Below are 144,179 nucleotides of genomic sequence, written 5' to 3'. Positions count from 1 at the left end.
ATGTAATTTACTTTATTTAACAAATAAAATCTACATTCCAAAGTACATTTTCCCAAGGTGGCTGACAATATCTGGAAAAAGCAGCTGAAATATGTACAACAGTACTATAATATGCTATACAATAATAATAGGTTGGAGATAATAACATTAAATGTCCATTTCAGCAGGCCACAAAAGTACCAATAGCCACTGATGGACTGCTAACATTTGGGTGAGGTGGGAGTACTGCCTTTTCTCTTGCGTTAGTTAATATTTCCTCTGTGATGCATACCTAAATAAAAGCTTTTTTTTTTTTTTTAAAGATTTATTTATGTACCCAAATTTCTATATCGCATATTCAAACTGCAGACTTTTAAGACAAACTAAACTAGAGACTTTTGAATGGCAAGTGCATCATTTGACTAGCCTGGGACTTTGCTGTTAACTGTAAGGCAGGAATCTGAAATTCAGCAACGCAACTGAGTAAAATGTGAAAAGGCTCCTAACTCCTCCTAGAGCAAATTCTCGACCTTACGTAAGCAGTGTAAACAGCCTCAACTTAATAATGTTCAAGTTATTGTCTCCCTTCCTGACCATAACAGAGAACTTTAATTTTGGTTTTTCATAATGAGAGATAGGTTATTAAACTCCTGTAGACCATCTATGCAAATCTTAACACATTTCTTTTTCTTCCATATAAAAGATCTATAAAATTATTACTTGGTAAAAATATTCAGGGCACAGCCTAGCTAAAGTAAGCACTCAGAAGCCCTGTTTATTTCAGTTGGAGAGGTGTGAGCATGAAACCCTAGAATAGGCATAGGCAAACTTGGCCCTCCACATGTTTTGGGACCACAACTCCCATCATTCCTAGCTAACAGGACCAGTGGTCAGGGATGATGGGAGTTGTAGTCCCAAAACATCTGGAGGGCCGAGTTTGCCTATGCCTGCCTTAGAATGCCAAAATGCTTAGCTCTGGAGTATTTGGGGAAAGGTTTTATGAGCTGCATGAATGCAACGTGTATTTAAACTTGCACCCACCAAGTCTCTCCCCAGCCTCTCTTTTCTGATTACTAGAATGTAAGCCTGCAAGCAAGAACTGTTAATCTTTGTGCAGTATCCTCTTCCCCTTCACCACCATCAACACTATCAAGGCAAAAATGAAATTTTTATTGAATTATTCCAGGCTCACTAAGGCACTCTGCCATGTCTTCTGAGAGGCATCCAGAGACTTGTACAGCTTCATAAAAATACATAATCTTTCCGGGAAAATTATGTTATTAAAAGGAAGTTATCTCCAGTCCCAGCAAAACTGCTCCTGAAAGCTGTGTGGTCCTGTTTGTGATGCAGCACTAGAAGATGCTGGAGGAATGAGAAATTTTGGAATCCTTAGCTGTGTATGTGGAATTACTTGGGCCCAGTTAGGGGACTCTTTAGATCAGACTCTGCAGACCTAGTGGTGACTTCTAGATGTTTTAGGGTGGCAGAAACTTCCATCAGCCATAGGCAGCTTATTCAGATGGTACCACACAATTCACATTTTAATGACTATTTTATATATTCATCTCTTAAAAATATCATCATCTCCACAGAACGTGGAGTAAATAAAGACTCCAGCAGCATGATACATTGCATATTTATTCAGAAGTTAGTCCCCCTAAACTTAATGACTCTTACTCCCAAGTAAATAGATATAGTCCATCACTATATTGTGGGTTTTTCTTTTTAAGCTATTTGATCAAAAATTTGTGCAACGTGCGGTGCTTATTTGCAATCTTAAAATCCTGCTGGAAAATTAACAGTGGAAGCAAGAACATTCAGAAATAAGGCTTTAGAATGTGCTGGCCAGCATTTATGTCAATAGTCAGCTACTGCACTGTCCCTGCATTTATTCTTCTAAGACATGTTTCTTGCTTGGCAGCCCTGATATGCCAGGACCAAAGAGCTTGATGTTATCAGTATTCTATTCATTTTGCATGAACACCCCTCTGCTGCTGCCCTTTTGTCCCAACGGTACAGGCAGCAGTCTCAATCTTACTTCTGTGCATCGTTCTTCTTAGACCTCCCCAAGTCCTTTCAGCAGCTGCTATGATGAAACAGCCATATTACCTTTCTGACAAATACTCAGCTCTGTCACACAGGTACATAAATCCTGCAGTCACTCATGTAAAAGAGATTGATGGGGAAACACAAGGTAATATTTGTCATTCTACAGAATTCACTGACATTGCATAGAATCCTGTCCCTCCGTGATGGAATTGGATGCCAGGACGGCGGCTGCGTCAGAGCTGGTTCCTTTGGCCTCTTTCTCATGTTGATGTGCTTGCTGAGTTCATGCTTACTGAAGCTGGAATTATATGTTACATTTTTTATGAATGTATGCTCCTATGCTTCTAAAACCATAATGTGAGCATCCAGCAAATGTGTTTTCCTTCACTTCTCTGAAGGAGAATTGGTCTTGCCCTTGCTATTGTGTGTACATGCTATGGCAAATGATGTTTGATGCTGTATTTAGGTTTTTAATATATGCCTATAAACAGTTTTCAAGGGATTCTGGAAACAGTGGCCCTCTAGATGTTGTTGAACTCTTAACACTCAGCAGCCTTGCTCAGTATTTCCAGTGCCCAGGAATGATGGGAGGTGTTGTTCTATGAACATTCTGGAAAGCCACAGTTCCACCATTCCTGGAGTACACCTAAATATGTAAGCTGTGGATGTGTGACAGATGCATATTTTTAACCCTGTCAGGGCTGGGCTATAGGCAGCTGTCTGATACACCTCAAAAGTAGAGTTGAGGAAGAAATTCATTTCATTTTGCATTTAGAGATGAATCTATCAGATTTGCACTTTATTGAAGAAATATGAGGAAAATGTACGATAAGGAAAGCTATGTAATATGATTAGGACTGTGATATGGTCTTTTGAAACACTGATATTGGAAACTGCTACATATAATTACTAAGAAATTCGGATGGAAGAGATTCGAGGAAGTCAAATACTATGTTTATGAAGATGGATGGTACTTAATTTTAATTAATTAAGTGATAATATGTTGTATGTATCTTCTTTCTTTTTTTTCCTTTTCTTTTTTGTATGTCTTTATTATTGTTAATCTTTTCTTTCTTTACTATGTTTATCTACTGAAAATAATAAATATTATTTGAAAAAAAGAAAAGAAAAGAAATATGAGAACCAAAACACACCCACCCTTTCTCCAGCCAATCCCCAAATGAAACAGAATAAATAATGAAGCAAAAAATGAAGAGTATTTCCATTTTGTCCCGTGAAATGCACCTTTGGTTTAACTCCAAAATCCTGCTAAATCAGGTCTAGTTATACATGGTGAATAGTCATAGAATGACTAGCAGCTGTTTCTAGTACAGTGAGACCCAGGTGAGCATCGCAATGCACATCCAACTCTGCACCAGCAGGGGCTCGTGTGGGAGACTTTTTGCAATCCAACTCTTGTTTAATGGATTGAGACGAAAGCGCTTTAGGTTTTGAATCCCAACTGGAGATAAAAGCAAGTTTCAAAATACCAAATTCCACAGAGGCCTGAAATTCCAGGGGTGGTGGTAGTTTTACTATATCCAGGTAGGCTCAAAAGTCTTGGAATCAACAGGGTTAATTTGTTAGACTGCAAATTCGTACCAAAAATCTTTGCAAATAATTGTGTCTGTATCTTTTTCTTTCATGCCTTTGAGTTGAGGATGAAATTCGTGAGACATAATTGTGGAGTAGCCAAGTGTATCAAGGACTTTAAACACTAGAGTGGTATATCCGGTAATTCATCCTGACTGTGGCTGATGAGCTGCCTCTTACGTCCATTATATTATTCTTGGTTCATAATGAAGTTGGTATGAAAATATTATTTTCAGTTTGTGTTAGACAATAAAATATAGTTGCAGAACACAGCGAGCTGCTTCAGCGGAATAATTTTACGAAAAACTTCATTAAAATGGTTGAATCATAGCACTTACTCCAGTTAAGATGTTTATGCAGTTCAAAAACGAAAGGTACATTCTTTCTTAAAATGTATTATTATGTGCAAAGCATATATTACCGCTGGGTGGTATTCAGCTAAGCTTAACTTAGAGCAGACCCACAGAAATTAAAGAACATGACTCAGTTAGGTCCATTAATTTTACTAGGTTTACTTCGAGTAAAACTTAGCTGACTACCACCCACTCACATTAGTTCAGTGTCCTGTTTTATTCATGAGCACTGATGTGGACAACTTCTATTAAAAATTCCCAAGGCAGAAATAGCATCTCAAAAGACAACAATGTTGGCGTAAGGGGTACTATTTATTTATTTATTTATTTATTTTCAATCCCTCATCACACTAACTTCTAACACACTAATATTTAGATTTTACAAAAATAAGTAAAATGAGACAATGAAAAATAAAAAATATAAAACAAAGCCTAATACTTAGATATTCTACCATGGTACAGCTCCAACTGTCCATTGCAATGGTTCTCAAACTCCCCTCATGGACCACTTGCAAGTTACTGGGGGGTCTTGGTTGTCCAGTTAAAGATTTTTCTTTTTGCTTGTAGCAATTGCAAGGTGCTGTGCTAGGTGCTTGTATGATTTTAAATTGTATTTTGCAGACATGCCACAGACCACCTGAATGAAGCTTGTTGACCACAGTTGGGGAAACCCTGGTCTAGAAAACTGGAAATAGAGATCATATTAGCTAGAAACAGAAAACTAATATCCCTGCAGGTAGCCTATGCCTATTTCATTTCTATCAGAATGGTCTCAAGAGAGGCTTGAAATTAAATCTCTTTATTTTTCTCCCTGCCCTACACAGTGGGAAAATCTAAAATTCCAGAATAAGTGGCGAGGGAGGAATCCTCTCGCCATGTTTGAGCACTCTTGTACTCTCCTCAGACAAAAAACCTTTCACTGTTGTTCCTCATTGAAAACATTGAAATCTGTGAATGGATACTCTGGGGTGTTGGGGCATAAACCTTAATGGTAAAAAATGTTCAATCAAATATCTGGCATGTCTGTGTTCAGTATCAATGAATATGAATCTGTAATATGATTTCTGTGATACTTTGGTTTTGTGTAAACTGATGTCCAAAGAAGATGGGATATTTTTCCTCACATTTTACCTCACAAGATTACTGTATTCTAAAAGAAAACCATTGTGTGTGACATGATCAAGGGGGCAGGAGATTTTACACTTTGGCCCCACCTCAGTTCCTGTTGAACTCACTCTGAGTAGGCATTTATGGGGTTACACTCTGCATCTGCATGCTAGGAAAGGCAAGATGTTGCCATTGAATATAAATTATCTGCTCTCCAAAGCCGCATAGGAGGTGTGCCAGGAAAAAGAAAACACCCACATTTACCAGCTGTCAAAGCCACAGATATTCAGAAATTATAGATGTTTCTATCCTGCAGATCATGCATAAGGAAGGACTTCAACTGTACTTTGAGATGTTCAGGCTTCAACATTTCCACACACACAAAGCCCATGAAAAATACTGCTGGTTTTGCTCTATGTTGTCTATTGGGGCTATAGGGATAAAAGGATGTATTATATCTTTGTTCAGGTGATGACAGGGCTGGCTCAAAAAAAGGACATGCAAAGGATATGGTTGCATTGGCAATTGAAACTTACTTCAGTCCTGCCAACAGAACATTTTCCTCCACCTAGGAGCAGGAAGTTAGCTTTTTGGGGAATGCAGAGCAGGCTAGCATAGAGGGTTTAGAAGAAATAGAAGTGGCACCCACAGCCTGAGGCAACAACCCCCTGTGCCTAAATTTAGGGTTGCCCTGATTTCTGAGTGATGATTTCCATTCTCCATGTTTTAAATTCCACTTTTTTGGGGTGGGTGGGTAGGGAATGAATGGCATTTCTGGAGGGGAAGTTGATACCAATATGCTAGGCTCCCTGGGGTTTAATAGCAGCAAAGACTATACATAAAACTGTCTTTCCCCCTCATTTGACTATGTGATTTGCTGCAAGTGACATAACTTGGTCTTTGGAGATGACACAAATTTAATGCTAAAGTTTCTAAACTATTGCATTATCTTTCTAAGATGAGTGTTCCTCATGTTTTTAGATGTTTCCTTTTATGGCCACCTCTTCATCTGTTGCAAGGACCCTTGGCTCTTTCCTGGGATTGTTATGCTTCACTTGAATCTCTCAAAAGTACACCTAGCAGCTGCTCTTGCTCCCCACCCCAGGCTCTGAGAACCTTATGAAATGGAAAAGACTACCAAAAGAATGCTTTTACTGTGGATCCATTTAGTTTCAAATCAAAGACTTTCTGCCTGGTTGGAGACGCTGAAAAGTATAAGGTCTCTGGAGGCGTCCCAAGGAATGGGAGCCCCAGGGGAAAATAGTAAACTTCAGAAGAGTTATTCTTCATTTTATAGCTACTACAGAAATGTCACTTTTTACACACACTTACACACACACACACACACACACACACACACACACTCACACACAAATTTTTCCAGGAGTGCATGGGGTATTAGGGACAGAGGCATAGCATGGGGGGGGGGGTAGAGGGGCCACAGCCCTAGGCACATGATTTTGAGAGGGTGCAATGAGGTAGCCATGACAGGCAGCCAAGAGGAGCCATGATGGTGGTAGCATTGCTGTGCCTCTCTTCCACTGGGCTCTGATGCATGAGAGAGCTGCAGAGGCAAGTTCCTCAGCAATAGCCCAGCACCACTGGGATGTCCAAGTGATCAGGGGGGATGGGGGACGGGACGATGACAATGATGTAACACTTGCCCCGCCCTGGGCGCCAGGAACCTGCGCTACGTAACTGATTAGAGAGACAGGCTCTCTCAAGACAAATGGATGCCAACAACAACAATAGTTTTTCCAAACTGGAACATTCCCCCCACCCCAGCATAACAAGGAAATATTCCTTTTACTTTTTGTATAGCAGTTCTCATCATTTAATAGTGTAATTTAAAATAAGGCATTTAAAGAGGAAAAAAAGCCCGTATTTGGAAACTCGTGAAAGGTGTAGGTGTTTCAGAGAACATTCTGAATAATGACTTTCAGGCGTGTTTTGCAAATGAATTAGAGTTTGCTTTTAAATTGGTTGATCTTTTATAGCTTGCGCTACCACAAAGGAAGTGGGATTGTAGATAACAATTGTTGGTCTCGCTACTATTTTCCAGTCTTGTTTTCTTATCATTGTTGGGGACTTTGTGTGGAGGTGGGAAATGGCCTCATGGGTTCTGCTCATTAAATTCCACCAGCATGAGCCTAGGCAATTTTGCATGTTGATGTAAAGAATAACAAAGAAATGACGGAATCAATCATAGATCTCAACAAAAATATACTTGCCTAATGAAATTCTGCAGAAAGCCTACAAAGCAAGGCTTTGTCAACCTTCCAGAAGACATAGAGAGCATCATTATGTCAAAGAAAATGTTTGTGCATGGGGGGAATCTCTACTATGTTCGACATTAAGCAGTAAGCTTGGTCTTGCTTCTTATCAAGCAGGAAGCTACTGAATCTGACCATTAGTCCCTCTGGCTCAGTACTGTCCACACTGCCTGGGAGAAGATGATCAAGGGTTTCAGACAGGAGGCATCCCCATCCCTACCTGAGGATGCTGAGGACTGAACCTGGGACCTTCTGCATGCAAGTTCTTCCGCTAAGCTATAGACCTTCCTTAATGGATATGTATTAGAAATGCAGTAGCATTACTTAAATATAAAACCCAAACTAATTATTCAAATACAGTTGTATCTCAGAAGTCAAACAGAATCTGTTCCAGAAGTCCGCTCGACTTCCAAAACAATCCGAAATGAAGGCGTGGCTTCTGATTGGCTGCAGCCAATCGGAAGCTGTGGAAGCCGCGTCAGACGTTCGGGTTCCAAAGAATGTTCACAAACCGGAACACTCAGCGTTCAGGAGCCAAAACGTTCAACTCACAAGGTGTTTGGGATCCAAGGTACAACTGTATATAATAAAGGATACTATTTAGTGGAAGGAAAGTTTACACAGTTTTGCCGTTTCTTCTAGAAACCATATTGGTTGATTTGTCAGTGTGTGAGATTTCCAGTACTTTTAAGAGTCATTCTGAGTTTGTAGAGATTAAAGCGCTTTCCCAGCAGCTGGTGAGTTTTCTTCCTGTGGTCAAAAAGTTAATCAAATTTCACACCCTTTGTTAGCTTCTTCCATTTATAAAATATAACAACGTTCTTAATGCATCACATTTTAATCTGGCCCCTGCTATTTTGTTAATTATTTGAGTTGAATAACGTGTGGGCCCGTTCATAGCATATGATATAGATCTGCATGAATCCTACCATATTTTCAACAAACAAATATAATAGTATAATGTACTCTGCTATTCATTGGGGTACCATGTATCATCTAAACAAAATCTTAAACTGAGCCACTTTCAATTATGTGCCAATATAAAAACTGTTATTTATCCCTTTTGTTTGTTTGTTTTCGGCTGCACTCTGACTACACTCTATGAAAATTCCAGCAAAGTTGTCCCATTAGAGCAAGGACTTCCACTTGAGCAACAAAATATCCCCCTTGTATCTTCTCTTCATTTGCCTCTATGCCAACCTCCAAAAATCTGCTCTGAAGGATTGAGAGGAAAACCAGAACAGATTTGGGGGCATATGGAAGTCCTTGTGCTAATGGGGCAATTTTGTTGGACACAAGCCAGTGCCTCTCAAAGAGAAAACCCTAGAAGACTCTAGTACATTTTAAAAGGATACTAAAGTTTGATAAATACCACAGTATGCTCATCTTACTAAAAGTGGCCAAGTTCCTGTACCCCTAATTCCTGTGTAAGTCCCAAACTATGGACTTGGACATTTGGATTCCATCTAGACATGCTCAACTTTGCCATCCCTTCTGTGCCCATCAGACTTAACAGACTTCTGCTGCTGTTATGTTAGGTCACTGCTCCTAATGTGCCATATATTCTGCACACAGAATGGTCTGATCTCCTTTGCAACCCATCTAAGTCAAAGGCCACAATCACATATTGGGGCTGTGAATTCCATATACAGTGGTACCTCGGGTTACATACGCTTCAGGTTACATACGCTTCAGGTTACAGACACCGCTAACCCAGAAATAGTACCTCAGGTTAAGAACTTTGCTTCAGGATGAGAACAGAAATCGTGCTCCGGCGGTGCGGTGGCAGCAGGAGACCCCATTAGCTAAAGTGGTGCTTCAGGTTAAGAACAGTTTCAGGTTAAGAACAGACCTCCGGAACGAATTAAGTACTTAACCCGAGGTACCACTGTATTGATTATAAATGAGATGGGGAGGTTGCCGGGCAAGTTTCTTTTGAGAGTGAGTTCAGCAAGGTAGGTGCAACAACAGAGATGTCCCTGCTTGTTGCCTGAAGGATAAGATAAAGGGTGAAAATGGGCAGGCATTCTATGTTGTGATGGAAGTGATCTGAACATAAACCATAGCTCAGTGGTAGAGAATGAGCTTTGCATGCAGAAAGTCCCAGGTTCAGTTCCCGGTATCTTTGCGTAGGCTTCATAAAGACCTTTAGCTGAAACCCTGGAAAACCTTGTGGAGTACGGCTTTCATCATACCTGATCATTGTTTATGCTGCCTGGACTGATGAGAGTCTAGTCCAAGACATCAAAAGGCACTAGGTTTTGGTATAAACAGCACTGTGTTAGATGAAGCAGTGATCTGACTTGGTATAAGACCCCATCTGTTGACACCTCATTTACCCAGGTGGCTCAGAATGTAGCAAATATTTATTCCAACTACTTTTCTCACACCCCAGAAGGCTTGTCCACCTTCATGCTAAGTCTAGGTCTTCCTCTTTAATTAGCACAGTAAATATAGAACAAGCACTCGGAGCAGAATTTGGTGACATAAACCAAGTCACTATGTCCTGCCTGCTGGCAGAATGGCCTGCAGAATTGATAGAAATTCTTTTTGGTAGTTGATCTCAGGTTCCTGTAGGAAAGGAAACAGCACTGACAGCAGGAGACACAGTGTGCTCGAGGGAGAAAATGCTCCAAACACGAAAGTTACGGGTTTTTAGAAGGCATACAGAAGATTGTCGTAACAGCACCTGGAGAGCTATAAAACACTGTCTGCCCCTTTCCTGGCATTAAGAAGAAAAAGGAGGACATGAACTGATTAAGTTAGGGACAGAGAAGACTCCTTTGATTCTAAAGCTGATTTTTCTGAGGCAGGAGTTAAGGGTTTTTTATTTTCAAATAACAAAATTTGATGGGATATCTTCTGTGAAACCAAAAGAATTGTAATAGGTTAAACCACTCAACCAGTCAGATGCTCAGATTTGTGGGCATAACCACCACCACCTTTGACTAATATTTGATGATGTTGGAAAGAGAAAGCCAAATGGCACAGAAGTTCTAAGGAAGGCCTGGAGGTGGGGGCAAATGCAGCTCTTTTGGTTTTGTAACTGGCCCTTGAGACTCTTCCCAAAAACCCTTGAGTGTTTTTGTCCAGCTGGAATGTGTCCTTGAATTCCAATAATGCCTCTTGGTTGCCTGGAAGCATGATAGAGGGTGTGTTTGTGTGTGTGTGTGTGTGTGTGTGTGTAGAAAGTAGCCTACTGTACAAAAGTACATGCCACCACTGTCATGTGGCCCTCAGAAGCTTGCCCAGATGGGAATGAACCCCTGGTCTGACAAAGGTTCCTCATCCCTGTCTTAAGGCAGAGCCAGCTAAAGGGATGTCATCCAGATATTCCTGACTCCAGCTGCCATAAGCCAGCATGGCCATTTGTTGGGGATGATGGGAGCTGGAGTCCATCACATCCGGATAGCACTATATTCCCTAACTTTGCTTTAAGGCTTCGTCCTTGTAGATGAAAATGCCCTGCTAACCAAGCATTCTTATGTCTGTGTACATATGCATAAATCCCAGGCAAAATTTGAATTCTTCAGTTCCTTGAGAATCCAGTAATATAAAGCATAAATCCTGAGATGAAACACTTCTTTATTTCAGGTATGAATTATGACACATGGGGCCACAGCTCAGTGGTAAAGCACATGCTTTGCATTCAAAATGTCTCCAGCTCAATCCCTGTCACTGTCAATCAAGTAGCAGATACGGGGAATGGCTCCATCTCTACGTGAGACCCAGGAGAGCCACTGCAGGAACAAAAATTCTGAGCTGTAAGGAGCAATGTTTTGACCCACAGTAAGGCAGCTCTCTGTATTCCCATAAGTGTTCTTCAGGCAAAATAATTATCGCATCATCATGAAGATATTAACCAAGATGCATTAAACATTTGACCAAATCTCTTATTCCTGAAACCTCTAAGGATCTCTAAGATCTCCAACAAGGCAATTAATTTGTGTTGTTAATAAAGAGATCCTTTAACTCAGGCACAATGTTCCTAGGAAGTTGCACATTCACGTTTCTCAGTTTTGCCAGCAAGTTTTGCCAGAATGCATTAAAGGACAGATTTGCATTTTATGTTGCTAATACTGAGAAGTAGTGCAATGCCAGTAATTTCAAACAAAGCCGAATTACTGTATTTTTCGCTCTATAAGACGCACCAGACCATAAGACGCACCTAGTTTTTGGAGGAGGAAAACAAGAAAAAAAAATTCTGAATCTCAGAAGCCAGAACAGCAAGAGGGATCAGCATAGTGAATGGTATGCTCTGGTATTGTACATCAATAGGAACATCACAATCTTTGTCCAAGATCTTTACTCTCATGTGCAACCTTGGGCTGAGAGGAGCAGCTAGTGTTTTCGGAAAGGACAACCAGTGACTGTAAAGAGAAATTACAAAGAGGCTCAGCTTCTGAGTTATGATCGATAAAAGGAAATTAGGTATTACAACTCAGTCCTGACCCCTGTAGGCTGGCAAAGCTTTACTTTAGCAAACAAAGGATTATATTAATGAAGGACAAAAGTCATTTCCCTGTAGCTGGACATACAGCAGAAGTGGTAATTGGGAGCGCTTCTGTCAATTTGTGGGGGCCTTGGGAGATGAATAGCAGGGAGAAAATTGTTCTGTCCCTTGAGAGGCAAACAAAAATCGATTTCAATTTTAGAAGGGGACTTATATTTCAAAATTCAGGATCAGCAGCGTCTCCCCTCCCCCTCCTTTTCTTTCTTAACTCCTTTTTGAAGCTGAATCCAGCAGTGGTGGTATCCCTGGGCAGTTCCATGGCTACTATGTAAAAGCACAGCATTGTTCCATGGGTGCAGTTGGAGGAAGGAATGGCTCCCCTAAATATGCTCAGTTGATTTGCAAATGGATCAACATGTGTGATAAAAGTATTTAAGTGTGATGGAAAGCATGTACAGCTAAGTGTCTTCTAGTGACCTACTTAAACCAATATAAATGGGTCTAATTTTAATTGCTGAAAGGGAAAAGTAGACCTTAACTTACTGCTGAAACTTACTACAAATGCACTAAATTTAGTGGAAGTATAAAAGGCCAGGGTAGCAGCAGTGAAGTGATGCTTCTTGACATCTTGCATACCCACAAGCACTTACTTTTACCTGAGTGGCCCATCAGGATCTCTCTTTGCCAAACGCCTGTCCCCCCCTCAAAAAAAGAGAGGGGAAAACTGTAATAAAAATTTTAAAACTACAAAAAAATGACTATTGACAATCTACTGTATATTTTGGGAAGTAGTTTGTCTGTTCTCTGTGCATTCGGATGCCTCTTGATATATCAGTGCCAAGGTGGTGGTGGTGGGGAGTCTTTGCTGACTTTTTGATGCCAGGTGCCATTTTGATTCAAAATGATGTACTGAAATGTGACTTTAGCAGGGGTGCCCACACTTTTTCCAAAGAGGGCCAGATTTGATGAAGTGAACATACATGAGGGCTGACCAAAGTTATTGAGCTTTCTTTAGGGTTGAAGTTGGGCTTTTTTGGAGATTTGACTCCAATAAATAAACTGCCACAGGGGCCGGATAAAACTGGCCAGGGGGCCGTATTAGGCCCCCAAAATGGACTTTGGACATGCCTGTTTTAGTGTGACTTCACCTGTTCTTTGGCATAGGCTCATCCGCCTGTTGAGATATTGTTGCCAAACTTGACATGAGGGTTCCTGAGATGGGGGCAGTGGATTTCATCACCATTTGAATGCCAAGCACCACCTTAAATTAAACTGGACCCCCCCCACTATCCTTTGGGAACCCTGTCGCGGGGGGGGGGGGGGAGGCCAAAGGCCCCAGGGTTACCTTTAGGAGCGAGGAAGTCCAGCAACGTCCTTCCTGGAGAAGCTCTGGAGCCAAGTGAGGATTCCTAGGTAAGATCCTCCCTCTATTGTGTGGGCAGGTAATCCCTCCCCTACCTGGCCTGGTCTCCTTGGCAACGCTTCCCCCAGGTGGGATTGGACAACTGACTGAGGTAGGCGGAGACCTCCAGGTATCACACCTGAGGGAAAGCAAAGCCAAGCCTATGCTGTTGGGGCCACTCCAGATCTAGGGGCTGCACGCGTCCACGCAAAGGGCGCCCCCCGTTTTAAGCGGGGAGCGGTCATTGTTGCCAAACTTGACATGAGGGTTCCTGAGATGGGGGCAGTGGATTTCATCACCATTTGAATGCCAGGCACCACCTTAAATTAAACTGGTGGACCAAAACATCACTTTGACATGACTTTCCCATTTTTTATTTGCCCAGCTCTTAAGATACAATTGCCAAAATTGACATAAGGGTTCCTGAGGTGGCCACCTGCCATTTTGACTCAAGATGGCAGACTGAAATGTGACTTTGGCATGACTTCACCTGATTTTTGGCATGACAGTTCCAACCTCCATGACGTTGGATACCACTGATGATATTGTTGCCCAACTTGGCATGAGGGTTCTCGAAGGGGAGATGGTAACCTTCATCTATGTTTGGACACTAGGTGCCATTCTGAATCAAGATGGTGGATCAAAACGTAACTTCAGAGTGACTTCACCCAATTTGGCATTAAGGGTCCAAGCTGCCCATTTGATGTGACTTCACCTAGTTTGGTGTGACGGTTCCAACTGGTGCCAATTTGAATGGCTTTGAAGATGGGTCACCCAACTTAGCATAAGGACATACTGCATCTTAACCAAATTTTGTATGGTGGTCCCTGAGATCAAGGAGCCATTTTCAACTACTATATGTTTGGATATAATTGCATGCCATTTTGAATCAAGGTGGTGGAATGAACCTTTCAAAGCTGTACTCTTTTTATGTTTCTTAGAATTCTTCAGCAATGCTGGGTGTGAGGATGCTAGTGTAAGATATTTCAAAAATCTGTTCATTAAATGAACTGAAGAAGCTCTACTAAAGTCAATGAAATGGTACTGATGTGCACAAGTCAAAATATTAAGTGTTCCTGTTTGTGCTCTTAATGACATTATCTTACTTCGTTGCTCATTGAACTTCCCTTTATTATACTCATCTTCCTGCTTTAATAAAACATCCTTTTGGACTTACAGGAAACATTCAGGTAATGAGTCTGATGAACTGCCCTCTGAGGTGAAATTAGATTCACCTCCTGAAAGATGACACAGATATAACTGCGCAAGGAGCAGTTCATCAAGTACTACATAACACCTTAAAAAGCTAGATATTGCTGAATGCACCAGTTCTGCTGGGTTGCCAGGTTATATGACTGAACTGAATAAAGTTAAAATCCAGGTTTAAGTCTCTTCAGCCCAGTCTTGCCCAACACTCCTCTAAAATGCCAGTTTTTAAGGGCTTATGCCAGAGGAAGTTCTACTGGTCTCAATGGCGCCAGCTTAGCCTCTGCTGAGTTGGGGCTGGGGACTTACTCTGGCCTATTTCTGGCTGAGTAAGGAACCTGCTGGCTCAGCCAGAGACCCACTCACTCATCCCAACTCACTCACCCCAGAAGATCTAAGGTTAGAATTGCACCCAATTTATTTACTGAAGGCCTCTTTATCCATACTAATTTTTATGAGGATATTACTTTTTAGTAAATAAATCTTGTGTACAGCATCACGTATACTGAGTACATTGATGGGTCTATTTCGCAACATGAGAAAACTGTGATCAGTCATTAGATTTAGTATTCGATGCACATGGTGGTCTAATGCAGTTTTCCCTCTGTTTGCAATAGCTCTAAGTGAATAACTATTGTATGTTATAGCTTTTGTCAATCTCTAGCTACGTTTGCTTGAATTAACACGGACTTAAACAACTTGTCATGTCTTTCAGATACTAAACCAAAATAGCCAGGCATAAAATTACACTCATTATTGCCTTCCATAATTTATTGCAGCTGAATTGGCTCTGAGAGAATAGTCCTTTGTAAAATTGAAATAAAGCAATGTAATAAGAAATGACATTATTAAAATATGGTCAGTTAGGTGATTAAAATCTTCTTTTATAAGTAAGCTGCTCTCTGAACTGGCAGACCCTTGGTTTAAGGAGGACCTCTTAAGGTCAAGTAATTTGCATGCTGCAGAGCTCAGGAGTTAGCTTCATCCTTGTAAGAAAAGCCTGCTGGATCAGGCCAATGGTCCATCTAGCCCAGCATCCTATTCTTACAGTGGCCAACCAGATGTCTGTTGGACACCCCAACAGAGCACAAGAGCACTCTCCCCTACCCTGGTTATCATTAAGTGGTATTTGGAAGCATAGGCAGAGCATAGTCAACATGGCTAGCTGTCATCAATAGCCCTTTCCTCCACAAACTGGTCTAATCCTCTTTTAAAGCCATCTAGGTTGGCGGCCATTACTTCGTCCTGTGGATTTGAGTTCCCTTGTTTAACTAGGTGCCACAAGAAGAAGTGCTTTCTTTTATCTGTCCCGAATCTTCCAAGATTCAGCTTCATTAGAAGTCCATGTGTTCTAGGGTTATGAGAGAGGGAGAGAAATGTTTTTCTATCCACTGTCTCCATGTCATGCATATAACCTTCTATCATATCACCTCTTGCTCACCTTTTCTCTAAACTTAAAAGTCCCAAATGCTGCAACCATTCTTCATAGGGTACATCTTAGGCTCCATCCCCTTGATCATTTGGGCTGCCCTTTTCCATTCCATTTTCCATGTCTTTTTCGATTATTGTTCTGTACTAATAAAGGACAGTTGTGCTTTACAGGCCTGCTTCCTTCGTGATTTGTTTTTCCTGCTACCCCAGCACAACAAATACTATCTCAATATTTTCCTTTCTGAGCATGACATTTCCTTGAAGAAGAAGAAAATATCTCTCATAAGAAATGATGCATTGTTTCTGTTAAAATGTTTGGCATGTGCTGCGTTGCTGTCTGCAAATATTCCCAGGTGTGTTGCTCTCATGGTCATCCCTAAGAAAGAAAAGCAGCTGTAAAGAGAAATGTTTTTCCTTTTCTCTAGACAGTCCTTTCTCTACCAAATTTTGGGCTTCAAATATTACAGTATTATTTTTAAACAAAGATGTGCTGGTGCTGGAAATTCCAGCATGTACAACCTAGGGAGGTCAAAGAGGTCAACCATTTTCATCGGGTCTAAATTAAGGTGATGCACGACATAGTGTGGTCTTTAGCACCATAACTGCAGCACCCATTCAAGTCCATATGCATCCTAAGCTGTTGGTAAATTGGATGTGAAGCAGACTGATGTGGAGCTTTATGGTCCTGCACGGAAGTGGGTATGGACTTTTCCTTGGGGTATACTCCAAAGCCTTTCTCACAAATGAGTACATCTACAAGACAGTGGAGGTTGAGGATCAGAGCTTTCATTCTCCTAGATGGGCTACCTTCCCAGGTTGATGATCCCCATCTGTCCCTCACTTTCCTCTACTGTGCAGAAAGAGCCTTCTTGACCATTAGACCCACTATTGGTCTCGTCTGCACAGTCTGCTGGACCCTGTCTTTGCATGCAGGGGAAGTCCCTAACTCACTGAGGGTTTGAGACTCATCAACGACTGTCACCTGGTTTAGCTGCCCAATCGAAGCTGTTACACAAGTTGTGGCCACCGCCACATGCTGACAGCTTCTAAGAGCCACATATGAGAGCTGAGTACAGGGTAGGGACCAATGGTGGATGGACCCACCAGAGGTACTATCCTTCCCTTAACACCCCATACACCCCAGTTACTTGACTATGTCACAGTGATCTGATTTAGATGTATAATTAGTTAAGCACTATGCTGCATGGAGAAGAGTGGAAGCTCTTTGCTTCTGTTTTCAATTAATCATGGTTTTTGTTTACATCTGAATGTGGTCAAACTGTGCTTAACTATGATTTAGGAAAACAAGCCAGAATCATGAACAACGGCTGGAAGTAGAATATTATAAAGCAATCATATCAAGCTGTGTGTTGCTTTTACACCTGAACTTATTTAGTCTGTTTTTGGCAGAAAGCATAAAATTTAAAAGCGGTAGCTCTTGACTCCTCAAGCACATAGTGTTTTGTAGATTGCTAAGAAAAGAAACGAAACTCTGGAAATGGGCTATATCCCTACTCGAAATGTCACAAGCGCTAAACATAAATAAGTTTTAAATTAAGACATAGATATTCATAACCAAATCACGCTTTGCTCTAGAAAATTACACCGGAGCAAAAATAGGATGTCAAAGCTACGCTTTTGGCTTTTCTAATTATCTAGTTACAGATGGGTAGCCGTGTTGGTCTGCCATAGTCGAAATAAAAAAATTCCTTCCTGTAGCACCTTAAAGACCAACTAAGTTAGTTCTTGGTATAAGCTTTCGTGTGCATGCACACTTCTTCAGTGTGCATGCTTCTTCAGTGTGTATCTGAAGAAGTGTGCATGCACACGAAAGCTTATACCAAGAACTAACTTAGTTGGTCTTTAAGGTGCTACAGGAAGGAATTTTTTTATTTAGACTAATTATCTAGCTAATCTTTGTGTAGCTTAGTGCAGAACCAATTAGAAGTCTAAAATATGCTTTAGCGTGCAGCTTTGAGTACTAATGTAATTAGGCAGTTTTATCAATGATCCAAGTAAGAGTGCGAGTGCCTTCAGCATGCTCGATTTGTATATTTGTCTGTGATGAGTAACTCATAAATAATACTAAAAGACATAAAATCCAAATAGCGCCTCCCATAAAAGCTGATACAATAAAGTAATAATTTACCAATTTGGTCCACTTATTGTTACTTCCCCAAATCTGCTATCTCACTGTGGCTTTATTACCCTTCTTTGTATCTAGGGATGGGAAAGAAATTTGATTCAGTTTGCATTTAAAGATGAACCCAACTAATTTACAGTTTCTAAAGCAATATCTGCAGAAAATAACGACTATCATTTGAAAGTTGCATAGCTATCGACCTGAATTTTGCAGTGCAACTCTCCACTCAAGTAATATTCACAGAAATACATATACTAGGGTAAAGAGTTTTGAGAAATACAACATTAGCGAAAATAGCTCAGGTGACTCCCCATTTACACAGGGGTTACGTTCCGGTCCCCTGTACACATAAGCGAAATGCACGTAAGTGGGGAGCATCCATTAGAAAGCCTCTAAAAGCCTGCTTTTAGCCTTCTGGGCCTCTGGTCTCTTCAGTGCTGAATAAATTTAGCAACTTTATACATGCTTCAGGTCCCCTCCCCCTTTTAAAATCATACTGATATTTTTCCTTGCTATGTATTTTACCATTGGTTTTTTGGATTGTTTGTGGATTAAAGTGGTACCTCGGGTTAAGAACTTAATTCGTTCTGGAGGTCCGTTCTTAACCTGAAAATGTTCCTAACCTGAGGCACCACTTTAGCTAATGGGGCCTCCCACTGCCACATGATTTCTGTTCTCATCCTGAAGCAAATTTCTTAACCTGAGGTACTATTTCTGGGTTAGCGGAGTCTGTAACCTGAAGCGTCTGTAACCCGAGGTACCACTCTATATAACTTTGCTTCCTGTCTTCAGTTTGTTTTTGGCAGAAAGTTAAGTTCCTTTTGTGGCTATACTTTCCCCTCACCCTCACCTTTGCCAGATCATCAGAGAATGGAACTAGGTCGATTTAAGAGGCATCAGAAATACCTTTTTCTCCAGATCGCCAGAAAGGGCAGGGAACAGTGTGTCCAAGCCTGCTGCAATACAGCTCCCCTGCCCAACAGCTGTTGTGAGAGCTCCTGTGTGTTATTTTTGAACCAATAAGTTCTTTTTTAAAAAAAGCATTTTAAACCTTTATTTCTGGACTTTGGGCTCACGGAGGTACTCTTTGGGCTCTGGGGAGGGTCTCCTCGCAAGCTATGAGGACGTTCCAGCGTTCTCCTGCCATTTCCAGATTTGAATTGAATTATTTGTTTATTTCCTGGTGCCACATGTATACACGGTTGTGTACAAGCCGATCGCATGTACCGGTAAGTGGGGGGATGCCTGTATTTTAAAAATGCACTGCAGGATGGAAGTTGCAAAAATGTGTATTTTGTATGAGATTGAACACAAATATGCATGTTATGAATGGATTGCATGTTATGCTGATGGATTTTCATGAGAATGAAAAAAATGCAGACTGATGTGGAAATGTGCAGAACTGAACTTAGAAGTGGAAAAATGAGAAACCAAGAAACCTGAATTTTCCCATCCCTACTTGCAACCTATACTTGGAAAGCAGGAATATAACAAGTAGTGTGACTGCATAAGTCAGTGGGTTGGATCTCTTCGTCCAAGGATGCAACCTTCCTTTGATGGAATAAGTCCTTCTTTGAGAGGGAAATTTTGTCTTTTTGTTGTTGTTGTTTAGTCGTGTCCGACTCTTCGTGACCCCATGGACCAGAGCACGCCACGCACTCCTGTCTTCCACTGCCTCCCGCAGTTTGGTCAAACTCATGCTGGTAGCTTCCAACCATCTCGTCCTCTGTCGTCCCCTTCTCCTTGTGCCCTCCATCTTTACCAACATCAGGGTCTTTTCCAGGGAGTCTTTTCTTCTCATGAGGGGGCCTCAGCTTCAGGATCTGTCCTTCCAGTGAGCACTCAGGGCTGATTTCCTTCAGAATGGAGAGGTTTGATCTTCTTGCAGTCCATGGGACTCTCAAGAGTCTCCTCCAACTGGGTGCAAATTTTTGGAGAAGAGAGAGCAGTTATCCTGAAAATGTCTACTCTTCTAACAATTTTAGGTTTCTTTAACACATGATTTCTTCAAGGAGAGGCATATACATGGAAGGTTCCAATGGCATCTTCAATGTCACCTCCTTCCTCTCCAGCTCTATGAGGTCTTACAGATCTAGAAGCAGCTGAGAAGACTGAATCCAGCTTCTGGATGAATAATTCACACAATGGCTTTTGCAGAGTACTTTAGAGTCCTGGGAGGATGCCCTGGATGCTTAATAAATTCAACACCATTAATTTAGTCAGACTTACTAGACCTTGGTGAATATCCACGCTTATGTGCATGCTGTTTTTCCCATTCTCATCTCCAGGGGCACAATCCACCAGGACCCTGGTTTGCAAAGTCAAATTGAAATGAATGGAATATTTGCAGAAGCACCTTTACTCCTGCTTTAATGATAAGTCATTAGGAAGAAGAATGGAGACTTCCTCTCCTAAGGGAACATATTATCTCCATGCTGAAATGTTTCAGCAGCCTGCTCATGTTTTCATATGTGCTCATTGACTTCTCTAGATTTCACAACAGTTGCTCTGGTGATATCGTCTGGGTCACATAGTTTTCTGACAAAGCACTATGAACCTCATCAGTACTCCTAATGATCTTCTTTGGATGCCATTAACAAGGTAAACCAACTGGGAGGGGAGCCCCCTAGCAAATGTTGTGAATAAATTATCCAACTGTGACCTTTGCTTATGCCAACTTTGGTAATGCTGTGGCTCAGATGGTGTTAGTTTAATATTGCATTCTTTTCAAGAAGCAATCAGCTGCCTGTTGAAGTCCTTGAACATTGTAAAGAATCTAAGCAACCGACTTCTGTCATTTAAAAGCCATAGTAGAATGGAAAGTACAAAACAGATATTTGGGGGGGGGGGGGGGAGAGAGAGAAAGAGAGAGAAGAGATTGAACATTGGAACGAAGCTAGGTAGAATCTTGTATTGTGTTGCATTTTTATTTATTTATCTATTTATTTATTTTGAAGAGGTCTATTTCAGCTGTCTATAAAGTCATACTCAAGGTGCAAAACAAAAGACATACCGAATTTAAACACACAATACAGCATGTCCAAAATAAGTGATAGACAATCATACTAAAAGCACAATAATAGTCACAGTCAGTATAGTACAATCAATATGAAAACTGCAGCAGTCAGAATTTTAAAAATGATGCCTTCAAATCCACTGAAAGAGATAAGACTACTTAGGGATAAATGACGCTGGATGTTTACTTTGAAGTTTGCCCTTGAGTGCAACTTCCCCTCCCTGAAAAAAACCTAAATAAAATCCAGTGATGTGACATTGTGCACTTAGGCTTTTAAAAAAGGCTTTTGGAAAAGTATCCCACCAAAGATTCCCGAGGAAACTTAGCTGTCATGGAACAAGAGGAGAAGTTGTCTTGTAGATTGGTAAGTGGGTAAGAGGGAGCAGAGGGTAGGAATAAATGGACAGTTCTCCCAATGGGACAGATGTAGCAATGCCCTAAGGACTGGTATTGGGACCTGTGCTTTTTGACTTGTTCATAAATGATTTACAGAGGGGGTTGAATAGTGAGCTAGCCAAGTTTGCTGATGATTGTTCAGGGTGGTTGAAACAAAAAGAGGTTGTGAAGAGCTCCTAAAGCATCTCTTCAACTTTACTTTACTGAGTCTGTCTCTCCCCCCCCAACCTTATACTGTATACAACATTAATGTCTGACATCCAATGGAACTAATCTGTAGAAAAGACTCTACAACCTGAAAATAGAGACAATGCACGTACTTTTGCAATCCAATAAAATCTTTAATGAAAACTATTTATATATAAAAAAAGCTTTACTGAGGCTGCAACTCTGTGCAGGCTTACCTGAAAGTAAGCCCAATGGAACACAGTGGGACTTCCCTCTGAGTAAATGCACTGGATTATGCTCCATTCTTCCTTTAATTAATGGAAGGTTGCAAAGCCATCACAAGGTAATGTCATGTCTGGTTATTGACTTTCTCCGTATGACCCCATTCTATATTATTTTGCTTCTTTCTTTTTTTGCTTACTTTTTAAAAACAATGCTATATATTCTCATGAGATGACTTGGTTTCTTTCATCTAGAGTCTTGCATTCACAGGATGACCTGAGGGCAATGTTCAATAAAGAAGCACTCATTCAGAAGCAGGCTATAAGCTCTTTCCAATGCGTGTTCGGTGATATTATTCCAGATATCTGGCAACAACTTCAGTCCTAGCAAAAAATGCATTCTTAGATACTTCACTTTTGTGCTTTTATGATTCTGCCGCATATAACAACTAGATGCATGCTAGGTATACATGGCCAGTGATGCTTGCATTAGATTAAGGAAATCATAGTTGATTAATTGTATCAGTTTTTGAAAATAAATTAATTGGTTGAATCTGTATATGTGTACATATGAGTAACAGAAATTATTTAAAGGGAAATGACAGAGCCACTTTGCTTTTAGATGTTGTTCAGATGTGTGAAAGCAAGCATTAGCTTCACCCCTCCATCATGTGCCCATCACCTGACTCTGCTGCCATGAATGCATCGGGTCTGAATAGGGGAGCTTATTCTACATTTGTTGGCTCTCAGCGTGATTTCTTTCATTGAGGGGAACTATAGTATCATTGCACAGTTGACTGTTTCATCCAAGAAGCAAGATATTTAGGGATTTATTTATTTGCTACCTTTCTACATCAAATACTCAAAAGCCACTCACAGTTGAAAACAACACTTGCTTTTAATGTTAACATTTGAGATTACTCCAGATATAATGATAGCCGCATTCTCATCTTTGCTGATGAAAGCATTCATCACTAGAAACTCTATGCTAGTGTTTTGGCAAATTGGATGAAAGCTTTTTATTGACATGTTTTTAGATTGTTCCTTTGAACTGAATTCAGGAGTGTGTGGAGGAACAGAACAAGACATACTGTATAAAGAACAGGTTTAGATTTATTTTAAAGGATCTATAATATTATTCCTCATCATAGGTCATGCTTTTGATGTATATTTTTGTGTGCAATCCACTTTCTTTGGCTGCATAGACCTGTTTTTGTGTAGGAAGCTCCATGGGCACACCAGAGGTCTAGAAATATTTTTATTAACAAATATAAATAAACAGTGTTGCTGTTCACTGCATTCTTTTTCATTTGTTTGTTACTTTGGCGGAATGTATTGTGCCAGCATTCCGCAAAAGAATCCAGTGTAGAGCAGCCACAACTGTTACTTAGCCAGGAACCAGTTTTCAGCCTGCAAGAGTTGACAGACTGGAAGCAGAATGGGGACTGCAAGCTAGGAGAACCCAGGGCAGGCCCTGCCATTAGGGAAAGGGAGGTGGTAACCTGAGGCAGATGGTTTTGGGTGACATGAAAGTGCAGCAAATGTTTATTAATCTGCTTTATTATGGTTGTATTCTTACTGCGAAGAAGTGGAAGAACTGTTTGTGGAATTATTTTTGCTCCAGGCCCCAAAATAACACGGTTGGCTTGGGATATTATTGTAGACCAGGTTACTTGAAAGATCTACTTCCTGTCTATTGCACTGCAAGGACATTAAGCTATTTGAAAAAATGGAATCCAGTTAGTCTTGCCATGTGCTGATGATTATCAGCTGCTGGTGATGCAGAGCTGTGTGTCTTCACTGGTGGCACCAGTTTAATGAAATGTGTCCCTTGCTAAAAAATGATAATACCTCTGCATTGGTATTCCTCTGCCTTTTGAAGATGCATGTGCTTAGACAGGCATTCCCTTGACCAGAGTCTCCTGATTTAATTATGGTGGGGTTTTAAAAGCTTGGTTTTAATGTGAATTTTATATTCTGTCTTATTGTGAGCTGATGCTTATACTTTAATGATTGTATAATCAGTTTTTATTGCTTCAAAGCCTAAATTGGCATTAGGTAGCTTATAATCTGCATTTTAAAAAAATCATTTCAAGGCAAAATACAACATGTGAGAATAAAATCAGCAAAAGTATCCATAAAAAGATCATGAAAAACACCAGCAAGACATTGAGGAATACTGACTGGATAAAAGAAAATTCATGTTACAAAGCCCTTTTCAAAAGATGTCTGAAAGAAGGAAAGGACGAGTCCCACTGGACCTCTATTGGCAGGGAGTTCCACAGGGCAGGGCCTGTCACACTAAAGGTCTGCTCCCTAGTGACAGCCAGCCAAACCTCAGGGACATGGGGAACCAGCAGAAGTGCCCCATCAGAGGATCTCATTTATCAGAATGAACTCATCACCACTGTCATCTTGACTTGGTCAGGGGTGTTATTTGCTGCTCTGCCTCAGGCAGCAAAATGTCTTGGTCCAGCCATTAGGGAAACTAATGCCATTGCCTGACTTTGCTGTGGAGAAGGAATAATAGCAGCTAAAGCTTGGAGCAAGAGTTGTTTTTACCCATGTGTTTCTCTATCTTCCAATAAACTACAAAGACTGTAAGTGTCTAAGAAGATAAGTATTCCTGACATTAATATTCTGAATCTTTTAGGTCTTACTGTCCAAGACCATCAGTTTGCATTCCTGATGCATTACTTCACAGTATAATTACAGATCCTAAAAAAATAGCACTGCAAAATGAGCTGGAGGCCAGTTTGAGTTATTTGACTAAGGACCTTTCGTTTTCAGATGCCAATTTTGGGATGTGTCGGGATCCTCTCGAGACAGTACCTCTTAGAGTGCCATGACCTCTTTTACTTCATTGAATTTGGAAGTGCTTTTATCTTTTCCCTGGTAACAGAAATTAACATCAAAATGCTTTTGCGGCAGGAGATATGGAGAAGATAATTGGCTTCCGTGTTTAATTTCTTCAGTTCCTTTCCTTCTATATTTAATTCTTTCAAGCTTCACACACAGGGACATATACAGTGGTACCTCAGGTTACAGACGCTTCAGGTTACAGACTCCGCTAACCCAGAAATAGTACCTCGGGTTAAGAACTTTGCTTCAAGATGAGAACAGAAATCACACGGTGGCGGCGCAGCGGCAGTGGGAGGCCCCATTAGCTAAAGTGGTACCTCAGGTTAAGAACATTTTCAGGTTAAGAAGGACCTCTGGAACGAATTAAGTTCTTAACCCGAGGTACCACTGTACTTCTTTCTACATGGATCATTTGTGTGGAATGTGTGGTAGGAATTATGTTCATTATATTAAGTGAGGAGTTCAGCTCCAAGACATCAAGTAGCAAGTGAAAGACAATAAAAATCCACAGATGTGTCCCCCCCCCCCGTAACTGGTTTATTTGACATTCATACCTCACACTCTTTCTCTGCACCTCTTTCCAATCAACAACTCTTTCATGCCAGCTAAGGTGTTCTCTTACCCTTTGATTATTTCCTCTAACAATGCCAGTCACCATGAGATGATACCAATGATGGTTGGAGCCCTTGGTAGCCAGCTATGACATAGTACTTTGCCAATAAATGGCTCACATTCGTTGCCATTTTGGCTCCCTTGTTGAAAGAGTCATGAGTATATGCATCCATCTCACCCTTTGGTTAGGTTTTGTTGGGTCAGTTTAACTAGGAAAACCTTAAGGTGTGGACAAAGCACCTGCATCTCTTTGCACCATGATGCAGCCATTTGAGCCATGCCTATTTTGGTTTATTTCAGCTAGTCAGGATAAGTAAAAGACCAAGTTATTTGTTATTATGAATACAATGGCATACCATCAAGTTGGAAGGAGGCAACAGAGACACCTCTTTTAAAGTCTGAGGACCATATTCCTTCACGAGTGACTTTCCGTGTGGTGGATACAAATAGGCAGAGCCATAAATGTTAGCTGAATCTTTGTACAATAGACTACATTCCAGCTATATGAAAGTCAGAGGTATTGTTCCACACACACACATACACACACACACCCCAACAAGTCGAGGAAAAGCCATTACTGTATCACATTCAAAGGAAACATTCCAGTGAGTCTTAACCTATCAAGGAGGCTGCAGAACGGGCCTAGGGAGGGGTGTGGCAGGGACAAGGAGTGTGTCTTTGAGGCTGCTCACCATGCTTTTAAAGAAACATTTATGTAACCCCCAGGAATGAGGGAACTAGTGTCAAATCTTGTTTTAGCCAAAGTGATCAGGTGAGCAGTGGCTGGACAGTTCTAAGGGCTCCTAAGAGCCAGTGTGGTGTAGTGGTTAGGAGCGGTAGTCTTGTAATCTAGGGAACCAGGTTTGATTCCCCGCTCCTCCACATGCAGCTGCTGGGTGACCTTGGGCCAGTCACACTTCTTTCAAGTCTCTCAGCCCCACTCACCTCACAGAGTGTTTGTTGTGGGGGAGGAAGGGAAAGGAGAATGTTAGCCGCTTTGAGACTACTTAAAAGGAGTGAAAGGTGGGATATCAAATCCAAACTCTTCTTCTTCTTCTTCCTAGAGGAAGGGGTTATTCAGACTTCCATTATAGATTGAGGTTTTAAATTGGACAGTGGGCTGCTCGCATCACCAGTGCAGTGAAGTTGTCCCCCACCCCAGTACATTTTACAGCTCTTTTCCCCCAGTAGTTCACAGCAGTCATGCTTAATTAGTGTCAGATTTTAATTTTTGAGCATTTTAATTTTTGATTTTATCCTTATACCTTATGCATCTCTCCGGGATGACCATGAAATTGTTTAAATAGTGTCCCCATTGTGCAGAACTGGAAAAGGATACAGATAATTGAACGCCGCAGCCATTCTTTTCCTATCCATTGCCTTGGGGCTAAAGAAACACTCACAATAAAAAGTATAAATGGTGGTGAGCATTTTTACCTACCTAGGAGATGTTTTCTCATCATTTGCCAGGCTCCTTCAGTCATGCCTTCATCCTGCTGAACTATGTGGGACATTCACAGCTGTAACAGAGGCACAAGATTGCTGCCATCATGTGCCGTGCCAAACAATCAGAGGCATTATCTCTCATTATAGTCAGAAGCCTGTAGCAAAACAGTGATTCCAATTTTCCAGGGAGAGTTTGTGGTCGCTGACTGTAATCATAGAAAAAGTCTGCTTTACTTCTGTACCTATTATATGTTCAGATAGATTTTACAGTGGTCTTTTGAATTTGCCAGGATTTTTGTTGCAGGATTTTGCCAAGATCAAAATAGCTTCCATAGCTAAAAAGACTCCAAGTAAGGGCCAAAGTACATGTTACGCGCTTGAATCTTGCACCATAATTTTATTCTTTTAGAAGCAGCTATAGTGGCTAAACAAATGGTGGTGGTGGGAAATTTGGGTCCAGGTTGTGATATGGGAGGGAGACAGAAGATCCCTAGTGTTGGGGTCTCTGTAATATAGGCAACCCAGGTACCTTCCTTGGTGCCTGACAAGGCCCCCTGCCCCTCTCAATACTGGGGGCTTGGTTTGGGGGTATCTTTTGGAGGGAGCGTTGCCTGCTTTTGTGCCTTATTTGTTGGTGTTTTATTTGGGGTGACATTATACGTGTTTTACCTGTTTGGGGGAATATCATATTATAACAGGATGGGGAGGCTGATTTTGATATATTTGGCTGCACCCCAAGCCCATGGTTTCATATCTGTAAAATGGGAGTCTGTGATATAAGACACTGCTGAAGTGATCAAACCAGCCTCTTTTAAAAGTCTGATAAAGTGTTGTGTTCTGGACCAAAGTCGGAACCCATAGGCAGGGGTCAGCAAACTTTTTCAGCTGGAGGCCGGTCCACTGTTCCTCAGACCTTGTGGGGGATGGACGGACTATATTTTGAAAAAAATAATGAACAAATTCCTATGCCCCTAAAATAACCCAGAGACGTATTTTAAATAAAAGGACACATTCTACTCATGTAAAAACATGCTGATTGCCGGACCGTCCGCAGGCCGGATTTAGAAGGCAATTGGGCCGGATCCGGCCCCCAGGCCTTAGTTTGCCTACCCATGCCATAGACTAGAGAAATCCTCTAGGTTAAAGGCAATACAGTCATACCTTGGGTTGAAGTTGCTTCAGGTTGAGCATTTTCGGGTTGCACTCCATGGTGATCAGGAAGTAACGCAATGCGTTACTTCCGGGTTTCATTGCTCGCGCATGCGCAGTCGGTCAAAATGACATCATGCACATGCGCAGAAGCGGCAAATCAGGACCCACGCATGTGCAGACACGGGTTGCGCTCGCTTTAGAATGCGGGACCATGGACAGCTCCAAGTGACTCACTTACTCCAACAAATATTGGAAGTGAACTGAGGCCTTTTATGTCTATCTCCAGAGTATCTTTTCCAGGCTCCACCCCCTGAGAAAACTTCTCCTTCATGTCATGGCCTCTCTCCTGGCACTGCTGGACTGGTGATGTTTGGTGGGAGCCATCTGGTTCTTCAGGCTCCTGCTGCATACAGGGGTCAGGACACTAAGCACCACTTTTTGCATGTCTAAATAGTTGATCTAGTACAGATGTGTTGCCATGGAAACAACTAGCTAGTAATTCCACCAGAAGGAGGGAGCAGACCTTCCTCCCCTCCCCAAGCTAAGAACAGGAGAAGAAAAGGACAGTAGCTTGTCTGGACTAGTCCCTCCCAGACCTGGAAAGATACAGAAGTCTGATTTGCTACCAGTGCTGCAACCAAAGCTGTAGCTTTATTTTGGGCAGGGATCCCAGGAAACCTAATGGGGGAGCAAGATCTATTGGAGTGTTAATGCTGTGAACCCTTCCATAGCCCTTCTAGTGAGGACCAAAGCACATCATGGAGTGCAATCTTTGAGCCAGGGCTGTATCACAAAGTGTGAAATCTGAAGGATAATTATCTGTATGTAGTCAGGAAAGGTGTGGATCAGATCCATTTGCATCAGAATCCACAAATTTCAAATTCCTCAAGCATCCCTAGCACACACTGAATGGGGCTGTAAGAGTTGCAGGTTTGTTTGTTGTTTGTTTGCAAACTTTGGTAATATATGTCCCTGATTTGAAATCACAGGGTCTGGATGAATACTCCTGCCCTTGAGGCACTGGAAGAGAATGACAATAGCATCTTGTAAATATCCTCACTCTTAAATATATCCTCAGGCTTATCAGTGTAGGAAGCTCAGTCCGTCCTCTTGTCTGCTGATTTCATGACCCAGCCATGAACTGACAGAAATTCATGGTGCCAGGTGTGCAGCTCACATTGTCTGCTAGTAAACAAATAGGTTATCCTGTGATAGAATCTCTCTCTATATATATATCTTGAATCTTGAACTCTAAACCAAGAAAGTAAAAAATGAAAACAAAGGACTATGTTAAGTATTTTGGATTTTAGTGCTATACTTGATTTCCCTTCTCCATCAATGTCTTGGAAGTTTCCACATTCATTTCAACAACTTGCATAAATGTTTCATTCACCACTATTCATTTGCCTTGTTATAATGTACCCATCTGTGCTCTGCAAGAAGAAGGCAACTAGTTTTGTTCTGCTATAGCATGTAGGTACCAGTACAAAAATGGACCTTTCTTCCAGCAATGGAACCTAAGGCTGCAATCCTTCATCCACTTACCTGAACTCAGTGGGTCTTACTTCAGAGTAGACATGTACAGATGAACCTACCTAATATGCACTTTCTGAAACGCTGTGGGAATTAGAATACAGCTATTGTCCCAAGTTTGCACTTTTCCAAATTTTGCAATGCAATTCTCCAGCCCAAAAGTGTGTAGAAAAATGCATAAAGGTACCCCAGCCCGTACGGGCCAGTCATGTCCGACTCTAGGGTTGCACACTCATCTCGCTCAAGAGGCCGGGAGCCAGCGCTGTCTGGAGACACTTCCGGGTCACGTGGCCAGCGTGACTAAGCAGCATCTGGCGAGCCAGCACCAGTGCCGCACACGGAAACGCCGTTTACCTTCCTGCTATAAAGCGGTACCTATTTATCTACTTGCACTTAGGGGTGCTTTCGAACTGCTAGGTGGGCAGGAGCTGGGACCAAAGATGGGAGCTCACCCCGCCGCGGGGATTCGAACCGCTGACCTTGCGATCAGCAAGTCCTAGGCACTGAGGTTTTACCCACAGCGCCACCCGCGTCCCTTCTAGAAAAATGCATATATCAGCACAAAGTGTGAATGCATCATATTAGAAGTTGCTTTGCAAAAATGTGTATAATAGGCAAAATTGCATACAAATATGTTTATTAGGAGAATTTGCACTAAAATGCTGCTGAATTTTCACAAGGCTTTCTTTTTTTAAATGGCAAACATGTGGAAATGAGACAAACTGAATTTAAGACTGGAAGAATGAGAAAACAGATGGGCAAATGTTACAGATTTGCCCATCCCTGAATGAATTTAGAGCTGACATTTGAAATCAGTACTGTGGGAGATTTCCACTTTGAAAATATAGGTGCAGCATAAAAAAACTAATCCTTTGAAAGGGCACAAAGTTAAGCTAAAGGAAAAGCCCCAAAGGTGGATAAAAATGTGATGATGATTATCCTCACCTCTGTCAGTGAAAGATGCCACTGAGTGGCAAAAGAAGTTTCCCAGAAGACGTGCTATTTGCCCAGCCATGGGGTGCTAGGACTGAAATGTGTAGGTCAACTACCAATTCCCAGATATTTTTTTTTACATATTTAAAGTTTTCCAAAGTACAGTGGTACCTCAGGTTAAGTACTTAATTCGTTCCAGAGGTCTGTTCTTAACCTGAAATTGTTCTTAACCTGAAGCACCACTTTAGCTAATGGGGCCTCCTGCTGCTGCCGTGCTGCCGGAGCACGATTTCTGTTCCTATCCTGAAGCAAAGTTCTTAACCTGAAGCACTATTTCTGGGTTAGCGAAGTGTGTAACCTGAAGCGTATGTAACCTGAGGTACCACTGTATGTAAAAAGTGCTTCCCACTACTTCACTCCATGCCTTTGATGTGAAATTAACTGAAGTTGTCAATTATTATTATTATGTCACTGTGATGCAGTGGTAAGTTGTTGTTTTTTAACTAAAAATAAAAAGGGCAGTTCAAGAGAAAGAAGAGAAATGCAAATTCTAACTGGATCAAAGCCAATTAATACATATGCATGAAGTTCTGTACAAAGAAACCTCAGCTTGATCCAGTTTAAGATGTGTGATGTGTGTGTGTGTGTGTGTGTGTGTGTGTGTGTGCGTGTGTGTGTGTGTGTGTGTGTGTGTAATAATAAATTGTAGATACACTGGTTTTCCCATTAACCTGTAGAATCTCTCTCTCAAATAGTACATGGAGGGAACATGTGCATCAGGCACCCCCAACCTGCGGCCCTCCAGATGTTTTGGCCTACAACTCCCATGATCCCTAGCTAACAGGACCAGTGGTTAGGGATGATGGGGATTGTAGTCCAAGACATCTGGAGGGCCGAAGGTTGGGGATGCCTGATTTACATGCTCTACAGCCCTACCCCAAAGGGAAGCTATAATGGAGTATCTGGGCTCACCAACTCTTCTTGTAGATCCAATTGCAAATTGTTTCAGAAACGCTTATCTATGAGCATGGAACTCCATTACCGTTATTACAAAATAATGACGATGGTTATTTTTTTTTCATGTTCAGGAGTATGACAGGCTGCTTCATTTCACTTCAGTGAATGCAGGTGCATTCATTATGTTTATTTTAGTTACATGAAGCTGATTTTCAGCAGGGGAATGGCAACAGCTTTTACTGAGGGAGGAACGGGCCCCTGACTTTCTCAGACACATGAAGTAACTTCTGAGTTGGCAGGTATGTAAAAGACACAACTGCACAGTGGGAGCTGAATGGCAATGAGATACAACAATTCTAGCCAGTGATAATTAGAGCTTAAATATATGTCGAATGGGCACACCTTTAACCTTTTAAGCAATTGGTGATAATTGCTAAGATGATTGAATTAATGAATTAATCTGTAGCAGGGCAGGGAACCATTAGCGAGGAGCAGCACTGGAGATCACAGATATCCTGGTCTTTGCAAGGTGATTAACACAGGCGTGTGATCTTCAGACTCCTCTGTTGCAGGCTGCATGTCAGCCTTGGTTGGGACCAAACTGGTTGTGGATGAAGTCAGAGCCAAAAGGAGGTGTGGGCCTGCCCTTTCTCTGCCTCTTTTACCACCCAGTGGGCTGCCAGAAGGACATTTCACTCTTAAAAAGGTAAAGGGACCCCTGACTGTTAGGTCCAGTAGCGGATGACTCTGGGGTTGCGGCGCTCATCTCGCTTTATTGGCCAAGGGAGCCGGCGTACAGCTTCCGGGTCATGTGGCCAGCATGACTAAGCCACTTCTGGCGAACCAGAACAGCGCACGGAAACGCCATTTACCTTCCCACAGAGAGGTACCTATTTATCTACTTGCACTTTTTGGGTGTGCTTTCGAACTGCTAGGTTAGCAGGAGCTGGGACCGAGCAACGGGAGCTCACCCCGTCGTGGGGATTCGAACCACCGACCTTCTGATCGGTAAGCCCTAGGCTCAGTGGTTTAGACCACAGTGCCACCCACCTCTTACTCTTACTCAGGGTCTAAAAGGAGCATTTGTTGGGGGCTTTTGAAAGCAGGTTACGGGCTGCATCTGGCCTTCGAGGCACAGGTTGCCACTACTGTTCTACACATTGCACCAGAGGTAGCCAACATGGTATGGTGCCCTCCAGAGGTTTTGGACTAGAATTCCTAGAATTCCTGACTATTAGCCATGCTGGCTGGGACTGATAGCAGTTGTAGTCCAAACGGCACCACGCTGGCTCTCAGGAAATCCTCGAGAATGAAGTGTATCTTTTCTGTACTCGTTTTTAAAGCCTTTGCGATTCCATTGCTGCTGGAAACACAGGCATCCTTGCCTAGTTGCATAAGTCACCATGCCTCTTGACTCTCTTCAAGGCATTAAAATGAGCAGTGGCTGATAAGGATCTGACCTTTGCCGATTAATGCCTCTTATACGTCACACACTTGACAAGCATATGAGGCGAATGAAAAATTGTATGCCTGCGGTTCATAGCTCTGTAGCAGAAGGGCAAAGCTATAAACATAATCTAGCAACTGTTACACTCAAGAGCAAGCAGCAACCTACAATTACAGAGCAGGACTCTTATAATTTACTGGCTCGAGCTTAACACAAATTTCAGTCCTTTTGCTTGTTTACTCTGCAAGCAACCTTGACCAATATAACAAGCTCTCGCCGCTGAATATTAATTCTGCACATCTTATACTTCAAACGGTGCACTTTGGTCTGGTCTGTACATGGAGAAAAAGTGCCTGATGATCTATCACACGAAGTTAAAAATGTTGTGGCAACTTTGACTGATGGAAAAGGCCTTTTGTTCAATATGGGTTTGGTTTCCAGGAGTGAGATTTCTCATAAATGAGCAATAATGTTACTCGAGGTGGGAAAGGAATTTGACTTTTCTGTTTGTCGTATATTTTTAGTTCATCTTCTTGAAGATATACTACAGTTTGTCCCTCAGGCAAGAAGTTCAGTGCAGGAAAATGGTGGATGGCAAAAGAATGGATACTAATATTCTCTATAGATAAATATTTGTATTTATTACATGTACACCCCACCTTCCTTCCAAAGAGCTTGGGGAGATGTACATGGTTCTTGCTGCCCCTTCTCCTTACAACAGCCCTATGAAGTTTGGTGGGCAGAGAGAAGATGCTTGACCCAAAGTCATCCAATGAGCTTCATGACTGCATGGGGAACTGGACCTCCTGCAAAACTCAAACCCCTGTATTCAACTGTCTCTTGGGGAAGATGAGTGAAATGCCTTTCCTGTCTGTACTCAGTTCTTCCATTTCTTCTTTCAAGCCACACCTTGGCTAACAGGCTATGTAGAAAAGTTGAGAAACTCATTCTAAGTGGGGCTGCCAGCCATGTTTTGTCCTGATAGACACCTTGGGTCTTTAAATACATCCTTGACACATAGCAAGCACAGTATGTTGGGAAAGTGCTGGGAAAAGCCAACAGATACAGCAGCCTTCTCTATATCTACAATGACTGATATTGAACTAAGTCAGACATAGAGTAGACCCACTGAAATCAATGGGTTTAAGTCCATTAATTTTAGTGGGTTTTGTTTTGAGTTGGAATTACATTGGATATCACACTGTGTTTAAATATTTCTGGGCACATTATGGACTATGGACTCTTGCCTGCTGAACCACAAAGAGTTACCGCCTCTCATTGCCTGACAAAACATCAAGATCTTGGAATCTGTTAATTAAAAACAGTAAAACTGCCATGATTCAAGCCTCCATGGGAAGAGATGCCCTATAAACCTGATCTAAAGCTAAGTGATTTACTGGTTTGCAAAGTTAATGTTAAAATCCTGTTTGCAATCAAAGTTAAATGATGGCAATTACTTCTGATGGCACAGCAGCTACTATATGGATTCAATACTCTGAGGAAGATGATTGATTGCCGTCTTTTGAAGCCATGGCTTTGCTTCTGCTACAGAGTGTAAAAATCTTGTGCAGAACACCACACTCTTAAATTCTCCAGAAATCACATGTCCTGGAGCTCCTGACCCAGAGTTTACTGGATTGCTCAGTCCGTGCACAAATGTTCAAAAAAATCAAATTTATTGGGGATCCTTTTGTCAAACCAGATGTACTCCATATGGTGAAAATGTATTTGCGCATCAAACGGAATTGCAATTGGTTTATAAATCCCATAGCGGAACTGCAATCCCTGATATGCCTAAAAAGAACAGATTGCAAATAGTAAAGAGCAAAGTTAGGGAAGTCTGCCATAATGCCCAAATCCAAACTTTACAGAATCATGAAAAACAACTTGTGCTAGCTTTTGTGGAGGCTTGTAATGACCAAGTATTTCAGTTTTGTCATGAACAAAATGGCTTTGCTGTCTGGAGCTGCTTGGCATGATAGTCCATAACATCTGGAGGGCACCAGGTTGGAGATGCTTGCCATAGCGAATCTCCCCTGTGGAAAAAACTGCCCAGCTGACTAGGTAGTCAGGACATTTCACGTTATGTTTTCAATTCTGCATGATACCAGTCAGGTTCTGGGGCTTTATGATGTGCTTCCATTTCCACTCAAGCTCCCTGGTGAAAAGCGAAATAGCTGGGAAAAATAAATGATTCCATTTCATTTATCTCCTTCACTGTAGGCCACGATAGAGCAAAATGTAGCGATCAAGAGGGAAAATATATAGAATCCAGAGAAATACAGACATGTATTCTGGTGCAGAAAAAAAAATGGTACAGATTGCAGATAATTAAGCTATCCAATATTCTTAAAACATCCTATTATCTGAGTGTCTTGGCAAAAAACAAAACAAAAAACAGATGACACACAATTGGCTTATTAATTGCCCTGCTTGCTGAGATGTGTTTCCCAATCTGCTATTTATTCATATTTTAGCTTTTTAACTTTATTTCCTGCTTACAGTCCCAGTAGAAAGAAAATAATGCTCGTTAGCCCCAGTTAGCAAGGTTTTCTATTTATTATTTATTTCATTTAATTAGCGAGGCTTCATTTATTATTTAGTGGATATTATTATTTAATGACTTTTTACAATTTATACTCCATAAAATGTTCCAGCCCTGTAAAATGTCAAAAAATGAATTTGGATTTTCTGAGAAGATGCCTTCTGTTGCTATTGTTGTTACATCCTCGCTTGCTTTTTCTGCTACGTTAACAAAGTCCAGGACTCTAAGCTAAGCAACGTTATGCGGTGGGCAGAAAGTTCGACCTTTCTTTGCTCTCTTTAAAAATCAATAATTTCCCAATGTACATCGTTGGTGAGTTCCTGTGGGTAAAACTCTGTCAGGTAAAGTCAATTTCTCTCCTGTGTTTTGTGCCACTTGCTTGATTAACCTTGGTGTTTACAGTCCTCTGTGTGTATCTGTGATTTCTTTTCCTTACTTTGACTTGAGACTGCACAGATTCATGCTCCTGTTTTCTGGTAAATGTGTGATTTCACGATGCTCAAATGACCCATTTCTGAGTTGCACCACATTTGTGTCAGTGTGGCTGTTGTTCACACATCCTCATGAGCACTGGAGAAATGAACCCTGCCTGAATCGAAGGTGACAATATTGCGATATTGTCAGGAGTCCTAATGAAGCACGATGCCCTAGAAAATGTGGTGGGAGCTGGGTTTCCTTTCTAAAAACACACACCAAAAAACAGTACTGCCAAAAAGAAGAAAAAGAGGAATGGATCACTCAAACAAGAGGGGTAAGGTGATACAGATTTGCACAGGTTAATTTGTTTGTAAAGATGCAACTACAGAAAAAAATTATTATAGTTTAAGTGGAAACAGAAATAGAAATACATCACACCATACTGGGGATGACAGAGCAGGTCAAGTGTGAGCTTGCTCAGCCCACTGTCCAGCTCCTAAATTTTGATGGGCAGCTTTCAAGTCTCTGTAATTCCTTTCTTACTGTCCTTTATTTCAGACTTGGACTGGACATCGCTTTAAATAGCAGACTCCTTCAAATGGAGGCCTATTCTCTGTAAAGCAGAAGACATGACTAAGAAATGATTAGGAGTCATGGCTACAGCACTCTACCATCTCATTGTTGTTGTTGTTTAGTCATTTAGTCGTGTCCGACTCTTCGTGACCCCATGGACCAGAGCACGCCAGGCACTTCAGTCTTCCACTGCCTCCCACAGTTTGGTCAAACTCATGCTGATAGCTTGAGAACACTGTCCAACCATCTTGTCATCCCCTTCTCCTTGTGCCCTCAATCTCCATTAGCTTCTTACAAACTATCAGACAGTATTCAAGGCATGTGTTTTTTTCCTCAAGAAAGCCCACCAGGAATTTTCTCTTCCCTGGTGTTCTCTCACAATCTTTTTGATGAATTATCTTCCTCTGAACCGAAGTGTTTTTCTGAAGTCCTGTAGGGTCTTCCCATTGGGCTGGCAGTTGGACTATTCTTATATTCTACCCAGTGCTATTTTTCTAGAAAAAAGGGTGTTGGAACTCACCATGAGCTTGTTCTCTTATAACTTGTTCTCTTATAATGGCAATGGCGCCCACCTGAGAGGTGCCGGAACTGAGTTCTGGAGAATTCCAGCTGGAAAAAAAGCCCCGATTCTACCTGTCCTGAATCCCTGAGCTAAAGTCATACAGGAACTTAAAAGAAAGAAACAAATTCTGATTATACATAAATGCTAAGTATGGTCATTCAACCCAACTTATTTCATCAGGTTTGAGATTAAATATTCAAATGTCCTTACAGTGGTACCTCGGGTTACATACACTTCAGGTTTCAGACTCCGCTAACCCAGAAATAGTGCTTCAGGTTAAGAACTTTGCTTCAGGATGAGAACAGAAATCGTGCTCCGGCGGTGCGGCAGCAGTAGGAGGCCCCATTAGCTAAAGTGGTGCTTCAGGTTAAGAACAGTTTCAGGTTAAGTACGGACCTCTGGAACGAATTAAGTACTTAACCTGAGGTACCACTGTACTTACTTTGGCTCTCTCTTTCACAATTCAGCCCAAATGTTATGCTATGGATAGTCCATACAGAACCAAAATGGACTTTCAAAAGTCACATACCTTATTTTTCTATACACATATTGAGTTTGTGGGCCATTCTTATGCTGTTTTATATGTTGCCTGCCCCAGAAAAGACAGAGCTCAAAGCACACGTTGTTCTGTCCCTTCTGTGGAATAGCAACTGACAGGCCACAGCTTGGTTCACTGCAGCTTTCCTAAACAGATGGATAGTTATATTTATGTCCCCCCAAGTATCTATTAATGTAAAGTTCCCAGTGCGAACATTAGCACTTGGAACATGGTATGTGTCTTGAAACACATTGCTGAGGTTTCATGTCCCACAAATATTTTTGGCATCCTTACGTAGGAGCGAAAATACTGCTTTTGTATATTTTATTTCATGCTGGTGGAAGGTTTATTATACACGTTTTCTACTGACTCTTTCTCAGAAACTGCAAATGATACGTTCATGCTTCTCAGCATGCAAAGGACATTGAAAGAGGGAAGACTGTGATGTGGGGTTTTTCTTTCCTTTTCTTATACCTCCTTCTGGCACAAAGCTACATATTTTTCCTGTGATAACTATTAGTATAGAAAGTTGCCTAAGCTATTGATGGTATTGAGCTATTGCTTCTTATGAGCAATGTGTGCATTATCCCTTGATGAAACAGCAGAAGATCCATGGCTGAGTTGTTGTTTTTAAGTGGCAATGCTACCACCACCAATATATTTGGGAGGAATAGAGGCTGGTGTGCCACTTTACATCACTTCAAGGCCATTTCTGGCATGCAAGATGCTGGACCCCCACCCTAATAGCCTCCAACATTTCTCTGATGGAAACAGGGATATCCTATTCTACATCAGGAAGGTTCTCTTGTGTTTGATCCCCTGCACACATAAACATCATATACGCATCTATACCGATCACCTCGAGCCAGGTACAACCTCTCTGCCTCACCTACCTTGCAAGGTTATTGTAAAGAGAACATGTGTGAGGGAAGGAACACCAGGCACCCCCAAATTCAGCCCTCCAGCTGTTTTGGGACTACAATTCCCATCATCCCTGACCACTGGTCCTGTTAGCTAGGGATGATGGGAGTTGCAGTCCCAAAACAGCTGGAGGGCTGAGTTTGGGGGTGCCTGGTCTACACCTTCCACAGATAAATGGAATGAAATAAAATTGTAGTGGTAAACTGCCCTGAGTTAATAATAATAATAATAGAAACTGTGAAAATGATCAGGAACATACCAGACAGTAAATCCTATTGAACTCAGTGGAACTGAGTTGTGAGTAAAAAATACTTTGGATTACAGCATAAGGCTGCCCAGTCTTTGATAGATTACCTGGGTGTAAGCTCTCTTGAATACAGTAGGACTTATTTCTGAGTAGACAGTGTAAGGCTCCATTTACAATAAAGGGATGAACACTCTACACATTTCCTAACAAATGGCTAGCTGCTGAAGCATTGCAATGAAAGAATTTGATGTGGATTGGTGACCTTTTCCTTCAAAATTATAGGAAGGGCTTCATATGACAGCTTCACCGTTTCCTTCATTTGGTGCAGGGATTTTATTTTCCGTATAAGCAGGACTCCGTTTCTGCACACACACCTTTTATTTGTTCTCTGAGACATGGAGGGGAGGAAAAAGGAAATCTGGGACATTCCAGGATCCAATCAGAAACTGGGATGCCGTCTGTAATTCCGGAACTGTCCCTGGAAAATTGGGGCACTTGGATGGTATGGTGTGCTATAGCATAAAATTACCCCCCCACCCCAGTTTTTTTACTAAAGTCTAGAAAAAAACAACCCTACATCTGCCTGATTGCACTATTTTAAAGCTTTGCATCTAAGCTGCACTCAGTTGTCTGATGAATGTTCCTTGATTTAGGTCCTGATTCTCATGAGCTGTTCTACTCTGACAAAGGAGTGGGAAATAACTGTCATGCATAGTCTTTGAGAATGTCACAGAGCCGCTTCAGGCCTCTGCTGCCATGTGTGAGGAGGGGAAAGAATGAAAGACAGACTGATGGGCTGAGGAGGACCCGGTTCATATAATGTGATTGCAGGGCCGGATTTAGGTTTTATGAGGCCCTAAGCTACTGAAGGTAATGGGGCCCTTTATGTGTCCAGCTGTCCTTTGTCAACAACAAATTGTTGCTGTTTTTTGTGTTGAATATATGCTATATAGCAGGCTTCCTCAAACTCAGTCCTCCAGATGTTTTGAGACTACAGTTCCCATCATCCCTGACCACTGGTCCTGCTAGGTAGGGATCATGAGAGTTGTAGGCCAAAAACATCTGGAGGGCCGAGGTTGAGGAAGCCTGCTATATGGTAATTTATGGACCTAATAGGTATCCAAAGCCATTGGCACATAATAAATAGGAGCCTACTCAACACAAAACACTGTTCCTGTATGTGGTTTTATTTTATTTGCTTTTTATCTTATATTTTGGAAATGTACATCCAGTTTTTTCCTTTAATTTTTTTGCGGGGCCCCCAAGAGAGTGGGGCCCTAAGCTACATCTTTTTTAGCTTATACGGAAATCTGGCACTGTGTGAATGGGACATCTCATGTAATGTTCTATGCAAAGTAAAGTGTTTTCTGCACAGCAGCAGCCCAAAGTAATTATGTCACATCGCTTCCACACCCCACTTTCCCGTGTATACGGCACTCAAAGTGGTTCGCAAGAGAATAAATACATTAAGAATTAATAACACTTCGCTACCAGCATCCGACAACAATTTGGTTCATTGCCAATGCGAGCAATAAAAACTAGCGAAATGCACAATTGACGGCTTCCATCAATACTACTAATCAATACGACACATTTCCTAACTTTGGAATGAGGTTTGATTTCCATGTGTTGTCTTTCCCCCCAGCATGGGCACTCAGATGGGAGAAAATCTTTGCGCTTGCACAGAGAATGCCAGGTCTCCTTTCTTCGCTGAACAGACGGGTGGCACCTGCACAGCGTGGGCTTACACATTGCAGTGTCACCACAACCCAGGCAACAGCAGCTGCAGCGACACAGTCAACGCCCTCACAGGCTGTGCTTGATGACACCAGACCGTTTCCATTTGAGAAAAGGAAAAGCAGCGTTTGCCATAAGCTCTTTCAACATTTGTTGATGCAGAATGAAAGAGAAAGGGAGACTAATCAATTATTGCCATACTTTTGGTGGATTATTTAAACAGACTTCAGGTAGCATAGGGAATTATGGCACTGTTAGTCTCCTAAAACTGTAGGCATCTAATTGAATGGAAACACAGTTTGGAACCTCACCTCCCTTCTGATTCAGCGACATCTGCAATGAACTTGATGGGAGCTAGTAAGCTTAACAGCAGCCATGGGATACTCAATCTATGGCTCTCTGCTTGGGAATAACTGAAAATAGAGTCCCGCTGATTCTCCACTTGGCAGACATTTTCAAGCAAGGGATAAAAAAAAAAACCCTGTGCTGGTTTTATCTCATGTATAATGTATATGTTGCTAACAACAACAGACAGAGCTTGCTCTCCCCTCCCTCTCCATCTTCTATAAAGAGGCCTTCTCTGTTCTTTCGCAAGACGTGGCCCAGATCTCTTTTATCCTTTGGAACAGGAGGGGCTGCTTCCTGCTGGAGGGAAGGGCTATAGATTTGTGAATGCGACGATTTGAATTTCACATATCGATTCATAACTTTTTGAAAAGTCATCCTTTTATCTTTTTCTAAAATAAAAACAGTATTGATTTAATAAGCCGCTACTGTATGTTCTCCCCACCTCTATAGTTAAACCGTCTCAATATTTTCTAAGTGTCTGTATCATTTTCGTTGACACCGATCATTATTATTTCACCAGACGACACCTTTCATCCTCTGAATTTTTTTACCTTATTCATCTAAGTCTGCCACACTCCAATTTCCAAGCCGGCATTTATTTATATTCTTTTCTGTTGACATGCCTTTGAAGCTAAAGTTTATGTTGTTTTTAATGGATTGCTATCAATAATTGTCTTTCTCCTCTCCTCTTCCACCTACGTTCCTCACTTCTGTTTTTTGTTTCTCATTCCACCCCCTTCCATGCCGTGATCATGAATATATTGTGGCTATTTCGGGAATGGTGACTGGGCAACTCTTGTGGGTGGCCCTGCGTGTCATTTCACACCACAATCCTGTCCGTATTTTCTCAGACATAAGGCCCACTGTGTTCCGTGAGGCTGATTCTCAAGTTCTCCACCATTTTGCAGCCCACCTTCCCACACTGCCAGCACAGAGCTATTCTGAGGGCCAAACTATGCATGATGTAATCTACCACCTTTGCTATTATTATTATTATTATTATTATTTACAAAAAGCAGAAATTACCCACTTTAATTTGGAAGGGAGAGCAGCTTGTATAGTCTGGAAAGTGTTCCCAAACTAGATGGAGAACCTGTGTCAGTTTTCTGCTAGAAAAAACTTCTTCCCTCTTTGTTTCCTATTTGCTGCTGAAGGTGCAAATTGGGAAAATGGGAGCGGGGACCATTTTCACTGGAAATCTGGTGCCTCATCCATTCCAGGAGGAGCCAGTGGGTGGTTTTTCTTCAGAACCAAAGTATCCAGTTTATGCCAGGAACCACAGTACAGGATGCAAGTCAAAAGCCAGGAATCCCTGCCGGCAAGTTTAGCATTTTTGGTGAATCCCCCCAACTCCCCCCCCCAAATGCTCTACTACTTTGGGTTCCAGATTTTAACCTTTTGAAATATGGCAAACCTAGGTAAAAGGTAAAGGGATCCCTGACCATTAGGTCCAGTCATGACCGACTCTGGGGTTGTGGCACTCATCTCGCTTTATTGGCCGAGGGAGCCGGCATACGGCTTCCGGGTCATTGTGAATCAGAGCAGCGCATGGAAACGCCGTTTACCTTCCCGCCTATTTATCTACTTGCACTTTGACGTGTTTTTGAACTGCTAGGTTGGCAGGAGCTGGGACCGAGCAACGAGAGCTGACCCCGTCGCGGGGATTCGAACCGCTGGCCTTCTGATCAGCAAGTCCTAGGCTCTGTGGTTTAACCCACAGCGCCACCCGCGTCCCTATGGCAAACCTAATTGGTATGCTATTTCATCAATATATAATAATAATAATAATAATAATAATAATAATAATAAAAATAAAAAATTTTATTTATATCCCGCCCTCCCCAGCCGAAGCCGGGCTCAGGGCGGCTAACAACAATAAAACAGTACAAAAGTACAGCACAAACAACACTCTAAAATCACTCATTATAAATTAATTCAAATCAAGCCACTGGCAACCATTGGGCCAGAGCTCCGCGAAGATTGCCGAGGGAGGGAGTCAGGCTGTGCCCTGGCCAAAGGCCTGGTGGAACAGCTCTGTCTTGCAGGCCCTGCGGAAAGATGTCAAGTCCTGCAAGGCACTAGTCTCTTGTGACAGAGTGTTCCACCAGATCGGAGCCACAGCCAAAAAAGCCCTGGCTCTAGTTGAGGCCAGCCTAACTTCTCTGTGGCCTGGGACCTTCAAGATGTTTTTATTTGAAGACCGTAAGTTTCTCTGTGGGGCATACCAGGAGAGGCGGTCCCGTAGGTACGAGAGTCCTAGGCCGTATAGGGCTTTAAAGGTTAAAACCAGCACCTTAAACCTGATCCTGTACTCCACCGGGAGCCAGTGCAGCTGGTATAGCACCGGGTGAATGTGATCTCGCAGCGAAGACCCCGTAAGGAGTCTTGCTGCAGCATTCTGCACCCGCTGGAGTTTCTGGGTCAGTCTCAAGGGCAGCCCCACGTAGAGCGAGTTACAATAATCCAGTCTGGAGGTGACTGTCGCGTGGATCACAGTGGCTAGGTCAGGGCGAGAGAGGTAAGGAGCCTGGGAGATGATCTATAACGAAATGAAAAAGGTATTTAAGTATACCTTTCTGAAGAAACCAGAGGCCTTTCTCCTGGGCATGGTCGGCCAATTGGTGTCAAAGAAGGACAGAAATTTCTTTATGTATGCCACAACAGCAGCAAGAATACTTATTGCAAAGTATTGAAAGACACAAGATCTACCCACTCTGGAAGAATGGCAGATGAAGGTGATAGACTATATGGAACTGGCGGAAATGACTGGCAGAATCCGAGACCAGGGAGAAGAGTCGGTGGAGGAAGATTGGAAGAAATTTAAAGACTATTTACAGAAACATTGTAAAATTAATGAATGTTAGAATGATGTTGGAATGATTCTAGGTGATTCTAGCAAAAATGTATCAAAGAGTTAAAGAAAATTAGACTGCTAATTGGTGAAAAGAGGGAAAGTAAACTTATATCAAGATCAAGATAAATTTTCAGGATAAAAATTTTGAAGAGAGGGAAAGGATTTGCTGAAATGGATAATTGACCTAGAATACAAAAAAAGGAGGTGTGAGGAGGTCAGGGAAACAAGCAAATGAAAGATATATTATGGGAAGGTTTGATCTGTTTTTTCTTTCTTTCTTCTTTTTTCTTTTGTTTTTAATTGTTTCTATTTTTTGGTTTTTTATTGTGATGTGTTGGTTTTGTTATTGTTTAATTTGGTGTTTTTTCATTTGCCTTTTTGTAAATTTAAAACTTTAATAAATACTATTTAAAAAAAAAAAAAGAGAGAGGTAAGGAGCCAACTGCTTAGCTTGGCGGAGATGGAAAAATGCCGCCTTTGTTATAGCTGCAATCTGCGCCTCCATGGAAAGGGAGGTGTCGAAGATTACACCCAAACTCTTAACGGACGGTGCTGGCACTAATTGTGCCCCCGCAAGAGATGGGAGTTGCCCCCCCAATCCCATATCGTCCCGTCCCAGCCACAGGACCTCTGTCTTCGAAGGATTTAGCTTCAACCGGCTCCCACGTAACCATCCAGCCACAGCTTCCAAACATCTGGTCAGTGTGTCTGGGGCCGAGTCAGGATGGCCATCCATCAACAGATAGAGTTGGGTGTCATCGGCATACTGATGGCAACCCAGCCCAAAACTCCGGACAAGCTGGGCGAGGGGGCACATAAAGATGTTGAAAAGCATCGGGGAGAGTATCGCACCCTGAGGTACTCCACACACCAAGGAGTGGCGCGATGACAATTCCCCCCCAAGCACCACCCTCTGTCCCCGACCAGAGAGAAACGAGCGCAGCCATTGAAGGACTGTAGCCTGGATCCCCACGTCGGCAAGGCGGTGGTCCAGGAGTTCGTGATCGACCATGTCGAAAGCTGCTGACAGATCTAGAAGAATCAGCAGCCCCGACCCGCCTCGACCCAGCTGTCTACGAAGATCATCTGTTAGGGCAACCAGAGCCGTCTCGGTCCCATGACCAGCGCGGAAGCCGGACTGGAATGGATCCAGAGCCGATGTTTCATCCAGAAACCCACCAAGCTGTTCAGCAACTGCTCTCTCAATCACCTTACCCAGGAACGGAAGATTCGAAACTGGGCGGTAATTGGATCGATCTAAAGGATCTAATGATGTTTTCTTTAGGAGCGGGCGTACCACTGCCTCCTTCAGTTCCCCTGGGAATGTCCCTGTGCCAAGGGACAAATTGATGATATCCCCCAGGAGGGCCCGCACCTCGTCTGGACACGCTCTAATCAGCCAAGACGGGCACGGGTCGAGAGGACAGGTGGTGGGCTTTCCAGCTTGGAGGAGTCTGTCCACATCGGCTGGGGATATCCGGTTGAAGTGGTTCAATACTGGACCCGAGGACAGTCGAGGGGCCTCCAGTTCCTTTATTGTATCCAAATTGGCAGGGAGGTCATGGCGGAGCAACAAGACCTTCTCCGCAAAAAAGCTCGCAAATGCCTCACAGCTGTGTGTCAAATTGTTATTTAAATCTGGCTGTCCCTCAAGGGAGGTTAAAGACCTGATTATACTAAATAATTGCGCCGGGCGAGAGCTAGTGGATGCAATGGAGGCCGAGAAGTAAGACTTCTTAGCAGCCTTCACCGCCATCTCGTAGGTTTTCATAAAAGCCCTATAAGATGTTCTTGAGGCTCCATCACGGGCACCCCGCCATACTCGCTCTAGCCGTCTGAGGTCCTGCTTCATTTTCCGGAGCTCCTCGGTAAATATGTGTCAGGGAACTGCCATCAGTGCCAGAGGGAGAGAGCAAAATCCAGAGGGATTCCAGAGAGCGTCCCGGGATTGGGAGAGGCAGCCCATCTTCTGGGGAAGAGAATCAGCGTAGCACCAGTGGAGAAGGGGGGCAGATGGGGGAAGCGGCGAGGCGGTCCCATGACTCCTTGCCGGGGATCAGCGGGGAGAGTGGAGGTCCTCCGCTGCCTACGCCCTCCTTGCGCAGAAGGCTTTCGCGAAGAGAGAGTAGGAGGAGACTAGGCGTCAAAGAGCTTCTTTGCTGGAAGAAGTTTAAGAAACGCTCACTGATGGATTCTGCCAGCGATTGAGACAGCCACGGGTGAGTGGCTGTCCGAACAGGAAAGGTTCACTCAGGCAACCCAGCCTGGTGTTTGCACCGGCTTACACACGAGCATCCCCTAGAACCACTACAATATGCATTTTAATGGCCACTTCTCCCTATTGTTTGTGTTTTGGTACACATTATTTGGTTGGATCTAGCAGCATGAAAACACAAGCTTCAAGCAGTTGGTAATAGGACCAGTCTTTAATATCTAGTTGCAGAATGGAGCTCTTTTGCGGCTGTTGTGGGCTCATCAAGCAAGCCTCTACAGAAACCTCAGAGGGACAAACAGAGGCTGGCAATTACAGAAACCCCCTAGTGGTTCTTTTCATACACTGCATTCTGGCACATTATTATAGCGCTGGAAAACTGCATTGCAAATTTGTAACAGCACCTCTCATTTTGGAAATTAAGGACTGATGCTGATATTTTAGTGAGATTTCACTGCATATTTTTTTCTCACATAATCGCAAAGTATCCTGGGTATGTCCCATGAAAAATAATGGAGATGACCATCAACCAATTGTTTTTAAGTACATGAGGGCTAGAAGTGACACATCCAGATGCAGAAAAGATGCAGAAAAGAGTTTAAGAACATAGCTGATTGGAACAGCCAATTATTTCAGGCTCAGCAATAAGCACTTGATCTTCAAGGCTTTCTGGCACCTCTCATGTTATTGTAACTTGGATGCCTGGTAGCAGTGTTGGCAGAAAAGTCAGTTCTTAATGAGGCTTCAATTTCTTGCACTTCAACAAAGAGCTGACACACTAGTGTTTTGTGTGTGCATATATGTGTGTGTAGTACATTTAACGAACAAACGAACAAACAAACAAACCACTCTTTTTCTCAGAGAGCTTAAAACACACACACAGTAGTATATGTTTCACAAAGTCTTCAGTTTTCCCTGTTCTTTTGCACCTTTAGCACCAATTTCTGCTAAACATGCATAGGTTTATTTTCAGCGTTTGCACAGTTCTGCCTTTTCGTTGTTGATGAGAATCCTGAATTAGAAATGCTGAATGAAGCTTTTTACATCAAAAGAATTGCAAGGAGACACATAGAGACAGAAAGTAGTGAGGAGACATTTCCATACTTGGCTGAGAAGGGGGGGGGGGAGACATTTGAAAAGTTGGAGAGAAGAAAGCAATTAGTACTAGAGCAAAACAGTCAAATGAAAAATTGAGTTTGCTTTCTAGAAATGGACTCGTGTTAATCAGAATGGTAGGTTGAATGAAAGAATGATTGCATCGAACGGTTTACATGCTTTTGAAGAAGTTAGCTTACTGATTTGCAATTTTTGTTGATGATGTCTGATATTCTGAGAGGAATTCAAAGTAGTGCTAAGCAGATCTCTCTATCAGTGCAAGCATATCTGCTTCCCTGATGAAACTACCTGCCCTCTCCAACTGCTGTTTTGGGGGTTCTCCTGTTATCCCCAGAGCCATTTGCGTGGGGGGTGCTGGGACACACAAGGGAGGGGGAGGCCCATTGTGGTAGTGGACGTTTTTGTGCAGCCTTCTGTTCGCGAGACCAGTTAGTTGAATCCAGCCCAGTGCTTTCCACCATGAGAGAATCAAAGAATCACTCACTAGGTGTCCATGGGCCAAGTTTCCATCTTTTAGAGTCACAGGATTTTGTGAGGAATAAATGCGGGAAGAACCATACATGCCACCTTGAGGTCCTAGGAACGAAAGAAGGGATAATAGATTTTGCGTTTGTTTCAAGTTATCAAACTAAGGGACTTGAATGCAAATGCATCTGGGAGGACTGCGTGTGAGAGAAGACATGGAAGCTGAAAATGCTGCAGGGCTTAATTGATTCAATGGGTAGATGAATTAACTGAGGCTTTAGCTGATTAATGAGTCTTGATCGATTCAATGGATGGATGAATTAAGTGAGGCTTTAGTTAATTAATAGACAAAGTCAACATTTCATTTGGTGGGGCTGTAAATAAAAAAAGCAGAGCTGGTGATTTTTGTGACTAAATACATTTGGTGTGCAGCTACAATGAGGGGTGTGAAAAATTCAGTTATCTGTTGGTTTTTGTGCTTTTCACAGTTCAGGTTTTGGCTCAGAAACTATAAAAATTCATATAAAATACACATATTAGGTTAAAGTGCATACAGAAAGGTATATTTGAGGATAAATGTATACAGAAATGTGCATTTTGGGATAAAATGCACACAATATTCATATTTTGGGATAAAATGCATATAAAATGTGTATTTGGGGGAAAACAGATGCAAAAATTATTCATTTCTGTGCTCTTATATATAAGCACAGAAATGAATTATATAGATGGTATGCAACAACAGCAGCAAGAATACTCATCGCAAAGTATTGGAAGACACAAGAACTTCCCACGCTGGAGGAATGGCAGATGAAACTGATGGACTATATGGAACTGGGGGAAATGACTGGCAGAATCCGTGACCAGGGAGAAGAGGCGACGGAGGAAGATTGGAAGAAATTCAAAGATTACCTACAGAAACATTGCAAAATTAAAGAATGTTAGAGTGATGTTGGAGTGAAAATAAGTGGTTTCCAGCTGTACAGGATAAAGTTATAGATAGACTAAGATTAAAGATTAGGATTAAAGAAGTTTAAGGAAATGGAAATTTGGTACTTAAGAGGTAAAATTTTAATGTTATATTACATCATGATTAAAGATTAGGATTAAAGAAGTTTAAGGAAAGGGAAAATTGATATTTAAGAGGTAAATTTTTAATGCTATATTATATCAAGATTAAAGATTAGGAGTAAAGAAGTTAAAGGAAAGGGAAATTTGGTACTTATGAGGTAAAATTTTAATGCTATATTATTCTAAGATTAAAGACCGGGATTAAAAAAGTGGAAAAGAAATTGCTGGATAAACAATTTGGACTGGAATACAAAAGAGGGAGGTATGAGGAAGTCCAGAAAATAAGTAAATTTAAAAAAGGAAATGAAAAGGTGATATTGTTTTTAATTGTTCTGTTTCTTTTTTTATTGTTGTTTTTTGCTTTTCGTGTTTTTTTTTATTTCTTTCTGGGATTTGTATTGTGTATTTGTGTATCTTTTTTTATGTCTTGTCTGTTCAATTTTTGATTGAAACCTTAATAAAAATTATTTATAAAAAAAGAAGAAGAAATGAATTATATAGATGATAGAGAGATATCAATATCGATATAGAATTGATAGACAATGTGCCGGAACACAATGGACCTCTGAATATTCACTTGTGAAACTGACATGGACTGTCAATAGACTATATGATTAACTGACTTTTGAGGACTTGAATGCAAGCTCAGTCAGTAGAACATGGTGGCAGGCATAGGCTGGGCACCCACAGTGATTTTTTTCTGGGTGCCCAGGCACCCAGGGGCCCCTGGAGATGGTGCCAGTGACTGGGTGTCATGCTATTCCAAACTGGAAGTTTGTACAGGAAATGGAGTGGAATCATACAATTGGAGGGGACCTTATAGGTACTCTTCTTGTTTCCTGTATTACCATTGCCGGGCGGACATTGCCAGACCCTCAAGAATTCAGTCTTCTCTAAGGCGTCTGCAAAAGAGTGGCAGTGTGCTTGCTTTCCCCCTCAATGCAAATGCAAAAATGTCATTCATTAGCATTTGATCCCTCCCTTCCGCCAAGATGGCATGCATCTTTATCATCACAGCAGCCCTGTGAGGGAGGTAAGGGTACCAGGGAATGACTGGTTGTGAACACAACACAAACTCATCCTTTTGATGGCCAAGCAAATGCCTGTCCAAATGTTTCATTGTATATTACAGAATGGGGAAAGGACAGAGAGGGCTGGTCTTGAAGTATTTATTCATACAAATCTATTTTTGAAGCAGTAGTGAAATCTAATTACAGGAAGCGGGTAAACATAGGAACTGAGAGGAGAATTTTACATATTGTAAGAGTTTGGTAGGAAGAAATACGACTCGCTGCATGTAATAAAGATTCATTTGCGATAGAGTACTGTTGTGCTCCATTAATTTAAACCCAATGGGATAAAACATGTCACTATAAAACACTTTCATTAGTGTTCAGAGTGTTGTTACCATGTTGGTAATGAAAATGAGACAAACATTGGGAAGCTGATCACCTGAATGCTACTAAGTTTAATTACTTTGATATATAAGTGTATATTGCACAAGTTCTTTGTAGTTCTCAACAGATTACAGTCACTCACACGGTCTATACCGAGTCACAATGTGACTTTAGAGCTCAGAGTCAACAATCGACAAGATTTTCTCCGGCAGCTGCAGGAGAAATGCCAAAAGTAGAGGATATCCCTTTACATCACCTTCATGGACCTGACAAGGGCCTTTGACCTCTTCAGTTGAAAAGGACTCTTCACACTGCTCAGCAAGACAAGATGCCCACCTAAACTCCACAAGATAATTGTGTCCTTCCATGGGAACATGTGCTGCACTGTCCAGTATTACGGTTCTTTTCTCAGATGCCGTCCTATAAAGAGTGGTGTGAAACAGGGCTGTGTTCTCGCCACAACTCTCTTTGGCATATTCTTCTCCCTGTTGCTGTCATATGTCTTCAGTTTGACTGAATACAGTGTGTACTTCCATTCAAGGAGTGATGGGGGTCTGTTCAACCTGAACATCTCCATGCCAAGACAAAAGTGCGGCAGGTTCTTATCTGTGAGATGTTGTTTGCAGATGGTACAACCTTGACAGTGTACTCCAAGGAAGCTCTACAGAAACTCATCAGCCATTTTGCTCAAGCCTGCATGGAGCTTGACCTCACCATCAGCCTGATGAAGACCAATATCTTGGGTCAGGACCTCGCCAGCACTTCTCGCATCAGCATTGGTGACCACAAACTTGAGGAGGTACATTATTTTGCCCATTTGGGCTCCACCAGAACCAGCATTCTATCCATTGGCACTGAACTGGTCTAGCATATTGGTAAGGCAGCTATGACAATGGCTTGTTTCTCCAAAAGGGAACAAGAGAATGTGATGCTAATAACCAATACCAAGATAAAGGTCTACCAGGCTTGTATGTTGATCACACTGCTTTATTGAAGTGAGTTGTGGACAACTTATGCCTGCCCGGAGTGATGCCTCAATGCCTTCCATGTGCACTGTGTCTGGAAGATTTTGGGCATCACATGACAGGACAGAGTCTCAAACAAAGATGGGCTTTTTGAAGCCCACATTTTCAACACGTTTGCACTTCTTTCTCAGTGAAATCTATGCTGTACACATGTACACAGAGTCATGTACACAGAGTGGAAGATAGCAGGATTCCCAATGATGTGTTTTACAGGGAGCTGGCTTCAGACACCAGGCCTGTTGGCAGACCAACTCTGTGCTATACAGATGTCTGCAAACATGACATGAAGGCTGGCAACATTAACCCTTCCATGCGGGAATTCCTTGCAGACAAGCGCAGTGCCTGGAGACAGACAGATATGTTGTGTATCTACAGCAGTGACCAGAGGAGGAATGACCACTGGGAGGAGCAGAGAGAGAAGAAACTCCATGATGCTTCTGTAACAATGAAACTAGATGCCTTTATCTGTCTTAGCTGCAATAAAACATGTCTGTCCCATATTTCTCTACAGTCACAGCAGGTGCTGTAACCATCCAGCGGTTTGACTTTACCACGGAAGACACACTCTTGCATTGTCTCTCAAGACAGATGAATGGCAACAATAAACTCCTTCGCTTTACCACAATCATTAGCCAGGTACAAGAAATCTCAGCTCAGGAGAACTTGTGTACACACACACTCACACACAAAGAAATAGAGACAGAGGGAGACGGAGAGAGAGAGACTTAGGAGGGAGAGGTAAACTGCCACTCCATCTTCCCATCTGCTCTGCTGCTGTGTACACAGCAGGGTACTGAATAGATGGTTTATTCTCCTTTGATTATCCTTCTTTTACCTGCTTAGATCACTCTGTGAAGATCATTAGAACTATCAAACTTCAAAACCTTTGAATTTGATATTCTGCAAGTGTGCCAAATTTCACATTTGTGCAGAATTTAAGGGTCAGTCGGAAGCCTTACATGGAGTGATTTATTTATTTCTCCTTTGCAGAAGCAGTCCCAGTTGTGAGGAACAAAATAGCACCTATAGCCTACAAGTCAATGATCTATGCATAAGCTGGCTAAGCTTTGAGGCACGTACTGAATGTTGTTCCTAGGCAATTTAAGGACAGATCACCACCAACTTCAAAAAAGTAAAATGCTATTTAGAAGTGGTCTCTGGTGTATGTTTACTTGCTTTTTCTATCCTGCCTGTAACAAGAATCGGTAAGGGCATACAGCCTGCAGGATCCCAAAATATAGTGTCTGTGGATTTTAGGACAGGCTGAGGGAAGAGAGACTGGGAAGGGAGGATGAAGGCTGCTGTACAATTACACATACACAACTGAAAAATTGGCACCCCTTTTGCAATTATTAGGGTTAGTTGTTTGAAATTAATTCAATAAAGCCTCAATAAAAAATGGTTAAATCATAAAATGGCATTGGAAGTGTTTAAATTTAAGCCTCTTCTCATTTTAAGAAAATTACAACAGTGCCTTGGTGGCCAAATAAATTCTTAATTCTATGGATAGGTAAACCAATTACCTGTAAAAGTAACACAGTGGAGGAAAATCAGTACAAACCTATTTTTAAAAGAGTAATTACTATATTAATTCCTATGCGATAGCATCGCTGCTTACTGTCAAAAACTGGCATTTCCACCCACTATTTCAACTATTTTTCATCTGACTAATTCCATTAGATCATCTTGTATGTTGTCATTTTTACATCTAAGGCCTGGGTTTCCAACATGGTACCTACCAGATGTTGTGGACTAAAATTCCCATCAGCCCCAGTCAGCTTGGCCATTGATCAGGCATGATGGGAGTTGCAGTCCAAACCTTCTGAAGGGTGCCATGTTGACTACCCCTTTGTTAAGGTATGATAAACACAATGCCACAAGTTTGTGAGAGCCACTTTCTTCATGTCCTCTCTCTCTATAGCTGGATATGAAGCTATGAACTGCCCATCCACATTGATGGCCCATTCTCTAGGGTTTTCTTATGGCTCCTGACAAAGCCACTTGGAGGCTACTGATATAATTATTCTACATAACAGGACAGTGTGGTGCCTTTCTCACTTCTTAATCAGCGTAGGCTTTTTATTTTGCATTTCCCCCTCACTTTAGGATGAGGCAGATCATTTTGGTTCAGTCAAATGGTTGTCCTGCAGAGGAGTAAATTGGTTTAATCTCAGCAGCCCTTTATGTGGGCTGCAACAATGCTGTTGGCAGTGGTGACTGTGTGAGAACAAGCCTTGGCATATGGAACTCCCTCCCCCCCTCGCATATGGTGTGTGTGTGTGTGTGTGTGTGTGTGGAGGGTAATTAGGTGTGGCTGAATGGAGAATATCATGTCCCTGAAGGGGGTACATCAGGAATTGTGGAAGGCAATTGCAGTATGTACACGGATAACAACAAAGACAATCAAGAAGGAAACTGTAATGTACTTGTTGGCTTTGACACAAATGAATGAGAGCCCAACTGTTGGGATGAATTGTGTGCACCTAGGGACGGGTGAGATATTCAGTTCTGTTCTCATTTAAAGACAAACCGACCTAATTCACACTTGCAGAGCAATATGCGAACTGAAACACTGCTCTCCTTCAAAATTCATTTTCCTCTGAATTTTGCAATGCGGTTCTCCAGACAAGTAGTGTGTACAAAAAATGTATGCACTCAGAGAAAGTGTTATAAAAATGTGTGAATGACTGGTGAAAAGAACAATCAAAATTGCATTATATTTGGGGAATTGCTTTGCAATATGCACTTTGCACTGAAATGTTGGTGAATTTTCACGAGCCCCTCCCCCAAATGCAAACCAATATGAAATAATGAACTTAAGGTTGGGAGAGAAAAATCAGAAATTGAAAGAAACAAAAATTGACCGATTCACACATCCCTATTTGCATTCCACTTTGCAAAGTATGAAATAAAAGATCTCCCCCTTCCATTCCACTGGCTCCTTCTGGTTGCTCTGTCCCATCCCATTCTCCCAAATTCATAAGTATCTCATGGCATGGTTGCTGCTTCCACTGTAAGGTGGCAACAGCTACAACCAATGAACACCTGGGTCAGGTAAACCATGTGGTACATTTTCACACCAGCAGAACAGAGTTGTCCTTTCACATTAAATGAGAGGCTCGGGGTTTTTGTATTTTGATAACCGTACATGGGTACCAAATTCAATGTGAGAATGACCTGTAAAGCATAAAACTGTCTATGCCTTTGCTTCCCATCAGTTGCACCTCCTAGCACTTCAGATGTACACAGGTATTTTTCTTCTTTTTTTCTGGATTGACCTAATCAAAAGAAAATTGATCTACATTTACACTGATGTGTCCAAGACACGTCTTGATAGAACCCCTTAATTTTCTTCCAACTACTAGAAATTGCGCAAGCAAAACAAGCAAACATGAAAGCCATCGTTAGTAATTGCAGCTAAAATCTCTTAGCGAAGGTATAGCCTTTTGTCATTTACTGCTTGCAGAGAGGCAATCAAAATTAAATGAGGTGAAATTACTTTGAAGTGTCTGGTTTAAGCTCCGTCAAAAGGACTGTTTGCCAGGTTCAAGTAGGTTTTGTAAAACAATATGTCGTACATCATGATCCAGCTGGTCCCTTGCAAAGACCAAGGCTCCTGAACTGGATCAATCATTGTTGTCTACCAGAAGAGCTTCTGAGGGGAACTCCAGACTCTCAGTCTTTTGCTGACACAAAAGATTCAAGCACATAGCAGCAAATGTAGGCTAGTGAAATAAAAGTGAAGTGTTTTATGGCATTTATGCAACAAATCCACTTTTTAAAAAGAAAGGGGCTTCTTGTGGTTAGGGAAGTGACCAGGAAATGCTTCGGAAAGTTCCTATAAATCTGCTGTTCCCTGCTCCACTTAGTGCATTTCCCCTGCTTCTGTGTCAAACAACTCACTTATCACTTACAGATCTGACTTCATTCATTAGCTAAGAACACTGGAAAGTGGGTGTAGCCAAGCTGTCTCATCTGACAAAAATCACACAGAAGATACTTGTACATTTTGCGTCAAACCTTTCTTTCTAGGAGGGCTAGAAACCTGCTCTTTTTTCATGGAAGCTTGGAGTGTGAAATCCCTGCTGGCTATGGGCCTGGCACATCACTAATCCACGCTACCCATTTTTCAGTGGCCCTGTGCCAGTCTGTATCCATCTTCCAAATTTAATCCAGATTTACCATTTGTAGGAGAAATCTAATAAACTGGGGACTGCCGCCAATGGCCAGTTTGCAATTTTAAGCCCCCGTCCAAAGCTCTTCCAGATGACCTATTTATTTAACATTCACTTTGATTTGCTGTCATAAAGCTTATGCAGAGGAAAAATATCTACTGTATTTTTCACCCAATAGGGTTAGGGTTAGAGAGCTGCCTGCACCCCGAAGCCTGGGGGGGGGGGGGGCGCTGAGCTCAGTATTTTGTCTTGATTGAGGAAGACATTCTGATTTTTTTTGCTGGGAGATTATACAACAACCAGCCTTCATCCTGATTTGCTCTTGGGGTGTTTAGACACCAATAACATTGTGTAGTGAAGAAAAGTTACCAGCCTACTAAAGTTTTCTTTCAAAAAGGCTTGTTTGCATTGTATTCTATATCTTTTGTCTAGGAAATACAGCTGGTAAAATAAATTTGTTCCAAAATCCACAACTAGGGGGTGGGAATCTTCACTAAGCAAACCAAAATGTCACAAAATACTCGGCAAGCTTTCAAGTTCTCCATAACTCTTCACCAGGCTACATGGTAAGCAAAGCAGCCAGCAGGGAAGAGGGCGGGGGGGGGGGGGAAATGCTTGATGCAGCAAACCACGGAATCTGCATATTTGGGGATCAGAAAGCACTGTGATCCTCCAAGCGTAGGAGCTACATCATAAAATCAATTCCAGGAAAAAGGATTTCCTGGGGTCCTTGATACTGCTGAGTTACTACACTATAAGGATTGTATTGTAAATTCAAATGACAGACCAGAAGATTACTTGCAGAGTCAGCACCAATGGCAAAGACCAATGGCTGTCTAGGGAAGGTTGCACAAAAATCCTGCACAGCTTCTTTGTTCTTTTCCTTCCAAGGCTTTATGTTCTCTATGTCTGGCTCAGTTCCCAAAAGCATAGTTAGCGGTGTAGGAAGCTGCTGTTTAGAGATAGAGCTCCTCCAGATGACCTGTTTATAGAGCACGCCTCCTGATTTGCTTGCACAACATTTATGCCAAAGTTAGACTATACTTTACTGAGCATTTGTTGTGATTCGTTGGTGAGGAGGTTACACAAGGGATGGACAAATCTGTCAGCTTCGGCTTCTCTCCATTCTTCCAATCTTAACTTCAGCTTTCCACATTTCTACTTCAGTTTGCATTTTTTAAAAGAAAAAAATCCCCATGAAAATTCAGCAGCATTGTAGTGCAAATTTCTCCTAATGAACACGTACTGCACACATTTTCTCTTGTTACACATTCATTTTTCCATAGAGCCTCCCCCCTTCAATTCATTTCGTTTCCTTCCAAGCATGAATTTCCTCTGCAAGAAAGGAAAATTTAAAAGTCAAATCTTCGTTTTTCATGCAGTCATGCCAACTAGCTCTACTTCATTCTTTGTGGTATCTGCTGAGGTGTGAGAAGCTCCACGGGAACTTCCACAGACATAGCTACAGATGCTGGGCAAGACACTAGCCTACCTCTTCACCAAAGTCAAGACTTGGCTGAAGCCATATGTGACATGAATTTCATGGGCAGCTGGTGCTAAATGTTTTGATTCTCAACCTTTCCTGGAAAATCCACATCACTGACAACCATTCAGCTGTTGAGCTAATGAGCCATCCTGTCTCTTTTGCTCTCTCCCTTCCACGATCAACAGTGGGAGGCTATGAGATATTCCAGCATTGTCTGTGTGGGCAGGCAAAGACGAAACCTGCACATTCTATTTGGGTACCTGTATCAATGCAGAGCTCCAGAGCATCCATTAGGTTTTATTTATTTATTTTACCGTGTACTTTGCTCTGAAGGAGGCAATTTAGTGCATTGTGTGCACTGAAGAAAAAGCCACAGCTGATCTCTTCTGGTACAGTAATTGCATCATGATCTCTAGAGACTGCCTTTTCTCTTCACCCTGCTGGACTCAGAATTGTATTTCTCTTTGAATGCAATGCAGAAAGCATGCTTGCCCTATCTTTCAGCCGTTGACGGCACAACGGTCAGGACTGTGTGCTTGCCCCTGTGGTGTCCTTTGTCGTGGCTTCTTAAATGGTCGGTGTCTTGGACAGTTGCCCAGCTGTACTCCATGAATTGTTCTGGGAGTTTACAGCATCCTCATATCTTAAAGCGATTAGGCAGTGCCTTCTGGCATGAGCTTTAAGCAGGAAAACGTGAAAAGTTTGCAATGCTGCAAAAGAGATTCCCCACTGGTTGACAACAGAAGAAACACAAAGGCCAGAGCAACATAGTACAATTACATACCACCTCAATCTCTGAGCAGTGAGAGATTTGAGAGGTTCCAGGCATTTACCCAGGATTCGGTTTTCTTGGAATGAAGGTCAGTGGAGACTGTGGTGTCTTTAGGATATATGGTTTTATTTACACATCTATACAACCTGAACATAAGATGAAGCGGCTCACAGCATTAACCCCCCCAACAGATCTTGCTTCTCCCTTAGTCATAGCCTTGAATTCCAGCACAAGTCAAGCATGGCTCTGTATCTCCAGCTTCTCAGCTTGCTTTGTGCTCAGTTCACCCAAAATTGCTTGCCTATTGTTCTTTTATCTACCAGCCCAACGGGAAGGGGAAAGGCACAGCCATTTCCCCCATGGCACAGCGCAACTCCTTTGGTTATGCTAATCATGGTGCGTAACTAGCCAGCCTCAACCATCTCCCAGACAAAGAATTTGGTTTGCCAGGCTTGCTCTCATACCTTCTTCCCCAAAAGATACAGGAACCCAAGAACTGGGAGGGGCTTAGGGCATCATGCAGGCTGACCCCACAAACCTGCAACAATACATTCCCTCCGGGGCTGCTTCCCCATAACATTATAGCTTCACTTGACCTCATACACCGGTGTGAGAATGCTGTGTGTTTCTGACTCTTGTCATCAACAGCCAGTGTGTGTGGTGGGTCAACATACAATGAGATAATGTCACAATGTGACTATGTTTTGCATAGCAATGTTGTGTGGAGTGTAACATATAATTCTGCTGGTAGAGTAAATATTTTCAAATTGCAGGTAGACCAGCCCACTTACTTTTTGTGACAGCTCCCTTATCTCCTGCTATAGTGGAGGCCCATCATTTGGCTAAAATGAGGGGGGTTGGGCCCCCTTGCGGATTTCATCAAGGGCCTCCTCCCTTTTCTTTCCTGAACTGAAGACTGGCTGAGTCCTAACACACTCAAATGGGGCTCATTATTCAAAGCCATTTTGAAATGATACCCACCATTTGAAATGATACCCACCCAACTCTTCTTTTTAGAAAGTTCAGATCAGGTTCTATGTGTATCCCAGTGATCTAGGCACTGCTGGTCCATGTTCATTGATCTTCCAGAATTCTGCAACATTGCATATGCCCAATTCATTTAAGGAACCGATTGAGTTTCTCTGATGGAATATGCTTTTTCCTCCCTTTTCTTTTTTTAGTACCAGCTGTTCCAAATACATCATAACTTATTATGCGGGTAAGAAAACTGATGAAAAGAGATGTCTGAAGAAATGTATATAGGCCTTTTACTGAATGACATTTTGTTTTGTTTTGCTGAATAGTCCAAAATAATGCTTACCTAATCACTCATTACGCTAAAGTTGCACATACCTATAAAAGAATGCATTTGGTTATCAAAGAGGCTAATTGACTAAGATGCTTAACTTTCATTAAACTGGTGCCCAATCCCCTCTGAATTCTTAGTAAAGATTCTTATTAAGATCCCACTGTATGAGATTATGGACAAGACATAGAAGATAAATGCTCTTTTTATAATGCATGCAACCATGAGCAGGATTTGTAGGCATAAGTATTAAAGCAGCACACCAGGGCACTTTCCTTTTTATTTCTTTTGGCAAGTATATTCAATTAAGCAATTGATTTTCACATAAAGAACAATTTCATTTTGCAAGGCTGATTTGCTAGCAAATGAGCAAGAATTATAAAGAAGCCTGTTGCCATACATTTATTCCTTCCACAGCAAAAACAGTGTTTGAAAACCAAATTGGCACAACGGGGATGGAACAATATTGATCTATAAACAAAGATGGAAGGCATAATCATTTATGTGCAATTTCTACTTACAGCAGTCATTTTGCTGCTCTCTAATTATTAGTGAATGAATTTATGTGCAGAGACAATTAAAGGGACACCACACTACTGGAATCTTGGGTCTATCCATACCATAGATTTAGGCTGGCCATTCCTGTTCCCCCAGAGGACTCTGGGAAATGAAATTCTGTAAGGGCTAAAGATTGCTAGCTGTATTGTCAGTAGCTTTGCCAAACTACAGAATTCTTTAGGAGAAGCAATGAAGTTTTAAATCAGTATAAAACAAATCTGGTACTACATGTGTGACTTGAACTTTCTGCGCACAAACCAGATTACCAAACTTTGGGGGCCAATGGACACATATGAAATGAGATAGTGTTGTAGCTGCCAGTCACAAAATGGCTGCCATGTCAGCATGACATAATGGTTGCCACATCTAAAAGAGCAAAATAAGAGGCAGGACAACAAAATGGTGTGTGTGTGCCCCCCCAATCAACAGACCCATCAATGGGACAAAAGGCACCTACAACAGCCACTGCCCCACCCCTTCAATGTGAGGTGGGGACATCCAATGAAAAATGAGCATCTTTAAGGGAGCCATGCCCAATGTATGAGACACTGAGTGCAAACTGTAAATGAGCGGGAAAAACAGTTTATTGTGCATTATGGATTTTTAAGGGAATATTTGCGAAGACATTTTGCAGGCACCATAAAGGTACTGACAGGCATGCAGGCAAGATTATATTTTCAATCACCTGATGCTCAGTGGAGTTCAGATGTGGAGAAAAAAATCAGACCCATTTTTAGACAGTGTGTTGTCATGTGTCACTAACGAGTACCAGAGTGAAAATGGATGTAGGCAGGGAGAAACGAATTCCCAGAGCAAAAACAAGAATAGGAATAGGAATATTAAAGCAGCACAATTCTCATGGTTTACAAAAGGGACACTGACTCCAAAAGAACTAAGAAGTGTCTTATGCAGTGACCACTGTGCTTTGAAGATGGAGATTAACCTAAATTTTGAGAAAATGTGTTGCAATTGTTTATCCAGTGGAGAATATGATGAAGGATGCTTCCACACTGAGTATTTACTATGGAAAAGCCACACTTTGTTCACTCACTTTTAAGGAGGCATCTGCACAATAATGTGAATAAAATATTCTCGTGCCATCTTCTACCTCAAGTATATCTCTTTCCATAGGAACTGACCTGGACTCTGTGATCATCCTCTGAGGCCCTTCTTCATGTGCCTCCACCATGAGAGGTCTGGAGGGTGGCAACATGAGAACTGACTTTTTCTGCAGTGGCTTCTGAAATACTCTTCTTAGGGAGGCTCGCCTGGTGCCTTCATTACATATCTTTAGGGGCCAGGCAAAATAATTTCTCTTCTCCCAGGCCTTTGGCTAATTAAACAATCTGTGACCTTTTAAACTGTGTATGGGGGTACTGTCTTTGTTCGTTATTATGGTATGTATTTTTGTGTTTCTATATTGTAAACCATTCTTTGGATGAAGGGCAGTATAGAAATCTAATTAATTAATTAAATCAATTAATTAATCCAGAATAATGTCTGTTGAAGTTCTTCCTCTGCACCATGAAATCAGAAAATCTGACCATTTCTAAAACCAATGCAACAGCTGTGCAATTTCCCCAGGTGTAGCTACCCCATTGTCATTGCACAACTGTTTAGTAGGTTGTTAGTACAGTACAGCCTATATAGATTACTGTAGCCATTTCTTTTTCTATGGTTCATCTCACCTATTTGGGTATCACTTAACCTTCCACTTTTCAAATAGCATTGTCTTTATATCATTTGTTTTCTCCCCTCCCCGGGAGAAGAATCATAATTGGGAGCGCAACAAGAGGGAAAGTTTTTAATCCTTTCACCACACACAGTAGTCCCAATAAAAATGTCCCCAACTCTATCATTTGTGGTGAGGGAAAGGGGGCTGCCCACCTGACTACAGAAGGTTATTTGGATTCCTGCAGTCTATAGAAGCAGAGTTGCTATTCTACTTGCGTCTTGAAAGAGAACAGGAATGATTGGGTGCTGCTAAATCATTGGTGTCTAAAAGCACCTGAAATAAAATGGAGTGATTAAGATTTGAGTGAGCATACAGAGAAGAATCCAGTGGTGTCAATGTAGAAAATGATGCTATATAGCCTGAGAGGAACCTCAGCTCAGAGCTGAAAGAGATGTTTGATTGAAACAGTTTTTACAGAAACAAAGAGCTACAATCTGAGGGCAATGTGATGAAAAACAAAGTCCACTACCCTGCAGCTGTAGTGTGTGAGAAATCCATGCAAAATTTAATCTCAGTCTTCAAACACAGGCAATAAAATCAATTTGTTCAGAATCAAAAGTTCCTCAAAAAGGGATGTTTGGTGATTATTCTTTGCTTCCTTGGAGGACGCACGTGAGCGTGTGTGCTGCATGTCAATCTTAGGATGAATTTTCCCACTATCTAAGGCTAACTTTAAACATTATTTGAGCTAAGTAATGAGTACAGAGTGACAAGTATTTAATAATGTACCAGGAAACTGGCCTGGCCTAAGACATTTTGGCACCTGAGGGAAACCACAAAATGGCTTCCCATGTACTCCCCCTGCCAGGAACAAGCTAGGGAGTGAAGATCTACATGCAATGCATTCCTTGGAGGCTGGATTTGCTGCCCCTGTGGATGCCGCTGCCCAAAGCAATCACCTCACCTTGCCACATGGGAGGGGTGGCCCTGCCAGGAAACGTTGATAGCTTTGCTCTGAAATCAGAAATGGTATTTGGAGCACAGGAGTGTCATTATAATATCTAGGATACTTTGGGGCAAGGCTGGATCTGTTCTCATCACCTGTTGCTGATAGCCATACAAGGAAGTCCCCTAATTTCCACATTACAGTGGTACCTCGGGTTAAGTACTTAATTCGTTCCGGAGGTCTGTACTTAACCTGAAACTGTTCTTAACCTGAAGCACCACTTTAGCTAATGGGGCCTCCTGCTGCCGCCGCGCCGCCGGAGCCCAATTTCTGTTCTCATCCTGAAGCAATGTTCTTAACCTGAAGCACTATTTCTGGGTTAGCAGAGTGTGTAATCTGAAGCATCTGTAACCTGAAGCATATGTAACCCGAGGTACCACTGTACATCCTATAACTGACGCTGCTTGCAGTGCCCATCCTGGTCCAATTTATTTGCAGAAGAGCTCAGTTGCACTTTAACTAGACAACCTGAATTTCGCAGTGCTGTTGAATCCCACCCAGAAGATAGTTACAGTCCCGAACTATCCCTTCTGGATGACGCTCAAAGCTTAAATGTGACAGCATCCCATAATTTAATTCTATAATAACATAAGAAACTGATCAGAATATGGCTCTAGCTGGAATGCCAGTATGGGCTCAGGGGCCGCATGTGCGGCCCCAGCCTCGGACATCCCTGCCCCTGCCCATCTCCAGTTGTGTGTTTGACTAAGCATGCTTAGAAGCCTCCCTGTGACGGGGAATCCTTTGTTATCAGGGTTCCACATCCAAACTAGGCTTCAAAGCACGTTCACCCAGTTGTGCTTTTCCAGCTCCTGTCATTCAACATTGGTGGAATGAACTTTGCTGCACATGAAAAGAGGATGAGGGCCAGTGCCCCTCCCCTCCTTCAGCTCAACTTGGCAGTTGTGATGGTGTGACGCATCAAGTAACTGACCCATTTTTATTTTGTTTTTTGGCAAAAACTTGGTGCTGTTTCTACAGACACATTTTTTTACCAGGCGTTTTAACCTAGCAGCAATAGAAGCCAGTCACCACAGTTTAATCATGCTCAATAACAAGCCGTCAGCAGTTAGCAGAATGATTATTACTTCTCTGTGGCCTTTGGCAACAGCATATAATCACTCATCTCACAGGAAGCTGGGGGGAAATCAGAGAAGAAAGGGAGCAAGGGGAAAAAACCCACCACAGAGGAGAGAGAGGGAAGAGTCCTTGCAGGCCTCAGCTTCTAAAGGGACTTGATTAGCCATCTTTTGGAGCTGAGCGTAACCTTATCTGAGGAGAAGTTTCGGCTCAAAAGGCCAGATGGGCATTCATCACAACGGACACCTCTTGCCACCCTCTTTTCCACCCCACACCCATTGCTCTGGGACAGGACTACGTCATGATGCAGAACAATGGTCACCAACCTTTTCTTGCCTCTGGGCACACTTGCAAACCAGAGAAACTGTTGTGGGCATCACAAATACTCACCACAATCAACCATATATCACAGCCAAGAGTATTAGCTTCAACAGAACATATCTTTCAAGACTAATCTTTTTTTTTGGGGGGGGGGATGGAGAGAAAGCCTTGGTAGGTATATGTCTGTGGGCACTTTGCTGACAAACTCCTGGATTTGTGGCATCATACATAAGGGCATATTCTGAGGAAATGGTGGCTGCTCACTGCCAGCTGCCATTCCCTCTCACTCCCCTATGTATAATGGTACATCATGTGAAGTGAGCCTCCTTAGTAGCAGTGTTGACTTCGTTCTTGGATCCTCTTCTATCAGGGTAGCAACTGTGATCAGTGCAGATTCAGTTTGCGCTTTCACTATATGCCACATGGCTGCAGCTGTAATATGATCTAAGGTTATTTTCACTTAGACAGGAGGCACCCTCATAATAGCACATCTGATTATTTACTTTCACTAATGCTTGTTTTCAAAAGTCATTTGAAGAAGCGAGGGATTGTGATTTGTTCTCTAAACAGGGCCAGCTCAAAACTTTGAGGGGAGGATCAGATGAGAAAATTGTGCCCAAAGAGAAATAATTAATATTATTAATACTACATACAGAACTTGTATTTATTTAAATTTGTTTGTTTATTTTTCAAATGATCAAATACTCTTGGTGCAATAGTGGATTTCAAGACAGCAAACAAAGCCATTTACAATTACAAAGACATTACGAAGCAAACAAATGAGTTGTACAATAAATGGAAGAGGAATAGAATCATTCCATCAGCACCACATACCCACATCTAGAATGCTGGGCTAGTACAAAGATTATAAACTGGAGCCAAAAAGAATGCATGATGTATGGAGGTATATATTATTTTTTAGATATTTTGGCCCCAAATCATTTAGGGAGCAATCCTACAGGAAGATAAGCCAGGATAAACAGGGTTAGAATCCATTAGATCTTTGGCTCTGCTAGGAGGTTCCCGGTGCAGCTGGACTACACCAGTGTAAGTAACTCTGGTTTCTCTTAAGATCGTATAAATCTTTTGCCTTTTACTAACTCCCCATCCTCAGCTCAGCAGCATATCTCCAGCTGAGCTGAGTCTGGAAGATCTTAAGCTGGTGTAAGACCTGAAAAGAGCCGTTCTGGGGTCATGGTGGGGGCAAGATGGGAAAAAGGTGGACAAAGACTGGATCCTAAGCCCATTCAGTTCTTTCATGTCTCCTGGGAACTCAGTGCAAGTTAAGCTGGAAAAAAGGATGGCAAACACTATTTTAAAGGCTTGTTTTCCCTCTGCCAAGCTCAGGCTGGTTCTAGACTGGTGTTTGAGTGTGGTGTGTTTTACTCCAGCTTAACTTAGCATTACATCAGTTTCTAGTGTACAGAATTGTCCTGTTGGGGATTTAAAGGTGAGCCCCTGCACCCTGAATTGAGTTCAGCAGCAAACAGGGCGTCAATGTATTTCCTTTAGAATGAGAGTTACATGGCTCTGGCAGCTGAACACTCTTACAGCTGGCTATTTTCAAATGCAAAAATAGTCCACCTGCAAAGACTTTCTGAAATGTCAGAAGGTAATGCTCATTAACCAAGAAGGGTTGGTTTTTTTGAACCACATTGGCTGTGATAAAATCACAAGGAGTATGTAAGGACTTGGACAAGGGCTTCTGCTTCTCTCCTTACCACACCTTTGCTCAAAATATCATGCGTTGCACCAGACAGCTTCTTCAGAAGTCCCTCTAAATTTCCAGGAGTTTGCCAGGGAGTGCATGAAAACTACACCTAGGAGGAAATTAGGAAATGTACTATTTTTGCCTCCCTAGTACAAGGCCATTAGAATTTAGGCCTGTGGGAGCTGCAATTTTTTTTTGTATTATGAATCAGTGTGGTGCAGTGGTTAGAGTGGTGGACTTGAACTGCACAGGGGTGGCTTGTTTGGTGGGGCGGTGAGCAGCCATAGCTTCCCAGAAGCGGGGTCGCTGCCACTCACCAGGAGAGGGAGGAACAGGATGAGATGACAGCAAGGTTGGGGCCAGGCAGACATACCAGCAGAACCATCCTGGTGCATGCACCAATGTGTCTATACAGCCTCAGACTCAACACCACTTCACTCCTCTTCCTGGTAAGCAGCAGTTCCTGGTGAGCCGCTCCTGCGACTAGAGATCATGTTTTAAATCCCCACTCAGCTGTAAAGTCAAGCCATGTCATGCTGAAGTGTGAACAATTACCTGTTCTTGCAAAAAAATAAAAATAAAAATTGGGGGTGGAGGAGGGCAATTGGTCTGTCCTCATGATCCAGAATGACTTCAAATGTCATTTTGCAATTCTGTATTATCACATCTTTTTGTAAGTACCTCTGCTTCCCCCCACCCCCCAACTCCTCAGGCAAGTTGAAGGAGAGGAATAAAGTTCAAGTAGCAACACTGATTTGGCAAGTGGTGGACTAATATAACTACAGAAGAATTCTGGAGTCTCACGGGATATTAACCCAAACATCTTTAAATGTAAGAATATAGAAGAGTCTGGGAGGCAGAAATAAGGCTGCTTTCCGGTTCATTTTCTTCAATAGCAGCTGCAATAACTCTTTCGGCTGCCACACACAAACTACTTACTGTGGATCAGTTGCATTCCTCCTAATGGGACTACTCTGGAAGACAGATGCATCATGGATTCATAGCAGCCTTCACAGACCATCGTTGCAGGGTCTCCGGATTAGACCTCACTTACTGGTTTCCTTATAAAGCACCAGTTCACACATTTAGCAGATTCTGTTGCAGTTGCATATTTGAATACACCCCCCTTAAAAAAAAGGGGGGTGTATTCAAATACACCCCCCTTTTCTCCTGCATGTAGAAAAGCATCAGTGTTCAACCTAGCCATCTTCCTGTCATGCTAGTTTTCCAGGCGCACATGAGGTTGTTGTTGTTGGGCACTAAGAGACACGCAGACATTTTTCCAGGCTTTTAGAAGTGGTGCAGTCCTGGACAAGCAACAACAGCAAACTTTCCACTTGATCCTGTTTGAAGTAAACACTTGCCCTGGATTCTGCATCCTCCCCAACGCGAACATAAATGAGAATGATCAGCTTTCGCCTAAGGAGCATTATGTGGCTGAGGTCCGCATCACTCTCCAGATTAGGCCGCTACTGGTGCTAAATCGGAACTAATTGTCCAATAAAGTTCTGTTTCTTTATCCAAAAACCAACAACACTGACACCTAGAAGTCCTGAATGAAAAGGGAAATGGAAAGTTGTCTAGGTCGCCATAGCATTTGGAGAGCTTGTCTTTTTAGACATTAACCGCGAGAGACCCACTCGGATTCACAGAAAACCCACTTTGCTGTGACATGATATAAACCATCTGAATCTATCTGAACCTCCCCCCCCCCATCCCCATCACCTTCCCTTTCATGAATTTTCAGCCGAGACAATAAACCTGTGGCTCGTCGTCGGACTGCAATCCCTTTGGCACTGAGCGCAAACGCCGCTGAACTCAATGGTCTTACTTCTGAGTAGACACACTTGCGGGGCTGCGGGACCGAAGTGCGCCTCTCTCTTCCTTTTTTCACAAACCGGTTCAGTTACGAAGAGGGAGGCGCCGCCCGGGGCTGACGCCTGCCCCACAGCGACGCTATTCATGGCATAGCTGCGGGGCTCTCTGCACATGTTCAGAGGCGCTCGTTTCCTCGTCGGGATGCCTCCCCCGCGCGGCTGCCTGCCGGCGTTCCGAAGAGATTCCGAGCGAAGCTCCGCCCCTCTGGGCACGAGTGGGCGGGGCTCCTGGTGCCCTCCCTCCCTCCCTCCCCCGCTGCCTTCTTTCCTTCCCCTCGGCGTCCTCTGCCCGCTGCCGCTCAGTGGCCGGGCGAGCTTCGGCAGGTGAGCACGCCGGCGCCTCCCTCGTCCCGGAGATGGAAGAGGCGCTGCAAACTTCGGGCGGCAGAGACGGAGCGTCGAACTGAGGGGGGGAGAGGAGTCAAGCCCCGGCGAGGGGGGCGAGAAGGGAAGCAAAGGCACGGGAGATCGGTAAGTCCAAGCCCCACAAAAGTATCTGGTCAATCTAGGGAGGAAGGCGGGAAAGAACAGTCCCCCTTGGGTACTTGGAGGAGGGCAACTCCTGGCGTCCCTCCTCCATCCAGGCGAGGCACCCGTCCCCGCCCTGCCTGGAGTGCCTGGAAAACTTGGACGCTTCTGCCCCCATCTCCTCCACTCCTGCTTTCTAAGCAAAGGTCCTGGCGCTGCCAGTGCAGCTGCCCAGGGAGGCGAAAGGAGAGCCTCGCTCGTGCTTTGGCCACTCGATCTCCACGGGGAGAAAAGGGTCATCGGGAAACTGGCAGTTCTCTTCTCTGGTCCTCCTCTGTTTCGAATTGATGAGCGAGCCCTTGAGCATTGCTTCGCACGGGGATTCAGAGTGACAGGACATAAACTGACGCGGGAAGATGCGTGTGTGTTGGGTCCGTGGTAGCAGCCTCTGAATGGCATAATGGGGATGGGGATGATGGTAATTAGCATAGCTGTCAACGTTTCCCCCTTTTTTAAGGGAAATTCCCTTATTCCGAATAGGATTCCTCGCAAGAAAAGGGAAAAGTTGACAGCTATGGTTATTAGACACTAAGAACCTCAGGTTGCCGGCTACAAGCTACAGACTCCGCAGTCACCCTATGGAAATTTGTTGAACTCCGGCCGGAATAACTGAATTATGAACTGCAGCAACAAAGCATTCAGGAGTCGTCTGTATTTAAGTGTTTGGCAAGCATATTGCTACACATCCCTCTGCTTTTCTTGTTGTGCTTTGTTGCGTTCAACCTCTACCCTTCTCCACCCCGTGTACATCCCATAGGAGGAGGTTATCAATTAATAACGTACCAGCCAGCTCTGCAAGAATGCTGGGTGGATTTTTAAACAGCTATTATCATTATTATTGAAGGCTGGGGAAGGAAGTGTTTTGTGCATCAAACTTACTTCAACCCAGGATAACGTCAGCTAGCAGTAATGCTTTTTTAAAAGCAGGCCATATGGCATAAATAACGGATCAGATTGTTTGGAGCATCAAAATCGTAGTCTTTCCTTCTTTAACTCCTGCCTTTCTCAACAGCTCTGTATTTCTTTCAAACAAGCAGCTTCTCTTCATTGGAAGAAAGTTAGTACGTAACACATTGCAAACTTTTACATTAGAATACATTAGTGTGTATCTGAAGAAGTGTGCTTGCACACGAAAGCTCATACCAAGAACTAACTTAGTTGGTCTTAAAGGTGCTACTGGAAGGATTTTTTTATTTTTACATTAGAAGGTCACTTTAAGTTTCTGTTGGGTGAAAGCAGATCCCATGGAAATCACCAGGAGTCTCTTCTGAGCAAATATGTTTATAGATGAGTTTGTAGAAATGCTTATAGATGAGTTTGCTTGTAAAGATGGTTTGCTAGAGTGTATTTGAGATGCGGAATGGACGCATTGACCTGGTGTGCATGTCACATTAAACTGTCGGATTTTTAAATAGGAAGTTTCACTGGATTTCAGTAAATACAAAATTAAATCTCTTCCCAGCAGTAACAAATTACCCCTCCTTGCTTAAGTTGGACAAAACGGTTTCAACAGTGGAGTTCATTGTTCCTTAACCAATCATGTGCACGTGGTGGATGCCAGATTGTATTATTTTCATCTGAGAAAGTTGTAAATGGATGCCATATTTCAATATAGTCATTAACATCCTGAGAGCCTTTACCCATTTCATCAGCTTTCCATCAAAACAACCATCCATATTTTCTGTCTTCTAATACAAGCTGCAGGTGTTCTCCCAAGTTCTTCCAGTTCTGTGTTAATCAATTCATTATTGTGAAGTAAAATGTTGAGGGGATAAAAAAAAAAGGCAGAACAAAAAGTACCAGAGATAATGGACACCCTTGTTTGGTCCCTCAAAATATAGAAAATAAGTCCCTGTTATTTATCTGGACTATAGATTCTGTGAGCCTATAAAATTGTTAAGAGGCCCCTCTTACCCTCACACTGAAGGACATTTATATTCTTGAGTCTGTAAATTCCTGGGTCTGATAAAAGTGAGAACTAATCAAGCTTTGGGGAGTTAAAATGTGCCAAACAGCTTATGTTAGAAATACAAGCCAGGCCAACCTGGTGATGGCTTGCTGAGTGAGAGTTGTTAGGGGTATAAAGCTTAATGATGGCCAAGTCAAAAAGAGGCAGAATAACAAAGTAGTTATTCTGTGCCAAAAGGCAGAGGGATGTGAGCCCCTCCTTCATCTAGAGAGGTAGCTAGCAAGAGACAAAAGGCCAGAGGTTTTAGGATGGCACTTGGCAGTGAAGTACTGGCAAGAAACTGTGGCAGGCTGTGAAACAGACGGAGAGCATGGCTGATTTCTCTGTTGGATCCAAGTTCACTTTGTCTGTGGGAGAAGCAAGAGACCCCCTTGGAGTGTAATGCTGGGAACCCCTTCACAGTAGGCTCAGGTGGTCTTAACCATATATCATAAACACGCCACAGTCTCTGCTTTGCCTCCTTTACAAAAGGAAACACAAGCCCTGAGAAAGTGCTTGGATTCCTGCTCAGAGATTGGCGTGTAACAATGGATGGTGTGTAACAAGATTAAACCATAGGTTATGCTAACCGTGGTTTAATGTCGGCGTGGCCAATGTAGTGTCCTGCAGTTGTTGTTGGACTCCCTTTGGCCCCAGCCAGCTTTGTTAGTGGTCAGGGATCATGGGAGCAGACATTTGAAGCAACATTTGGAGGGCATCACTTCCCTGTTTAATGTGATGTGTGAACCAGGCCATTGCAGAATGAGTCCAGCAGGAGTTCTACAATCCGCAGAGCAGTGCTGGAATATGGATTATGAGAAGCATGATTGCAAGATGTTTTTGTGCACCCATTCGAGTAAAAAAAAACAGCATTAGCGAAACCAGCGTGCTTCAGAATAGGTGAAAGAAAGAGAGACAGAGAGAAATAATGAGGATTTTATATACAATACAGTAGGATTCTTAGTAACAGCCGCATCAAACACCCTCGTTCTTTCCAATTTCTGGCATTTGTTAACCAAATGCAATTTCTCCTCTGCTTGTGTTGTTGGATTCTTGAAGTATCTTTATTTTTTCCTCCCCTCTGGTGCTGCTACCCAAAAAATGCTTCCTTGGATGAAGGAAACTCAGCAGAGCACTTTAACAAGGATATAAAGAAAAGATGGTGTCAAGAGAAGAAAAAACATTATCTGATCATTTTCTAGCCAAAAGGAGGATGAAAAGCTTGATGAAAAGAGAGATATGGAAGATGAAGTTTTGTAGAAAAATGAAGCAGCCTTTCAATACAGTTTTTTAAAATACTGTAATTTTTCGTCAAAGAAATTTTAACATGCTTTTTTCTTAATTGGGAGTAAATGCAGGGTTCTTTGAATTGTATGTTATGCATCCTAGCTGCATGCTACATGCATTATTAGCAGACTTTGTAATTATATGTTTATTTACAGTGCAGCCCTGTATATGTCTGTTGAAGGGTAAGCCCCATTGAGTTTACTGGGACTTATTTTTACCTAGGTGAGTTTGGGTGATTTTCAACGAACCTGCAAGGATTCACGATTCCTAGTTGTTTAGCAATGGTAACAACGAAATTACTTTTTCCACTTAAGTGGGGCTGCTGAAATGAAGAAAGCTATCTAGGGTTTATCCTTTGTGTGAAAGGACTGCAACCTCAGTTCATTTCTGGAAGTGAAAACAAATACCAAGGTTCAGAAGCACCCTGTTATTGAATTCTCACTGGCCCACTTCACACATAATGTTAGGTCAAGTCATATCTAAGTGTGAATGAGTGACCCACAGCAACTCATAGTGGCTCAGACAAACCACAAGCTCAGATTCAGATGAGCTTTGGCTGTGGCTACCTGAATACTCACTCGTTCATGGATAGCCATGGTCTGGCTTCGTGTTATTTGCAAACTAGAACAATATTGTATCTTTTACACTTGGAGCTTGTTGGTGGATCTTGGGTTGTAGGCGAGGGAAGTAGACGCAACAAGTTTGAAGTCTGCTCCATTATGTAGTTCAGTACACTGGCTTCTACTTTAATAGTCCTCAGTGGGACCAACTTCTGAGTAAACATGGCTAGGATCAGGTTTCAGTGGTTTTCCCCACCCTTTCCATAAGGGACACTAAAACAACCTTTTAGCAATGGTTTCATTCCTTGTGTGCAAATGTGATTTCTGGTCACCCATGACACAAGTTTCCCACCTTACTTGTGCAGGAAGATAGTTTTGCATCTACATTTCAGCCATGATATACTTTTGTTTCACCTGTCCACAGGTGTGATTGACTTAAAGTATATTATTACTAGTCCTGTGACCGCCACCATCCGTACCACAGAGATGTAACCTTTACAGCTTGAGAAGCCTCAGCAAAGGTAATGCAGATCAGCTGGGGAGGCGGTGATGTTTACAAGAGAATGAAAAATTTCCCAGCCACAAGTTTCTAAGGGGACATCCATGGCATACCTTTCCCAGTCTGGCTCTTGTGTCTTAAACTGAAGTGTGGGAAGAGGGATGAAACTGGGAGCTTTCTCCCTGCCCCCCTTTTGACAGCCAATAAGCATGACTCTTTCCATGTTTATTACCTGTTACAGGGCATTCCTGTAACAGGTGGTGTGGATGGGCAAGGAGATGAACCAGAGGGGGCTGAAGTTGTGGCCAGATATGGACAGGGGGGGTTGGACACATGGTAGATGCTGATCTTCTTAAAAGTTGCTGCATAGATGTACTCCAAGGCAGAGGTGGCCAGCTTCAGGATTCTTAGGGCCCCTTCTGTTCTTCATATAGTTTTTGAGTAAAGGGAGAAAGGGGCTCTTTCTATAACCGGTCCCCTTCACAGGTGATCAGGTTTCATAACAAGTTCAGTGTCATCCAGCAGCAATAGCTTTACAGGGTCAGAGTGAACAACACACAGGAGGCACACAAATCAAGCCTTCCTCTGATCATTTTAAAAATGAAAACCTGTGTCTGGGCTGCAGTTTGGAGCAGGGGAGGGACTGCTTAACTATTTCCTTCCTTGCCATTTGCCTGCTCACCCAGCCCAAAAACTGCCCCCCCCCCCCTTTTCTCCCTTTGCAAGGGAAAACTTTTGAGAACCCATACATTTCCCCAGGCAGTTTGGAAAACACCAGGGTAGTGGAAAAACGGCAAGAAGCAAAAGGTTTATAAAGTCCTCTAGATACAATTTTCAGTAACTGGAATGCATAGGGCTTTTATATTTTTAAGATGAAATGCAGAGGCAGACTTGCTGATTAGGGGTGGGAAGAGCCACTCTGCTAGCTTCCCAGCAGATGCATTGCTGTTACTTTCTCAGAATGAGAGGGTGAGGTGGTGGGAAGGTCAGCACAGTGCAAACACACTGATGCAGCCAACCTGGTGTTCCTGCTGATGCATTTGCACCATGCCAAGCTTCCACCGCATCACCTCTCCAGCAAACCAACAGCTGGAAAGCTAGTGTAGCGGCTTTGCCCCACTGATGAGCCACTTCTGTTGAAATGCAAATTGCTTTTTTGTTGTTTTGTTCATTAAATGAATGAAAAAGTAAAAGAAGTCCACTGTGCGGCTATTCCTCTCCTGCAACCTGAAGCCTCTTGAGCAAGGTTGGGGAATCTGTGCCCTCCAGATGTTGGTGGGCTCCCAAATCCAACCCAGGGGTGATGGGAGTTGTAGTCCAGGAATGCCTGGAGGGTCACAGTTCCCCTGTTCCTCGAGTTTGCTTTGGGTTTAAAAAAAGAAAGAAAATGGAGAAAAGAAGCACATAGCTGCATATAGTATTTACTGCTTCACAATTATAAAACGTGGCCACTTGGGTATTGTTTGTGCCTTACATATAAAACAAACCTTAAAATAAAGGAATTCCTCTGACACACAAGTTTTTAAACCCCTTATCTCTTTGAATGAGGAAAGCTAAAGGCAACCTTTTTTACTTCATTAACATTTGGTGTGACCTTGGCAGCAGATGAAATTGCTTTGTAGGCTGTCCCTGGTTAAAGGCATAGAGTAGGATAATCAATGCATTATTAAGGATGTGTAGGAAATGAATGGCCACAAATTCCTTTGGCGACTGGGAGTTCACCCCCATCCCTAGAAAAACCTGCAGTTGTGCTTTGCAGCGCAGCAATCCTGAGTGGCACCACCATTTTTTTGCAAGCCATAATACATTTGCTCCCCATGTATTGTAAACATAAGGAGCAGGGCACATAAGTTAACAGAATGTAGCCTACAAATGCATTGCTATTGGGAAAGGCAATATAGAATTTCAATAGGTCTAGAATGGTTCATTAACTTCTAATTGACTCAGGCTAGGGCTTGCCTTCATACAGAGGAGCAGCTGGGGAAATAATGCCTGAGGCATGTTCATCTGACACAGAGTGGGTTCAGGTAACAATAGTACCACCCTGGTGGTTGCCTTTTTCACTCTGCAGGGCTACGTCCATCCGATAAAGCCACTGGCTGTAGCAACTGGAAACATGGCAAATGTGCGCCTTGCATATTTGTTGCCTTGTGGAAATATGAGGATGGCAAGACTGTTAGCTTGCCAACTTATTATTAGTGTCACCATGCTCTGTTGCTTCATTTCAGGTCTTCTCTCGTCCACATGCAGTTTGCAGGTGTTGATAGCAGCTGCCGCCAGCCGTGCCTTGAAACAGAGGATTACCAACTCTGCGGCAGAGTAGAGTGCAGGTGGGCAACGTGTGGTTTGGGAACTAATGAGGCCCATAGCCCACTTTCATACATCCTGCGGCTTAATTTTATGTGGGTGGCAATGAGGGAGGAAATGGATGGAAAGATGATGGCAGAGAGAGAGAGAGAATGAAAGGGCTGCTAGAAAACAAGAGGGGGGAGGGGCTGTCCTGTCACACATCCTTGGTTCAAATTCTCCCCACTTTTGTTTCTGGCTCTGCTCTCTGCTGGTGTGCAACTTCCAACAGATTACCTCCCAAGGGAATGCAGAAAAAGGGTTATCCCACTTCTGTGGGCACTGCTGGAGGAAGGTGTGTGTGTGTGTGTGTGTGTGTGTGTGTGTGTGTGTGCAGTGCGGACGCTCCGGGTGTCATCACTGAGGTTGTGTGTGTGATGTGGTAGCTTGGGCAGGCGCCTGAAGGCTCTGCGCTGCCTGAAACAGGAGCGTGGGATTTGCATCTGCTCTCCGCCTCTCCCTTCGCCACCCTACAGCTGAGGGGGAGATGGCAGAGAGGCTTCATGCAGTGTGTCGCACCAGGCACCCGAGCAGCTAGTTACGCCACTGCCTGTGGGAAAGGATTCCAACTTTCTGTTAGGTACCTTTGATTACAAAGAAGTGTCCTCTATAGTTCTGTTCAGCAGCTACAAGGTTAATTCAGTTTACTGAATGGGGATATACACTTTCCTATATTTCTTGGTAGAATATATATTTTTAATTGGTACTCATCAAAAGCTACGCAAAAGGTCTTACCCAATACAAAGTATCTTTCTATTGTACAACAGAGTAAAAGAAATACTTTAAAAATCTAATCTAAAAACGAACAGGAACAAAAGGAAGAAAAAAGTGGTGAGTGGAGGAAGAAAGAAAGAAAAAGGTAAAAAGAGAGAGAGAAAGAAAAGAACATGGAAAGATAAAAAGGTTCTCTGTCCATTGCATATAGTATTCACTCATTAACATCCAACTATTCTATTTTCTATGAGCCAATATTTTTTTCAATCTTCTAATCCAGATATTACAAGTTCGTTTTCTCATTCAAGCAGAAAAGCCCGCAAGAAGTTTCCAATCCTTAATAAATGTCAGTAATGTTTTTTCTCTAATTAAACACATTAATTTTGCCATCTCTGCTAAGTCCGATAATTTTATCAACCATTCCTTCATAGTAGGTAGGGCTGTATCTTTTCCATACTTGGCTATATTTCTGAATGGTTGTGGGAGCCTTGTAAATTGCTCCAGGTAATTAATCACATTTCAAACTGGCTTCCCCTGTTTCCACCCTGTGGGTGCTTCCACACAAAGTGCCAAGGCACTGTTTTTCCTCAGTTTGCAGAAAGTGATATTGAATACCACACCAAGTTATTCAGTGGTACCCTTCCCCCTGGCCCAAGATCCTTATGTGATGTCTATTCACAAGTAAGTTCCATACCCAAAACTCATGGAAATACTCTTAGCAAGTTCAGTCTGTTTTCTTGCTTTTTGCTGGTCTATGCTCTGGGGATCAGTGGTGAATAGTTTCTGATATGCCCCTTGAATAGCTTCTCTATCCAAAACAGCCTGAATGCCCTTTACAGTTTTTGCATATGGGGGTGAGTACATCACTTCTAAAAAAATCATTATTTTTCCACATATGAAAATTATACTACAGTGGTACCTCGGGTTACATACGCTTCAGGTTGCATACGCTTCAGATTACACACTCTGCTAACCCAGAAATAGTGCTTCAGGTTAAGAACATTGCTTCAGGATGAGAACAGAAATTGGGCTCCGGCGGCGCGGCGGCAGCAGGAGGCCCCATTAGCTAAAGTGGTGCTTCAGGTTAAGAACAGTTTCAGGTTAAGTACAAACCTCCGGAACGAATTAAGTACTTAACCCGAGGTACCACTGTATTAATAATAATAAATCTCTCTCACACACCCAGCAAGAAGAGAAACTGACATTGGGGTAATTGTAGAGATGTTATTCAAGGGGCAAAACGGATCTTATTCATTCTTCCTCCTCCAGCACAGATTAAGAAGAACCAATATGATGGGCTGAGCTTTCTAAGAGGAAGCATTTAATTTAAATGCATAGGTACCCTGAAAACTTTAATAGGGTTTAACTGGTTGAAACTGCCCACAGAAATTGCCATTGATTAGACATGCAGGAAAAAAATGGGGAAAAGACAAAGGATTTTCCAGAAAACACTAGAAAGCAACTGGCTAATAAGGACATCATATGGATTCTGTGGAAGTATCTTAGGTTGCTCAACACAAAACTATATGATAAATTGGTAACCAAAAAATACCTTTTCTATTTGGAATAATTTTAAAATGCCCTTGTTTGTGTTGCAACGGTGAAAACCTGGATTTAGGAATTCTATCCCCACAGTTCAGGATGTGTTCTCATGTAATGAGGAAGACTTATAACATCTTGTTCATATAAATGGGGGTGTTAAAGCAGATGGTCAGTGCAATCCTATAATATACCTACATGGAAGGAAGTCCCATTGAATTCAGTGGGATTTACTCCCAGATAAGTCAGTAAGATTGCAGGCTCAAACAGTCTAGCTTTATACACTTGCTCATTTTCACGTCTCTCTTGAGCTTATTCTCTCAAGCTGATAATAAACTGAAGAGTTTTGACAACTTTAGGATTGGTTAGCAATACTCGTTCACTCTTTACTGCTCTGCTTATATATAAACTAAAGGCAGAAGTTTCCCCCCCTTTCTTTGATCGTACTTTGAAAGGTTCTGCAGCAGAGAAAAGGGGAATGTTTTCTTCTCCTCGAAATACCACTCCAAGTGCAGCCCACTGCCAAAGAAACATTACCTCAGGTTATTTTTAATGTGTTTTTAAAAATTTAATTTCAAAGTCAACGTTGTATAGAAAAACTCCTCGGTATTAAACCTGCTTTCTGTTCCCTTATTGTTTATTGCAGGGTACAACTTGTACTCCTGAAAGCTAGCTGCTTTGCTACACTGACCTTTTAAAGGGACAGGGGGGAACTTCATGTTTCAGTTCTGTTTAGATGGTTGTAGATGTGCCTGTTTTTTCCGTCACTCTGTCACTCTTTTCTAGAGTTTAAAAGAAAATGTGTGGTGTCCATGACATGTAGCTTCTAAAATTCTCCTGATACTTTCAAATCATCAGTATCATGAGCAGCATGCTGAGAGTCACAAAAATGAACTAAATTCTAGCAGTAGCAGCTGGGAAGTGCTTCCTATGTATATTTCCTGGGCATGAAGAGTACTATGTGTGTACATATGTGTTTATTTATTTCAATTAGAGCCCACCTTTCCTCCAAGGAGCTCAAGACGACAAATGTGGTTCTCTCTCCACCTTCCTTAATTTTATCCTCACAAGCACCCTGTGAAGTAGGCTAAGCTAAGAGACTGTGGCTGCCCCAAGGCCACTCGGCCAGCTTCATTGTCATGTGGGGACTAGAATCCTGGTCTTTCTGGTTCGAGTCTGGCACTTTAACCACCACAAAACATTGGCGCTGCTTGTGGGAAAATCACATGAGGTGACTGACTTTAGCTTTCTGCATCAGTTGATGAGCCACTCAGCTGACCTCCTGTCACTGCTGCTTATCAGAAAGTGGAGGAAAGAGGTTGGCACAGTGGAAATGTACTGGCAAGAACACCGGATTGACACCACTGATGTGTTCGTACCGCGCTGACCTCACTGCTGCCACCTTCCCTCTACTTCCAAGTAAACGGCAGCAATAGGGGCAGCAGGTCAGGTGTGTGCCATTGCCCTGTTCTGTATGTATCTGGTTCATGAAATTCATTTTCAGTGAGTTGTGTAGCTGAGACCTATAATTTTATTTGTATGTTTTCATGAACGATCCATTAGAGTTCCTCTCCAATGAATTTTGCCTTATGCAGTTCAAAATCCTTGGCTGTGAGGGGCAGAGAAGCAGTCTAGAGGTATTTAAAAGCATTGCTACATGCTTTCTGCTTTCTGCTGAAATGATTCCACCCCCATCCTCAAAGTTTTTCTGTATTAATGTCATTGGTGAATATTCCCTGAAATTTCTTTGACTATGCAAATATTCTACATTCTGAAATAGGATTTGACATTTAATTTTCAGTAGAAGGTCAGGACACATTGATAATGTCTGACATGTAGCACTCAACATTTGATAGGATCTGAGAGCTGACATACAGTACCAGCCAATGTTTGCCAATTAGAACTGTACAACATCTTCCCAGTTATTGTGGATATTTCTGCCTGGCCTAACATTATCATCACATGTACAGGACAGCTTCTGCCAAAGCTGACACACGATTTGGGGGAGCAGCAAATGGTTTGTTTACATCTTACTTTGCATCCTAGAACAGTGGCTTATCATTGTCCGTTGAAAGGGCTGGCTGGCTTTCTGTTGTTTGTGGTGTCTGGCTGTTGCTTAAAAGACCAGCCTAGGAGAAGAGGAATCTCAGCTCCCAGTACAGTGCTGTGATGGGAAGAAAAATGCAGCAGAGAACAGTTTCTCTCACCACCACAGCACTCAGCTTGTGAGAGAGGAACCTCTCCTCATAACATAACATTGTGATGGGAACACTCCCCTGCTTCTCTGCAGATCAACAGGTCATAGTATCTGAAAGCTGTGTGTGATGAGAATGTGTATATTATGTCTATATTAAAGATGAAGCAACTGAGTCTGAAATATATTTGCTTGCCTAGGGCCCCTAAGAATTCAGGGCTGAGGTGAAGCAGGGACCTCCTAGTTCAATTCATTTAACCAACACCCTACCTTGGGGGTAAACCTCCTGACTTTGCCCTTTTTTAACATGTCCATCATCTTGGTATTCTTTGTAGGGGAAGAATACGGCTTGTGTGTTGAAATTTGTCACACCTACAGAGAACATGGGGCTGATGGGAGGATCCAAAATTATGGAGAACCGGACAAGACTAACTAAAACGGACCTCTACTCCAGGCTGAACTTGCCACCAGGCTTCGAGCATCCCTACGATGACCTCCTTGCTGACCCCAAGCGAGATCTGAAGGATAGCACCAATTTGGTGGAGGTGCAGATCGTCCTCATCTGTGCCTACTGCGTCATCATTTTGCTCGGGTTAGTGGGCAACTCCTTGGTGATTCACGTGGTGATCAAGTTCAAGAGCATGCGCACGGTGACCAACTTCTTCATTGCCAACTTGGCCGTGGCTGATCTGCTGGTGAACACGCTCTGCCTGCCGTTCACGTTAGTTTACACATTGCTGGGAGAATGGAAGCTGGGTCCTGTGCTGTGCCACCTCGTGCCATACGCCCAAGGCCTTGCCGTTCAGGTATCCATAGTGACGTTGACTGTGATAGCCTTGGACCGGCACCGCTGCATTGTGTATCACCTGGAGAGCAAAATCTCCAAGAGGATCAGCTTCTTGATCATTGGGGTGGCCTGGGCTGTCAGTGCCATCTTGGCCAGTCCTCTGGCTATCTTCCGGGAGTATTTCTCCATTGAGCTCAACCAGGACTTCAAGATCGTGGTCTGCGCTGAGGCCTGGCCCAGGGAAGGGCTGGTCAATTACAGCACCATCTACAGCGTCTTGATGTTCCTGATCCAATATGTCTTGCCTCTGGCCATCATCTCCTATGCCTATATCCGTATCTGGAGTAAGCTAAAGAACCACATCAGTCCCGGGGCGGCAGGGGACCATTACCACCAGAGGCGTCGGAAAACTACCAAGATGCTGGTGTGTGTCGTGGTGGTGTTTGGGGTCTGCTGGCTGCCCTTCCACATCTTTCAACTCGTCAGCGATATTGACAGCAACGTGCTGGATTTGCAGGAATACAAACTGATCTACACGCTCTTTCATGTCATTGCTATGTGCTCCACTTTTGCCAACCCGCTCCTCTATGGCTGGATGAACAGCAACTACAGAACGGCTTTCCTGACTGCTTTCCGGTGTGAACAGCGGCTGGATTCCATCCACCCAGAGGTATCACCTGCACTGAAAGCCAAGAAAAAGCTAGAAGCCAAAGAGGAGCATTGCAATGGACCCCCGTTTTCACAGCCTACAAGTGTCTAGGGGGTCAAACTAGATGTGGCAGTGGGCATACACATACACATACACATACCCGTCGCTCTCTCTCTTTTTGCAGCTAACAGGTATGGTGGTGATATGGATTGGGACCAGGGGCAGAGGGGGAGAAAAGCCATTTAATCTTTCCCCTGTCCAATCTTCCTGATGGAAATTGCTCCTCCCAGCTGGCATTTGCCCTGATAGGAAAAGCAAAAGTGCAAGTAGCAGATGGTGGGGCAGGGGGTCATGAGTAGGAAAACAATGTAGGCAGAAAGGGTTAAGCCCTTTCCCCTTGTGGATCTGATCCAATCCTCACCCAATTTGCATTTGCACTGATTTTAAAGAGAGAGAAGTGCATTCAAACATCTCTGTTGCATTTCTTGTTTGACCCTAGGAAAGCAGTGAAGCTGGACAAAGAATGTGAGTGAGTGCAAGGGGAAATAGTTTGATGCTGATGTATTGTTGGGTGTGCTCAGATGTGCTGCTGATTCATAGAAAGCTTATGAACTGGGTGCAATTTGAGAACGTTCCCTACATTTTCAAGGCCATTTGTCATCAAGTATAACGTCAACTCCAAAGAACTATAAAAGACTAAGCCGGTGTTTGGTTGTGTACAGTGAATTCAGAAGCACAGCCAGCAGTAACGCAGAAGAAAAGGGTTTGCCATTGTCAATGCATATTTTAAAAAGCGAGGAGACAAGACATTGTTAGTTGGAGGCAGATGACAATAAACATTTGACTGCTTGGAACATTGCACAGTCCTTTTAGGCCACAGGATCAAACTACCCTCTAGTGGCAAAGCTGCAACTGGTTGCTGAAGTTGAAACTTGCTGCATCTTTCTTTATGAAAGAAGTGGGTTTCCTAAAAGTCGTAGTGTACTATGGTTTCTCCCCCCCCCCTTTGATTTACGTGAAAGTTGTGTTCCCCTGTTGAAGTTAAAAACAAGGTCAGCGAAACATCTATCTTTTAGCCACTTGCAATGAAATTCTGGAAGGCAAACCACACTTGAAGTTTGTATAATGAAAGTGGTACCCAGCTTGGTATTGTGCAATCTGTTACTGATGGATTGAGCACCTGCATGGCATCCTGTGAAGTATATGTGCCAGCTTGGCCCTGCAACCGTGGATGCCTGGGGCTGTGGGTGACATGCAGTGTGCATGGCCCTGGCACTGAAATTTGTGGGTGCCCGGCCCTTTCATGGGGAATTTTGTGGGTGCTTGGGCACCCAGGACCTCAGGGAGTTTGCACTTATGCTGTGAACTGTTTTTGCAGTCCTTTTTGGGAAGGAGAAGGTCAAGGGGGAGAGCTTTTCATTAAAGTTGTCCAAACTTTTCTGCAATTGGTTCCGACAGAAGCGGACATAGTTTTCTTTGTTCCTTTACAATGATTTTGTACTATTCATCCGCTTACCAAGAGCACTATGCTTATTTCTTCTGCTAATTTATTTTAGCAGAGACCAAAAACTGCCCCTCTCAATGATCTTAGCACTTAGCTATTTTGCAGTTCTGTCTTGTACCCCCTCCCTCTGCCTTTTCAGACCAGTGTTGCCAAAAATTTAACAGGATGCACTGGGGTACTGCGGTACCAATTCATAGTCTTTCAAACATTTCAGTTAAAAATCTGAGCCTGCTAATGGGAAGATTAGTAATGGGTGAGGAACTAAGAAGTCAAGCAAGTGTACTGGTGTGGATCCCTGTTTATTCTCAAGTCAAGTCTGGGTATTTTGGGTGCATGCATGCCTTTATGTGAGGGAACTGCAAATGCTTGATCTTTCAGGTATCTTATAGCCTGATCCATACCTGAGTGATTGAAGGTAATCCTGTTTATTCTCAGTGGTGTTAAATTGACTCGGATCCTAGTATTCATTTTAAATGGATTGCAGATTGAGCTTCTGGCACCATTAACACATCATGTTTGAAACTCTTCCTGCTTTATTGCTAGATGCTAAAAAAGGACAGTAGAAATGCTGCCCATCTTGCTCAATGGTAATGTGTGTTTTTTGTTTTGTTTCTGTTCTTGTGGTTTGTGCTTTTATGTCACGCATCTTGCCTGGGATCTGTGCCCATCATTGCACTCTGTGCAATTAAATACATTCAAATAGAATGCAAGCTAGACATCCGTATGCTGCTGTGTATACCACCAAATGAAGTTTGCATGTGTGTTTGTTAAGAGTTCCATTCTGTTTGCTCAGATATATGACTTGACTCTCCTGTAAATGCACAGCTATGAATGGCAATGCACACTTCTTCAGCATATATGGTTTGCCTTTTTAAAAAACAACAACCCCCAAACCCCCTGGAATCATTAAAGTTATCAAAACAAAGGATCATTGCTGGCGTGTTTTCCTCACCCACTTTTCGGGCCAAGCTAGATGTGGTGCATCATTGGAGCCGTTTCTTTAAATGTGGGTAAGCCATGAAAAATGGAGGGTGCAGGGGGATGGAATTCAAGGAACAAATGCTACATGAGTCACAATGTTTGCTACATAGGAAGCTGCCTTATTACTGAGTCAATGGCTGCTAAGCTATGATTGTTCTGTTTTGCTGTTGGTGACAGTATCCCTCTGAATATCCATTGCTGGGAATCGTAAGTGGGGCCCTGTGATAAAAGAGTGCTATAGATGGGCCTTTGGCCTGATCCAGCTGGACTCTTAGACCAGGGGTCCATCTTGCACTGTATTGTCTGCACGGACTGGTGGCAGCTCTCCACAGTTTGAATTGGAGGATCAACCCAGGCATAGCTGGAGATGCTGGGGATTGAACCTGAGACCTTCTGCATGCAAGGCAGATGCTCTACCATTGAGCTATGGCATATTCCTCCCTTGCTCACTGCTTGCTTCTATGGGGTTAGTTCCTTGACCTAGCTTTTGCTTCATCTGGTCTCCATTGCCCCAAGTTAGCTTGGCTCAGAAAAAGGATCAAAACAGAAAAGAGGGGGCAAGCTCTGGTGCTCAATGAAGCGAAAAAGAAAAAGAAAAAAAGGTGCTTCTACATGTTTTGAAGTTAACTCCTTCAGGAGCTATGGACAGAAACAATGAACAGCATTAGTAACACGATTCATAAAAATAGAACGTAAGTAATACACATGTTATAGAACGTTTAACATGGTCCAAAAACCTATTAAATGCATAACACAAAAATCTAGCTCTCCTGAACATTTAAACCCATATCGGACTTCAAAAAAATGAAAAAGAAGAAACAATGTATGCCAGGTACCAAACTTAGACCGTAGCCATGAAATGTTAAAACCTCATTTTCCCCCTCTAAAGAGTGAATAGTAATTTATCTCAAATGTAAATACAATCTTGAGATGCTCACCACCAGCCCTAACGTTTACCAAACATGCAGGAAAAAATGTGCCTGAAATGAAGGTAAGTATGTGGCGGGCCAATATGTGACCAGGGCAGACCTGCATGTCATGAAACGTCAGATCGCAGCCAGGGTTTGGCCCTGGAGGTGCCCTGAAATATCAGTCATGTGGGCTGAGCATGGAAACAGCTAATCAATTGCTTCCTGTGCTTAAACATGGGAGATGCCTGAGCCTATGGATACCATGCCCTGTAGGGTGTGTGTGTGTGTGTGTGTGTGTGTGTGTGTGTGTGGAACTTGAGGCTTCTCAGATTGTGGTTTCTCAGTTTTGTTTGAACTCCAAGATCTACCAGCGGAAGCCAAGTGCAAAAGACATGTTGTTAGAATGAAAGAGCAGGGTGCCTCTGAGGACATTGTGAGCCTAGGAATTTGTTTTCAGTGCAAGAACTGGGCTGGTCTCACAAAGATTTCCCCTAAGAGTCCTCTCCTTGTTTCCTCTCTACATTTCAGCAGCCTAGTATAGGTATGGAAAGTTATTTTGCTGCTGATAATGTTAGAGTCAGAAGGCAGGAACATTGCCGAACAACCGCAAATCACCCAGAGATCAGTCAGTAGGTGCTGATCTACTTTCTGATTATACGACAAGTAATCAGTTCCCTTTAATAACTATGAGGTGGGACAATTGTGCCTGCATGCACTTCAAGCACAAATTCAGCAAACACAAAAGTTCAACAACACCATTAAAAATAAGAACATATGGAAAACATTTCAACTAATTTAAAAGTATGTGCAGCAATCACATACTCACTCCTAGATGACACAGAGCTGCGCTTAGCAGTCCTGTTTCCTATAAATGTGTCTGCAGGTGGCGTTCAATTGGTGGGGTGAGGGGAGAGGAAGGAAAGAGTGATGCAGCTTGAAAACATCTTCCAATATGCCCAAAGAGGCTCTTTGTGAAAGGCACCTCTGTGCAATAAGAAGCAAATGGAGAGAGGTCCAACCAAGCTAATTTTAGCTCCGAGGAGTTTTGTGCCGTAACTAAAGTTGTGCCCTGGGAATACTGTGGCAGCTTGAGTGGGCCGCTTCCACACTCATAGCATGCAGCTCCAACCCGTCAGGTTACTTCCAAGCAGGTGCCTTTTTCCCAGAGAGTACATATGCAAGAGTTCTCTGATGCGGAGCACCTGAAGCAACTCACATGTTATTATCTCCGGCAAATGCAAGGCATGTATAATGAATGCAGACATCAGTCAGAGCATGTGAACTGCTTCCTAAGCACCATAAATAGATGCAGAAAGGTCAGTTGCTCTTTTTCAGAGTGGGGAGCATGTGGCTTTCCAGATGTTGTTTGACTCCAATTCCCATCAGCCACAGCCAGCATGGCCAATGGGACAAGTGGAAGCTAACCAAGCCAGCTAACTAGTTTCAGTGAAACTACCCAATCTCTCCCCATTTCCCCACAGGGTACAGCTTCAGCTACCTGCAGCCGCATGGCACTCTGCCTTTGCTTCTGCTTAGGAACTGTTGAACAATCATGTTGTTGTCTCATCCATTTTGCTAATTATTCTATTTTAAAAATGAGCATTTGAAAACAGTGCCAAGCAAATGAAGATCCTATTTAACTTTTGCAGGAATAGAGAATGCCACAGGCAGTCCTGCTTATGTGTTTTTTGGGGCACATTGAGGAATAAATATTGTGATGACCCGAAGTCATGTGAAATGCTTGGTACAGAATGCATAGTTTCACAAGACGTAAGAGGCACAAAGGCTTTATTTTCTTCCGATGTAGGAATAACAATGAGAAAGTTAAATGTAGTGTACAAATGTTAGTGCATATTGTTTGTCAAGCTGTGGGAGAAAACTCCTTTTCATATTATATTTCCTGGCAAATGAAAAAAGGACAGGAACATAGGAAGCTGGCAAAAGACCATTGGCCCAGTTAGCTCAGTATTAACTACAATGATTGGCAGCAGCTGTCCAGATTTTCTTTCCCAGACCTTGCTGCTGAAACTTGGAGCGTTTGTATGCAAAGAACTTACTTCACCACTGAACTCTGGCTGAAGATCACACCACCCACACTGTTTGATTAAATATCCTTTCTCTCTGCCTTGTTCTTCATTTTTGGAAGTTAGCTGGGTGAACTGGCCTTGTTCAAAACTTGCAAAACACTTTGCTCTTTTCCAGCCATGTAGAGGGTCACCTGAGACGTGCCTGGCTTCCAGCGAGATTCATCTGTTCCCTTTCTCAGAAAGTCTAGAAGAGTGCAACCCTATATGTCTCTACTCAGAAGAAAGTTCCATGGTTTTCAGTGAGGCCTACTCCCAGGGATGTCTGTATAGTGGGTTGCAAGTTTAAACTCTTTTGTCTACTGATGTTGTATCTGCTACTGGGTCTATGCAGAAGCAGCTCACTGCGTGAGATGGGGTGGAGCTGCCCACTTCCTGGAAAATGAGTCACTGTTGCTGGGAAGTAGAGAGAAGGGAAGAGGCAGCAGGGAAGTTAGCATGCTACACCAGCAGAACAAGTCCCGTGCTCCATGCAGTATTTTTGCACCACAACAAACTCCCTACCACATCACTATTCCCTTCTAGGCAAGCAACAGTGACCCACCTGCTGGGAAGCTGGTGTAGTAGCCCAGCTCACCATGTAAGCCAGTTCTGATTCAAGCGTATACAGTCGTTCCTTGGAAGTCGAACAGAATCCGTTCTGGAAGTCTGTCCGACTTCCTAAGCATTCGAAAACCAAAGCGCAGCTTCTGATTGGCTGCAGGAAGCTCCTGCAGCCAATCGGAAGCAGCTGAAACCACGTCAGACATTTGGCTTCCTAAAGAACGTTAAAAAACTGGAAGACTCACTTCTGGGTTTCAATCATTTGGGAGCCAATTTGTTCGGGAGGCAAAGCGTTCGAGATCCAAGGTACGACTGAACTAGAAATTTAGCTTTGCAGAATTGAAGTGGATTAAAGCTCAGTCACTCTGGCGCAACAAATCTGCTTCTTAAAAACATGCCCCATTGGGAAAGTGTAAGGTGAACAAATGATTAACTGGAAGATGTGTGAACACCCTGCAAGCAAATCAGGACGAGTGCCGGTTGTCATATAACCACCTCGTAAACAAATCATAACAAATGCTCAGTAACAACCATAGTCTAACCAGTGCGTAAGCTTTGTGGAAGTAAAACAGGATGAAGAAGCAGATCATCTGGAGAAGCCCTAAGTCAAACATCGGAGCAAGTCACACTTTCAAAGTGTTGAACAAATACTTATTAATCACTGCATTATCGTTGTAAAGAGGATAAATGGCTAGAGACAGGTAGCCAAATGGGTAGAATGAAACACTAAATGGTGAGGCTGCAGGGATCTGATGTAGAACTCTGAGCTCTTGTATAGCTTAGCATAAACACCTGGCTCTGTCTCCTGCTTCAGCAAATTTGTAGAAATGAAATATAATGGGACACATATTTCAAGGAAATGGGGAGGTGGTATTGGGGCACTTGGTGATCCACACAGAACTGAGCAGGTACATAAGCAGAGTTCTAATGGATCCTTGCTGGGAATTCAAACCTGAGCACAGATGGTACATTCCATTAAGGAGAGAAATGCTGCTGGAACAGAAACTCTACATTCTGCCTTGAATCTCCTGCACCACCCTGGCACTGCCTTGCCTGTACAGTGGTACCTCAGGTTACATACGCTTCAGGTTACAGACTCCGCTAACCCAGAAATAGTGCTTCAGGTTAAGAACTTTGCTTCAGGATGAGAACAGAAATCGTGCTCCGGCGGCGCGGCAGCAGCAGCAGGAGGCCCCATTAGCTAAAGTGGTACTTCAGATTAAGAACAGTTTCAGGTTAAGAACGGACCTCCGGAATGAATTAAGTACTTAACCTGAGGTACCGCTGTATTAAAATGCTGGCTCCAGAGTCTGAGGGGGCTCCTGGCAGTCATAGCTCATATGGTATGCTTTCCTGAGTGGTGGCAAGTTCAAGGTTTCCTTTACAACATCAGAAAAACAAAGGCAGCTCTGTTAAAGCACAATAACTCCCTTTCCTCTCAAATCCACAGTTGGGTAATACCAAACAAACATTCACAACATAAAGGACATGGTGCATTGCAAACAACAGCACCGCCACACACATTTTCAAATTGTTAAATTGGCATCTCACCTTTCCATCAAATGGTGTGCGCATGTGTGTGTGTAAAATAAAACACACAAGAAAAGAATAAAAGGACAGGTAAAACATAAAATCAACAAAAGGAAAAGGCCACCTAAAACCAATTACATCATATTTACAAGCCATTTTTACAGCCTGTCTAGATAATGTCTTTGCCTGCTGGTGTAAAGTCATTGGAGACGGGCCTTCCTTGGCAAAGAATTCCAGTTCCTAGGTGCAGCCACCAAGAAGGCCCTCTACACATACTGGCTGGAACACTCTTATCCATAAGTGGTTCTAAAAATGAAAATGTTAATGCAGTATAATCTAAAGAAATGTAAAATGTTACGTCCAGATTGCCTTTTTCCATATCAAATTAGCTAATGTCCTCCCAAAGGGAGGTGTAAAATAGCCAGCAATAAATGACTGCGGGGACATTGGGACATTTGGGAGGGTGTGTGTGCGTTATTGTGGTGATGGTGGGGTACGTAAATGGCAGCCCCCACTGACCAAAAAGCAAAATCAAACATTGACCACCTCATTTTCAAACCACCCTAAAGTTTTTAGAGTTCACCCTCCCTGAACATTACTCCAATACTTTGGATGGCATTTTTTGCCCCCAGAGTCAGGAAAGAATCTGGACTGAATACTTTGGCTCAGAACTATAAGAAAAACACAGTGAAAATGAAAATCGCTCTCTGATCTCCCTTCCAGAGGTGATTCCACGAATCTTCTCAAGGTCCCGGAACATGTCAACTCATTATCAGCGGTATTGTCTTAAGATTGGACAAGAGATTGCACTGGCTGGAACTTTCATAACTACAGATTGCTTTAAAATGAAAGTAATAAGCTGATATGATCCCCAAAATGTAAAATGTTCCATGCTGTGTCAAAATGCCTTTCACCATGCCAAACATAATAGCAGTTCTTTTCCCCCCTTCAGTCAAAGGAAGGTCATTTGGAGCCAGGATGACTGTAACTAACTCAACAGTCCAAGTTACCAGGCACATCTGTTGCAGGCAAAATTACAGGTAAATGGCTAGGAAATAGCTGGGGATTCCTATGGGAGGTGAGAGCAATTTTGGCAAAGGGACATACTTCCCCCACCTCTCTTTCCCCCACCTGGCTAAGAATGTTATAATCTACGTGTCTCTGTGTGAAAAGAACAATGCACACTGCAGTTTGAGGTCCTCTCCCAATCCAGACTGACATAATCTTGCAGGAGGAATTCAATTGCATACTGATGGTTTTAGGTTTGCACAGAGAAATTGGTTTTAAAAGCACCCAGGCAATCTTGTGAAACAAACCAAACTTTTTTAAAAAACAAATTGACTTTTTTGTGATAAGGAACATGCATTAGAAAGCGTGGGATGCTAATTGAGTGATGAGAAATCGTATAGCCTCAGTGCAAACAAATCAGGATGCAGGCTCAGTAAACCACAGAAGTTATAGAACCTCCATGGAAGTTTTGTGCAAGCGAAACAGCGTGAGTGCCGAATTAGAAGGTCACATGGAAGCGCCCTGAATTAGAGATGAAGAAATGCACAGGGAGCTAAGTTCTGGACCCTGTTAGCAAACAGCATTTTGGGATGCTGGCTAGGGTTGCCGTACGTCCTGGAAAACCCGGACATGTCCTCTTTTTAGGGGTCATCATGCCCATCCGGATGAATTTTCACATTTTAAAGCATATGTCTGGGTTTTTTAGGGGGGGGGGTTGGGGGCTTGCACATGCTCGGGAGGGCACTGTGCCCCAGTAGCAGATGCACCACAGCAGAGTAAGGCTGTCTCAGTGAAGATCAGGTAGGAGCTGCGGTCCGTGAGCCAGCGTGGTGTAGTGGTTAAGAGTGGTGGACTCGTAATCTGGTGAACCGGGTTTGATTCCCCGCTCCTCCACATGCAGCTGCTGGGTGACCTTGGGCTAGTCACACTTCTCTGAAGTCTCTCAGCCCCACTCACCTCACAGAGTGTTTGTTGTGGGGGAGGAAGGGAAAGGAGAATGTTAGCCGCTTTGAGACTCCTTAGGGTAGTGATAAAGCGGGATATCAAATCCAAACTCTTCTTCTTCTTCCTCTTCTTCTTCTTCTTCTTCTTCTTCTTCTTCTTCTTCTTCTTCTTCTTCCCGGGCTGGCAGCGGCTCAGGCTTTGGTGGCTTTGGTTTGGGCTTTGGCTCAGGCTGCTCTGTATGCTGCAGCTGCTACCAGCCTGAGCTGGGGAGAGAGGTGCATGGGCACAGAGGTGGCCCCATGCGCCCACATGCCTCTTTCTCTGGCTCAGGCTGGCAGCAGCTCGGGCTGCCCTCTTTTTTGCTCTTCAAGATATAGCAACCCTCGAGTTGGCTGTTTCTCCAGAAATATCTGGCATGGGAGCAATGGAGCGTTGACACTGTATCTCTGTTAGTGGTGCAGTTCTGCCGTTTTAGACCATGAACATACAGTGTGGGTGTGTAGCTTTAAATGGCCATATGTATTCAATTAACGTTTCTTTTCTTCCATCCTCGCCGCACACCATGCTTTCTGACTGCTGTGCATTCCTGATACATCAGAAGGACAAACAAACAAGATGAAAGAACACATTCAAATCCTGAGAAAAAGGAAATATCCTTAGAATGCTCAGTGCCATGTCTTAAACTCACTCAGATCATATCACCGTCATAACTAGAATAATAAAATGAGAGGCTGCTTCTGCTATCCTAAGCAGAGTTGATGTCGAAAAGGCTAATATACATTTTGAAATGAAAATAATAGTATGCTGATGCCCAGAATTTTCCCATTTGATAGGGATTCTGTTTGTGGAGTATGTGAATCAGCATGTTATTTCCTCAGTAATCCATTCTAGTGTGAATGAATGAGCGTGGAAAAACACACACACATAGCCTAGCCCTTTGTTGTGCTGTTAATACCAAATAGACTTTTGCTGGCCTGTAAATGTTAAAATTGTATTTGCTTGATTGTAACTTAGCGGCTGATCTGTGATTGTAATAATAAAGATTGATTGAAATGATAAAGTGAACATATGTCCCCTTTTATGTGCCCAACTCCCTGCTCCCTGACTATCAAATGTTTTTTAAAATACAAGGAAAGGATGTGGTGGCAACCAGATTCGGCCCTGGGCCCCGATCCTGACACGAGGCCTCTTTGCTGCTGCCCCATCATCTCCCACTCCCTGGTTAGTCCAGCCCAAGCAATACCTCCTGCCTCCCAGGTGCTCTGCACAACCCCTCTCATCAGCCCCAGATTGCATGTCCAGTGGTCAGGTAAAACTGAGTTACAGTCCAAAATATTTTGGAGAGCAGCAGATTGGGGAAGGCTGTCTTTAATCAGTGCAGCACAGAGACCAACTAGTCTGTCTGTCAAGCCAGAACATGGGAACCAAGAGGAGAAAGGATGATGAAGGTATGGATTTCATTCTCCTGTTCAGTGTCCTTCTTACTGGCTTTAGGAACACATTGACCACATCAATATGCCTCCTTGAGGCATTTCCCATTCTGTGTGCTCTTCATGAGTAGAATGGTGGATTAATGAATGAATAAATCTGTTTGGCAGTATGTGGCAAGCTGAATATTAGTCAACAGGGTGCTACATGTAATGATTGACTTGTGATCCTCCAAATGTTGGACTACAACTCCCATCATTCCTCACCATTGGGCATGTTGGCTGCCCAACATCTGGAGGGTCATGGGCTCTCCTTCCCTGATCTAATGCAATGTGACAATTTTTATATTCTCATTGATCATTCAAGTAACATTAATAGCTTTAAAAAAGATCTCATTGAAGCATACAGCCTTGAGTGAAAAATTAGTTCTTACTTAAAAAAGGTGGGGAATTCAACAAAAGGAGTAGACTGACATAGTAGCAATATAATCAGTGGTCACAACATCTAAGCATAACTTACTAAATCCTCATGTGGCAACTCAAGCTTTGACAAGGATAGCAAGCAGAATAGAGTTGTTTTCACCAACACAATTTTTCTCTTAATAAGATGCTGAACGACGAGTTGAAATAAGAATGGCGATGATAGCTTCTGCTTCAACCCAAGGGCTGGTTATCCATGGGGAATCTGCTTCCTTCACAGCTGCAACTGCTTAAGAGCAGCTTGCTTCAGTCAAATGCTGTGATGGAAGAGAGGAAACACATTAAAATCCCAACTTTGAACTGGCCAATCAGGGGCCCTCCAGTGGGCGGAGCCTTGCTAGTGGACCTTGAATTGTATGCTTCCATTCCGGTCTTCCCATGACACATTAAAGCTGACTGCACCTGGCATCTTCAGCGAAGTCAGGAGAAGCATAAGGTCTGTTGGCAAATATATAATGCCCAATATATAGGAAGGTGACCCTGTCCATGGAATAGCCATCTAGCATCCAGTGTCACTTCATAATGAATATTAATTCATTATGGCAGCTTACATTGCATTATCTCTATGTAATCTCTGTAGAGGCAGGATGTTTACAGCTCTTGTAAGCGGCCTTTCAATTTGTTCTAGTGTTAGAAAAGGGCACCCAGCCATCAAAATGTGTCATGCTTCATGTTTACTGCTTGTGCTCTCTATCTTCTGCTGAGGTGCAAAAGGTTGCTCTTAGACAGGAATTTTTGTTTCCCCCTTTTCAATGATGAAGGTTTTATAGCCAGTTTCATCCTGTGACATGACATCAGTGATGGGAAGGAGCAGCGTGAAGGCCACCACCACATCACTCCCTCTTCCACTCTGACCTGATTTCCTACAGCAGCAGCATGAAGGTGCGGGCAAACAGACCTTGTCTAGGGGTCCCGTCCCTGAGGCAAGAGCACCACTGACACGAGACCATCAACTGTGTCTCACTAATGGAAGCCCAGGCTTGCTGGTCTCATAATGGTGCTTAGGGACAAAGGTGTTTGTGTGTGTGTGGAAATATAATTTGTTCGACAGAGATAGATAGGCATTTCTGTGTGCTTTCCTTTCATTTTATGGCTCTCTACCTGTGAAATAATGGTGTTCATTCAACGTGCTAAAAGACAATAAATAATGAAGGCTGGAAAGACAGTAGTATGAGATATGAGAAAATATTATGGTATGTTGTTTGCTGATATAATAACAAGAGGAATGCTATTTGATATCTCTCTTTTAGGCAGAAAATAGATATATAGTTGTATCTATTCTTCATATTCTAGTGTACACCTCTTTTATATTATTTTATGGTGCTCGCTTCGGCAGCACATATACTGAAACTGGAACGATATTATTTTATGCTATAGTTTTTCCATTTTGTTGCATGCACATGAGATTACCCCCTTCGTTTTCACGCAGGACACAATCCAGTGTGGGATCACTGATCCCTAAAAAGTTTAAAACTGTTGTGGATTGCAGAGAGTTAGGGTTTCATATAGCACTGGGGTGAAATGAAAGATAGCAATGCCATTTTGTTTTTACCAGCAAAATACCCAACCAGTTTTTGTTGTGTTGGGGGAGGGGTGGTGGTGGTTTCCAGAATAGCTCCTGGTGAGATGTGCTCTGCATCTGGTACTTGGATGAAAATCGGCAAAACTTTCCCTACTTATATCTAGCTGCTCAACAACAACCAACATTCTCGATACAGACCTGCTTAAAAAATGGTTTAGTCCTTGTTTCACATTCCATGGGATGCAAAGATTATTAATTGAAGGTTCTGAGTCATGAATGCAAATGACAGCACAGAGTTTATAAGAGAACCACTTGGGAATTGTGCCTACAAGGTGTTCTGAAGGGAAGCTCTGCTTCTGCACATCACTCTGGCATGATGGGAAGTCTTGCTTCTAAGCTTTTCTCTGCTTCTGCACATGCTGCACAACCCGTCCTAATACCAAGACATTCCCTCATCACCCTAGAATGTTCTGATCAGTTCCATTGAGTTCATGAAACATTATACCCTGACCTGTTCTTAATGCATTGCTGACCACATCTACGGAACGTGATTGTTGTATTCTTTCATGTTATGATCAATCATTAGTAATTGTTTTAGTCTTGCTATATCAATCATTAGTTATAATTTAATTAGGAGGTTTCATGCCTGTCTAGTTCTGTGCTCCCTTTCCCAGCCTTTAATCTATTGGTGATTAATGCCTATATGTAACCTTTGCTTTGTACTTGTGTCAACCAATCAGCAATGAGCGCACCTGTGGCAATGTTGTAATATTCAATAAAAGAGTCTTCTCGGGACTTGCTCGAGAGATGCCTCTCACATGACACCTGCTACTCGTCTGTCGTTATTTCAACCCAACAGTGTTCTGAATCGATGCCAGCTTCCCTCCCAATGAAAACAGCAGCTTTGGTAGGTGGGTGGTAGCATGGGAAAAGAGAGGAGTCCAGGATTAATCCCCCCCATCCTATGAAGTCCTGTTCCTGCTATTTGCATTACAAAAATCAGCATGTTAATAGCAGTCACACAAACCCACATCTGCTTTGTCCCATCAATGGGCTGGTTTTGACACACGCTCGCTCCCTGCGGTATTCACTTTCAATTTGTTCAGATTGCTTACAAATGAAGGCCACACATTGGCTCCCTGTGGGATTCAGAAAGATTTAATTAGTGAATCTGATCTAATCCCTTAAAAACTATACCCACCTATACTCACCTGTGCCGGTCCTCTGCCCATCCTTAGAGATGGGGAAGAAATTCTTTTGAATTCTCTTGAATTTGCATCGAAAGATGAACCTAGCCAATTTATAGAATCGTAGAATCAGAATTGTAGATTTGGAAGGGACACAAGGGTCATCTAGTCCAACCCCCTGCAATGCAGGAATCTCAACTAAAGCAGCCATGGCAGACACTTCCTGAAACAATACACAAACCGAAGCCTTGTCATCTTTTGAAATCCACACTTCTGCAATGCAGTTCTCCAATCAAGTAGCGTGTAGAAAAATGTGCATACAAAGTAATGTGTAAATAAGAAGGCATCTGTTCGTGAAACTAACATACTAAAGAAAAATGCATGCAAAAATGTGTATATTTGACCAAAAAAAAATGCATATCAAAATTAAGAGAAATATGCAGTAAAATGCTGAGTTTTCATTTAAAAATGAATTTGTAAGCTTATGTGGAAAACCAAACTTAAGAATGGAAAAAAGAGATACTGGCAGGAACTCAACTGACAGATTCACCCATGCCTAGCAATATGTCAACAGGGCCTCATGTCTTGCCTCATGTCAAATCTCTCTCTCTCTCTCTCTCTCTCTCTCTCTCTCTCTCTCTCTCTCTCTCTTTCTCCCTCTCTCTCAAAAGACTCCCCAGATTTGGTATCCAATATTGCATCTATTCTAGGGAATAAATGCTAGTGGCTTTAGTAAAAACTGATCCAAATAAACCATACATAAACAGATGGAAAAGGGTTCTAGTACTATGTGGATTGCATCATTTTAACAAAGCTCTTTCAGTGCAAATGACCCGTTTTACCTTGCTCTTTCATTGGCTTAAGCAGGTTCAATGCATAGTTTATGGGTATGAGATAGAGAGTGACAGTGACTGCTCATAGCCCTAGAACAGATCACAAGGACTTCACAAATCAATTTTGTTTCCATGACCAGTAGTGGCAAAAAGCAAGTCCTTGGAGGGCTAACACAAGTTTATCATCACAGATGTGTATCTTCTGCCAAATGAACAGCGGATACGAGCAGTCAGCTGATGCAGGGCTCCATCACAGCAGGTTTCTCCCTTAAAAGCAATTCTTAGCAATACAGAACAAGAATGTTGATGAAAAGAGGGAGCCACTGCATAGCCCAACTTTAATGAAATTTCTTTACAATTATACTTTTAAATTAGAAGTGGCATCTGTTCTTTTGTTCAAATCTGGCTACCTAATTTCACAGTTCAGCTGGAAACAGCACCAGGTAATAAGGAGGGAACTTAAGGTGGGAGGGAACTCATACGGATTTACATTTTTGGAGTGGTGAGAAATACACTTTTAATTAAACATTTCTACATTCCTTCCAATCTTCCCGACCATTTTATATATATATATATATATTGCAGGACAGATTTTACGGGTCTCATTATTTGCCACACCTAAATCCTTTGGTGACAGCAGAATGCAGAGACATAAAACTGAAAAACACTTAACTGAATATGAAGTGTTTTATGGGGCAGGTTGGCAGTGATTCATCACCAGGCATGCAAATTCCTTCATTGTCAGCGTTAGCAAAGATGCCCAACTGCAAATTGTAGGGTTGCGAAGCTTTTGTTGCTGTCCATGGTATTTGAAATGTTTCATACCTATTTAAGAAACTCCCTTCCCTAATGCCATTACTTCTTCTAATGCAAAGATAGTGATTTATTCTTCTTCTTTCCTGCCTTGACTACTTTAAGGCTGCAATCATGTACATGCACAGTACATACTTAACTTGAGAAAAAGCTCCACTGAGACTAGTGGGACATGCTTTTGAATAAGTGCATATATCATTGCCCTTCTTTTTGGTTTGCCCCTTTACCAGCTTCACCCTCTCTCCTCCATTTCTCACTCTGCTTCTAGCCTGATTTATTTTGCGGGCTAAACTCCACGTTATATTAAGCATGCTTTGAAAAAGTGTGTGCTCAACACAGATCCCTTTATTTCTCAATGAAAAAAACAGTCAAGCAGCTCTCCCCCCACCCCCCTACCCCAACCTGGCTGGCAACCACATTGTGCGAGGGGGAATAAATTCACTGCAATGTTTTCTTGCCTAAAATTGCCCTGCCCTAGCTGCTTTTAGCTCAACATGGTGCTACTTTCAGTAAGCAGCATGCAAATAGAGCAGCAGGGGGGAAAGTCAGAGCCAAGTATTCCTGGAAATTGCCAGTGTCTTACTCTTTTTTGGCTATCCAATTTAACTTGCACATTGATGGATGATCATAGTGGTCACTGATCAATTGTTTGAGAAGTCGCTATTTGCAAGAGAACATTTATGTTGCTCCTTGTTGCATTTGCCATGGTGAAAATCTCTATAGGTTCAGGAGGCAGAGCTATAGTAAAAAGCAGAAGAGGCCCTTAGCCCAGGGTTAGAAAACTTCCAGATGTTACTGAACTACAACTGCCACTAGTCAGAATGGAGACCCACTACTCAAGACTGAGCTTTTTTCTTTTCTTTTCTTTTAAAATGACTTGCAGATCTTCACAGAAGACAACAGCACTAGCTGGAAGCAATCTATATTTCGCAATGTACATATTCTTTATTTATTATTTACTAAATAATAAAAAGCCCATACTTTTTGTCACTGCCATATTTATATCCCACCCTTACTTCAAAGGACCTCACAGAAGGGCAATCTGGTTCTTAAGACGACTGCAAAATATTGATCAACTGGTTGTCATTGCATCCCTTCCAAACAACAATTTATTGATGAAGTAAATTGGAGAAAGTATGATTTGCTGCATTTTTTTGTTGAGTGTGGAATGAATGCATCAATGCAACAGCTTCAAAATGACTTAAACTGTCACCTTCTTCTCATTACTTCATTGTAGTTTATAACAGCTGCCACTGGTGTGGTGAGTTTGAAACCATGCATGAAGGGGAAAAGATAGAGAACTGAGTGGTTATAACTTCAGAGTGGTTATAAAGATATGATAAATGGGTAGAGTTACCAAACATAGTCCATGATGGATGGTCTCAATTACTACTCATCTGCAACATAATTCACTTAGGTATAATGTACCAAAGAGCTGCTGGAAAGCACATCTCCAGTGTTGTTGAGCTAAATATAAAAACCTTTTGATAATGCAGTGTGAAGGAAGCAAATGTCTGCTATTACCAATCAGAAGCTGCTAGGGATGAGCAGATGTCTCCATTTCCCATTTCTTTATTGGCACATGGGTTCACTGTGCTCCAAGTTTGACGCTCCTGAATTATGAAATTAGAAACAATTCTAATATATGACAATGCAAATTTTGCTGCAGCTTTCATCTGCTTTGCACCTCCCCGATCTCCATCTAACATTATCACTGAATATTTTCAAACTGATTAAACATTGGGGGGAAACCCCCCCAAACAAACCCAGTTCTGATGTTGATGTGGCTCTGTCAAGAGTCTCTGTGTGCTGTGTTATAATGTGTGTGTGCCTTATTGCACTTTGGTAAAACACAACACAAAAAAGAATCTGGATACAATCCTATGTACGATAACATCTAGACTGGAATAATGATGTGGGGTGGGGAAGAAATGTGTGTATGTCTGTCAGTGAAAAACTGTTTATGTATGCTTATCCGTATATGCAAAACTCTGTACTTCAGTCTGGAACATTATATTCAATATATTACAGACGATAAGAAAACAGGAGCTTGAGAAGCCCACCCCTGGGTTGAGTCATGGGCATAGAACATAATTTTATTCATTTAAATAAAATGTACTGCTTATATATCACTAATTTCCACAGTGGATAAGAGGAATGCAGTAGGAACACAGCATAAAAACAATTAAAAGTAACAAGAAAAGCAGAAAACACTTTCTGGGCTGTTTATATATCATACATTTAAAGCACCTGTTTGCTCAAAGAATCTTGGGAATGATCACTTGTTAAGTGTGCTTGGAATTTAAGTTCTGTGGGGTGTAAACTACAGTTCCCAGGTATCTTTGGGGTGCTTTAAATGCATAGTGTGTGCATGGCCTTAAAACATCTACTGAAATAAAAAAGTTGCTGGACAATTCCCATTGTCAAAAACAACTGAACTTGCTGACTGGGGCTATGGAAGATAATACCCAACATTAATTAATGTGACGCATCTTTTATAGTCACAATCCAGGACTTCCGGGTCAGCGCCATTGGTGAATGGTGGAGTTCCTCCAACCGGAGGAATGGGCTCAGTGGAAACTGGGTCTTCCCGCCGCGGCGAAGGTGGGGACCCGCTAGAAATCCCAGGCGGAGGAAGCCTGGGAACGTGGGGTTCGGCAGGGCACCAGAAGCACCCCCCTACTCGCGGGGAATCCCATTTAGGGGCTCCGGAGCGAAGTGGGGTGAGAAGCGTGGTGCTACAAACTGACTGCTACTTTCACGGAGTGAAGCCGCACAGCCATTGCCAGAGAGCGCTGACTTTTTCCTGTGGACAATTGGATTTAAAACAAGTACCCGTGAGTAGAAACGGAAAATTGGATCAAGAAATTGTTTAATTTGGTATCGAAGTGGGAAGGTGCAAACAGGAAGTCCGCCTTCCGCTTTTTTGTATATAGACTAAAGCAAAAATTTTGCAAGCTAAAGCCGGGAGCTGTCAAAAAAGACTAAAGTTCCTTCATTCAGACTAAATTTCCTTCATTCAGAACTACTGAAACCCCCCTTGGAAGCAGGAGAAAAGGGGGGGGGGACTCTGTTTAACCCTGGCAGGAGAGGGAGTGAAGAAGGATAAGTTTCCACCGTCTCTAATCTGGGGTGTCAGAGACAGAAACTGTTGGAGAGGTTCATTGACTGTGAACGTAATACTTTGACAGATAGCTAATGAAGAGAAACAAGTGGATTCTAATGTTGCCTTTTGCATTTTAAAGAAACAAAATATCTGAAAAACATCTGAAATATCTGAAAAATGAAAGTAACTTTCCTTTGTCTTCAAAAAAAAATAAAAATGGATACAAATAGTTTGTCTCCTCTAGAGGGAGCTTGCTAAATTGTTGCTGTAGGATATTTGAAACCCAACATCTGTGAGATTAAGACTGTGGGAACAGTCTTTTCTGACCTTGAACAAAGATGAGCTGGGAGGGAGACTGGGTGCTTGCTCTATGCAAGACAAATGCTTTGCTGGAACAGATGCATGAGAAGATGGACTTGATGAATGAGAAAATGGATTTGACTGTTGTGGTTGATAACTGTGGACAAACAGGGAACATTGATACAGAAATCAGTCAGGAACCAACCTATGAATTTGTACTGACTGGGCAAGTGCAGATGACAATGGAGGAGGATGCGGCTGCACCTCAAATAGTACAGATGGAGAGACCCGAGGCCCTACAGGAGCATAAGCCGTTGTTATTGAAGATTGAAATTGGAGTGGGCCAAGGGGAGTCTGGAGATGAGGAGATTCCTAGCTTTGGAGAGATCTTGAAATTTGATTTTAAATACATTTTGGATTATATCGAGGACTGTGGGAAGTGGGACTGTGGGGAATGGGCGAGCTGGATGAAGGGTGATGGAGACAATTTTGGGTTGGAATTCCCCAGAGAACTACTCCTCAATGAGAAAGAAAAGAAACTAAGACAGAGACCAACAAAAGACAAGGAAAAGGGCAAGCACAAACAAGATGAAGATGAATTGCAGAAGGGACATGGAAGAGACTTAAGGGCCTCGGACATAAGGCTTCCAGGTTGATGGACTAGATGGAATGGACAGTAAGGACTGACACGACCCGAGACCAGGAAGAAGAGACGCTGGATGATGATTGAAAGAGAATTTATAATGGAAATTTTGTATTTTAGAATCAGCTTAATGAATATTAGGGAAAATGTGGGAATGAAATTATACGACTCTAGCAGAAATGTTATCAGGAGCTATGTATATTTGAAAACTAAGATTTAAGTCTTAAGGTACATAGGGGTAAATAAATTAAGATAATTTGAATAACTGAATATGGGGAAAGATGGAAAGGATTTGTTCAGTTAATTATTAGGTTAAATTGTTAAGATAAATTTTATAACAAAAATTGAGAAAGATGGAAAGAATTTGCTGAAATAATTATCAAACTAGAATACAAAAAGGGAGGTGTGAGGAGGTCAATGAAACAAGGAAATGGAAATTATGGATATGCAATTTGGGATTTGAGTTTTTTTCCCTCCTTTTTTCCCCTTCTTTTTTATTTTCTCTTGCTGTATTGTCGTATATTTTGTGCTTTTCTCTTTTGTTTATTTATTTTTTTCTTTTTTTGTATTGTAGTGTTGTTGTTTTTTATTTTTTATTTTTCTTGTAATCCTGAAATTATCAATAAATATTATTTATAGTCACAATCCAAAGCATTAAGAAATCACTTTATCCTAATCTTCTAAAATATATCCGCTCCACAACGTAATTGCACCACTGGGTGTCTACGTTATAACTCTGTTGTATTGACATATATATATATATATATATATATATATATATATATATATACCAAATCACATGAAAGTGATCTGTTTTAGATTCTTCTCTAGTTACTTTTCTTTGATATGTGAGACACTGAGAGAGAGCTATATCCCAGACTCTACCAAATGAATAATCAACTGTGGGAGGTGAGCAAGATTGCCATTGACTTACTATTAAGATTCTTGCCACCGCTAGTAATAGAAAGACTAGGATCTTATGAGATACTATGGGATTTCCATTGCTTTCTAGCAAAAACAAGGCCAAGACTGGGCCTGATGTTAGTGTTTGAGCTATGATCTGAGAGGCAGTGGTAAAGGATGACTATTATGAATAATATCCTTAATTCTATGGGTTTCTGCTGTCTTCCATTGTACACATTTGTCTGCAAGGCAGAAGGATGGCTGTTCCAGTGTAGGAATTGAAGGGAATGCTGTTGACATGTGTCTGTCTCAGGAGACAATGTCTCCTGAGAGTGACAGTGCCTGCTGTGGCTGTAAAGACACAGGAGATATGAGAAACACATGTTGTGTCATCTGCAGCTGGGGCAGATGACGGCGTCCGGTTATGCTGATGCAGAAACACCGTGGTGTTTCCTCTCTCTGGGAATGTAGATGGAGCTAAATGTGAACATCATCTCTTCTGTACCCAAAAGTCAACTGACGAAAAGGATTGTGCATTTTCTCAATCCACATCCAAGAAGGATTTAAGAAAGGCAGGGCATTAATTGAAGGGTTCATCATCCCCATCTGGAGCGCCACAGGCAGTGGCAGACTTTGGGTTGTCAAGTTTCAGCGGCACCGTGTTCAACACTAAAATTCAGTGCCATACCACCTCTCATGTTCTGTTCTACAGCATTGTTGTGGCACCCCCTGTAGCTTGGCGCCCAGTCCAAATACAAGATGCTTTTCTATTCTCATCCAAAGGTGTTCAAAGAAGGCCCTAGTAGTTCTGCAAGCATTAGAGACAAGTGTGTGGGCTGCTATAACCATCTCTGGCCACATGACAGGGAGCAACTAAAGCCTCAAGAGATCTGGTTTCCCAGGGTTACCCAGTGAAACCAAGCATCAGTGATGTGATCATGATGGGACTTTGGGGGGCTGAAGCCTAGTGCCTCCACTCAACAGAATGGGCAGGAAGGTTTCCCTGAGCAGCAGGGCTGGCTTATGTGAAATAATCCCCATTAACAAATAAAGAGCCCACCTGGCTCAGTAAGGCAATTCAGTGAAGAGTCTAAAATTACCCAAGTGCACCACTGCCAAGCAGAGATATGAACCTTCTGTCTCAAGAGCAACACTCATTGAAGAATAATGCCCGCCACACAAAAATAACTAGGTCAAGATGTATTTAACATGCCTGGGAAGCTCCCAGAAGGAAAAGAAATGGTCGAGGAATTAGTAAATTCCAGCAGTGGAGATGGATGAAATGAGACAATTAGAGTAGAATGAGTCTAGTAAAGGCGTTGCCTGTAAGAACAAAGGCACATTACGATTTCCCACAATTACATATTGTTTCTAGGAGATAAGAGTGAAACAAAGAATGTAAAATTATACAAAATTAAATAATGAAGCTGACAAAGTTGCTAAATATTCATTTTAAAGGCTTCCTTTGCAAGGACGCCTGGCAAGGAGTATTGCTTGAAAAAAACAAGAATAATATAGACATTTGTAAGGTGCAGGAAGACAGAATATAATTGTGTGTATGCAAATGAATAAGGAAATGCCAGGCCAGGGATAGCTAAGCCACAGTCCATGGCCTGCATCCAGGACTGGGCATATTTGGTGGAAACAACTGTGAGGTTTATTATATCTGCACCCAATCTTTATGTTCAGAAACTCAGAGTAGCTTTTCACCTTGTCCTGACCCTATTAGATAGGTTAGGTGGAGAGATGCAGGGCCACCCAACAATCTTCACAGCAGGGTGAGACCTTGGACCTGAAATACTTGCTACTAAATCTGACACTCAAGCCGTTTCCTTGCAGATCCCACAAATGCTCTAGTGGAAGCATTGCAGTATTTGCACTTGATTATGGTGACCTGTTGAATTGTGCAAACTACAGCATCCCAACAGTGAGCAACTAAAAGGTCACATACACAAGTTTGCTCTTGCTTCAACTGCAGTGGCAATTATAGCCTGTGCATTAAAGAAGAACAGCTGGATTCACAGCAACGAGCACTTTTATCCTACAGGGATTCTGTTACCACATATAGCAACTGAGCATGTGAAAAGATCCAGCCTGCATTCAACAGTATAGTCAACATCCAAACAATAAGCCCTTTATGAAGGAGTGGAGTGAAATCCAGCCCAAGAAAACTTCTGCCACCATTCTTTGAAGGTGCTACCAGACTTTTTCTCTCTTTTTTGCATGTGAGAAAAAGTGAGGGAGGTTTCTCTTTAATGCACCTGAAAAGACTAGAGAGAGCATTTCAATTATCATGGGTCCAAGCTGTCACCTGCAGTGAGAAGTGAAAAGGGTGCTCTCCTGAGAGTATCTGTCTTCTGTATCATGAATTCTTCAGACAAACAAGCAGAAAACTTCACTGCTGCCAGCAAGATTAGAAGCAGGTTGTTCCAGGTGACACCAGGTTTTCTTTAAAAGCCTCCAAGATCAAAGGCAGAAAAATCTTCCCCTGTACAGGGAAGCTAAATCACACAGAACTGAAGATCTAAAACATGCATGAAAGAGTACCCATTGTTTAGAAAAACAAAAGGGCAATCGTTCTTCCTCATTGCTGCATGGAACTGCTACATTTGAAGACATACCAGAGTTCTTGTTTTATTTTCCTGCATTCAAGGAACTAGGCCTGGCTTCAGAGATAAAGGTGAAGGTGTCCTCCATTACTGGATCTCCAACTTCTTGACTCACCAAAAAGAAACTACAGCCAGGCCATACACATTCTCTTTGGGGTGACCAGAAATAACCAAACTGCCATTACATCTGCTTGAAACCCTTTGGAAGTGCACCACTTCTCCCCAACAATTATTTTTGGCATTGTTCATTAGTGATATCCAGGGGCGGTCCACCCATGAGGCAATGTGAGGCAACTGCTTCAGGTGGCAGGATCCATCAGGGCAGCAGATCCCAAAGTCAATATTTCTTCCCCCATTGTTTCTGACGCCAAAATGTATTGGGATGGCCCTGGTGATAACATTAATGAAACAGAAAACAAAGGGTGACATTGAAGTAAAGATCAATTGGAATTAGTCATGTTAATTAATTTCAGTGGATCTACTCTCAGTAAAGCTTAGTTGAATACCCCCCAGTTTGTTTAACTTGCACAAGCTTCCCTCTAATTGCTCTTTTCTACTGCCCTAGTATCCTTTTAACTATGAGTTTATTTGTGAAAAAGTTTGTTCTTAGCAGGACCCAGGAGTTGAGGGGAGAGATGGGAGGAGGGAAAAGAAGGCAGACATAAAAGAATAGGCCGAGAATGTAAATGGAGGTTATGAATGCAGTTTCTTATTACTAAAATTTATTCCCCACTGATAAAGTTTACCAGACCTAGAAGGATTGCAGCATGTCTATAATTTATCATTCATTAAGTATTGATAAATTGACTGCAGACACGCAGATGTCAAAGATAATTCAAAGGTAATTGAAAGAAATGAAAATGCTGTATTTCTTTAGTTAAGTTTGAGCAACACCCATGCCTGTGGAATGGATACATCCAATTAAGAAGGTACATATTACCATCTGCCACCACAGAAATTAAATTTTGCAGCAGCAGAGGCAGATATGCTTATGACTGTCACTCTTTCCAGAAACCCAAATTAGACAAGCATGCCTAAACCCTAAGAAAATATTTGAAGCACTATTCTAGACACCTTGTAGAAGTAAAAACATAGAAGGCATTTATTCTTTATTTAAAGCAATTTTACCCCTCTCTTCACTCAAGAAAGCTCTCACTAATACAATTTGGTGTTGTTGTTTTTTTTAAAAAAAAATCAATAAAAGATCGGTTACAAAAAGTCAGTTCCTGTCCTCAGGTCGACAGTCTAAACGACACAACACAAAAGGAAATAAAGTGATGGGGAGGAAAGAGGAAAACAGCAAACTTAGGCACTAGTTCTTCAAGCTGCAGTTCTTAAAATGAGAAGCAGGGATGCAAGCAGTTCAGGCAGCCTGATGGAATGTCTAATGATAGGTGACAGTTGAGGGCAGGCCAAAGGCAGCTGGTCCATCAGCAGAGATGAAGGAATAGCCCTGCTTCCCTTCTTTCCCTCTGCTTTGCAGCCTTGATGCAATGGCTGCTACTAGAAAACATCCTAAATAATTCAACTGGGCAGGGAACCACAGCCTGCTCCCAGATATTCTGCGACCAGAAATAAATTCAAGTTTGCCAAATAAAACATTTGTGGCATATTTTTTGCTACTTCCCAGTATAACATCAGCACCAGAGTACCAAAATATTAACATTCTTGTACTGTAGTCTTAGTGACTGGAGCATGGAGGGAGCTGTCTGTATTGTACTGTAAACTAGTATATTAAACTAGTATATTAAAGTATTAAGAAAGAAAAGACACACAAACCATTTCAGTAAGTAGTACAGAAATAAGGTATTTCCAAAAGATGTTCCCAGTGGTCTGTATGATTAATGGACTCTGACTGCTCCCTTGCAAATGTCGTACCACAAGATGAAAGAGGAGACTGCGTGTAAATAAAGAAGGTGACATGATGTTTGGTGATCTCTTAGCAACAACTGGAGCTTCAAGAGCAACCACCCATCAATCATTCTTCTGACAGTGCTCATTGACTTCTTTGTGGCTTACGGGGTGTTCCTGAACTTGTTTTTGGTATTTTTGCCTGTGTGAAGTCCTGATAACAGCAATCCCATGCAGGTAAAGGGATTCTGTTATGCATATGCATAGACTTCCCTGTGCACAAGAAAAGTGATCATATATAGAGATGCCCTTTCCAGTGAAGTGAATGGGGATACACAAAACCATAAGGCAAGGACCATTATCGTGTCATTTTGTGGCCATCCTAACGAAACTGTATACATAATCTTTGCTTCTTTTTATTTTGTAGGCAAAACAATAAGAACCTCAATTCCTTGGTCTGAAGGACCTCTGTAAATATTTCCGACAGTATTTTGTTAAGACACATTTAAAAAAGTCTTAACAAAATACTGTTGGAAATATTTGCAGAGGTTCTTCAGACCAAGGAATTGAGGTTCTTATTGTTTTGCCTGCAAAAGGAGGGGTATGATTTGTGAACAAAAAAGTGAAAGCATAACAAAAAGAAAGTATATAAACAAAGATTCAGTGCAGGTCCAAAGGCATAATAAAGTTGTAACTCACAAAGATCCCAATTACAAATAATAAAGATATATAAAAATAAAAGCATTATCTACCTGTGAGTTCCATCATTATTGAGAATAAAGGTTCTATATAGTCCTAAATGAGGCAGACATTTGCATATACTGTTGCATTGAGTGACCATGTGCCTTAATATTCAGATAAGAAATAAAATCATGCCATATCTTCTATATCTATCTATCTATCTATCTATCTATCTATCTATCTATCTATCTATATCACAATCATATCTGCCCTCAATTGGTGTAATAATCTGAGGCTGTAACTTTAACAATTTTTGTTCAATTGACTGGATGTAATCAGTGAGATGTAAATAATAGATGCAGAATTAACAGTGCAAAACACATTATTACAGGCACACAGTAGATTTTGTCCCTCTTTCACTTGAGGACAAAATTGCTCCTGGAGCTCCAGGTCTTGGTTTTTCAACTATGCATGATACACCTGTTCTTTCTCTCCATTTGGTCTGCTATCAAAAACTATGCAACAATCAGACAACACACTCTTGGGAGACAATTGCTAGGGCACCCACTCAGAGAACCTCATTGCTCTAGGCGTGCTCCATTTTCACTCCATGTAATGTACTCGGAGAGTCAATTTTGGAACAATTTCTTTAAGAATAATGGCAGCTGTGTGTTATTTCATGGGAAAATCACCATGTTTGCCTTATGTGAGAGCACAAAAGAAAACCTGTATACACAAAGCTAATGAAAATAAAATTTGACACGTCCAGCTGTCTAACCTGTAGGAATACTTTCCATGAGAATAACCTTAATTTCCGAAGTATATCTGAAAAAGTGTGCATGCACACGAAAGCTTATACCCAGAAGAAACCTGGTTGGTCTCTAAGGTGCTACTGGACAATTTTTAATTTTTAAAAATTTATTTCGACTGCGTCCAACCAATACGGCTACCTGCCTGAACCTTAATTTCATTGACAGAAAGACTTCATAGAAATAAGCATGGAAGGAAAGGCAAGTATTCATATATTCCAGAGGCAACACTTTGTAATTTTAGGAGGACGCTGTTGTCATCCAATGCCAGCAAACTATACCCAGTTATGTAGAAGTATATTTAAGTGTCTTGTTTTTCATAATTGCTCTTCATATTGTGTGTTGAGACCAAGGGGGTAAAATTACTATTTATTTTTGTGCTTGTGTGTGTGTGTGTCTGTTGTCAGTATTTTCATCCCTCCCATTGCAAAGATCACCAGATCATGTTTGTTTTACTTTCTGTATCAGAGAAAGGAGGTGGTGGAAACCACTCTTTCAGATTTCCTTCCTTAGCACTGCGCTGGTTTTTTTTTTTATCTGTCTAGAGACTAGGTGGCAATATGAGAGAGCTGACTCTCTCGTGCATGTCCGGAATGTTCTTTTGTTTTGTTTAACCAGTAGTAATAAAATTAGGTGTGCAACAAAACCTCCACTGTTTTGCTTCCATTACTCTGCTACTATTGAGGTGCTCACAATAGCAAATGTGAGTCCACTGCACCAGGACCTGTTCCAGAGGAATGCTGTGCTCTGCTGTTCCTGTGTTCCTGTGATCGGGGGGGGGGGGGGGTGTCAGTGAAGGTGATCCCGACACCCAGCCCATGCAGGCGCTGAAGACGTGGGCTTTATACGGGTGTACGGACATCTCTGTGTGTGGCAGGTGGTGTTTTGCCTGTGGCCAGTAATATTTTGAAGCCTCCAATTCATTTTTATTTGTGCAGAGAGGCAACAACCGCCATAATATCATAGTTGCAGAAGCAGTGCCTATGTATATATGAGTCGCTTAAAACACAGTGAGGTCATTTCCCCCTCACTGTGTTTCATGCCTCTTTTTTATGTTGCTGCACAGAGCAAAAAGGAGGCAGGGATGTCCCCACAAGATGCACATTATTCCATTTCTTTGCTTGTGCTGAACTCCTGTTCAGTGAAGCTGTTATTTGAACATGCACAAGGGCTGTTTCAAATGTGCACATCTCTGCTTAACTGCTGCTTATGTTTACAAATCATTTGGAAGCTGGTTTGGGGGGAAAGCATACCAAACTGCAGTATTTCTCAGAAAACTACAGGACACAGATAAATTGCGGCTAACACTGGGTGCACTGCACTTCAAACACCAGCAGTGGGAGCACATTGGAGCAGGAGTAAAGGAAGCCTGTTGTCCTTCCAGCTGGTTTATCTGGGAGTGCTGCCTTTCCCACTAGGGAGAGTGTTGAATCTTAAGGCAAGCCACATTACTCCTCCTTGCAGCGTATGGGGTGGGGAAATCTGTCATTCTTGGTTTCCTTCTGTTTCTCATTTTCTCAGTTTGCAATTTTTTGAAAACAAGGACTCCTCGTGGAAATTCATCAAGTAATCTAGTGCAAATTTCTCCTCATATACACATTTGCAAGCTAATAAAATGCATTCTGGTATTTCCCCCCCATCAGAATATGTGTTTTTATGTGCGCTTTACCCTGGTTCATTCACTTTTGTACATACTACTTGGCAGGAGAACCGCACTGCAAAACTTGGATTAGTGGGTATTTTGAAGAATGGCCATGTTTTGGTTCAAATATAGTTTCAGGAAGTGCAAATTTGCTAGATACATCTTTAAATGTGTACTGAATTACTTCCCCATTGCTGCTGCCAGCAGCATGAATACATCTCTTTATATAGGAACTGAGGGAAACCAAGCCAGAAAGCTATAGATGCAGAATACGTTATTTATCAACAAGACTAACAGTATGATCCAAACTCAAGATCCATTGGAATGAGAGAGATTGTATTTGGAAGATCTTGACCTTTCTCAGCTGGGGCTATTCCAATGTAAGTCCATCACCCTGGCTCGCTGGAGATATGGTGGCATAACTTCCTCAACACAGTTCAGCTGGGATTCAGCTAGCAGAACTTAAGTTGGTATAACTTATACTAGCAAACATCCCTCCCCTAAAAGGGGCATTCTGGAGGGTATGGTCAGAGCAGAACAGGACAAGACAAGGAGAGACTTACGCCTATTCCAAGTCTCTTTCAGCACAGCCATACAACCTGGCAACACAGTGGAACTTAGTCAACAAAAAGCAGGGTGTAATTCAAATTTCTCTTCAGTTGAATTTGGAATGGGGTAAATCATGCTGGCTAGTTAAGACTTTTCTATGAAGGAAGGAAGATGGCTCTGGGATTTTGTTCTGGAAACAAAGACTGCAATCTTCTACATGCTTATATAGGAGTAAGTCCCATGGAAATCAGTAGGACTTGCTTCTGAATAAACACCCAGACATGATTTTTTTTTTTATTGATAGCATTTTCTGTGGTATTATTTACCAATGAGCAGAGTGAAATTAACCGAAAAATTAGTTAAATGTGTTGTAGAAATGCACTAAAACCCCCTGCGTGCTAAGGAAAATGTCAGGTTGACATGATGCAGTGGTTATTGTAAAACTCATTTGAAACTAGTCAAATGGAATAAATGCTAATATTGTAGTTCTCAGTAGGTGACCCACAAATGCTAAGTTCAACAGATAGTCAGGTAATAAATACAGTGTCAGATGTTTTCGTATGAGCTGAGACTTTCCACCATGGTCATGGTAACCTACAATTACGATACAATATCTTTATTGTCATTGTCCCATGCAGAACAACGAAATTGAAAAATCTACATAAGACATTCAACCCCCCCTAAAAACTCTGAAACCCCATTTTAAAATACAGTATACTCCTATAGAAACTCTTTATGCTGCCTTTAAAACCAGAATTGCATTTGGGTAGAAACTGTTTCTCAGGCGGCTAGTCCTAGTCTTTATAACCCTGTACCTTCTTCCAGAAGGCAGAAGCTGAAAGAGATAATTTCCAGGGTGCGCACTATCCTGCACTATCTCTGCAGCTTTCTTATGGCACCTGGCAGCATAGATTTGATCTAAGGTGGGAAGAGTGCACCCAATTATTCTCTCTGCAGTCTTTACAACCCTGGGCAGCATTGCTTTTCCCCTGACTGTGCAGCTCCCAAACCACACACACTGACCACTCTCCACAGTACAATGGTAAAATGCCATCAACTGGTCCTTTGAGAGATTGTTTTTCCGGAGGATTCTCAGAAAATATAACCTCTGCTGTGCTCTCTTCATCAGGTCTTTGCTGTTTTCTCCCCAGGTTAGGTAATCTCTCAACTCCATTCCCAGAAATCGAAATACTGAGACCTGTTCCACACACATCCCCTTAATAATAAAGTCTTAATTGAGTTGAGACTTTAATCTAAAATGGATCATACCAGTAGCACTTCACCCATTGTTCTTTTTTCAGAGTATTGAAAGTGGGAGAAAGAGGCAGAAGGAGGTGGAATGACAGAAGCAGGAGACACAAGGGTCAGAAAAAGAGATAATGAGGAGATGGTCATCTTCAGTCAAATACAGTAGACCCACAACCTATGTGGAGGTCACGTTCTGGGGATAGCACATAAAGCCAAAAACTTGTATAGTTTCAACTCATTGGTTGCTATGGTGGGTGGGATTTTGAAAGTTCCCCACCAGACACCAGCCTTCTTTTTATTTTTTATCTTTTGCCAGGTGTGTAAAGCTGAATACAGACAAGTTAAACGTGTGCAAGTTGTGGATCTACTGGATACATTAATAATATTCATCTTGAATACTGCGGTGAAAGGTGGATCCCAGGTCTGAAAAGATGTACAGTGGTACCTCGGGTTACATACGCTTCAGGTTACGTACGCTTCAGGTTACAGACTCCGCTAACCCAGAAACAGTGCTTCAGGATGAGAACAGAAATCGTGCTCTGGTGGCTCGGCAGCAGCAGGAGGCCCCATTAGCTAAAGTAGGACTTCAGGTTAAGAACAGTTTCAGGTTAAGAATGGACCTCCGAAACTAATTAAGTACTTAACCCGAGGTACCACTGTACGTGTTATGCAAACTTACTTTCTTTTAGCCCCAGATTTGCTGTGCTTGCTAAATTCTTGGTCCCAGTTCGAAGATCCTTGCTGCATGGTAGGTTTTCTCTCCTCCTCCTCAACTACCACCCCCTCAATTACTAGCTGGTTGAGGTTGTGTCACACAGCCTTGCAACACTTGTAAATGTCCTGTTTGACTGACAGTTGGAGTCTGAATCTTATTGATCATCAAGGCTGAACCCACAGGGTATTGGGTACTGAACCCCAATATTTCCGCAACAATACAAGTTTGTTAAGAAGGGTGAAGTGCCTTTTAAAATAAATAAATTTGGAAGATGCAAGTCAGCAATGCATACATGATACAGGCCGTAACACATATATAGCTGTAGCCAAAGTTATTATTGATTACCTTATATAGAACTCTAACACAAGATATGGTGGATTCTGGGGGGAAATACTAAATCTCCCCTTACTGGCAAATAAGCACACGGCAGCCATGTTGATGTGCTGTAGTGATTTAGAATAGAGAGGGGCCATCTGCTAAAGCTGTACAATCTGAGCCAGTCTTCACCAGCCAGGTGGCCTCAAGATGTTTTTAAAAATCTAGACTACAACTCCCAAGAGCCCCAGCCACCAAGTACTGGCTGAGGCTGATGGGAGTTGTAGCCCAAAACACCTAGAAAGCACCAGGTTGGCAAAAGTTGATCTAGGAAAAGGTTATTTTCATTTACTTGGCTTTAACAAGCCATGCACAGCTGAAGTATGGCTGTATTATACACAAATAATTCCAAAGCCAGAACGATGATGATAATGATGATGTTGTTGTTTTCCCATGCAACTATCTCATTTTTCTTTCATCACATAGGTAAACATTTGAGATGGCAGATGTGTGCTTTTGGTTCCTTGTTCTATAGTAGATGGCTCAGGATGTTTTCAGTCACAGTCAAACTACAAGTCTAAAGCCAGGCCAAATAAAATCATGTGGTTCTTCTTCTATGTAATGTGGTAGACTCTGATTTTGCTGATTAGATGTTGACATTCATCATTCATTTTGAGGCAGCCAAATCTATTTATTTTACAGTTGCCATAGTAGTATAAATGCATGGCAATCATGTAGGAAGCACCCCACCCCCTTGGCTGAGTCACAGAGAATGTACTCTATTTGTTTCAAAAGCAGCCATTAACCAAATGGAATATTTCCAACTTAGTGAACATTATAGCATCATTATTGGTTTTATATGCAAAGAGCAAAACTGACTTTTTGTAAACAAGTTGCAAAGCATCTCTAAGTCACACAAAGACAGAAGAAATTTTGTGGATGCAGTTAAATTGAATATTCCACCAAAGACTGCAACAACAAAAAAGAAGTAAGATCTACAATTGATATGCAAATGTAATCACATGTATGTGCTGAAGGTTCAAGCCTACCTATGGCCCTTCAGTATTGAGCTCTTAACACCCCCCCAACACCTGGTTCTGCAATATACAAGCAGAAGTTGACTGCACTCAGTATTGATTTGCTGGCCCTTAGATGCCACCAAGAAACATCCTCATTATCCCTAGTGCAGTTTTGCATTTCAAACCAGTTTCAGAAGCGAACAGGATGAATGAACTGGACACAGTTCTCCAGGTGTGGTCTGACCAAGGCAGAATAGAGAAGTACTATGAATTCCTTTGATCTCAACACTATACTTCCGTTGATGCAGCCTAGAACACCATTAACTTTTTTTTTTTTTGCTGCTGCATCATACTGTTGACTCATGTTAAGCCCGTGATCTACAAAGATCCCCAGATCCTTTTCACATGTATTGCTGGCAAGCCAGGTGTCCCCCATCTTATATTTGTGCAGCTAGTTCTTCCTGCCTAAGTGTGGAACCTTACATTTGTCCCTACTGAAATTCATTTTGTTAGTTTTGGCCCAGTTCCCCAATCAGTTTAGGTTATGTCGAATCCCCATTCTGTCTCCTGCGGTATTAGCTACCCCTTCTAGTTTGGTGTCATCTGCAAATTTGAGCATCCCCTCAATACCTTCATCCAAGTTGTATATAAAGCTGTTGAACAACAATGGGTCCAGGACAGGACCCTGTGGCACCCCACTTGTCACTTTTTTCTAGGGTGACAAGGAACCATTTGTGAGCACTCATTGGGTTCCATCAGTCAACCAGCTACAAATCCACTTAGCAGTTATCTCATTCAGTCCACATTTTACCAGCTTCTCTGCAAAAATATCTTGCAGGACTTTGTCAAAAGCCTTACTGAAATCAAGATACATTATATCCACAGCAGTCCCCTGATCCATACTCTATAAAAAAGCAGCACAGCAAAACATTTTAGCATGTAGGTGGATGCAGAAGATTCCCATCTAGAGGCAGTTGGCTATGATTAATATTAATTGCTTGATTCATTGAAATTCAAGTCAAATTAAAAACACCCCCCTAAAATTTTTCTCCACCCTTTGGCAGTAGGGCCCAAACTTGCATCAACTACAGATTTTAAGAATTTTGAAACCTGGGAGCAAGGACCAAGGAGGCAGATGTCCAGACCCAAAAACATTCTGAGAAGAAGATAAAAGAGTAGGACCAAGGCACTGAAATCTAGTATGAACAGAAATGAGGCATGGAATAAATAAGTTCAGCTGCTCAGATATCTCTTCAGTTGCTAAGAATGAAATAATATGCTGGCCACTAAATTCTTTGTATATAGCAGAAGTAGGGAACCACTCAGCAGACTGCCACCACAATCCTATCCTATCCTAGCCTATCTGTTTGGAACAACACTCCACTGAGTTCATGAGCATAGGATTGCAGCCCAACTGATTAACTTCTGCCACCTCAGGATGAAGCCATGACTAGCCCACTCCCCAAGCATCTATGGCAATGAGCTTATTACAAAGGAGTTGGGTCTCATAGGCATCAGTATTGCTAATCCTCAGGGGTGCCTGAAATTTTAGCTCCATGCCACAGTTTTATTACCATATTAGTAAAATGGCTTTGTAGTAGTGCTTTGTTCCTACCTTCCACAGTAGGATCTTAGTTGAAAGAAAAAGGGAAATGAAAACATAAGGAGTGAGTCAGGAACATATTGATTAAAATTTTAAATACATGCTCCCTCCTGTGATCAAAAGAGAACACAGCCCTTTTATTATGTCAAGTCTTATCCCCTCCCCAATGTGCTAGACACAGTCTAAGCTAATTTAATGTTAAAGTCTCAAGCCTGAAATATCTGTTTTTGATTTGGACATTCATCTAGGGGCAAAACGCCAACCGCCTTCAGTTTTCATTTCACTTTTAATTGGATGCTCAACGAGGGAGAGATAATGACCCATTTTAGACACTTGGAAATCAGAAGCCAAACTGGTTCCCGTTAACAATTAATCAAGCAAATATTGGGCAAGGAACTGAATATTATTATTTTTTACCATTTTGAGGAAACCATAACTCTGGCAGAGCACATGACTTTACACATAAAAGGTCCCAGGTTCAAACTGTGGTATATCCAGTGTGAAGTTTGAGGTTGTAGGTGATGAAAAGACCTTTGCCAGTGACCCTGGAGAGCTTCTTTCTCCCCCAGCCAAAGGATTTCTTCTTCTTCTTTAATTGCAAGTTGGCAGCCTTGCCACCATTTTGCTTTGGATCTAGGGTCATTCCTAGGCACTGGTATGGGGGGAACTGGAATGGCAGATTCCCCCATCCACAAACCCACAAACTGTAGTGAATAGTAAGAGAAAATTATGTCAAGTGGCCTTCTTTTTCAAAGCAGGGTGAGAATAAGAGAATTTTTGGCTCAGCTCTAGTTCATACAGACAGACTGTCCAAGTGTCCTTATTTTCCAGGGAGGTCAGTAAGGTGGAGGGAAAGCCTCTCAGGCTTGCTAGAGAGGTTAAAAGCAACAAAAAAGGCTTTTATGGGTATGTTCGTAGCAAAAGGAAGAACAAAGAAACAGTGGGGTCACTCAGAGGAGAAGATGGTGAAATGCAAACAGGGGACACAGAAAGGGCTGAACTCCTCAATGCCTTCTTTGCCTCAGTCTTCTCCGATAAAGAAAACAATGCCCGACCTGAAGAATTTGGAGCAAATGATTCAGCAAAGGAAACACAGCCCAGAATAACTAAGGAGATAGTACAAGAATACTTGGCTAGTTTAGATGTATTCAAGTCTCCAGGGCCAGATGAACTGCATCCAAGAGTATTAAAAGAACTGGCAGATGTGATCTCAGAACCACTGGCAGTCATCTTTGAGAATTCCTGGAGAACAGGTGAAGTCCCGGCAGACTGGAGGAGGGCAAATGTTGTCCCTATTTTCAAAAAGGGGAAAAGAGAGGACCCAAATAATTACCGCCCAGTCAGTCTGACATCAATACCAGGGAAGATTCTGGAGCAGATCATTAAGCAAACAGTCTGTGAGCACCTAGAAAGGAATGCTGTGATCACCAATAGTCAGCATGGATTTCTGAAAAATAAGTCATGTCAGACTAACCTGATCTCGTTTTTTGACAGAATTACAAGCCTGGTAGATGAAGGGAACGCAGTGGATGTAGCCTACCTTGATTTCAGCAAGGCATTTGACAAGGTGCCTCACGATATCCTTGTAAAGAAGCTGGTAAAATGTGGTCTTGACTATGCTACCACTCAGTGGATTTGTAACTGGCTGACTGACCGAACCCAAAGGGTGCTCATCAATGGTTCCTCTTCATCCTGGAGAAGAGTGACTAGTGGGGTGCCACAGGGTTCTGTCTTGGGCCCGGTCTTATTCAACATCTTTATCAACGACTTGGATGATGGACTCAAGGGCATCCTGATCAAATTTGCAGATGACACCAAACTGGGAGGGGTGGCTAACACCCCAGAGGACAGGATCACACTTCAAAACGACCTTGACAGATTAGAGAACTGGGCCAAAAGAAACAAGATGAATTTTAACAGGGAGAAATGTAAAGTTTTGCACTTGGGCAAAAAGAATGAGAGGCACAAATACAAGATGGGTGACACCTGGCTTGAGAGCAGTACATGTGAAAAGGATCTAGGAGTCTTGGTTGACCACAAACTTGACATGAGCCAACAGTGTGACGCGGCAGCTAAAAAAGCCAATGCAATTCTGGGCTGCATCAATAGGAGTATAGCATCTAGATCAAGGGAAGTAATAGTGCCGCTGTATTCTGCTCTGGTCAGACCTCACCTGGAGTACTGTGTCCAGTTCTGGGCACCACAGTTCAAGAAGGACACTGACAAACTGGAACGTGTCCAGAGGAGGGCAACCAAAATGGTCAAAGGCCTGGAAACGATGCCTTATGAGGAACGGCTAAGAGAGCTGGGCATGTTTAGCCTGGAGAAGAGGAGGTTAAGGGGTGATATGATAGCCATGTTCAAATATATAAAAGGATGTCACATAGAGGAGGGAGAAAGGTTGTTTTCTGCTGCTCCAGAGAAGCGGACACGGAGCAATGGATCCAAACTACAAGAAAGAAGATTCCACCTAAACATTAGGAAGAACTTCCTGACAGTAAGAGCTGTTCGACAGTGGAATTTGCTGCCAAGGAGTGTGGTGGAGTCTCCTTCTTTGGAGGTCTTTAAGCAGAGGCTTGACAACCATATGTCAGGAGTGCTCTGATGGTGTTTCCTGCTTGGCAGGGGGTTGGACTCGATGGCCCTTGTGGTCTCTTCCAACTCTATGATTCTATGATTCTATGATTCTGTCTTTCAGGAAAGTCTAGAAGTTGTGCTTTTTATGCAGAATTGCACAGAATAAACATATACATGAGTGTACTATAAGTTTGCTCCTCTGACTCTATATGTACTTGTCTATACTGTGTGCATATAGCTTTCGGCTCCCTTTCACCTAAAAGGTTAATTTTTGAAATCTCACCATGGGTGGGGGGAAAACCCTGAAGCTCCTTAGCCTCCTCTCCTTCTCCCCAGTTGCCTATGATTTTGGATGCTTGAACATGAATAGTACATGGCAACATCTGCATAAAGAGAGATTAGTCTATGATTTATGCAGGTATCACACAATCCGATTAGGAGCAGCTTTTTGCCCAAATGAGTATTTCAGACCAGGTGTCTCCATTGAGATTTATGTCAAGCTCATCCAACTTCAGCTAATCGCTAGCATTCATGCCACAAAATCCCCTTTTGAAAGTCTGTTCAGGTTTCTCAGAGTCCCACAGACAGAGCATAACAAAAAAGAGCTGAAAATTCCTGAAGGAATGTTGATGGTGAAGCAAAATAAACTGTAGCCTATGAGGGCAGCTTTCACAACAATTGTTTTTGCAATTCCCACATTTCACTCAAATGCCAGGATTTGCTTGGCTTGCTAGGCAGCCCCTATTTTTGGTAGGCACCTCCACTGCATCCTCTGTGCATGTACAGAGGGCTTGGGGGGAAAGTGGGATGGTCTCTTATTTGTGCAGGATATGGTAAGTTATCTTCTGGTTTTTTACCTTTCTGAAAAGTGCAGTGGAACTAAGACCTGCAGAGTGGGGATATACGGCATATAATGCTCGGAAACTCACTCCTGGCAAGCGAGCAAGTGGATTTGTGGATGCCTGCTTAAGTATAATATATACTTTGGCCAAAGTGTAGATTATACTTCAAAGCAAAGTTGCTATCAGGGCAGGACTTGGGGGGAGCTGTCCAGCATTCTATGCAACAGAATGAGCAGGAGGGCCACTAAAAGTGTCAGCTTACAAGATTTTGAAGTAAGTTACATAATGCACATTTCCATCTAAAAAGGGGAAGGGGAGACCATTATATCCCACGTCTAAAACTACCTAACTGCACCACTGCAAAAAAGAAAGAGGCTTTCTACCAGAGTTTATCCCCCTGTACTCATAACAGCACAATGGAGGCTCAAAGGTGGCTTTAGCATCATTTGTAGGAGTATCTTAATATACTAAAAATTAATGAAGCCAGTATATCAAAGGACATAAAGTTTGCCAGGGATGCCTTTTGACAGCTTCATCTGATCTGCTAACTGCATCCCTATCTTAAGAAAGCACTTCATGCCCTGGCTGCATTTAGACTAGGCTACTGTAATCAGCGGCAGACTTGGGTACTATGGCACACTGTGTGAAGCCAAAATTTGGTGGCCCTCAGCCCTTGGTCAGCCTTCCAAAAGGCAGGCACCCAGCTTGGGGAAGGAGGTGTGAGGCTCTGGTAGGGTCCTAGAGTCCCCCCACCTTCCCAAAGCTGGGAAAGTGCTAACTAGGCTTTGGGAAAGAGAAAAGAGGACTCTAGTACCCTGCCAGAGCCTCACACCTCCTTGCTACAGCCAAGCACCTCATTTACCAGCCTTTAAGACAGCATCCCCTCGGCTCAGCTGTAATGTGTGTTGTGTGGAGCTGCCTTTCAGAAGTTTCATCTGGTGGCTAGGGGATCAGAACCTATAACACTCCTTCTGTACAAGCTGCACTGGTTGCCAGGGCATCTCCAGGCCCAGTTTAAAGTGCTGTTGGTTACCTCCAAAGTTCTAAACAGTCCAGGACCAGGTTATTTGAAGGACCACCTGCACTTGTATGCACTTGTATGAACTTTTCTCCACTCAATAGCTGAAGCAAATGGCACAGGCAAGTCATATGGCATGGATGCAGGGTTGCCACCTCTATGTCACACACACAAAACAAGAGGACGCAGACTTGTGTACAGTAATTTCTGTGTATAGAATTGGAAATGATTGCTATAATTCAAATAGAAATAGAGTACATCTCAACTTGGTGAGGAAGACTGTGACCCGGTGGCCTGCGTGTCTGTACGGCTGCTATCTTGCAGGGCAACTTCAAGATGCTTGCTTTCTCTTCTTGTATCTTTAAACTGGGCTTGGAACCAGACAACCTTTCAAAGAGAAGATTCTTTCAAACAGAAAACCGTCCTCTGTAAAGCAGGACACATGGCTGTGCTACATGAATAAATGCAAGTTTGCATATTGACGTGTGCATATGTATTGCTGTATGAGAGGAATAAACTAGGCACACAAATTGTGCTTCAGTCGTTTGCAAGTGCTAGACATGACCCAGTATTCATAAGAGGAATAAATGTGGGGAGCGCCAAGGATGCTCCTTGCCTGAGGACCCACTTAGGCTGGGGAGGGGCCTGAAGACAGACAAACATTGTTCAGAACTCTGCAATACTCTGCAGCATCTTTCCCATTAGAACTTCTCACAGAGCAAACAGCGCTTAATGATCTTCCCAGTCACTGGTTGTATACCAAGGAGTAGACAAATTTCTGCAATATGATGTTCTCCCCCATCTCTGTTTCCCCCTTAAGAGACAGCTTATTAGAAAAATGCATTTATTTTTTTGCCAGGACCATGTTGACAAAGACCAAGTCTGTTGCTCTCTAATAACTGTGCTTGTGGATGTCTCACTCTTGCTAAGTAGGTTGCAATGCATTGAGAACTAAATTGTGAGTTAAGCAGGTGTGGAACGCTTTAATAGAAGTACTTTTCCTTTTCAACCTTCTCAAATGTCACATTAGTCTATGACAAGAAGCAAGCTGTAACCTTCCTCATCTTGGCTGTTACCAGCAGAAAAAAGTATTAGAAAAATTCAATGGATTTTTCATAAGAGATGTGATGACAAAGAATAACATGTTTTGGACTTTCTAGAGTACAGTCTGTGTCCTTAGATGCACTGTACCAATTTAAGAATAACCCTGTGCTTCGTTCCTTGCTGTCTCCTCCAGTCACAGATGTTCCACCTTTCTTGATCTGACTTATTGACAAGCAGCAATCATGTACTCGGTTCAGTCATTTGACTCAAATGTTTCCTTTGTCATGAAAAGGAGCCTGCCTGAACTGGTTCTTAGGAAGCCTTGACAACACAGGATGGATCCTATTATATTAGAGACCAAGCAGTCCATTTGGCCCTCGAGTAAATGAAGTAGTAATCCCACTTAGACTCCTTTTTTTCCTTTTATTAATCCACAGAATGTTCTAGGTTTAATACTTCATCATATGGTCCAATGGTGGTTTCAGACGTCATATTATCTACTGTTCTGCTCCACACTTGCCAAATAAATAAATGGAGACTACCCAAGCAAATGTTGGAAATGTGCAAAGGGAAGGAGAGGAAGAAGTCCTGCTGTGCAAGTGGATGCCTGCTTATGCTATTTTGGATCTCACCCAGGACTTTTTTTCCCAGCTGGAGCTCACAGGAGCTCAGTTTTGGTACCTCTCTGGTAGGCGCCACTGCCATTCTAAGAGAACAAGGGAGAAGTTTGTGGTCACCTCTGGCACCCCTTTTTCTAGAAAAACAGCACCAATCTCACCCAGTGATTTTTGGTTCCAGCAGAAAATTTAAACACATTCTTTGAATTTGTCAGAACCATGCTGGGAGGAATTGTTTAGCTCAAGAGAGAATACAATTGATTTTGTATTTTCTGAGTACTGGACAAAAGGGACAGAAGGAAAAGCTTCATTGTTGCTAGAAAAATGATGTGCAGATGACAATGGACTTGAAATTTGCAGGGGATTTAGCAACTTCTTCTATGCTGGTATCTGTTTCTTCTTTACTTTTAAAGTACTCAGCCATTGTAAATGGGAATTATGTTTGATTTCCTTGTGTGGAAAATACACGTTTGGATTTCAGAAGAGGCTGGGTTTGGAGAAGCAGTGGGCACGGGTCAATTAATAGCCGCCCCCTGCTGCGGTGATGCAAGCCGGTGTGCTCCAGGTGCAGAGGGGCAGCTCATCCTGAAGTAACAACTGGACATTTCTAGAAAGGAGCACAGGAGGAAATAAAGCAAAGCTTTTGGCTTGTGGTTCTCATTTGCATTTGCAACCTGCTACCTGGGGCAGCAGGTTGCGAGGTTTGGAGAGACAGAAATCTATTTGCCAGGAACACCTTTAGACAGCTACTCCTCCCATTCCTTCTCCTCACGGTCGGAGCCAACTCATTGTTCACGCTTGCCATATGTGGGTGTAATGAGGATGCCAAACCTATATAGAATTCCCTCCCATGAAATATTTGACAGGCACTGTCTTCGTTGTCTTTTTGGCACCTACCAAAGACTGTCTTCTTCTAGTCAGCCTTTTACGCAGAGTCTCCATCTGCACTGCAATTGTTTTTAGATGTTTCAGTTGTTTTTTTCATTTGTGTGTTTGCTGCCCTGGGCTCCTTTGAGAGCAAGGGTGTTATATAATCTTAGCAAACAAAATAGCAACAATAGAAAGCTGCCGCAGGAGAGGGATGTGAACAACAGCATGGCAGGGGCATTTCTAGGACTTAGGTGAAACTGTGAAGCACCCTCATTATTTTTGCTATTGGTTGCTGCCTGTTGTTTAAGTAGTCTTGTTATATTTATAGCATGGAAATGGAATTGCATGTTATATTTGCCATTGTTTACTGTGTTCTTATGAAACTGTTACTAATGTGATTGTTTTGTTGTTATTATGAAACTGTTATATATTGTTTTACTATGTTTTTATGAAATGGTTTTTGTAGTGTTTGTTTAAAAGGTATTCCAGTGTTGTTGTTACTATTTATTAGGCTACATTAATGTTTTAATGTTTTAATGTTGTATTTTAATCTTGTTTTTAAGTTGCATTCATTCAACTTGTTTTTATTATTGGTTGTTAGCCGCCCTGAGCCCAGCCTTGGCTGGGGAGGGTGGGGTATAAATAAAAATTATTATTATTATTATTATTATTATTATTATTATTATTATTACTATACTATCCTTTATCTGAAGATCTCAGGCCAGTTCACAGCTGCTTCATGGATGTCCTGACTGACCCAGTGTACTGAACCCGTTCATAGACTGGTTTGCAACGCGTTTTGGTATTGCTGCAAAAACATCAGGGTTGTCAACTATTCAGCATGCAAAGTACATGGGCGGTTGGTTACATTTGGTTTGTGGGGTTGTGAGGTGTGCAGGCTTGCCCAATACAAGCAAGACTGCCCCCATCATGACTTGGCAGCATTATAAGCAAGTGTTAATTTACTCTCGCCAAATTCATTCCTAAAGTATTTAACTGAACACAGAGACTCCTTAGAGACTCAGAAATCCTGCAGTTTTAAAATAAAAAGAATGCCATACAAGCAGAAGCTCAGACAAAATCCAGTCAAATGGAGTTTCAGGCAGCTGTTCTCACTGTTCTACACAATTGTCAAATCAAATCAAAATTCCTGCAGGCAGAAACACCAAACAAAGAACACACAATTTATGGTTCAATAAATAATGGATCTGCAGAACAATGGAAGAGTCCTTGCCTTCTTTTCCATTTTGTAAACATGCACATGTCTTTGTGGCAGCAATGCCTTTGTTATGCCGCCCTCTTTTACACTCTTCAATAGGCTACATCTCAACTTTCTTTTTAAAGACTCTGCTGAACATGTAAAGCAACAGCAGCTAAGTGACGATAACTCAGAATATTCACAACCACACAAGAGGCTCCAAGCTTCAGGCCAATAGATGTAAAAACAAAATTGCTCATTAAAAAAATAGTCGCAAGTCATTCCTCAGAATGCTCCCAAAGGTCTTGGGTTTTTTTTCTTTTCTTTTGTAATGCTGCATGTATTTATCAGAATTTTATATCGGAGTTGGCTAAATTACATTTACTCTCAGTCTCCTCTCTTGTACTTGAAGTTTCCCCAGTGCCTCTTTCAACTTGTGTAATGTGAGGAAGAAATGTGGTAATGAAGGCCTAGGGCCTCCACAGGACTCAGGGAGCTTGCTAAGGTGGCTTTGGCTGCGAGGGGGAAGGGCGTGTCCTTGCAGAGCTCTGTCTTTGTAGTGGCATCTGTGACCATGGCCACAAGAACTAGCAAAAGGAATTGGGTAAAAAGTTTTTGATAAAACCCAGATGCACACATATTTCTCTGATTTAGCCAGATAGACACTGGGTATAAAACACTGTATAAATCTGAAGCCCCCAAGAGGTAATGTTATATATGTTTTTAAGAAAACACGCAGGACAATGTCACAATCTTTTTATTTAACTATTATTTCTCTGTGTCATGCTGCCTCTTACATCACCCGATTCCTTTAGTCATATTTTTAACATGACTAAGAGAATACAAACTGCAAATCAAAGGTTTGAAGTGAAGCATGAAGACCTGTTTGATTTTGAACACTGGCTCCATTAGTCATTGGCTATCATTAGATACAGACAGTAACAAGCTTGATTCAGTAGAACTGGATTTATTACTTGGCCAGCTCAGATTGGGTTTGTGTCATTAAAAGGAATATGTATGGTCTGAAGAAGAAAGCATTTCAAATTAGATCTATGCTAGCAGCTTCCTATCTATAGAGGAAGTTATATTAAAAAAATCAAGTTACTAACACATGACATTACAAATCTCTCTGAAGGTTCAGAAGGAGACAATGTTATTTATTTATTTAGAAATCTCTAAGTGGGAAAGTAATCAATGGACAGATATAAACCAAGAATTAGTCTTCAGCTATATTCCCACTAGCTGAAACTGCCTGGCATTGCCCAGAAATCAAAACAAAACAAAACAAAACAAAACAAAACAAAACAAAACAAAACAAAACAAAACAAAACAAAACAAAAGAATGGGTTAGGTCTCCTCTACTTACCTTGGGACCACTGCCATTTCAGCTGCTTCCTTTCCAATACTGCTTAAATCTGCTTCACCAACACATTCCTCGTATGCAGCTAGTAGGATTATGCCCTCTGCTCTCCAGCTGGTGAGTAGAGAGTTCAGCTCCACTCAGTTTGGCTATGCACATTTGCAGTCCCTTGCTGGGAGCAGGCACATACAAAGTGCAGTGGGTTCTGTTTAAAAGCCCTCTTGCAAACAGTCCTTGGCTGCTCTTTGCAGAGGCTGATTGCCTCTCCTTCATCCTGCACACCCTCTGACAGCCCTGGAGATGCTCCACGTGGCCCAAACCAGAGTGAGCTGGGGTGTCTTGACTTGACTCGGATTGGCTTGATTTGGTTTGGGCTTTGGATGATTTGGTGCACAGCATTATTACTTTCATGCCAAATTTGGTAAAAAGCGCTGCAGTTTTGAAAAGCTCTTGATTCAGTCTTGATACAGAATGGCATCTGAAAGTATCCGAATATAGAGCAAAGCCCAGTCCTCCATTTCAGAGACCACCGTACAAAATTGGGCAATGTTCTCTTCAGAGGTGTGCAAATCAGTCCAGTTTTAAACAGTTCAGTGCACCATCTTATTCAAAATGGCATCCAATGGTATCCAAACATAAAACAAAACGCTCTCCTTGCTTTTGGGAACCATCACACCATATTGGACAACCATATCTTCAGAGGCTTCCAAATCGGTGCAGTTTGGTATGGTTCGATCAGCCATCTTGTTTCAAAAGGGTGTTCGTCTGATTCCATGTGTAAGTCAAAGCCTGCTCCTCAATCTCAGGAACTATGATGCCAAATAGAGCAATAGTATCTTCAGAGGCATGCAAATTGGCACAGTTTAAAATGGTTCAGCCTGCCACTGGGATTCAAAACATCATCCAACAGTGTCCAAACATAAGCCAGAACTTGCTCATTGATCTCGGGAACTGTCACCCCAATTTGGATGACAATATCTCCAGAGGCGTCCTAATAGGCAGTTTGATCCATTTTATCCCACCATCTTGAATTAAAAATGGTATCCAAAGGCATCCAAACATAGATCAAAACTAACTCCACCTCGGGAAGCATCATGCCAGATTGGTAGACGATAGCTCAAAAGGCATCCAAAAACATAGAGAACAGGCAAGCAGACAGACAAACCACTCTCCAAAATATGTAGCAGATAATCGTGATCCAAAAAGCTGGAAATGCCATCAACTAGTGAGTTTAATTTCTTTAGGATTCTAGAGCTGTGTTGATCCCAAATGGCACGACACAACACACTTGAATGCATTAGGATATCACCAGCATAATCTGCAAAATCTCCAATATTTTCAAGGCATTGTTATATCAGTGAAATTAGAATTCCAGGGAGTTTTTGGAATAGTAACATACCAGCTCCAGGCCATCAGATAATGTAAATCACTGTGGTGTTTTTTTTGCTTCAAATAGTTTTTCTGCTATTGCCTTATTTTTGTTTTCAGCTCTGCTGGGAAGATATTTATAATAGCTGCTTCCTAGGTGCAGATGTGAGATTGTATGAAATAACAACAGAAGCTCCATTCAGCTTAGTTAACGACTGCGAACTCCTGTTAATTAAATATACCATGTTTTGACTTTATGGTGGCTCAAATTTCTTGTCTTCTTTCCAGTTCACTGATTCCAGCTTTTTCTTCTTTTGTGCTGCTCTGCTAAAGGCTAAAGTAAAAGTCTTGATACAATCTGCAACATCCAATTTATGTTTCCAGCTAACCCTCTGCCTTGGGCATAATAAGATATTGAAAACAGCTGAAGAGCCTTGGTAAACATATTTTTTACTAATCAAAAGATACGTGTGCATCCATGTGGGTGTAAATTTCACATCCCCTCTTCGATTGCTTTGGATTCAACAGAGAATAAATATACAATGACGTGAATTATGTGTACAAGAACAAACAGCTAGATAAACTCTTCTTCTCCAAATGAATATTGGCTATATTTGCAGCTGTAGCTACATATAGAATAACCAAGCAAAACATTTCAGCGTTTGTTGTAAGCCCTCACGTCCTGCCTTTCAATTAAAAATGTCCATGGGAGCTTAAAAGAAAAGATTGCATTTTATGGTTTTATGAATCAATAAAGCAGAAGCATGACAAAGCCCAATGTTTTAAAACACAAAGGAACTAAAAACTTGATTCATTAAAAGTCTGGGCATTTTTTTATTTTTATTTTTTAAAAACTCTGAACCTGGTACCTACCTGCCAACTGGTTTCTATAAATCACTCTGGAAGCTTCACTGAAAGGTAGAGCATAACTCTCTTAAATAATAGTAATAATAGTAAATAACTACCTCATTGATGATGGTGCCTGGTGAGCATCCCTAGGAAAGTTATTCTAAAATTGGAGTGCCGCTGCTGAAAACACTTTGGATTCTAATGGCTGCACTTTGTGCAGGGCCTCTAATGATAACCTTAAGAAGTGGGAAGGTTCTTTGGACATGGTATATTAGACCAAGGATGGGGAACCTATGGCCAGCTGCTGGAGTACAGCTCCCATCATCCCTGACCATTGCCTACACTGGCCGGGGCTAATGGGAGTTGGAGTATCTGGAGGGAAGGAGGGTATTTATTTATTTACTTTATTAACAAAGCCCAGCTTCCACTCAAATGGTTTTCAGACCTGTAATGCTGCTACCGGAACAAATGGGGCTCATCAACCTGGGAAGGTAGCCCATCTAGGAGAAGGAAAACTTTGAACCTAAACTTCCGGACATCTTTGGGAGGAGTAAACCCTACACAACCCTCAGGAGCGGAGTCTCTAAGACGGTTGAATGGGGTCTTGTACATCTTCTTTTGGCAACTCCTGCAGCCAAGCTGGTGTCAAACATATTACTCGGCTTTCCTTTGGACCACATCAGTGAGGCCGAGTGGTGTGCGTGCTTTTTATCTGCACAGCCCAGGGCCTCCATGCACACTGCCCAGGCTTGTACCCCAGGGAGGTCACTTCAGTGCTGCCAACATAGCAAAACAATGCAGGAGGCACTAGTTACAAGTTACTGGTCTCTGCAGCCACAGCAGGCGCTGTGATTCTCCAGCAGTCTGCCTTTACCGCCAGAGATACACTCTATGGTCTCTCAATGCAGACGGATGCCAACAACAACTACTGCCACCATTTAATATAATTTATACCCTTTGCATTCTTCACCTACCAATAATTCTAGTGGCAACTGTGGGCTATTGGTGTAGTACAAAGGCAGTCAGTTATAATCAACACATTCAGCAAATCATGGTGCGGTCAGGGGAGCAAAAGAGAAGGTAGGTTGCACAACACTGGTGGCCGTGGCATGAGAGCAAGGAGGACAGGACAATGATATGTGGAAAGAGGTGGTATAAAACCACAGAAGTTTGAATAAAGCAGGAATGGATAGACATAGAGGAAAATGGTGGTTTGAAACAACAGCAGTGGTTTGAGTAAAGCAGGGACATTTTCTCACTTCTTATGGTTTTCAACAGCTGCCCTAGAGAAAAATCTTATTTTTGCTCATCCCATCTGAAAGAATCTGATGTGGATTGTAGGGACTTTGGGTATCATTTGATTCATCATCTCATGCGGCCAACAGGAAACTATCTTTATCCAAACTGTGCATTGCAAGGCTCTGTGTAATTTAAATTTTGATTTGATGTTTCAAGCACTCCAAGAGTTCGATGTGATTTTTAAAAGAGGGTGGGGGAAGGAATTGCCAGCACAAAGTCAGATTTGCAATTGTTTTCAGGACAGATGGAAATATTATTCTCTGCTCTCTGCACTGCAAGAGCTTTCTCAGAGGAGTCGTTTTCCCATAGAATAAATTCTGCTTAATTTTACTCATTTTGCGGTCACACAGCTGAATGATGCAATACCACCGGGAAAGAGCAACTTTTAAAAGAATACAAGCGACTCTGAGTGGTGAAGCTTGGAAAGTTAGGATTCAATTTTCAGTCTACAACAGATGTTCAATATGAAGAGAGACACTGAACATTGTATTAAAATTAAAACAGTGATTAGCAAAACACCTTTATCAAGTTCTCTCACTATAGCGTATAATACAATTGGTTCATTAAAAAAACTGCACTAAATGTGATTTTAACTAACTCGGACTTTCTTTTTTTCTCTGAGTGCAAGCTGGTATGAACAAAAATTATTTTCCTCTTTCTTCCCCAAATGGAATGGGCTTCCCAAAGTATATAATGGCAGATATACCATCTGATGGTCACAACTTCCAAAGATGAGTTGCCTAATTGCTTTTATGAACTTGGCAGTGCCCTTCAGATGAACAAGTACAACAGCTGCTTTGTGTGAAACCTTCATTGGAGGCTGAACAAGGAAGTGAGCAGAGGAGGAGTTCACATCCAGAAGGAGTTCTATTTAGATGATTGCTGCTTTGGGGAGCTCAGAACCATGGGCATTTGTGAGGGTGTTTTGAGGCTAAGGCCCAAAATGCTGTCTCAAGGTGTGTGTAGGACAAAGAGACACGGTTTAAATAATGCACACACAGACACAGACACAGACACAGACACAGTATGTGTGTGTGTATATATATATATATATATATATATATATACACATACATACACACACCTAACCTCTGCCCTGGTTTTCTACATGCATTTGGTTCTTTCCTCACCGTCCCTTTTACAGATTCTTAACCATCTCTTCCTTCTTCTTCTCATATTGACTAAAAAAACCAAACCCTCTTGACAGCTGTGCCAGATCAACAGCATGGAAGGAAAGTATATCTGAGGGGAATGTAATGCATGTTAACGAGTTACTGTATGCATGACTTTCTCAAAGTTCAAAGAAATTATCTCCAGACCTTCCTCAGTTCAGAAATGCTACCTATCCATCAACACTGCTCCACAAGACTCCACTGGATTCTTTCTGAAGATCTCACTGTCAAGAAAATAGCACATTGAACAGTGGCTGGAAAAGCATATGGAGAGATATTGTTAATTATGAGGGAATACTGTGTATTTTTAGCATGTAGTCTCCTCCGCCAAGTATAAAGTATGCATCACCAAGCTCAAGCACATTTAATGGCTCTCCAAAAATGTGATTTTACTTGACAGCACTGCTTTTTTCTTTTTAAAAAACTTCTCAGAACAGCTCCCTCTAGACTAGGAAGAAAATAAGCAGGTATGAGTAAGATTCAAAGCAAACCTGTGCAAGTCTACTCAAAGGCAAGTCTCATGGAGTCCAAAGGGGGTTGCTCCCAGGTAAGTGTGTATATGATTGCAAGCTTAATGTTGAAAGGAAATCATGAGGAAATCTAGTGATCTATATACTATTATTTTTCTTTAAAACAATTTTTTAAGCATGTAAATGTTTGGCTCTGGGAGATGAAATACCCCCCCCCCCCTGGCCTGCTCAATGGTTGGGGATGTTGAGAGTCCAACAGCAACTGGTGAGATTCTGAATTATCCCTGAATTAGGCAAATGATAATGGGGTATCCTAAACACAACACATTCATTCTCCTTTGCATCCTAAGGGATTGCACTGCATATTTTGGGGGCAAGGCTGCCATTACACAAAAGAACCGAAATGGAGACCCAACAGTGAAACTAGGCCCTGCTTTTTGAAAAATGAAATAGGATTGACTTTGCAATTTTATTCATTTATGTGATTTAAATCCTGCCCTTTCTCCCAAAGGAGCCCAGGGTGGCAAACTACAAAGTGATAAAACAATAAAAACACATTAAAAAGCAATGCTATTTTTCTAGAAAAAGATGTGCTGAAACTGACTAAAAACTCCTCCATTGTTCTCTTAGAATGGCAATGCCACCCACCTGAAAGGTGCCAGAACTGAGTTCCAGTGAGTTCCAGCTGGGAAAAAAGACACCTTCTTCAGGTATGCTGGGCCGAGGCCATTTAGGGCTTTAAAGGTCAGCACCAACACTTTGAATTGTGCTCAGAAACGTACTGGGAGCCAATGTAAGTCTTTCAGGACCGGTGTTATATGGTTTCAGCAGCCACTCCCAGTCACCAGTCTAGCTGCTGCATTCTGGATTAATAGTAGTTTCTGGGTCACCTTCAACTTCTTATGTGAACACACACCTAACAAATGATTTCCTGAAAACACATTGTGTTTGGCTAGCAGGACTGGTGTGTAATTCATGGAGTATGAGGGGTAAGAAAAGTAGCCACGGTGCTCAGAATTGCTCTGGCCTTGTTGGAAGTAGTAAGAGCTACAGGTCCATTCTTTCTACCAGGAAGAGGGGTTTACAGTTGATTTCCAACCCCTCAGAATTCTCATTCGCCAAGGGGTATCTTTTCTCTGCAAACTTTTACAACATACTTTATAGCTTATTGACATTATCAAAGATCACAGAAGCTGATCCAGTACAGAAAATTCCCTAAGATGTAGCTGTTGGTGGGCAGTAGTGTGTGTCTGTTCCCTGCCTCCCTCCCATCCAGAAACCTTTAAAATGCTCCAAGAATGTGAGAACAGGAACCAGCACATGCAGTAATTGGCGCTGGCATCTGAAGAGAAATAAAAGTTGAACTGATGCCTCAAAAGCTATTTGGTTTTGACATTGCAGATTCAAAACACAAGACTGTCCCTTTTCGATTTTCCAACCTCGTGTGGCGTGGGGCTTGGCTCCTATCCGTTGCAAAGTTACCAACTGCTGTTTGCTTGGTATTAGTTGCACATAGCTTCATTCTTTAAAATGCTAGGTGCCATGCAGGAGATTTTCAATGCCTGCATCCAGATGGAAATGTTTTTAGCACAGTGATCCTGGTATCTGACTTAAGGCTTGTTTGATTTCCATTATCCACATTTTCATCAGTGGAGGCAGATACTGAACATGAGGCATCACGTTCTGCTGCTCTGCCAAGCAGGTTATGTCTAATACCCAGCCATTTGCAGAGAACACCTCTTTGCATAAGAGCTTTGATCAGTTTGGTGCATGGGAGATGCAAAGCATTAGTCACAGGGAAGGTTACCTTTCCTTTTCTTTTCCAATAGCCCGTAAGGCTTACTTACTTGGGCACAAAGCAGCAAGCTGTTCATGGGAGGCTGGGAAGTCTCACTGGAGGAACCTGCATGAGAACACCTTGTCTGGGACCAAGAATACTGTGTGCTGGAAGCATTCACAACACAGGCTCCTTGAGCACAATATGGAAGATGTATCCCCTAGGACTGCTGGAACTCACAATGTTCTATGCAGCAGGGAATAAGGGAGCTCTTTGGGCCTCTAGATCTCCTGCTCTGCTTCTGCTAAAAAAAAACACACCTGCCAGTCGAGGGGCTATTGATAAAAGTGTGGCAAAGGATGCCCAGGGAATTATTCTACACCTCTTATTACAATCCAAAATGAACCTGCAGTGATGGTGCCTGGTTAAGGATTTGACCGAGCGTTATGAACTGGTCAAATTCACACCCTGAACCACTACAACACCAATTGGTATTAATTCTGAAATCAACCGTGGGATAATTCATTTTTGCATATGATCCATGTGGCCAGAAATGGCTATGAAGTTTAAAGGGAGTCTCATGTCATATCCAGGATATAAGCATTTGTTGGACTTTTGCTAGTTTCACTAGTTGAGGTTCTCCCCAAAGAATCCTGTCCATTGGTGTTTGATGAGCTGGGAGTTCTACCCTCACCTTCAGCCTCCAAGAATGACATTTTCCCAGTGGGAGGAGGAATGACAGGTAAACTGGTTTAGATCGGTAGTGTAGACATGCATTTTGGGTTTTGCTTAATGTGAACTCTGCTTAAAATGAATCTGAGGGTTGGTGCCATCCGGAATAGGGTTGTAATGCAAAAATATGAAGTGGTATTCAACTAAGTTTTATTGAGAGGAGACCTACTGAAATCAATTAACATGACTAAGTTAATTTCAGTTGGTCCACAGTAATACCGAGCTGAATTATCACCCTAAGAGTTTGCAGTGTCAGTGGACAAAGATTGTTGGAGGAATTAGGAATGGTTAGGGATTATGGGAATTGGGTGGTATCTGCAGGGCTTCTGGTTGAACAGAAAGATCTTCATTGTGCTTCATTCTTCCAAGGGCTAAATAAAACCATAATCCAAATAGGAGAATAGAGTTTATTATATATATAAAAATATTCAAAATGTGCAATATAGCGACAGCATCTGCTTACGGGGGGGAAAACATGTTTTGTAGAAATAAATAAAATATACCACACAAGTTTCTTTAAAAAACAAATAAATTAGTGCACAGTAATCATACACAGCCAGTTTCACAAAATAACATATATTTTAACTTGCCTATAATTTTGCTTCCCATCTTAAAAAATAAGAAAACATGCCACAGAGGCAGTGTGTCATCTCCACCATCCTTTTTCTCAAACCATTATCTTCTAGCTGCTGAAGACTGGAATTTGCTGTTGTTTAATATGCCACATTCAGGCATACGTTGTTATCTCTTCTGAGTCACCAGCTACAATAATTTCCTGAATAAATACAACCTTTAAAAGCACCTTTTTAATTATCTAGATCCTAATCAAAACGGGAAGCTGAGAAATACAACTTTAGATGAAATAGCTATGAGGTAGCCAAAGGAGGCAAACTGGTACTTCAGAAAAAGGACTTGCCTTGTGTGCAAGTTGGTATCATAACTATAGTTCCCCAAAATGTGAATGAAGCCTCCATGCAAAACTGCAGACAGTTGCTGAGAGAATAACCATGAAAGAAGTGGAGGAAGAAAAAAATTTAGAGGAAGGGAAGAAAGAAATCTAATATACAGGATGGGTGGGGTGGGGGAAGAGACATGATAAAGGTGAAAGATAGGGGATAGCTCAGTTGGTAGAGCACAAGACTTTTAATCTCTGGGTTGTGGGTTTGAGCCCCTCATTCGGCAAAACATTCCTGCGTGGCCCTCAGGGTCCCTTCCAACTCTAAAATTCTATGATACTGCGACTTATATTCCTTGAGCGGAGAAAAATTGCAATAGAATAATGAATTCTGGTACCTGGATAGGATACAGGGGTGTACCCAGAAGTGGATCCTGAATGCACCAGAGTGGAGCTCGCAGAAAAAGCTCTCATCTAAAGTACCGAGCCACGGCATGCTTAAAAGTCTCTCGCCACTTAGCAAAACGTTCATACATGATATCACACACACACACCCGGGATCACACTGTGGTTCAGACTATAACTGTGCCACAAATGGAAAACTGGAAATAACAACTTCCACGTAGAGCAAGAAAGTGGGTTTAAAACATGTTGTCCTGCCAAATCACATGCATGTATCAAGGGATTTAGAATGTAGAAACTTCCTACCCTTTTTATAGGAGGAAACATTCTCAAGGATGATCGCTGCAACCATGGTTTGGAGTTGGCAGGTGGTCGCATGGGCAAGAGGCAAGTCATGAGGAAGCGTTGCTTCCCCAGCTGAGCTGACTGTCTAGCTCAGTGGCTTGCACCTATCAAGAGGAGTGGAGGCAGCGACAGGACACACTTACCAGTGACTGGTGGATGTGCAGAGTACTAAAGAGTGACCATGACCAGGCAGGCTCCCTATCAGTTTCATTGCCAACGCCAGTGGTTTACAACCAGTGTGCTGTGGCACCCTGGGGTGCCTTGAATGATGGTCAGGGGTGCCAATGGCAACATTGGCCTCTGTCCCTCTTTCCTTCTCTCTCTGATGCCCTCTTGCATCTCTGTCTCCCAAAGGCTTGCACAGCTGTTTGTTGCAGCAGCCCTGGCTACAAGCTCCCAAGGAGAGGGGAAAGGAGAGAGGAGAGGAGGTTGAGGGAACACTCCACAAAGAAGGGTGTTTGAAAAAGGGTGAGAGGCTGCCAGCTCTGCAGGCAAGGGGTGACATAACTGGGCTCCTGAGTCCCAAAGGGGTGCCGCAGAAAGAATGTAGCTGATCAAGGGAGCTGTGGGCTCAGAAGGTTGAAAACCTCTGGTTGAGGCCAAGCAATTAATTTTATGATTTCAGAGTGCCAGAGAAATAGAGGCTACTCAGAGAACAAATATCTTTTTGCACAGTGGAACATTATAACACAAAATATAAAGGATAAGTAAACTCGAAAAAACAACAGAAAGACAATTTTTCTGAACTAACACAGACCTACCTTTTTGTCTTCCTTGTACCACTTAATCCGTTTACCCACTGCTGTTTATCAAAATTGACATTAAAGTTGACAGTTGTGTCTTTCCCCTCAGTTTTGACCAACTTTTCTTAAACAGAAAACCCTCTGGGCAAAAAAGCACATCAATTTTTCTGTTCTACATAGCATATTACAAGTTGAACACTGACAGATTGTTTCTAACTATAATGGCGGCACATTCATTGCTTAGCATAAACAGTAGCACTTATTTCCTCCAGATGGAAAGTAAAGTAACAGCAGCAGTTGTAACTTTTCCTAAGTATTGCATTACAGCCTCTTTCTGGGCAAAACCAGTCCCATCTAGAACCACTTTTAAATGCAGTATGTCACACACGGAAGTAACTTTAGTGTATGGAAGATAATGCAGATTGCATGCAGACGGCGATGGAAACTTATGTTTAATCTCACTGTGCCCAAATTTGAAAGAATTATGTGGGGTTATGGGACAGACTACCCCATCACTATGTGCTTTCCAGGTAGAGAATTTGTCTCATTTGAAGGAGCCTTTCATTTGAGCTAAATAACATTTTGCGTAGCTAATCTGTTTATCTCATGCTCGGCAGCACAGGCTGACAGACTAACAGGATGCATACAAATGATTGTAGCATTAATGTGATGGAAAAGTTTCTTAAAGATCTAAAAAAGAAAAAGGGTAGCACACCTAATTGTGTTAAGTAGGGTGTTTAAAGTATATTATCTCTGCAAAGAGGTTTGCCATCATTTTTTTAACCAGCAGCAGGGATCTAAAAAGTAGAAGGCAGGAGCCTTGGTAGTCCCTTCAAAACACTGCTGTTTTACCTCAGAATTGTTTTAAAAGCTGAGGAAAGTGAGCCAAAATAAGAGCAGGAGTGGTTTTAATAGCTTACTATTGTAACTAACTGTCAGAAGTGTTATGATGAAATGAGTTTCACACAACTTCTATTTTGATTCTGGCAAAACAACCTAAAAAACAACCAATTTTTGTGTGTGTAAAGCCCCTCAAATAGTTTCTGAAGTCCAAAGAGAATTTAGCTCTTTACAGAATGTTAAAACCACATGCCATTGTCTGCCAGGGTCTTGAAACAAGTTTGTTACTTATTGCAAAGTCTGGCGTAACAAAGCAAACTTCTGAGGTGCCTGCCTCTGCTAAAAGAGGGAAAACAACCCACAAACAGTTTAGTAGAGATGATTTGCCCTATCTATTTTTACTGGTTCCTTTTCATTTTTATAGACAGTCATAATCCTGTGTGCCAAGATCAACGAAATAAAAGCATTGCTGGTCTTTGTAACTGACTCACACGTAGGAGAACAAGCGGAGACCTCTGAATTTTTTTTTTTTGCAGTTTAGGGATAAGGAAGGAAACGGTTCTTTCCACTTGCTTTCCTCTCACCTGACAAAAAAAACCCAGAGAAGCAGTTGCCTGCCAATCCAGTTGATTTCAGATCTCTTTATGTTGACAGGCCAAAGAGCAAGGCGACAACTGTTCCCTGTGCTTTGCCCCTACAATGAGAGTGGCGCACACAGAGATCTTGGGTTGCACTGTGAAGGGTGCAGGTGGCCTAATCTGCTCCCAATGCCTTGATTAGTCTGAAGGCTGCATTCGCTTCTGGGTAACATTCTGAGGGCCACCTGCCAGTGGTGGGTGGGGCCAGAGCCAAAAGTGAGTGGGGCAATGAATCAGGGCCACTGAGGAGTGAGGCATGTGGGGGTGGGGTGCTGTATTTGGACCCCGGGCCTCAGTTTCCCAAGCCTTGCTCAAGAGGCAACCCCCAAGGACTATGCTCTGCTACGACTCTGACGTCCACACCCCAACACAGCTAAATGAACTAGCAGTGCTGGTTCAACAACATTTTCTCCATAAGAGAGAATGAACGCAATACATTTTAATTCAGACAACCAGAGCTGGAGAGACAATTCCCATCTGTGAGTCAGGGCTCACAAATATTTCACCATTCCCTCTTGAGGTCAGAAGAAGCTGTAGTTGCTTCCGTGTGATTAAGAGTACCCTGACACAGATTCTGAAATAACTGCAGACAGAACGGCATGGCTAATGGGGCAGGTGCCACAACTCTATGCCAAACTGCCAATTAAATAGGTTTTGTGATTAAAACCAAAAGACAAGGCTATGGCTCTTGAACTGCTTCAGTCGTGATTCAGCAATTTCATGAAATCTACGTTAAGTATGAATGTTCATTCTGTCAGAAAACAATGTTGGTAAAGGGACTGTTTGTGTGAAAGCATCTGAAAGCAGGATTTAGGTCTGTTAGAAATAGCCTGTGCCTAAAATGAAATATCTCTCTCTCTCTCTGTCTTTTTTAGATCAAGCTTTTAGAGCCACACAGGCCTGAAAAGAACATATTAAATTATGGATTTCATGTAAAAAAAGACATTTTAAAAATGTATCACAGTAAATGCACATGGTTTATCTAGCTGCTTACGGTGGATAAACCCTGGAAGTCATTTGCTACAGATTGCAGCTGAAGGTCTGTTCACACATGCAAGCATCTATTTTTAATTTTATAGCATTGTGTATAGGGAAATACAGTGAGCAGTGTGAAGAATCCTTTTGTGCAACAGTATTTCCCCAGCAGCTAGTATTCAGAAGTGATACTGCCTCTAATACTGGAAGTAAAATAGTAATCATGACTAGCAGCCACTGACAGCCTTATCCTCCGTGCATCTGTCCAATTCCCTTTTAAAACCGTCCAAGTTGGTGATCATGGTATCTTGTGGTACTGAATTCCACCATATACCTATGGGCTGTCTGCAAGAGGAGTTCCCTGTCTCTCCCACCATTCAGCTTCATTGGATGACCTGGGGTCCTAGTCCCAATCAATCCATCTTCTCCACACTGTGCAATCTTGCACACCTCTATCATGTCCTTTCCCCTTCTTGCCTTTCTTCTAAACTCAAAAGCCCCAAATCTTGTCACCTTTCCTATTGAGGGAGTTGCTCCAGCCCACTGATCATTTGGGTCGCCCTTTCTACACCCTTATCCAGGTCTACACTATGAATTTTGAGGTGTGCTGACAACAACTGTACACAGTATTCCAAGTGTGGTTGCATACAGGTTTGTATTAAAACATTATGATACTGGCTGCTTTGATTTCAACTCCTTTTCTGATCTGTGACACATAGCTCATCTTTCTCACAGCAGCCACACATTGTGCCCCTGTCACTGCCAATCCTTCCGTAAAGAAGTTCTCTTCATTCATTTGGACTAACCCATTTGTTGATGGTTTCTAGGAAAGCAGTCAAGATGTCTTTCTTTTGTTAGGTTTTATGAGTTTTAGCCGTATGTTAACGTTTCTGGCTACTGCTTTTCTTTTGCATATTTTTATAGTGGTTCTGCTGTTCTCTAATATTTATTCTATCAGGATTATGTTTTTATTGTCGGGCACCACCTCAAGAGCCCTTATGGTGGTATATAATAAAATAAAATCTTACATCACAAAGTATTAGAGGAGCTCGCTGTAATTTAAGAAGATCTTCTAAGGCTTTAAGAAGCACTTTTGGGACAAATCACAGCTCCTTAAACTGCTCCCCTCTAATTGAAAATTATTGCCCTCTCGGTATTCTAAATATCATTTTCCATCAACAACGGTGTGCTACAGCAGCTTCTGTTTACTACTGCACTCAGTATTTTTTAATCTGCTGATCGCTTTGATGAAAAAAACACCCTGGCCTACTTAGTGTACTGCTATAAACAGTGCAGCTTGCATTCTGGGAAATGGTGTGCTACACACTGAGCACCACGTCTTTAGGACAGATGGCGTTCCCATACCAAAGAGCCAAATCACCACCTACACCGAAAGAATGAAAGAGCCAATTTCAATTCATGTTAAAATCAGATGTTGTGCAATAACGGTGATTAGACAATGGCAGAAGGTTGGAACTTTCCCTCATGGCCCTGGGCATCTCAGTAGCTTCTTGAAGAAACAACTTTGCCAGGTGGGCTCCATGGAGGTGGAGTTTCATCTTCAAGGATGACCTGGAGTTTCTTTTGCTTTGTCTGTATCATCTGGTTCATTTCTTTCTTCTCCTGTTTACAATCAAGCGCATTGAGATAGTTAGCAGCACACTGCCTGGATAAATGCTAGATTAGTTTGCAATTTGTTCTCCACAAGACAACGTTAGCTTCCTTTACAAAATTACAGATGCACCAGATGCCTATTTCTATGTACTTGTCTCTTAATTATTATTTAGCTTGGCAGAGCTGCATGCTTATTTACAGTGCCATACATTGTTATGAAAGTGGACTTCAATAATTAAGTTAAAATAAATCAGCCTTCCCCATTTCATGCTAACAGTTCCATGCAGTCTTAATGGCTTTGTTATAGCTTCCAATATAGCACCAGGCAGCTAAAACAACCTTTTTTTCAATAGTTCATTTAAACAAAGTATCTAGTCTGTTCTGGTTATAAATATTTTCAATTTTTGGTTTATAAATTCCTGTAACTTAATGAACACCAGCAGTTGCTATGACGCTCTTTATAAAGATAGCTGCCTTTACAGCACAATCACAAATATTCCAAATACATCCATTTAAAACCAGCACAACAATCTATTCAATGTGGCATAACAGATGCTCACAAAGCATGTAATTTGGAGGGCAATTTTAGCTTATTCTTCGATTTCACTCTTTGGCTATATGGTAGTAGTACATAAACATAACTTTCTTATACAATAGGAGCATGATCAGTACTCTTGAGAGGACTCAAGGGGCCCTTTTTAAACTTTAAAGTTATATATAAAGCTATGATGTACAGATTTAAAACATGCACAATGCTGAAATAACACTTAGCAGATGTACCATTGACCTATTGACCCTAGAGATGTTAATCTTAATACATGTATTTTCAGATCACCAAGCTGATGTTTGTGCGTAGGATAAAGTCAGCACTAACAAACCAAGCTTTAAATAGCCTGGAACAAACTAAAGAGATTTTTTTTAAAAAATGATGTATCATTGGTACTTATCTCCTGACAATGTATAAAGGAGTTTCAAATGTTTGCTGGAAATGCCAAGAACACAAAGGGACATTTTATCACGCTTGGTGGACATGTAAAAAGGCTAAAAAATATTGGATACAAATACATATATTGATACAACAGATTTTAAAGGTTAATATTCAATTGAAGCCCGGGAACTCTTTGTTGTAGGGTTAATGGACATACAACTGGAAATGGATTAAGGAAGATTTTGCCAATATATTATTACAGCGGCAAGACTGCTATTTGCACAAAGATGGAAAGATATAGCCCTACTCACTATAGAGGAATTGCCGATAAAACTATTGGACTTGGCTGAGATAGCAAAGTTAATGTGCTTAATTAAAATAAATAAATCATTATTGACATTTATTCAGCACTGGAACCTTCTTATGGACTTTTTGCATGAAAGAGAAAATTAACTTGTAATATTGAGATTTGAAGATTGAAAAATTCTGGTTTACAGAATGGTTGGATTTTAATGGCGTGAATAATATATTTAGCTGCAGGATGGAGAACCGGAAGTCCTTTTATGTTTCTTTAATCTCTCTCTTTCGGTTTCTATGAATAGGTAAAACAGCCCATAAGAGGGAAAAGGATATCTTCATATGTATCATCACCATCATCCTACCCCTCCTAAAATGAGATCAGGGCAGCATATGTGGTTCCCTCCTCCTTCTTATTCTCACAGCCAACCCAATGAATTTTATTTTATCTTGTTTTATTTGTCAATTTACAAACCACCCTTCATCAATTATAATCCCAGAGTGGTTCACTACAATTACATTAAAACAATAAAACATGGTGTCTCGTATTGAAATCCCAAGCAATAAGAGTACAGCAAAGAGACTACATCATTGAGAGCTGGCACTGACACCAGTTTTTTCCAAAGGCCTGGGTAGGAAGATGTTTTGTTAAGTGGTGTTGGAAGCCAGATAGTGACATTGCTTCAGAATTCCACAAACAAGGTGCCACGACAGAGGAGGTCCTGTCCTGCGGGCTACATCAACTGGGAGAACACGAAGGGCTTTCCCTGCGGACCTCAGAGCCCAGGCAGACTCTTAAGTTTAGACAGAGAGAGACTGGCACAAGGCTACACAGAGAGCACCCTGGCCGAATGGGAAGTTGAACTTGGGCCTCTGCAGTTGTACCCTAACACTCTAGCTGCTACACCATGCTAGCTCCCCTTCACTGCACGATCCAGATTACTCATGCTAGCCACTCGACTACCTTGCATTTGGCAGAGGCAGGACTAGGCTTGTTTAGATTTAGGCAGAAGCTGCAGCTCCATTCCGGATCCATTCCAGCCTTTTTCTGCCTGCATTTCTCTTTGAATGCCTCTTTCCTTCCTTCTGAAGTCAAGGGAGCTGGGATGTCTTCTTCCTCTGCCTGCCTGCCTGGCTCCCTCTTTCCTTAGTCTCTCCCCTTTCTCTGCTGCAACAGCCATTGGAAAGACCACTGCCAGTGCCAAGCACATGTAACTGAATTCACACAAGTTAATGCACGTTTGATGTGACCACACTGCGTAACACAAACCATACATTTCTTTTCCTGTTCCAAGAACGTGGCTCACATTATATACGCCACTGCTTCTCTTTGAATGCCAGTATTGGACGTGTTGGCTCCTGTCCACCGGGAAACTTCTTAGAGCGGTTTTTGTGCATCTGGTGCCCTCCAGATGTTCAGGCCCAGCCAGCATCTGGAGGCACCAGGTTGTTGGAGGCTGGCTCAGAGTGAAGCGACTTCTAATTTCCACATTTATGCAACTACGTCTATGTATAAGTATAAAGCATAAGTCATAACTATTCTATCAACTCTGAATAATGAAAATCCTCATCTATGAAACCATTTCCTTGCATCTACAGTCACTCACTTGGGCAGCTGCTGCTGCTGCTAGACTTTGCTGGTTCTTTGCTGGGCTGACATGGCTTTGCAGAAGCAGCGGCTCTTCCTGACAGTGAACAGGAGAAGAGAAGACTCTACTGTCACCGACTATAGCATTGGGACAAGAAACTGCTAGTAAGGCAGTGGCATACATACCAAAATCTTTGTGAGGCAGCCGTCATGTTCTACAGAAACAGAAACATCTGGAGGGCCACAAATTAGCCATCCCAGCCATCCTTAGGTGATTATGATATCTAAAATAAACCTTGCTACATATTCTTAATGTCAAGGGTCACCAGACCCTACATTGTTGAGCAGATGCCCTCTTAAATTTAGTAGCTGCCCTCTGCACTCCACTCTCCAAGTCCCTCAAAACCAAAGCATGTCTACTGGGAAATTCAAACACGCTTCCAGGAAATCCCGCAAAGTGTGCAAAATAACACTTTTCCTCTACATCATCTATGTAGCATCTTACTTTAAAGGCAGAAATCTAATACATGTCTGCAGAATGCTAGGCATTGCACATACACCTGAGGGTTGTTTTCTAAGTTCTAGAGCCAACAATTGTAGGAAGAGAGATTATACTGCCACCATCTGGGGATTTTAAGACATTGAAAGTTCACTCGCCAAAATTTCTATACAGTATGTCAAATCTTGGATATTATCACAAGTGCAAACACTTACCAGCCATTTTTCATATTCTTCTATTGCTCTTTTATCCTTTTCTTCCTTCTCAACTTCTTGTTCTATTTGTTTTCTTCTTTCTTGGGTTTTTTCTTTTTTCTTTTGCTTCAGGAATTCCTCTTTTTTCTCGTTCCTAAAGGATAATACACAAAGGAAATGTACGCATCCTACTCAAATAACACAAAACAACACTGTAACACAGAGACAACATATCCTTAGCATTGTCAGATTCAGGTGCTTGCCTGCATCATTATAATGTTGTATAAAAACCAAATGGAGGCATATGCAGGCCTCTGCCACCAGCCAGGGTATCAAGGGCCGTCGGGAAGCTGCACCCCCTGCCTTCCAGGGAGACCATGGATGTTTTAGCTGAGATTCCTGCATTGCAGGGGGTTGGACTAGATGACCCTCAGGGTCCCTTCCAACTCTACAATTCTGTGACCTGGCCCCATACATCCACTGGTCAGAGAAGGAGAAATGACTCCAATGCTTGTTTTTTACTGCCCTCCACATTCCTTTTCCCTTTTGTGTCGTGTCTATTAGACTGTGAGCCTGTGGGAAAGGACTGCTTTATCTTTTAATATATGCAGTGTTTAGAAAATGTCAGGTACTTTTAAAGTATTTTATACTACTACTGCTGCTGCTGCTGCTACCAACAATGATTATAACAACTGTACCATTTTTCAACAGCGGATGTGCTGTCTTTCTTCTTCTCTGCAACAACCTCCTCTTCTTTCTTCTTCTTTAATCTTTCAACTCTTTTCTTCCTTTCTATTTGTTGTTTTAAATATTCAGCTTTCTTTTCTTTCCATTTCTCAAAAGCCTAAAGAAAGCAACAAATCCATCAGGGATGTGCACCGAGGAGATCTTATCAGGGTTGTCAAGCAATTTAATATGTTCTAGTTAATTAATAATCTGCTCTAAACCAGTCAATTGATTGCTTAAATGTGCACAGTGCAAAATTAGTTAACAAGCAAACCTAACATTAAAAGAAGGAAAAGGCACCTGCGCTTTATGTATTTAATCTGAACAGTTTATTGGCTGCTTTTCAGCATGGCTCCGAGCAGTTTGCAAGATAAAATTATTAAAATACGATTAAACAAATTGCACCAATCCGGTTTCTGATCATGCCTATGAGTCAATGGCTGTTGTTCTTCATAGCCCTCTGGGGGCTGCGAAGTTCAAGCAAGGGGAAAGGGAGAGAATGAGGCACAAAGCCTCCCAATGCTTTCCAGTGGGGTCTGGGAAGTTCACTGAATCCCACAGTGTCGCACAATCCTGGGTCTGCCAATTTGGAAAGCAGAATGGGAGTGACCTGGGAGTGTGCCCCTGCCATGGACGAGCCTCTGTTACTGGCATGATTTGTGGAAGGTTCCTCCTCAATCTGGATAATTGGCATTAATCAAGAGGTGCGCCCGAAGAATCATATGCAAATAGGCTGCAATGAATCAGCTGCCGAAAGAACCGGGACTGGGTTTTAGAAAGTATTTAAATGGTTTTCTGAAGCTTGAGAATCCTTAAAACAGCTGTGAAAGGAAAGGGAGAGGACAGGGCCTTCTTGGTAGTGGCACCTGCCCTGTGGAACGCCCTCCCATTAGATGCCAAGGAGATAAAGAACTATCTGACTTTTAAAAGACATCTGAAGGCCGTCCTGTTTAGGGAAGTTTTTAATGTTTGATGTTTTATTGTGTTTTTAATATTCTGTTGGGAGCCACCCAGAGTGGCTGGGGAGGCCCGGCCAGATGGGCGGGGTATAAGTAATAAATAATTATAGTTATTATTTTCAAGTAGTCTTTTTTTCCTCCTAATAAAAAAATGTGTGTAGTTGCTACTCTGATACTTCGAAAAAGAGGGGAGGCTTTTGATTTATGCTTTACAAAGAATTTGATTAGGTTTTGCCATGCTCCCCCCCCCCCAACCAAAGGAGAATGGATTTTATTACCGACTGCTTCTGGATGGGGGTGTTGTTGGAGGAATGCAGTGGGGAAAAGAAAAAAATGACCTGCTGCTGGACAGTTGCTGAAGAGAGGCTGAATCTGAGAACAGGGTGCATGGGGCACATCATCCTTATTTAGTGTTTTATAGGTTAAAACAAGCACTTTAATTATGCCTGGAAATGTATTGACAGCCAGTGTAGTAGTTCCAAAATGGCACAATATACTCTATTTGTCCATTGACCAGGCTACTGTATTCTGCACTAACTTGCTCCCATACAGTTTTCAGGCTATCCCATGTCCTCAATGTTTTCTTTTATTCTGTATTATGGCAACGCACCAGAATCAAACCAGGTTAGAAACGAGCAAGTCCTTAACTCTCAGCATCACCAATGAGAATTGGCCCTTGCCAATTAACTCACTGAAGCTTTATCGATTAGTGTACTGATTAAAGCTTGCAGCCGGGTTTTATAGATTTTGTCCCATTACTTGGCCTCACAGATAACAAGATCCACTTGCAAAATTGTTTTGTTCATGCATATGTTGCTGTCAAGAGTAAAGAAAAGGAAGGTATCCTACTGCGGGTAATTGGTTTATGTATGCAATTCATTTGCAGAATTCGACACTTATTAAGATGAATTGTAAATGTGTGGAAGTATCGTGAACATTAGCTGCAGAGTCCATTTGTCTGCATTAGTCCTCTCTCCTCAATCTAATGTTTGCAATATGAAATTGTCTCACTGCCTTTTGGGCCTCTTCCTTCTTCTTCTCATTCAGTTCTGCTTCCATCTTTTTCTTGGCCTCTTCTAGTCTTTTCTTCTCAGCTAGTTTCTTTGCTTCTTTTTCTTTCATGGCCTTCCAGGCTTCAAAGGATGCAAGTGCTTCTTCTTTCTTAGCAGCTGCTTCCTATGTGGGAGGCAACATTGGCAGTTAAAAAAAGAGAGCTCATTATTATTATGTCTGGACTTAATTGGGAAAAGGTCAAGCAAACATGTGTACCACAGTAATTTGTGTGCCCTGCTAGTTACTGTTCTAGTAAGACTATATCTGCCTCGTAATGCAGGAAATTTACTACTTAGCATCCTATCTACTGGCTATGCCTTGGTTTTGTTTAAACAGAAAACCATCTTGAGGTTAATTAAAGTTTGAAGGGAAGTTTTCTTTCTGCAGTTTCTCTTACTGCACATAACTGTGGCATTGTGGGAAAGTCTTGCTTTTAGAACTATTGCTTCTTTTCTCTCTTACATTCTGGGAAGTTTTTGCCTCTGCACAAGAGTCTGAGAATGTTCTGAACAGTTCCCATTGAGTTCATGAAACAGTGTATCCTGACCTGTTCTTAATGCATTGCTGACCACATCTACAGAACGTGATTGTTGTATTCCTTCATGTTATGTTCTCTCAATATCAATCTTTAGTTATAATTTAATTAGGAGGTTTCATGCCTGTCTAGTTCCAGCTCCGTTTCCCAGTCTTTGAACTATCAGTGATTAATGTAATATGTAATGCCCGCCTTGTACCTATGTTAACCAATCAG

The 144,179-nt window shown here is 42.1% G+C and overlaps 2 protein-coding genes and 1 long non-coding RNA gene across 16 annotated transcripts in view; 1 reads left to right on the top strand and 2 right to left on the bottom strand.

The window, feature by feature from the left end:
- Nucleotides 1-39,944: 39,944 nt before the first annotated feature.
- LOC308485557 lies at nucleotides 39,945-61,035 on the bottom strand. The gene is made up of 3 exons (XR_013990610.1): nucleotides 60,945-61,035; nucleotides 58,515-58,546; nucleotides 39,945-40,917 (listed from the first exon to the last, which is right to left on the bottom strand). It is a non-coding gene; the product is annotated as an uncharacterized lncRNA (long non-coding RNA).
- A 5,978-nt stretch (nucleotides 61,036-67,013) lies between these two features.
- On the top strand, nucleotides 67,014-96,468 carry NPY2R (neuropeptide Y receptor Y2). 10 transcript variants are annotated; one of them, XM_081021400.1, is made up of 5 exons: nucleotides 67,026-67,198; nucleotides 71,475-71,571; nucleotides 73,778-73,879; nucleotides 77,145-77,598; nucleotides 78,678-82,208. In XM_081021400.1, the coding sequence occupies exon 5, from the start codon at nucleotides 78,726-78,728 to the stop codon at nucleotides 79,887-79,889; it is 1,164 nt and encodes a 387-aa protein (XP_080877526.1). In that variant the 5' UTR covers nucleotides 67,026-67,198; nucleotides 71,475-71,571; nucleotides 73,778-73,879; nucleotides 77,145-77,598; nucleotides 78,678-78,725; the 3' UTR covers nucleotides 79,890-82,208. The 10 variants fall into 10 exon arrangements, 9 of the variants coding, with proteins under 9 accessions (XP_080877530.1, XP_080877533.1, XP_080877526.1 ...); XM_081021402.1 differs by having other exon boundaries at nucleotides 73,778-73,888; nucleotides 77,415-77,598; XR_013990588.1 differs by lacking the exons at nucleotides 77,145-77,598; nucleotides 78,678-82,208 and adding an exon at nucleotides 96,430-96,468 and having other exon boundaries at nucleotides 67,014-67,198.
- A 40,500-nt stretch (nucleotides 96,469-136,968) lies between these two features.
- MAP9 (microtubule associated protein 9) overlaps nucleotides 136,969-144,179 on the bottom strand; it is a 20,441-nt gene continuing 13,230 nt past the window's right edge. For 3 of the 5 annotated variants that reach the window (XM_081021470.1, XM_081021473.1, XM_081021474.1), the window contains 5 exons: nucleotides 143,387-143,551; nucleotides 141,389-141,534; nucleotides 140,712-140,844; nucleotides 140,017-140,094; nucleotides 136,969-137,193 (listed from right to left, as the gene is read on the bottom strand). In XM_081021470.1, coding sequence (XP_080877596.1) covers nucleotides 137,071-137,193; nucleotides 140,017-140,094; nucleotides 140,712-140,844; nucleotides 141,389-141,534; nucleotides 143,387-143,551 — 645 coding nt within the window. In that variant the 3' untranslated portion in view covers nucleotides 136,969-137,070. The remainder of the gene's footprint in view (nucleotides 137,194-140,016; nucleotides 140,095-140,711; nucleotides 140,845-141,388; nucleotides 141,535-143,386; nucleotides 143,552-144,179) is intronic. The other 2 variants (XM_081021471.1, XM_081021472.1) reach the window with 2 other exon arrangements.

This window comes from Podarcis pityusensis (assembly GCF_964106645.2).
Source record: "Podarcis pityusensis genome assembly, chromosome: 9".
Classification (NCBI taxonomy): domain Eukaryota; kingdom Metazoa; phylum Chordata; class Lepidosauria; order Squamata; family Lacertidae; genus Podarcis; species Podarcis pityusensis.
The sequence above is the reverse complement of the archived record's forward strand: the minus strand, read 5'-3'. Positions and strand labels throughout refer to the sequence as shown.